General features: G+C 35.5%; 2 protein-coding genes across 6 annotated transcripts in view; one reads left to right on the top strand and one right to left on the bottom strand.

The window, feature by feature from the left end:
- The first annotated feature begins 25,018 nt into the window (after window positions 1–25,018).
- LOC142340587 (uncharacterized) lies at window positions 25,019–111,402 on the top strand. Of its 3 annotated transcripts, XM_075391258.1 has the most exons (13): window positions 25,019–25,358; window positions 25,427–25,704; window positions 25,781–25,987; window positions 26,109–26,135; window positions 52,886–53,246; window positions 54,042–54,350; window positions 56,914–57,075; window positions 63,731–63,934; window positions 74,424–74,614; window positions 77,944–78,004; window positions 101,194–101,312; window positions 105,717–105,858; window positions 108,225–111,402. In XM_075391258.1, the coding sequence occupies exons 1-13, from the start codon at window positions 25,076–25,078 to the stop codon at window positions 110,675–110,677; spliced, it is 4,797 nt and encodes a 1,598-aa protein (XP_075247373.1). In that variant the 5' UTR covers window positions 25,019–25,075; the 3' UTR covers window positions 110,678–111,402. The 3 variants fall into 3 exon arrangements, with proteins under 3 accessions (XP_075247373.1, XP_075247375.1, XP_075247376.1); XM_075391260.1 differs by lacking the exon at window positions 26,109–26,135; XM_075391261.1 differs by lacking the exon at window positions 54,042–54,350.
- A 19,051-nt stretch (window positions 111,403–130,453) lies between these two features.
- LOC142341183 (uncharacterized) overlaps window positions 130,454–144,179 on the bottom strand; it is a 23,640-nt gene continuing 9,914 nt past the window's right edge. For 2 of the 3 annotated variants that reach the window (XM_075392095.1, XM_075392094.1), the window contains 3 exons: window positions 138,582–138,780; window positions 131,305–131,453; window positions 130,454–130,878 (listed from right to left, as the gene is read on the bottom strand). In XM_075392095.1, the coding sequence (XP_075248210.1) occupies window positions 130,749–130,878; window positions 131,305–131,453; window positions 138,582–138,780 (478 nt within the window). In that variant the 3' untranslated portion in view covers window positions 130,454–130,748. Of the gene's footprint in view, window positions 130,879–131,304; window positions 131,454–138,581; window positions 138,781–144,110 lie in introns of all 3 variants that reach the window. The other variant, XM_075392096.1, reaches the window with a different exon arrangement.

Here is a 144,179-nt window from a genome sequence, read left to right as displayed (position 1 = left end):
TGTTGTTGTAGAAAATACTTTTACTTCAATCAAATGATTTGACTCCGTAAAGTAAGAAGGATTAGGCATGAATGATTTTATGTCAATTAAAGAACTTCAGTTTTCTCAATAACATCAATTGCCGCACATAATAAAACGCGTTCTTTGACATCAAGCGATATGTCAAAGGTCAATAAGGCAATCACAAACATCCTAAATTTTTTCTTCTCATCTCCAAATTTGTGTTACAGTACATTTGCGTTTGAGCAATCGCGTCAATATTTTGCACGCAAATTCGAACAAAAGAGTTTAATGAGTAAAATCTCACAGATTGGAGCCCGAAATTGCAAAAATGTGTATCGACATCGAAAGAATATTTTGCGTAATAGAACGAGAACGACATTGGCGTTGGCATGTCACATATAAAAATTTGCAAATTTTTGACCAAATATTCAATTTTCAAAATTTTAGAAAATTGTTTCAAAGCCATAAAATGCTAAGGTGATTATTTTCTTTTGAAATAACTGACATTATCTGATTCCACAGAGCCATCATCGATGCTCATTGATAGCAATTTTACAGTTTCTTTCTTGTCTTGCAAAATTGTGGTCTTCCAATATATCGTTTAAGACATGCTGCGATCAGAACTTAAGTTATTATATTTCCAGAAACTGAGGCGGGAAGAAAGTTCTGATTTTCAGTGTTCCAGTCCGTTTTTGCTATACAAGAACCAGATACCATTACTTGCAGAATCTATAAAGAAGTGCTGAAAAATCTCAGAACGCTAAAAACAATGTTTTTCTTTAATTTCAGTCGAAGTGTTCTATTAAAAAGCAATAATCTATTTTTTAAAGTTACCAGTTTTTTTGCGGTTGTCTCTTAGATTTCTGCTGTGATAGGTAAGTGTCGATTGATTAGGTTTCTGGAAAATTATCTCTGACATTGAGCAGATTCCTTGTGCACCAAGAAGTGAAACAAGAGCGGGTTAGTTTTTCCGATGTTTTGGTTTTCTCTGTTAGTTCCAAAAGATACAACCAGAAATGAATTTAGGTTCTCTTATTAACGGAACAATAAAAAAAAATGCTGTGCCAATAAATATGTTGTAACTGAAACAGATAAGATTGAATTATAAATTCGAAAATTTGAGGCTAGTTGACGCCGTTTCTATGTTAAAAAACAGTTCTAATCAAACGGATTTGTGGTCAAGAATACTGATTTAAATAACGGCAAAGGACATTCTACGTTTTATAAGATAAGACCTAAACTTCAAAAAAAAACTACAACATTAGCTATTGAAGACTTTGCGATAAAAACATTGTAAAAGGGAGCAGTTTATTTATCTTGAAATTGTGTCAAATAGTTGATATATAATTGAAGTCATTCCAATACATAAAGAAAATAGAAACTATTTGAATGTAACTGTTGACAATTAAAAAACAGCAAAACCAAGCTTTTGTTTAGTTAAATTTCGACACGCGCTTAAAAAAGGAAAAACTTCAGAGAAACTGAACTAATTCATGGAAGGACTGCTGACATTAGCAACACCACCGTCATCACCAAAAGATCAGTCTTTGTGTAAAAATTTTAACTTTGTCTAAAAAACGTTTGAAAGCCAGTTTCATGTCAAATATATAGTATCTGTTGGTCAATATCTTCTTAGGCAAGTCTTGAAGTTTCGTTAAGCATTGCAAATACCTTCATCTCAGCAACAAACAAGTGATACCTGCATAGTTACGACGCTACCTTCAAGTTGTTCTTGATATAACTGCCAATTTTTTTATTTAAAAATCTTTTTTTCACTTCCAGTTTTTAATCATCTGAAAACGCCTAGCTGGATAGATTTCGTTCAATTGCACTAACCTTTTCTGGTATTTTTTCTCATATTTTGTGATATTTGGGTAGTATTGTTAGGAACAATGCTATAAATCAATTTAATATATTCAAAAACTTAGACTGAAATTCAAATTTTTGAAATTGAGGGATTGGTTGTCCTCATAGCATAAAAGATTGCTCTCAGCACCATTGCTAAGGTTGAAAATTATTTGGTTTCTGGAGTTCTTAATTTTAACAATGGTTTTAATCGTGCTTTAATTGATCTTAGTTGATACGTGCCATTCCATAACCGTCATAAAAACTTTTACCAAACATCTTCATTGAATGACCACAAATCTTGAACAGGAAGGGCGATTTTTTTAAATGGATATCTAGACAAGTATCGAATTTCCATCAGAGGTCTTCGCAGCTCATTTTAACTACCTTGTAACAACAATACGGAGGATCTATGATACGGTTAATCGTGCAACTGATTGCCTAGTATGGTTATTTGCATTTTGCAATGTGTACATTTTCAAACATGGCATTGAAGTTCATTCATAATTCAACTGTAAACTAATTGAAATCAGTTTCGTTGATATCCAGAAAAGTCCACTGGAAACATGGCTTTGTCTTAGTAACTGTTGCTTTCTGTAGCAAAAATTTTTTGGTACTAATTGGTATGAAGGCGCAGAATTGTAGGAATAACAAAATGCTGGAAAAATTCTGAAAAAACTCTTACACGAACAAAAAATATTTCTGCCTCTTGTCCTGCGTATGCGCCTGAGAAGCTTATCCGTCAGCGTCAAAAGTTATTCGCTTATTTGTTGCCAGAATTGTGAGACCTGTCAGAAGAAAGGAAAATAACTCAAGTGATTGCACATATCAGAACAAAAAATAAGAATTGCGGCGCAGAAATATTTCTCAATTTTCTTCTGCGGCGCGGGCTCATTTCCAATTCTGTGTTTAATCAGATTGCCTGTTGGAAACATTGTAGAGAGAGCAGGGTGATGTGGGGCTAAATATTTGTGGTCGTTGTTTTCAAGTGCAGCTTTCAAATTTAATCTTTTGTACCTTATCTTCAAAAGGCATATTTCCTGGTGTAGATGAAACAACAATTAAAATTTTTAAATTGGATCCCTAGTTTTTGTATTTTAAGGAAAATTAACAAATAAAAAGTCTTGAAAATTTATGCTGAAAATTTAACCAAAGTCCGTCGTGACGTCATGACTTGACGTCGTGTTTGCTGACGACATAACTCTGTTCTACTCCAATGAAAAAGAGGGTCACGATCAAGCTGACGTAGATCTGCATGAAACAAAATTTTGACTCATGATAGACAAAGTGGCTCTATTGGAAATTAAAATCTCAGATGCTGTGGTTCAAACGAAGTTCCCCTCCCTTGCTTAAGATTTGCGGTGCTGTTCTACCAACAAGAAATTTGTTGCAGTAAATATGTTAATGCATAGGCGTTGTGGTACATATATATTGAAACTGATAAGTTGTTCAAGAACTAAATCCGTATTGAGAATTTACTCATATAACCGTGATTGCTCGACTTCGTCATAATGTGTCAATAGATATTCTTCTAAAATACTATAACACTTAAAAAGCCTTCAACATGCATGAATTTACTACTGAAAACAACCTCTTGCAGATTTCGAAAGTACGGAAAAAACATTACGAGTAAACTAAATAAAATGCCACTGGCTATTGACGCACGGCAATTTTTATCAGCGCAGTTTGATATATCTATCTTTATGATCTGTCTGAGTTTTTCGTTGAAAATTTGTCATCTTATCTAAACCCCTGTTTTGTTAAGAAAAAAAACCCTTTGTTTGGCAACTGAATTTTAGGTAATCAAAGTTTTTCAAAAATATTACCTTATGTTCAGATTGTTCATACCAATTGTTGTTTCTTCAATAAACACTAATAAAACTATATTTCAGGTATTCGGATGTTCTGTTGGCTTAGTGGGTGTCTTAGTGGTTCTATGGTTCTATCCTATTGCTATCATCAAAACAAGCTGCACTACAACTTTCAATTAGCGTTCTTCTGTGTTTTCTGACCTTCTTTTTCTAATGTCAGTAAGCTATTAAGTAATTAATCCAATCAAATCATTACAAAATATTATTTAAGAAATAAAAAATAATTCTTCTTGGATTATTTTTAATGGTTAAAAGTTGTCCTTGACACTGAACTTCTACATGAAGTTGCACACTTTAATTAAAGATATCTAATAAAACTATGAGTCCTGAGCCAATGTATTAAAGGTTTCTTCATGCTTTAGCTTTAGTTAAATTAGTTGTTCTTCAATTAGAGAACGATTTGTTCAAAAAATGAACAAACTGTGTTAGTACTGGGTCCTTCATATTTAGGTGCCATTGGAAATAATCTTTCATTAAATATCTGTTCGCTTAATACAAGATTTTGTCGCATGAAATCCTCATCATTTTGCAGTTTCAAAATTTGCATTTCTGCATCCGACACCACTAATACTGGTCTGGCCATTTTTTTTGTGTTCCAAAAATTATCTTCACTAGGTTTTGATACTTTTGTATTTGGTGCACAAATAGCCACTTAGAAGATGTAATCCAGTAGAAAACGGAAATGAATTGAATCCAATTAAAACTGTCATACGCCATGTAGAGCTTGCTGTAAATCTGTCACGGACACTCGATCGAATAGTTGTCATGTCAGAAATATTTGGCTCTGTTAATTCGTCCAATTTTTGAAATGTTTTTCGAAGATAATCAGGTACTGTAGTGAGTTTAAATCGAATTTTCTCAATCATTTGTTCACGTGCTTCAGTTATGGTCGAAATGTGTGGCATCTCATTAAGGTTTGGAATTTTTGAAAGCAATTGTTGCAAGGTTCTAAATTAACATCCATTCTAATTGCTGTATCATTACCACAGCACGACAGGAGAACATATCGGCGCGGAGATCCATAAAGCGTATTGCAATCTTAGTGCCACATTCCAATTCAATCACACAGTTTTGCAACCTGGCAAACGTTTCCCTTCCAACGAATCATTATTACGCATTTCACTCATGAATATGTCGAACTGATCCGATGCTTAAGTTATCACCCATTTTCCATTTCCCAATTTCTTGGCTTTTCTTCCACTGGAAGCCTAACCGTATTGACATTGCAGTTTTGTAATGGAGCAAAATGGTTTCCAATAAGTAGAGCGCCTAAGCTCGTGTCTTCGGCGGTCTCCAAAGAGAAGCCGTTTGCACATACGGAGAAGCTACTTGATTCTATTCACCCATCTACTTCTGGTTGATAAAGTAAAGCAATCTTTCTTGTCCGTCGCCTCGGCTCGGCTTTTGCTTCGTATTGAGATGCATATCCGTTGGTATCATTAGTTGGCATAGGAATAGTTAATGCTCTATGCTAATTCAGTGCTGAAGATCCTGATGCAAACGGTATAGCCAGTCAAAAAATCATTCCATAGTCATCAGCAACAACGTTTGAAAGAAGTCTTGTTTCTTAGTATGTTAAAATTTGGGATGGCAGAATTGCCGATGTTATTCTTTTGCTTTTGGCTGGTGCGTTGCAACTGATTCCCGTGTTTCATTTAGTACACCTTTCAGGACAAGTTTCAGGGTCACAATTTTATCAGTCATTGTCTTGACTGAATCCAGAATCGTCAATCTATAGGCATATTCTGCTATTCTGTAGCTTTTTATTTTACCGCTAAGTGCTAAGAGTGTCCTTGCCAGGTTGATTTGTAATTTAAATTTTTGATCACGTGAATCAAAATATTGCGTACGCGCCATTAGTTTAAGAGAGTTTGATTGGATTACTTTGGATTGGATGGCGTCGTTGAAATCTTTAGCATGCTTTTATTGTGTGTTTATTATCTGTTCTTCCGTTGATTTAATGTCCTTCAACTGCGATGCAACAATGAAAAAACTATCTTCAATATCACTTTTGACTTCCATCCAATGGTAGTCATTTTGGTTCAATCTTCTCTAAGGCGTAATCGGTGTCATCTCGATTGCAACTGCTGCCTCCGCATCCACCGAAAAAACTACCAATCGAACAAGCGGTTCCGGCACCGGTAGTGAGAGCTGTCAGCGCACCAAATGCTATGAGTGGAGCTGCTCGTTTATCTCCTCTGTTTGTTTCATAGATTAATAATGTGTCGGAGATTTCTTTTCTTAATTTAGCCATGTCAAATCGCGCAAGTTTTTACTTGTGTTCATAAAGGTCAAGTTACATCCTAAATGATGTTTTTGCCACGATTGTTCCAACAATTTCACATTAACAAAGTTTTTCTGCTAAAAACAGTTTTTGTCGAACACAATTTCTATTCCATTTACTGTTACTTTCTCATGTTCTGCAAGTTTTAAAATTGATAACATAAGCCAAAAAATAAGGCAATTTGTTCTTAACAGCCTCATGATAACTCTATTTTTGGAATCTCACGAGAAGACTGGAAGATTGAGGAAGGCAGGACTTATTTTTTGCTACAGTCGGCCAGACAGTAACATTTTTAGATCTTGCGGAAAAGTATGGAGACATTTAATGCTAAATTATGATAAGATTATTAAATATTTTGCTTTGTAATGCCTCTCAAGACCTTTGGGATCCTAAGTAAACTCATTGACTTCATTTTGTTTGGTGACGTTTGAGAACTCAAATTTTTAATAGAATTTCGCCGTTAGTTATTGTTCAAATAATGAACATTTTAATAAAACTTTAGGTAGTCGTTCAACTATTTTTATGTGTCTGATAGCTAGAGGCTTTACTGTTGACGTCAATGGTAATGTTCGCAAAATAATTTAGTGCAACCTCCTTTTCAGGTTTAATTGAAGCTCGTCAGCTAAGTATAAACCTGAAGTCAATATCAACAGCTAAACAGGTAAATGTTTTTAAGATCAACAATGCTTGAAATAATCATAATGTCATTTGTAATCGGGTTGTGTGGCGGATGTCATAACATTAATTATGACTTGGATACTGAGGTGCTCTGCTGTGAAAGCAAAATGATCTTTATGGGCAATGGTAAAGTGTCGTACGAGTCGGTGAATGTTGTGGTTTTCCTTGTGAATGTAATGATGGCCTGGAGTCAATTAATGAAGTAAAATAGTATCATTCAATTGTCTTTTGGATCCTTGTGTTATTCATAATTTTCTGTATGGGTTTTATATGTTACCCATTGGTTATATTTCTAAAAATTAGGTTATTTTATTAGAAATTAGGTGTCCAACTTGAACCTGAGACATCGTGTGAGTAATGCGTGCAAAAAATTCCAAATCTAATATCAACTTTGATAAAGGAATGTTTGCGGACTAGTATTTTAATCATGAAAAATTAAGAAGCTTGGGGTGGCTGTCGGTTCCAGTAATTGACGTTGAAAAATCTGATAACTGGCTAACGGCTTCGAGTAAAATAATATCGGCAGGGTATGCAGATTATGTAGAACACGACTGGCTTTTAAGATCAATAGCTTTGCAAGATCACAATTTGTTCTCTTTAAACTCTTGTCCTTTTTGGATTTTGTGTCTAACGTTAATACAGGGTCAGAATTTGTTCAATATTGCGATCGAAAATTCAATCTGCCCTCGTCTGAAGTTAAAGGTGGACGAAAATCTCGTTTATATGGAAAATAGTTCTGTCCCAGTAAGGCGGTGAAAGATGAGTCTTGGTGTTACTCTTTATCAATGAAGGGTTTATTTGTACCATTCCATCATGTGTAAGGCAGACAAATAAGACGTAGTATCTCATTTCAAAAGTTGGTGGAGTGACCGTCACGTCAAGACCGGTGGCGAGGAGTCGACATCAATTACTGCTATTGATAATAAATTGTCCCTAATAAGTGAGAGGAGAAATTTTCTATCGATTTTGAAAGAGCATGCGTCAAGAAAGCGATAATGAGTTTAATCAAATCCGGTCCTTCTATTAGAGTCATGCGAAACAAAGTGAGATATTAAACTCCACAACCTGATTAGACTCCCTGTCAGCTTGGGCTCTGTGCACGATGTCTTTAGCTACGTGGGAAGGATTTTAAATGGTATTTGGTTGGGAGGCTAGAAATATACCTGGGCAAAACTTTCCACAGGAAATAATTCGATTCTACTCTAGTGGTATTCGTCATGGAGAATATAAACAGTTGTTTAATACGTACAATGCAGTGGGTGCATTGATATGGAGTATTGACAATGACTGAAAGCGGAAGGTTAATAGTGGGTTGTCAGAACATTTAACAGCATTCATACAGTCAGGCGAAGTTATTGAAATTCCACGGAAAAGCGTGGCATGGAAGTGGGACAAAATGGTGCAAGCTCAAAATGGAAACGAGGTTTCAATTTGCCACAGCAACGGAAGTGGTATCCACCAAAACGTGTTGATGAGAAAGGTTATTATGCATGGCTGCTAGAATAAATTGTTAAGCATGTTCGAGTTTTATTGTTCACTAATTGTTTTATGAATACTTTCTTTTCATATTTAGAACGGTATTCAGAGCATATACATAACGGAACACTCGAAAATGATCCAACTACAAATGCAGGGCATGCTGTGCAAAAAAATTGTGTCTGAAAGCGAGAGCAAAGTGGGAAAAAATGGCGGTGGCCAAGTCAAAAGAAACAAATAACTCAAAAATGTTCAATTTTATTGGTTACAGTTAGTAAATTAATTTCCATCTGCGCTGTAAGTTTAATTAGGTATTTGTTTTTAAGTTATTAGTTTTTGTGCTATGACCTCGTGAACTGATACTTTTGTTTTTTTTATATAGGAAGAGATATTGGTTGTTTTATCAAAAATTTTGATAGAAACATGCTAGTTTTACTTGAATTTTGTTAGTTTCTCTCTGTTAAATTGAGTTTCGAATTTGAAGCGTCACAATATGCCTCAAGCAATATAAGAATAGGAGTAAAAGAGCAAGTATTGTATAAAATTGGTCTACTTGACTTAAGATTTATTCATTGAATGAAATGCGCTGTTAAAATTTGATTCACGACAATAGGTAGTTTGTTGAAACGCAAATTCATTACAACGGAAATGTGAAAGATAGAACAATAGTATATTTGGAAGTACTCACAACGGCAGTTCTTTGTGTTTTGAAATAGAATGCAGTTGTTCGTTTTATGAGTACAGATGTTAATATGAATAATTTTTTTTCATGAAGAGTTAAAATAAGAAGGTTAATTATTGTAATTAAGGAAACAAAAATTAATCAATGTTAAGTGCCACTGGTAAAGAACTGGGTCTGCTTTTGCTTTCGACCGTATCGTGACGTTGTGTTTTGGAGTTGAGGTCCAGTCATACTCTGATTGATCGGTTTAGGTCTATTTGTTTTAGATGTTTGTTGTATGTTTGTCTGTTGTGATGTTGATGGTTGTGTTGCTGCTTGCCGTTCTTGCCTCTTTTGCTGTAAAACTTTTGAAAGATTCGATGGTATTGATAATGTTGTTTCTGGTATTTTGGTTGAGATTGTTTATTCTGTGCTGTCTGCTTTTCATTTGTGTAAATTGATCCCGGAGATTTTTCCTCCGTTGTTTGGAATTTTGGTGAAGGACTACTTGAGGGCTCAGGTGTTACCGCCCTTGTTAAAGCATCCAAATTGGGTGTTCTCTCGCGTGTAGGCGGAAAAAATTTATTTTGAGGTGTTTGTTTTGCTTGTTCTGGATTGACTTTTGTAGAAACGAAAGCAAACCTACGATTAGCTATTTAGAGGTGAAATGTATTTTTGTTTCGTGAGCCGAATAGTTGCGGTTCTTTTATCGCCTCTGGTATAAAAGCCTCTTCATCGAATTTTGATTCATTTATTTTATCTATATCTTTCAGAATTTTTTTAATGGTTTGAATGGTTTCAAGCGTACTCTGTGCACAATTTGAGTAAAATTTGTATTCACGTTTGATACAAGACAGTTACTTGAGGTTAAGACTTTTTCATCACTATACACTCCAAACCATTTGCACTGAAATTTCCCTGATTTTTCATGTTTGCTTGCGATCTGTGGATGTAATCACAATCAAAATTCGCGTAATTTTAAAGGTGCTGCACTTGTTTTTTTTTGTTGTAATAGTCGCGGTATTTACTAATTAATGCACGCAAGTTTTCCTTTGTTTCACCGAAAATGCGCAACATTTTAGATTGTATTTCACTTATAAATTCATAATTGCTATTGTAATTGGGTAGCGTTTTGTTGTTAAAACGCATGTCAGTTGGATTAATCGGTATTCTGCCATGAAAAATTAATGACGGTGGGCAACCCAGAACTGTATGAAAACTTGCGTTATGATGGAAAACTGCTCAGTCAACAAAATTTTGCCAGTCATGCTTTACCTGGTTTTCATATATTCGCAAATATCTTTTAAGAGGCCCGTGTGCTCGTTCAGGAAGACCGATTGTTTGAGCATGTTTTAAGGTTGCGTGGTTGATTTTGATTTATAACATTTTTGCTAATTCATATAATAGCTGTGAAGTAAAAGCAGAACCTTTATCGGTTGGTTTTGCTAATGGTATGCAAGAATGTCTACGATACCATTGCATTATGATTTTTGCAACAACTTCAGCAGATGGTGATGTAACAGCTTGAGCTGACATATATTTTCAAAATACATCCATTGCTGTGATGATATATCCTCCTGATTTTGGCAGCTGACCAACAATATCAACATGTAGAAGATCGCCAGGAAAGCTTGTATTAGAGCTGACTGGGCCGAGTTGAGCAGTTAGAGCTCCATGTTTCGTTCATTTTGCTCCCGAGCAAAATAAACAATTGTTGATGTACACAATTAGAAGTTCAAGAAATCCAGGGAAATATTATTTCCTTCTAAATTCAAGGATAGTCTGGGTGATACCAATATGTCCCTTCATTTTAGAGTTGTGCATTCTGTAGAGAAGGTCCTCACGTAGATGTTTTGGTACCACCAATTGTTTGATACCATTTTTATTAGTATGGTGGAAAAATTTTCTATCCAGTGCATAAAAGGCGGCCCAATTGCTTGAAATATTTCTGTAAGTCATACGATGAATAGGTAGTGCAAAACTTCACTTTATTCGTTATCCAGTGCATAGCTTCTACTATTTCAGTGTCTTTTTTTGCTCGTCTTCTATTCTCAGTAGTATCAGTTTGTCTGAAACATCAAAATTGTCTAAAGGAATTTCGTGTGACATAACGTTGACTGATTTTTCTGAGAAGGCTGTAAATGAGTTGATTGTCAATGCCATTTCATTATCAATTTCTTCGATGCTTATTAACGGGATTGACTGCTGCTCGCAGTTAGTTAGTGTTGACAGTGATTTATCTGGTGTGCAGGGCGTGACATCTATTGAGATGTTCTTCGTAGATATTCAATCAGTTATAGTTAATTTCATTTTCGTAGCAGGGTTAACCTGAAATCTTGGAAGTAAGTCTGCAGCAGCGTTAACTTCAGCTGGTATGTGACCCAAAGTGAAATTGTTTGACAAACCATTATCAACTGCATTCCATAGATCTCCTCGTAAAATTTTTGTTTGGATAAATTGAGTAACGCTTTCATTATCTGAAAGTACAATAATTTGTTTGTTCGAAACACCCCATCTATAGTGTTCAAAGCTTTCTAATGCCAATTTGATGCTCAAAAACTTTTTAACACAAATTGAGAAATTCAGTTCTGCAGGTGAAAATAGATGAGAACCAAAGGCGACTGGTGCGTAGGATTTTTCTTTAGCATTTTTTGATTGTTCGTGATAATCTTATATTAGAAAAGTGAAACCTGCTGCGTAGAAACTTGCGTCACTAACTATAACAAATTGGCAATTTGGTTTAGCCATTTTCAATGATAATTCACAAGCTTTTGTTAAATCTTTTTTAATTGTGCTAAGAATTGTTTTGTGTTCAACAGTTCTTAAAAATTCATTTTCTTTTCGCAAAACTTTAAAAAATGGTTGTAGTTTGATTGCCAGATTTGGTATAATTTTTTGAAGGCTTTGAGCAAAACCAATTAGGCGTCTCGCTTGTTTTATTGTTTTGGGCATACGCATATTGGCAAAAAACTTTTCAACTTTCTCTCTATTTGGGCTTATGCCGTGCTCTGTGATTGTATGGCATAGGAGTTTAACTCTCTTGATACCAATTTGAGAATTTGCTATATAGTGTTTAAACCCCGAGCTTTGAATACAGACTAATATATGCTCTAAGTTTTTTCATCAAGGTGGTTCCGTCTGCTGCACCACCTCCGAGGTAATCAAAATAGACGAAGCATTTGCCGCTTGAAATACAGGGCTGGAAGTGCTTACTTACGCAGGAGCTAAGTGCAGTTAGTGATCTACTTAATCTTTGAGCCAGTCTCTTAAATGCAAACATTAAATGCTCCGTAATTGAACGCCAGAAATTGAATACTGAATTCGTCTGCCATTTGCATAGAAAAATTTGCTTGGCTGCAGTCCATTTTAGCAAATATTTTCTTTCCAGTCAAATGGGCTATGGCGTCAGTCATCGTTGGGATAGGAGAATTATTGTTAGTGTAAACATCTTTAAGTAAATGAAGAATTCGACACAGATCTATTAAAAATCTTAGCTTGCCTGAAGTTTTTCGTTGTGCAAATATTGGTGAAGAGTATTTAGAAAAAGGCAAGGTTGTTTTTATTTCAAAATATTGCATGAGTACAAGTTCTATCGGCAACTGATCTCTCAAGTGAACCGGTTCGAGAAACTTGAGTGTGTATACTGGTCGCGTACATTCATGAATTAGCTTGATGAGGTAATCCGTGTTTTTGCCTAAATCTAACCGATGACGTGCAAAAATTGAGTGGTATTTTGCTAAGAGGTTTTGCATTTTCTGTTTTTTGTACTGATTGACAGCTGGATCATTCCAATTGAATTTCTCAACAAATTTTGCACGACTTTCTTTGTCATGCGTTAAAATTTTCCATTCTCTTGAACGATTGTATGCTTTCATAAATGTTTTTCTGTATTCCATTGAGAACTGATACATCTGGACAGATTTCAGGTGTTGAAAATCATAACCCGTTGTTAAAAAATTGTTTTTTGTGTCCCTATTTGTTTTCTCTGTTTAATGAAGTAAAGTTTTTTTGTTTTTCTAAAATTGAAGGATGAATAGGCAGGAGATATGCTGCTTGTTTTGTTGTAAGTATTTGGATTTTAGATGTTTGCGTCCGGGCTGATATAGTTGTTTTTGATGGCATCAAATTGATTATTCCAATTTTTGTTTTGCCAACCGCATCAATATTGCTTATTGATGACATAAAGCACAGTCCGGTTTTCTTTTCAAACATAACGCAGGATTCATTTATTCCAATACTTTCTTTGACACTGTCGTCAAAGTCCGTTATTTGACAGTGAACTATTTCTGGATGGTTACTCTTCAGAGTACTTTTTTTCTGTGTAAATAAAATCAAAAGTTTTTTCCCAGTTCTGTTTGATTTACAGTCGTTGAGGCCTAGCGTGAAGTCTGATAGGTATGAAAGACCCCTATGTGGGTGAAGCGCAATATTGTCCTTTTTGAAGAATGGGTTACCCAATAATGGTGAGTTCATGTATTTTAGGATCAAAAATTCTTCCTCAAGTTTTGAATCTGCTATTCTTATTGCAATTGTTACTGAATTAAAGACCTCTGTCTTTTGTCCATTCGCGAATCTAACTATGCTGGAAAATTGATGATAAAACTTGATGATCGCTTCTGGAGATAGTCTTTGAATTTTTTGTAAAAGTACTTTTGCCATGGCAGTAGAGAATGCTCCAGTATCAATTAATAAAATTGTATAAAATACACCGAAACTAATTTGTATATAAAAAAGTTTATCACCCTGCACTGGAACTACTTGTGAGTTTCTTGTAACTATGCTAGAGAGAAATTCACACGGCTTAGTGGTTGTTAGATTTTTGATTCGCGAAGGTTGCGAATAGAACATCACCTACGCGGTGCTGGTTGTCGTGCCAGGCAGTCTTTCTGCATATGGCCTGGTTGTTCGCTGATTCGACTAATGATTGCTGAAAACGTTGGTCTGAAAACTCTTTGGTTGTTGAAGCCTCCCCGTGGTGTCCAGTTATTATTTTGAACACCGTATGTTTTGTTTTGAAAATTACCTCGGTAATTCCATTTTGGGTTACGTTGGGTCCAATTCTGTGAATTCTTTCCTTGTCCGCGATCTCTTTTTCGAATATTTTGATGCTTTGATCTAGGATTTTATTGCATTGATTTGTCCATTCAAGACATTTGTTGCCCAGTTTGTTTCTGTGTTTTGCTAATGTCCTGTTGTGCTTCCACTACAGAGTTAAGCACGTTTTTCAAGGTATCAGTTTCAGCATTATCGACCACATTAAAAGCTGTTGTCGATTCATCGTTGGGTAAGATACTTTTGAGTACAAGGCGATTAGAGACTTGGGAGCAAATGGTTGCAACCGTGTCTGTATCTGGTCTCATCAGCCGTTTCAGGCGAATCTTTGTGGGCATTCCATAGATAAATGCGTCTCGCGTTTGCTCACCGGATCTGTCTGTTCCAATTGTACTCGCAAAAGCAATGTTGCCAATTTCAGTGAGATCAGTCAAGTAGTGTTCTGGGGTTTCTTTTGATTCGTCAAACTTTATTTCTCAAAACTTTAGTTTCAAATGTTCCAATTGATTAGCGCTAAAGTGCCTTCGCTCCAGCGCTGCAAGAGCATTAATCAATGTGTTTTTGTTGTCAGTTGGTAGTTCAAGAAAATAGCTCAAAGCTTTTCCTGTAAGATGTAGTTTCAAATCATCGACTTTTCCTGCGTCTGGAACCTGTGCTAATGCAACCGATCTTTGAATTTGTTCCTTAAAGACTCTAAAATCCTCCGTAGTAGAGCCAAAAAATGGTTATGTTGTACAGTAGGGGCACCAGTTGACGGAGTTATACTCGCTGTTATTTCCGTTGCGATGATTGTAGCTGCTGCCGCAACATCTGCCAAATTTTGATTAGACCACTACTTTCTTTTCTCACTTGCACCAGGCTAAATTGTGAAGAGTATGATGAAAATTTTTGATCACTGAAGCTAAAGTTATTGGATATCTGAATCGCCTCATTTAATGGTTTCTGTGTTTTCAAAGAAGTTTCTCTAGAAATTGAACTCAGAATTAGTCATGAAGTGAAGAAGAATTAGTTGTTGCACATTTGCATCTTCAGTAACAAAAAATATTATCTGTTTTGTTTCAAAATGGCACAATAAAACCAGGAGTTCTAATGTTGCATGTTGGAAGTAGATGGATGAGTTGTGTGGAAGAAATAAATCAAAAGGACCATTATTTAAGGCTTGGAAAAGAGTATCTTGAAGAGTTGGAAGCATTATTTCAGATTATTTTTCTAATTGAGGCTGTTTTTTCAGATATTTGTGCAAAGACAATTTAAAGAATTGTAGAAACCAAATTGGAGAAAAATGTAATGAAATAGTAAGTTAAATAAACTGTATTATTGGACAGAAAGTTTATTTGAAGACAAAATTTATCCAGGGACGACGTGATTTTGTTATATTGGAAATCAGATATGTCGGTAATGAAGATACTTATCGGAAGTAAAGAAATTTTTATGAATTAAATAAAGTAAAGCTTGTTTGAAGCAGAATCAATGGCATAGGAAAGTAATTGTGATCTTGCCAATTCAATTTGAAGAAAAATGTAGTTGTTTGTAGTGTCAATAGTTTTCAATTACGCCATTGTTTTTCTATTAACCACTTTTTTCTGTTACCATCTTATATTCAGATTGTTCATACCAATTGTTGTTTCTTCAATAATCACTAATATATTCATATTTCAGGTCTTCTGGTGTTCTGTTGGCTTAATGGGTGTCTTAGTGGTTCTATCATTTTGATATCTTCAAAACAATCTCCACTACAACTTTCAATTAGCGTTCTTCTTATTCTTGTGACTTTCTTTTGTAAGTTTTCCCTCCTTGTTTTAATAAAAGTAAGCTATTAAATAATTCATCTTATCAAATCATTACAAAATATTATTTATGAATTACAAAATTTTTATTCTTCGACAATTTTTTTTGGTGAAAATTTGTCCATTGCAAATTGAAGAGTGTCCGTGTTGGTCTGCTCTCTAAGGCTGGTGACTAAACAGATGTCTAGAATTACCGTCCTATTTCTGCTTTATTGATGATCTATGAAGATTTTTAAAATTTAATTCCCAGGAAGATTGCGTCATAATGGCACGAAGTATTCTTTTAAAATGCTAGAACACTTACAAAGCATACAACACTGACTCATCAAGCTTAGACTAACTACTGAAAACAGTTTGTTGCAGGCTTTGAAAGCACGGAAAGATTAGTAAAAGTAAATTACTTGCATTGCCACTGGCTATTGACGCACGATCCTAATTATTATCAATGCAATTTTTGAGATCTATCTTTATGACTTGTTTGTATGTTCTTCATTTGAATTAGTTATGAAATTTTGTCGTCATATCTAAACACCTGTTCGGTTAAGAGAAGGCCTACGTTTGGCAACTGTTTTTTTGGTAATCAATTTTTTTTCAAAAAAATTGAATTTTGTCCATGTCAGTCTTCTTTTTAATGTTGGTGACACAGCAGATGTCTGGAATTACCGTCCTCTATCTGTTTTAATGTTGATCTGTGAAGATTCTTAAATTTTAGTTCCCAAGAAGTTGCAATGAAACCCTTACTTTCAGACCGATTGTTTGGTTTCATGCTAAATTGTTCGGTGATTTTTAAGCAGTTGTCAAATTGTCGGAAAAACACATAACCATTGAACATCACAAGACACAGATAACAGAAAAAAACACAGTTAAATATTGTTGATCTGTGAAGTTTTGGAAAAATTAGTATTCAAGAAATTGCAGTGTTTTGATAAAATTACCTTAGGACCTTTGGTTTGTTCCACGCCAAAATGTTTGTCAATATTGTTGAAACTGATATTTTGTTCAAGAATTATATCGGTTATGTCGAGACTTTAGTCAGAAAGAGATTGGCACACACAAACGAGATTGCTTGACTGTGTCATATTGTGGCCATAGATATTCTTTTAAATTGCTAGAACACTTACAAAGCATACAACACGGACTCATTAAGCATGGAGTAACTACTGAAAAAAATTTGTTGCAGATTTTGAAAGTACGGAAAGATTAGTCAAAGTAAATTACTTGCATTGCCACTGGCTATTGACGCACGATCCTAATTATTATCAGCCCAATTTATGACTAGTTTATATGTTCTTCCTTTGAATTAGTTATGAAAATTTTTCGTCTTATCTAACCCCTGTTCGGTAAAAAAAGGCCTATATTTGGCAACTGGTTTTTTGGTAATCAAAATTTTTCAAAAAAATTGAATTTTGTCCGTGTCGGTCTTCTTTTTAATGCTGGTGACAAAGCAGATTTCTAGAGTAACTGTCCTATATCTGTTTTATTGTTGATCTATGAAGACTTTTAAAATTTAATTCTCAAGAATTTGCAATGAAATACTTACTTTCAAACCGATGGTTTGGTTTCATGCTAAAATTCTCGGCGATATTTAGGTTTTTGTTGAATTGACGTAAAAATACATAACAATAGAACATCACAGGATGGAAGCATAGACCGCAAAAAATGTTGACACAATAGATCAGAAGTGCCAATTGCGGAATCTCAAAAGATTTGTTACCAGAGCGTTGCCATATCAATATTGCAAAACGTTCTCAAAAAAAAGGATGCAGTTTATTCACATCGTGGAAAAAAATGTCCAACGTCAAGTGATTGGAATTGTTCCACCAAAAATTTAACCAAAATCTGTCACTACTTGAGCTTTATATGGTTGCTGGTGACACGAATCTGTTCTACTCCAACAGAAATGAGGGCTATATTAAAGCTGACGTAGATCTGCGTAAGTTTAAATTTTTGGCTCAGGCAAACAAATTGCCTCTATTGATATAAAAATTCTCACAAGTTGTGATGCAAACGATGTCCTGTTCCCTTGGTTAACAATTGTGGTGCTGTTATACCAACATTAATTTACTTGCATTTCATATGTTGATGAATTGGTGGAAATAAGTTGCAGTACATAGGTGTAGAACCTGAAATTATTTTCACGAACTCAATTTGTTTTGAGAATTTAGACAAAAAAGCTCCCAAAACTAACCGTGGTTGCCCGAACTTGTCATAATGTGTCATGAAATAATCTTCTAAAAAACTAAAACACTTAGAAGGCATTCAACACTGACTCTTCATGCATGGAATTACTACTAAAAACAACAACTTGCAGATTTTGAAAAAACGAAGGAAAACATTACGAGTAAATTTCAAAATGCCTCTTGCTATTGATCCTAATTTTTATCAGCTCAATTTATGAGAATTATCTTTTTTACTTGTTTGTTTGTTCATTTGAATTAGTTACGAATATTTGTCGTCATAACTGATGCCCTGTTTTTGTTCAGAGGAAACCTGTTCAGAGGAAACAAAAGCTTTTCAAAGGAATTGAATACTGCCCTTGTCGTTCTTCTCTCCAAGTTTGGTGATAAAACATATATCTCACTTTGCTATCCTATATGTGTTTTGTTGTTGATCTGTGAAGTTTTCGAAAATTTAGTATTCAAGAAATTTGAAAAATTTTGAAAAGTTTTTGTCGATGTTGTTGAAACCGACACTTTGTTCAAGACTTAGATCGGTTATTTCGAGAACTTAGTCAGAAAGAGGTTGGGACAGACGACCGAGATTGCTGTCTGCGACACATTGTGGCAAGAGGTATTCTTTTAAAATGCTTGAACCTTTACAAAGAATACAACACTGATTCATCAAGCATGGAGTAGCTGTTGAAAACAACTTGTTGCAGATTTTGAAAGTAAGGAGAAGATTGTTCAAGGAATTTGAGATTTAAAAACGGATTGTCAATTTAAAGCTTTCTTCCGAACGTTTTCGAACCCTGAGCCCATCGTCAGGTTATAAAGAATGCAAAATGCTGAAATGAAAAGCCAGAAATTAAAAAACAAATCACTAAAATCACTCGTTCAGGGGAATTTGAAACGAACTAAACTAAGCTTTCAATGTCAATTTTCGTGTTTGGTATTCCTAGCGCGTGTTAGTGGCTGGTTTCAGTGTTCTTATATAGAGCGCCTCTAGTGTTTGCCAACTTAGATTGTTTGTGATCAAATATCTTCCACTGGAAAGCTGTTTTATCACCATTGCACTCGATTGCATGTGTTCTCATCGTTGAATCCGCCCTGTCATGTTCAGCAACCCTTGTTGTAATATTTTGGCATGTCTGCGCAACATAGATGGATTTGCATCCATTACAAGCGAGTTCAAAAACTACGTGGGATTTGAGGTCTTTATCAGAGCTAGGTTAAGGCTAGGTAAACAGCTCTTAGGTTTCCGAGTGTTGAAAATTGTTTGGATAAGATGAATTTTGTTCAGCTTCTTTTCAAATTCATTAGAAATGTTGCCTCTATAATGTAATACAAATGCTGTTCCTCAGTATTTTTCTGTTGTTCTACGGCTACGCCAGCGTTATATCCTTTTCTATGTTCTTTCATTCGAAGATGGCTTATTGTATCCTTGACAATGTTCCCTACCCAATGCCTAGGATATTAATTACAATCCCATTTTTTTTCTTTTTCTGCCAATGCTTCATGGTAGGCTTCCCAGTTGCTGGTGTTTCGGAACAGGCGGTGTTTTGTTCCCTGTATTATACCTTTGTTATGTTGAAAGGGTGCACAAATACGATAATTCATAAATGTTCCAGTATTTGATGGTTTTTAATATCACGTGCAGAGAATTGTACACTCCGGTTGTACTTTAATTGACATTTCCAGAAATGGCAAACTGGTTTTGTCATCCGTTGCTTCTCATATAAAACGAATTTTGGATGGACGTTATTAACCGCATCTGGCTGTTGACGCACGATCTTGAAAGTTATAAGCGGAGTTCATGAGGTATAGTGGATGTTCGGGATTTTTCAGGTAATTGTCGAATTGACGGAGAAAGCAATACATAGTGGTCTAACATCAAAAGATTGATCCACCGACTTCAAAAAAAGTGCAATAATGGACAATAAGTTTTTCAATTAAATAATTCTCAAAGTTTGTCGTCATATCTAGAACCATGTTGTTGTTAATAGAAAGCTTGTTTTGGTAAGAGAAGTTGTGGTAACGAAAGCCTTTCAACAAAATTGAACTTTACAGAGTCGTTCTTCTCTTTAGGGCTTGTCCCAAAACATATGACTCAATTTGTCATCCTACATCTGTTTTATCGTTGGTCTGTGATGTTTTTAAAATGTTGGTATTCAAGATGTTTTGAAAACCTTACTTTAAGATCATAGATTTCGTTTCATGCTAAAATGTGAGGCGATATTGAGCCACTTGAAATTTTTACGGAAAAAATATAACAAACGAGCATCCAAAGAATGCTGCATCGCCCACAAAAAATGGCAGAAGTTGCTACCAGAAGTTGCTATTGCTAAAACTTGAACGATATGTTACTAGAACGTTGCAATATCAATCATACATTTTTTAATGAAAAATAGGTCACAATTTATAGCGTGGGAAAAAATAATCCAATTGTCAATTTATTTGATTTTTTCCGCAAGGGTCCAGCTTCTGATCACTGTTTTTTCTCATTTATGTAGGCTAATGTATATACATCAATTCTGATTAATGTAGCCTAATGGTCTTCATGGGTGACGCGTCAGTTCGCATAGGGGGCGTTGAAGAGCGTGCGACTCAGAAAAATTTAGGCCTCATAGTTCACAATTCTTTGAGATGGACTTCACAGGACAAATTCCGCTCTGGTAAATCCGTCAAAGCTCTCCATTTGATCAGACGTAATACTTGTGACTCAGCAAACAGTTATACACGCTTGAATCCCTACAAGGGCGAAATCCTACCGATTTTGTCCTATAGAGCATTTTTTGGAAATTTCATAAAACGACCAATAATTTATTGAGAGTGTACAAGAGAAAACCTCGAAATGGATCTTTAGATACTGTCCCATTGGCTATAAACAAAGACTCTAGAAATTGAAGCTACTTCTTGTGTTGCTCTATCATGAGCCGAAATTGTAAAGATTGATAAGAGAAGGTCATCAGTACAATACCAGTGCAGAGAATTGAAAATTTAGAGGAAAAAGCAAGAAAGATACTTTTGGAAGCGAGCCGCGACTTTGGCTAACCTCTTTGGACAGTATTTCGGTGTGGACAAGGCCCAGCTTTGCAATTACAAGAGGAAACTTTCGACGGCGTATCTAAGTTTTTTCAACCTCAGCATCAACGAGATGGATATGTGTTCCTGGTGATTGACACGCAAATGCGCTGACTGTAGACACATCAAAAAAATTGAACTGAATCACTATTAAATTTGATTTGGGGACTTAAAAACTTCCCTTGGTTATTCCCTAAATCTTGTGTTACTATTATTATTAACATTATTTCTGCTGAAGATTGAAGCCAAGTCTGTCATGTTGTCAGGCTTTGAGCCTTATTTGATTGCTGTTAACACAATTCTGTACTACTCCTATTGAATGATGAGGAGAAGACGCATTATTCGACTAGATGTATAGTATACACAAGCAGTTGTGTATTAATTCAAAATGCTTTAAAATAATGTCAACCTATTTATCATTAGAAAAAGAACGATTTCTGGGTTCTGTCAGTTTTTCTATTCACCAAGATAGAATTTTTTCAAAACTGATTGCTGAAATTAGGGTTAATTTTAAAAAATTTACGCTATTCAAAATATCTTTTCGGCACTCTCAATTTTGTTTTGTTTGTTATTGTTTTTGTTGTTGTTGTCATTGTAGATTGTCAGTGTAGCTTAGGGAACTTTTTCCTTATCGGTTCTGTTACAGATTTGGTAAATTGTTTCATTTATCAGATATTGCGCGGAAAAAAGTTCTGGAGATAATTTGTCAGCTGGTGCTTTTGGAAGGTTATTTTTGTTGTCCGATTGTGTATGTGGCAATTTGCACCTGTAGGCTTTGAGTTACCTTTGCAAGCTGACTTTTTGTTCTGTAGTAAGAATACAAAATAGTAGTAGTAGTAGTAGAAGTAGCAGTAGTAGTAGTAGTAGTAGTAGTAGTAGTAGTAGTAGTAGTAGTAGTAGTAGTAGTAGTAGTAGTAGTAGTAGTAGTAGTAGTAGTAGTAGTAGTAGTAGTAGTAGTAGTAAGAGTATTAGTAGTAGTAGTAGTAGTAGTAGTAGTAGTAGTAGTAGTAGTAGTAGTAGTAGTAGTAGTAGTAGTAGTAGTAGTAGTAGTAGTAGTAGTAGTAGTAGTAGTAGTAGTAGTAGTAGTAGTAGTAGTAGTAGTAGTAGTAGTAGTAGTAGTAGTAGTAGTAGTAGTAGTAGTAGTAGTAGTAGTAGTAGTAGTAGTAGTAGTAGTAGTAGTAGTAGTAGTAGTAGTAGTAGTAGTAGTAGTAGTAGTAGTAGTAGTAGTAGTAGTAGTAGTAGTAGTAGTAGTAGTAGTAGTAGTAGTAGTAGTAGTAGTAATAGTAGTAGTAGTAGTAGTCGTAGTAATAGGGATTTGGCCCTTCGATGTCGTCGGGCGCGGGGACCGTGTCCCTTTTCTTTATCCATGGTTGCTGTTAAAATTTCCACTTATCGCTGACTAGTTCATTGTAACTCGTTTCAAATTGATGCCACAAAAAATTGAGCAGTCGACTTTTCAAACCCGCTCCATTTCCAAATTGTAAACTCTGACTTGGAAGTCTATTCACTAGAGCACAAGTTCTATAGAAGAAGCTTTGCTGGCAAATTTCCGTGGTTTGGAATGGTTGAATTTCAGATCGTTGTCACTAAGTAATGAGCGTGTGGTGTTCCTGATGCAGACAAAACGGACAATACCATAGATTTGTACGAGTTTAATTTAACTGACGGAGTTAGGCGTGGTGAGCTTCTTTTTAACATGAACAGAACTCCGAGCGTTTTGCTCGCTGACTTTTTTATGTGGATGTCCCACTTGAGATCCCTTGTTACATAAACTCCTAACGTTACATAACCCATATCTTTCTGTATGTGTAATTTTTCTATCAAGGTTCCGGAGAAACTGAAGTGATGCATTGAATTAGACGTTGAGATATAAGAGCATTTTTCCGCGTTTAAGGGAATTTTGTGTTGTTCACTCCATTTCATCACTCTAGTAAGATGCATTTGACAGATAAGACAGGACTTGTTAACTGATATGAATTTAGCGTCGTCGGCACAGAGAAGAAGAACAACAGCTCTGCAAGTTCTGGTAAATCATTGACGTAGATTACAAAGAAGAGAGATGCCAGAAGAGATCCTTGCGGAACTCCATTTGTAACCTTAACGCTTTCAGAAAAGTGACCGTTGATTCTAACTCTTTGCGTCCTTCCGATTAAATAAAATTGCAATAATTTGATAATTTTCCCGCGGACACCAAGATTAAATATTTTTGTTAAGAGAATACTGTGATCGACATTATCAAACGCTTTCTCATAGTCAGTATAAATTATGTCAATACTTTCTTTTGAATCAATTGATTTATAGATAGATTCTAGGTAAACTAAGAGTTGAACGACGCAAGAGCGACCTTTTCGAGATCCATATTGAGCTTGATGGAAAATTGGTTCTAAGTGCCGGTAAAAACATGTAAACAAACAACGTTCAAAAATTTGATGCAATTGTAAGAAGAGAAACCTGCCTATAATTCTCTACATCAGAATTACAACCTTTTTTTGTAGGTGGGAAAGTTTAGTGAGTTTTTCCAACTACATGGAAAAACACTATTTTGTTTTTATTTGTAGAAAACTTGGTTTAGGGATTTACTGACTGCCCTCGAACATCTTTTGTATACAATTGCAGGAATTTCGTCCGGACCTTTTGCTTTGTTAACATCTAAATTTTCGCATATCTTTTCAATCGTTTTTTGGGAAATGTCAAAATCTGTAATTAAAGGTAGCAACAGAGGCGAATTGTTTGGCACGAAGCTGGAAGAAATTTTGAAAATTGAAGCAAAATATTGTGAGAAAGAGCATTGACGAACAGGATCATTGGCTATTTCGTTCTTAAAGGAGACAGAGCTTGGAATCGCGGTCGACTTGAAGGTTCTTTAGTATTTGAAAAGTTTCTCAGTGGATCGGGATGCTGCTAAATTTGATTCAAACTCTGCTTTATCTTCTTGAATCATCGTTTCAGCAATGCCCTCTAGCATTGCTATTTTCTTTAGTGAACGTCTGTTTCGCGAAATTTAGCGAATGTGAGTTCTTTGTCGAATGCTTAGAATGTTTTTGTTGCTTCTCAGATCTTTTGAATTTTTCCATTATCTGAAATATTTTGTATTCGATCCCCAGTTCAAATACCGTTCGAAAGATGAGATTAAATTCTTCTTTGCATTGACAACCAACAGCGCCGGCTATTCTAAAAGCGATAACACAATCGAGTTGAATAGAGTTTCTTTAGTTTTTGTTGGGAGAGATTCAAACGAGTTTATTATCGATTATTATGCCGAGGTACTTGCATTCGCTTCATGCAATAACAATTCTATTGTCGGATAATAAAGTTTCCAAAGCATTGGTATCATTCCTACAATTTTACTTGAATTTGAGACATTCCGTCTTCTCTGGGTTCAAAATTACTGCATGGCTTTTAAATTATGAACTAACTTTGTTAATTCTTTCTGGTAAATCGTGTTTCGCTTAGTGATCTGAGGGAAATAACAAGCAGCCATCTGCATATTGTATAAGTTTTGTAATAGGATTCAATGAGTTTTTGAGGTCTTTGGAGAACTTTTCATTAGGATTTGGTAAAAAAAATTGCTTCAGAGTTTGAGCAAGCCTCAGAAATTAGTTCCTGTGTGTTATCGGGGCTGCCAAAAAGCTGTCAATATCTGTCTTGATCCTTTACGTGCTGCATTGCAATTAGTTTGCTATTTCGTTTTCTCAATTCTTGAAATGGATCTTCTTCGGTTTTAGAAACACCTAATAAGTGTGAAAACTCGAAGCTTGGAAAAACAAATACAAGAAAGTCTTTAACATTGTATCTCAGCTCAGTTATTGTGTTGGCAGATATCGCCTGAGAGGCTGTTCTAGATGGATGAACACTTTGTACGGTTACAGATCTTGCTAATTAACATGGATTGTTCTTATGAGTGCGAACCCTCACTCATGAAGCCAACCGCTCGTCAGTTGTTCGAGAGGAATTCTCCCGACGCTAGACGGTTTATATAAAACTATACATACACCTGAATAAAAATGCGATAATTACCGCGAAAATTTACATCAAATTGTTTTCTTTTCAGTTTAAATGTAATCTTTTTAAGGGCCTTTTTAAGTTATATTATATAGGTTAAATATATATTTATTATAGGTTAAATGTAAGCACGAGGATAGGAAAATGGTTCAGCATGAAGCTATGTTCTAACAGAAATGCCATTTTGCGCTAGTCATGTACAGCCTGATTGTTTGGCTCGTCGGCCTGAAATTGATGCCCCAGAAGACTTCCAATTTGACGATTTTAATCATGTAACTGCATTTACGATAGTACAAGCCATTCGACAATTGTCATCATTGACTCGTGAAGCTTCAGAAGTATTCGACAACACATTAAAAAGTATACAGGACTTCGTCCGGCGCACATCGCTTCTCGAACCTCGGATTCGTGACATTGAACATGAGGTATCAAAGTTGAATAGAAAACGTAATAAAGTTGGTAAGTCTCTGTGCTCATGTCACTTTCCTTTTACTCATAGTTCTTTGTTTAAATTTATTTCATTGCAGGACGCTCAGCTTTGAAAAAGCAAAATGTTCCTAACGCAGATTGGAGATTTCATGTTGACCTGACGGAAAATTTATTCACGCCGGAACTAAGGCCTCTTTCTGTCGAGCGATATCGATCTTTCCATACTGATTCTGTTGCTCTGCATTTGGCTCGGTATCAAAATTATATCAAAACGCAACTTAGTAATAGTGGATCGTCGGAAAGTGTAAATTCTCGGGTCTCCTTCGAGTCGACGCCTGGCACTCCTGGTACCAAGTTTAAAAAGAATCCTAAGCGGGTTAGTTAGCCTTATTTTACAGGTATCAATCAATTGTGAGACGGTTGATCTTTGATATAGAAGTCTCTGTTTTTAGACCGTATCACTAAACAGATGGTCGATTAGACGTAAAAATCAGAGTCAGGATTCCTTCAAGGGTGAACATGGGGATAAATCGCCATCTTCGCTGTCTAAGTTTAAGAATTTCCCGAGGCCAAACTCGTGTGATGTTTTAAATTCGGACGATGCAGCAAGCACAGCTAGCGATCCCAACGACGAAAGCTTTGCTTCCCTCCATTCCAGGGTAAGATTCATCTTCTGAAATTCGACGTTGTTTTGGGAATCATCCTATTACTAATCTAACATGAAAATGTTTTGATTAATTTTCCACAGCTTTGGATTGATTAATGCTTTATGTTCTACAGAGCGTCTCAGAAAGCCATTTGTTACGGGTAAGCATTATTTCTGTCTCTTCTTTTTCTCTCTGAAGAGATCTTGCATACTTGACATCTCTATCCCTATCCTTGTGTAGTGTCCTTGCACAGCTTAGTTTGGTTTGGATTTTGCTATAGTGGACTTTCTATTGCCTACCTAAATCTGCCAATCTTACACACCATGAAAGCAGCGTTACTTAATCATTTCAGTTGTCGCATTTAGGCCATTTTGGCATTCAATCATTTAGACCATTTTAGACCCACAATCGACATAACCAGAAATACATACGGTTTTGAGTGTGACTACGACAGTGAATAAATCGATACGTTGCGTAGTTTATCCCTCTGTCCGGTGTGGAAAATGTGTGCCTGTGTTTTTATGAATGAACTGATTTAGCCCTATTTTGCCCTGAGTGCTAAATGTCTGAGTGGGTTACTACATACCAGTCAACCAAAATATTATTTTAAGCCGTTGGGAGTTATTTAACAAACAGGCGAAGCCAGAGTAAAAAGAATTCGATGATTATTTAAGCCTTTACAGACATTAAAGTAAAGTGGATTGCCACAAAATAATTTGTCGACAGCACTTTTTTGGTTATAAATAAGCATATTGTTCTTCTGTTTCAAATAACTAAATCCTATTTGACTTTCGTAGATACAGTATTCCTTGATGATAGTTTAACAAGTTGAATTGAAAATGCTTGCATTGCAACTGTTCCGTGGATATTGGGGTGTTCTTATCAAAAACAGTCGTGCTCACTAATCTATGTACAGCCACCAAATATGAGAGTAATAAGGAATGGTGGAACTCTCTAATTTCGTAAAAATTTGTTGGTCCTTTTTTTTACTTCTTTTTCTATAATGCAAATAATTTGTTTTCAAATCGTTAAGTATATTAGTGGTAAGCGGAGGCGATTACTGATGAGCCGAGTAATCGGAAATTAATCAAAATACCTAACTTAAATAAAGGTATAAAAGAGCTATAAGAGTAGACACATAATGTGAGTGGACACAAATTGAGTCTTAACAGTAGTGGAGATTTCGAAAGATATTTGGAATGTTTTTAATAGCCGCGTCAACAATTCAGGGCGGCTATTATTGCGCTCCTTATGCTTTTTTTACAATTAAAAGAATTTGAATTGTTTTGGGGCGCTGTCTTTTTACGACTCGGAAGAGGAATATTGTAGAAGTCCTTTTTTTAAATCAATTTTATTGGAGTGAATTTTGAAGCGGGAAATGAAACAGGTGAAAAAATTTGAAGTGATTTTTTTTGCTGACCAAAATGAAGAGTGGAGCGAAAAGAGTGGTTTTTTGTTCATATCGTTGTTTTCTAGAGAGCGAGAAATTGAGGTGTGAAAAAAATTCTGTAAGCGAGCGAAATTTTTGGTTCACGTGCGGCATTTTAAAGCAGTTTTTTTCAATTTTTTTGGTGAAGAGGTTTGGTTATGATTTTCTTTTAATTTTAGGTTGGTGCTGGTAGTGGTTTGAAGGTTCCTAGAAGTTTATATGAATTTTATGCTAATTCGGAGGTTTTTCATGTATTTTGCTGATTTCTGGTCTAATTTTTGCGATTTTTCTTATTATTGATTATAATATTTTGATTTACGGACTCAATTGGGTATTTGAAAGAGCCCTATTTTTTGAGCAATTTTTAGTTAGTTTGTTTTTCGTTTTTTTTGTTCTTTAGACAATTTTCGCAGCCTATTATGACTTGCCAATTGTTTTGCGAGGATCTGGATACCCCATTGGCTGAAAAGAATTTTTGAATTTTTGTGCTTTTGTAATATTAAAAAATTTATCAATTTTTTTTCCATTTTTTTATTCAAAGTTGATTGTAAGAGCTTATTTTTTCACGATTTGGCTTCAAATATCTAAAAAAAATCTCATAAGTGGTTTTACTAGGTATTAGATGTGTTGATGGAGTAATTTTGGCAGAGATAGTTGTTTGGGGCTCTCAATTTATGACAAAATTTGATCAGATTTTTATTATATTTTAAGATTTGATTTTTTTTACTTTTTTGATTTATGGTTTTGGTTCAAAATATATTCCTGAATTAGTGGAAGCACGTTTTGTCTGATGAGTATTTGGATGGCTTTTAAGTGGATTTCCACTTCGAGTCGTTTCCGGAATTCTTCCGGCTATGTTTTTAAGATCTGTTTACACATTTTCATGATTTTTGAAGTCAAATTGGAGTTGTGATTTTGGTCACGCCGAGACAGGAAATGGAGCGAAGAAGCGGCGTGAAATTTTTTTGCTTTAATTTTAAAGTAGTGAGAAAACGGTGTTTGAACTAAAATTCTCTTTCTCGCTAGTGGTTTTTTGTTCACACGCGGCAATTTCACTTTGACTTTTACTGTTTTTCAATTTTTTGGATCGGAATTTTTTCTAAATAGTTTTCTCAATCCATTCATAGTTCATTATAAGTCTAGTTTTTTGTTAGAATCAAATTTATTTTTCTCGCTAGTGTTTTTTCTCCCCAGCGGCGTTTTGACATTGATTTCTGTTTTTTTGTTTTTATCTGATTTTATTTGGAAATGGTTTTCCCCAATTCATGCATAGTCCGTTCTGGGCCTAGTGTTTTGTTTAGTCAATGAAAATTCTTGGAATTGTACGTCAGTGTAAGTATTGTCATACTATGTTTTTTATTTCATCTGACTGATTTTTGTTTTATCTTACCCTGCCTTCTTTTCGTCTTGCCCTGACTTTTTCAATGACTTCGGCGACTTCTACTGCTTCGCAGTTAAAATTTGTGTCCGTGACGTCATTTCTGCTTTGAGGTCAATTGCGTGATCTACTATTCCCAAAATTGACTCCTGAACTCACTTATAGAACTTTAAATTTTATGAACATTTATTAATTAAAGGTCAATAGTGTGCATATAAGTAGTGCCAAACTTATATGCCCTAATTCCTGAGTAATAGAGTCTTGAGTTTTAATATCGAATATTAATTTTGAAAAAGCTCCATTAGGGCTTTTTCCTTGTAGAGCAAATGTGTCTCATAAAACTGACAGTGCGAATCTAACCCACAAAATCTAGTGGTCTATTAAAAAGCTGGTGGTCGATCTGTCAATCTTATTTCTCGAGTTGTTTCAATTCAAGGTAGGACATAAGCGTCTATCGGAGCTATATTCCGGCAATCTGCCTGCTATGTTTTTTCCATCCATTCAAAAACTTTTTACTTGAAAACAGTCGGTCAAATCTACAATGAAATATCAGAGTGGTTGCATAATTTGATCGCCAACCCTTCAAGAGAGTTTTTGTTCAGTTGCAAAAACTGAAACGAATCTGAAACGCGTTCGCTGGCTTTGCTGATGTGGGTTACGAGAATTTTTTTTAGATTAGAAGTATTCCGATGCATGAGAATCATGTGATCTCAATTGCAGTTTACCAAAAAGCACAGACTTTTAGCCAGTGTATGTATGCGAAAATCTTTATTTGGCGAACGATAAGAGAATGTACAGGGAATTTGTTGAATGGTGGGTGGTGCCGATTCATGTTATATATGGTGGGTGGTGTCATAAGTTAGTTTAATTGGGAGAGATGCAATAGCCGCCAGCTTTCAACTGCTGAAATGTCTGCCTGGCTCTGAAGGTCATTGCTACATTTTTTCTGCGAGACTGCAGAATAAACTCATCATTATGCAACGCTTTTCGTGTCTTAATGACGCCGTATGCTACATCATTTTGTAGTTTATGCTGCGAAATAAGGCGAATTGTTGCGCGGCATAATTGAAATGTCTCATATAATAACAAAGATAATCTCGCCATATTTTAGTGTTTCTACCTCAAAGTTGATGAAACATGAGAAATGTAACAGCAGAAATTTTGGATTAATTTTGGAAATTAATCGACTTAATTGAAACGAAGTTGCAATATTTAGGCAATTCGTTATTTCTTCTAGTTTATAATCAGTGCTGTATATATAGTTTGAGATTTCATCACTGTGATACATGTAAGGTTATATTAATAAATAATATAAGGTCAAACATTGATGTTGTGTTGGTTTTCTACGTATGTGTAAACGAAAACTTCATCTATTTTGGGCAATAATGCACTCGTTGAATCTTTTGAACCAGATTGCTCCTGTTTGGCGTGGAATCTAGTCTAGAAAGTAGAACTATATGTCAAATCAATTTATGATCAGATCGAGGATGTGTATTAGTATAATCTTACTTTTATATTTTCAGCTAAAATTCTACTGAAAGATTTTTATCATTTTCAAGTTAAAAAATTCTGACTCTAGCTATTCTGTGGTTCAAAAGGTTCAAAAAAATGGTTGCCCTCGGTAAAAATTGACGTTGTACGTCAACAAGATGGCGTGCGAGTCCATCATGTCTCTCAAGTTGCCAAAACAACCATTAACTGCTGCCAGAGAAACCTTTGGGAGTATCCGAAAGTAACTACCAGAAAGCCGTATTTTTGCGGCAGACAAAAACGAAAACTTTTAAAGCACATTCTAAAAAGATAAGCATTCAAATTTTAAAGCACATTCTAAATTTGAAAGGCACAGACAAACCTTAGAAACACACATCAGAAAATCAAATACAAACCTCAACAACAAAACATTTCTAAAATGTTTTCTTTTTGGCAACTGATATTTACTCAATGTTCATTTAAGATTTTTAATTGCTCTCAAACGAGGTTTGTGGCAATTATATTAGTCCTGTCGGTTTTTTAATGCGATTTTTCGCTTGACCGATTTTTCGTCTGACCCATTTGACTATTCGTCCTCAAAAACGGGATAAATAGGTAGCGCCCAGTGGGCATTAAGTGCTCTTAGAACTTTTCAGCTCGAGAGGTTGAAGACCCCTCCACTGTTGATCCCCCGCGCTGTTGCCCACTCACTACATTGTTGCCCCTTCCACTCGTGTCTAGCTACTGACGCACAAACCGCTCGAAAAAACCCAAATTCATACTAATTTGCACAATCTTTTTGACATTTTTTTTTGAGTTTTTTAGCCGTAGGTGTCAGGGAACCTCCTCTAGCGTTTAGTAATAGGTTACTACGTAGTTTGTAGTGATAACGGAATGGTTTCAACATTTTAACATCACGAATTTTAGCATTTTTTTTACAACACGTGCAATTTTTCTTCCAATTGTTTGACATTTATTTTTCCTTGTTCAGGTCATTCAAGACCCAGGGGCCAGAAAACTTTCTTAGAGGTTTGATATTAAGCTACTGATCTTTTTTTTATTGTCCATGAATAGCTTTCAATTTTTTAATAACAAATTTTTGCAATTTTCTGATAAAACTAACATTTTCAAGTTTTTTTGAAAATTTTGGACTTTTTTAGTTTTCTCCTGCCTCAAGAGCCACAGAACCTCTAGGGTTTGATAGTATGTTACTTCATAGTTTTTAATTGCTCTCAAACGAAGTTAATAGCAATTTCTTTAGTCCTGTCGGTCTTTTTATGCGATTTTTCGCTTGACCGATTTTTCGTCTCACGCGTTTGAATTTTCGTCCACAAAAACGGGATGAACAGGTAGCGCCCAGTGGGCATTAAGTGCTCTAAGAGCCTTTCAGCTCTGTTTCAGCTGAAACTGTTGTGGAAACTTATACTTATGGTGTGAAGGGCGGTTGAAGACCCCTCGGCTGTTGACCCCCCCCCCCCCCCCCCACCACTATTGCCCCCACCCCCTCCCCGCGCTGTTACCCCCACCCCAGCCCACTGTTGCACCATCCTCATCAGCCCTCGGTGCATTCCCCCCCCGTTTCTAGTTAACAACCGCTCCCTAAAAAGACGCAAATTTAGTCTAGTTTACAAATTTTTTAAGCCTTTCAATTTTAATGAAACCTAGGTGTCAAGCAAGGAACCTCCTCTAGGTTTTAATAATAGGTTACTGCATAGTTTGTAGTGGTAATGGAATGGTTTCAACATTTTAACATCACGAAATTTAGCTTTTTTGACAAAGCGTGCAATTTTTTTCGTTTAGATTTTTTGACATTTGTCTTTTCGTGTTCAGGTCTTTCCTGACCCAGGGGCCAGGAAACATCCTAAGGGGTTTGATAATAAGTTACCGATAATTTTATTGGCCATGGAATAGGTTTTCAACTTTTTAATATCACAAGTTTTAGCATTTTTTAAATAAAATTTGCATTTTTTAAGTTTTTTGAAACTTTTTAATATTACTTTTTAATATTACTTTTTAATATTGCAATTTTTATTTAACTTTCAATTTTTTAATATCACAAGTTTTTGGAATTTTTTAAATAAAGCTAGCAATTTTTTAAATTTGAAATTTTTCGTCTTTTTTTCGTTTTCTCTAGCCTCAAGAGCCACGGAATTTCCTCCATGGTTTGATAATATGTTACTACATAGTTATAAGATGTATTGGAATGTTCTTCAAGATTTTAATTTCACGAATTTAAGCAATTTTTTGAAAAATATTTGCAATTTTAATTTTTTTGAATCTTTTGTAATTTTTTCCGTCACGAGGGGCCCTGGGACCTCCAAGGTTTTTTAAGCTGCTGCATTGTTTCTAGAGTTAATGGAATGTTAATCAATTTCTACATGACTCCAGTAGTATTATTTTTTGGCTGTTTCAGCTCAAACTGTTTTGGAGACTTAAACTATTGTATGAAGGGCGGTTCTCAGAGGTTCAAGACTCCTGCACTGTTGACCCCTCCACAATTGCCCCCAACCTCCACCCGCGCTCTGTTAACCGCCACCCACTGTTGCCCCAAAAGCACGTGGGTGCACCCCACTCCCCCCACTCGTCTAGCTACTGATGAACAACCGCTGGCTAAAAACCCAAATTTATACTAATTTGCATTTTTTTCAAGCTTTTTGACATTTTTTGACATTTTTTTTCGTTTTATCAGCCCTAGGTGTCGGGGAACCTCCTGTAGAGTTTAATAATAGGTTACTACATCGTTTCTAGTGATGACAAAATGATTTTAACATTTTTACATCACGAATTTTGGCGTTTTTTTTTTGACAACATGTGCAATTTTTTTTCAAATTTTCTAACGTTTATTTTCCTTATTCAGGTCCCTCAAGACCCAGGGGCCAAACAACATCCTTAGGGGGTTGATATTAAGTTACTGACCTTTTTTATTGGCCATGAATAGCTTTCAACTTTTTAATATCAGAAATTTTTGCAATTTTCTGATAAAACTAGCATTTTTTGGTTTTTTTAAAAAAAACTTTGGACTTTTTTGTTTTCTCCTGCCTCAAGAGCCACAGAACCTCTAGGGTTTGATAGTATGTTACTTCATAGTTTTTAATTGCTCTCAAACGAATTTAATAGCAATTTCATTAGTCCTGTCGATCTTTTTATGCGATTTTTCGCTTGACCGATTTTTCGTCTCACGCGTTTGAATTTTCGTCCACAAAAACAGGATGAACAGGTAGCGCCCAGCGGGCATTAAGTGCTCTAAGAGCCTTTCAGCTCTGTTTCAGCTGAAACTGTTGTGGAAACTTATACTTATGGTGTGAAGGGCGGTTCTTAGAGATTGAAGATCCCTCGGCTGTTGACCCCCCACTATTGCCCCCCCCGCGCGCTGTTACCCCCACCCCAGCCCACTGTTGCACCATCCTCATCAGCCCTCGGTGCATTCCCCCCGTTTGTAGTTAACAACCGCTCGCTAAAAAGACGCAAATTTAGTCTAGTTTACAAATTTTTTAAGCCTTTCAATTTTAATGAAACCTAGGTGTCAAGCAAGGAACCTCCTCTAGGTTTTAATAATAGGTTACTGCATAGTTTGTAGTGGTAATGGAATGGTTTCAACATTTTAACATCACGAAATTTAGCTTTTTTGACAAAGCGTGCATTTTTTTCGTGTAAATTTTTGACATTTGTCTTTCCGTGTTCAGGTCTTTCCAGACCCAGGGGCCGGGAAACATCCTAAGGGGTTTGATAATAAGTTACCAATACTTTTTATTGGCCATGGAATAGGTTTTCAACTTTTTAATATCACAAGTTTTAGCATTTTTTAAAATAAATATTGCATTTTTATTTAACTTTTTTTTAATATCACAAGTTTTTGCAATTTTTTAAATAAAGCTAGCAATTTTTTAAATTTGAAATTTTTCGTCATTTTTTCGTTTTCTCTAGCCTCAAGAGCCACGGAATTTCCTCCATGGTTTGATAATATGTTACTACATAGTTATAAGATCTATTGGAATGTTCTTCAAGATTTTAATTTCACGAATTTAAGCAATTTTTTAAAAAATATTTGCAATTTTAATTTTAATCTTTTGTAATTTTTTCCGTCACGAGGGGCCCTGGGACCTCCAAGGTTTTTTAAGCTGCTGCATTGTTTCTAGAGTTATTGGAATGTTAATCAATTTTTACATGACTCCAGTAGTATTATTTTTTGGCTGTTTCAGCTCAAACTGTTTTGGAGACTTATACTATTGTATGAAGGGCGGTTCTCAGAGGTTGAAGACCCCTGCACTGTTGAGCCCTCCACAATTGCCCCCAACCTCCACCCGCGCTCTCTTACCCGCCACCCACTGTTGCCCCAACGGCACGCCGGTGCACCCCACTCCCCCCACTCGTCTAGCTACTGATGAACAACCGCTGGCTAAAAAACCCAAATTTATACTAATTTGCATTTTTTCAAGCTTTTTGACAATTTTTGACTTTTTTTTCGTTTTATCAGCCCTAGGTGTCAGGGAACCTCCTGTAGAGTTTAATAATAGGTTACTACATCGTTTCTAGTGGTGACGAAATGATTTCAACATTTTAACATTTTTGGCATTTTTTTTACAACATGTGCAATTTTTTTTTCAAAATTTCTAACGTTTATTTTCCTTATTCAGGTCCTTCAAGACCCAGGGGCCAGACAACTTCCCTAGGGGGTTGATATTAAGTTACTGAGCTTTTTTATTGGCCATGGAATAGCTTTTTGAACTGTTTACTATCAGAAATTTTTGCAATTTTCTGATAAAACTAGCATTTTTAATTTTTGAAAATTTGTTATTTTTTTAGGATTCTTCAGCCTCAAGAGCCACGGAACCTCCTTTAAGGATTGATAATATGTTTTGTTAATGCATAGGTTTTAGATGTAATGGAATGTTTTTCGAGATTTTTTTCACAAATTTAAGCAATTTTTTAAAAGTATTTGCATTTTTTTTGAGTTTTCGTCACCAGGGGCCCTGGGACCGACAAAAACATATAATTTTTCAATATGTTTGCATAAAAGATCAATTTGCTGATAAAATATTTTTATAAATCAAAAATAAATGATGCTTTTTTGTAGAATTTTTTGGGTTATATTTTCGAAAAACCGGCAAAATCTTTATTTTAGAAGACTTCTATAGGAAACGAAGGTACAAATATCATTTCTTGTGGTTTTAAAGAATGTGACCAGTCTCATTCTAATGATAACAGTCTCAACTCTCTACGATGAATATATCGATCGGCCAGAATTGACTGAACAAAAAAAAACTCATTTGAATATATAGGTCCTCCCCCCCACAATTGGTCGGAGCAAATAAATCTTTCTATCCTTAGAACACAAACAATCTTTGTAAGAGAACTAGATGACCACGCAAGAAAGTTATCAACGAATGCAAGGTACAATCAAAAGTTCATTGCAGTTTTTTGAAAACGAATAAAAACAATGTCATTTTTTGGCGACAAATTAAGACAGTGTCGTTGGAAACGGTTGCCATTGATGATATGTTCCCTTAAAAGCCTTGAGAACCAATGAGATTTCAAACCGACAACAGCAGTAAAAGTTCTGATATCCAACACACAAAACTCAAGAAATTATGTTTGAAGACAAACGACAAATTAAATAAAACAAACCATTAGCAACGAAAATAAACCACTGTAAATAAAACGTAAAACTAAAACGAACGTCAGCCAAGTCCACAAAATTGAAAATTTTTGAAAACTTTTGGGGTCAAAGCAAATAGAACATTTAACTAAATGCCTGAACCGTGAAGTAGGTCCAATTTAGACATATTGACATCTGTCATTACTTGGAAAAAGTGATCAGACAACACAGGAACCGAAGAACAGAACTCAAAATCTGATAATGTTTGATAACAATTAGTGTCAATGTCGCTGAAACTGTTAGATTTTAATTGAAACAGTCAAATAGATTAAATATGTAAGATTAGAGAGCCAATGAGAAAGGTTGGTAGTCAAACTGAGTGGCACGAAAGCAAAATAAGTACTGACGCGCAAAACTCAAATTTTCAATAATTACCGAGAAATCAAATCGTTTTAAAATTATGTAATTGTTATATATGAAACTAAATCATTAAATAGAATCGTTTTTGCCTCGTAAGGGAACCAACGAGACGTATAATTAATGAGACTTAAAAATGACCACAAAACGACTAAAAGAACAAAAACTCGAAAAATCACTACTAAAGCACATTGTCGAAGTCAGAAATAAATTAGCTACCCTACGAGGAATTGGAAAAAGAACCACGCAATTTTATAATACGATGTTTGAAGCAATTTTTGTAAACGTGCGTCTTTTATGCATTTTTTTTGGCTTGACCGTTTTGTTATCGAAGGTTCTTTCGATTTCACTTCTCAAGTGACTTTTTCACGCTTGAATTTCTTATTTTTGCTGAACTAAATTGTTTTTTATAAAACATGTTCAACTGCCGGACGTGAAAAATATTCGCAAAATTTGTTTAAGGATTGATTACGCAGTCCACTTTTTAAAGGAGTCTAAAACGTTCACACCCTAAAGCGACTCAAGTTAACAATCTAAAGCTACTTCTCCCGCCTGATTAAAATCACCGCATGATTTTGACAAAAGTCTTATAATTGTAAACAAATTGAGAAAATAACCTCCATATAATTCGTGTTTGTTTTTCGTCAGTTTGTCCCGTTACAGCGTAGCAACTACGAAACATTTTTGTAGCTGAACAATCTGACATTGGAGTTAACAATCTGACGTTAGAGGTAATTAAGGTTGCCTTCAAGTTGACCGAATAGGAATAGTGCATCTGACGGCAAACATAAGAAAAATGACAGTTCTAGACAAAAAGTTTACAGTTCTTGACATAATTCTTGTAACAAAACTTATATATTTTTTCAAAAACATCTAGTGGATTAGTAAATAGGTGTTTAATTCCAAACAACCAATTATTTGTTGGTGCTAAAACTGTTTTTCATGTGGTCTACAAATGCCTCAGATCAATTTTATCGTGAACTTTTTTATTCAGACAGGCGGATACACCAAACTCCATTATCTTCTGGTTTCTGTTGAAAACAGTCTGAACTGACTTAAAACACCGAAAACCCTGACCATCAAAGATCAGTAAATTTTTCTAAAAACTGTCTGAAAAGTTCGAAAAGTTATGCGTGATCAATATTTCAAAATAAAAAATACCACTTGATAGAGATTAAGAAAATTTTCGTTGAGCAATTATACCAGTCATGGCCACTCCTTTCTGGCCATTAAAAATGATTTCTGAGTGAAAATATGGAACATTTTGAGTTGAAAGATGCTCGAGTCAGAAATAGCTTGCTCAGATAAACAAATTCCTCGCTAAAAATTCTAACGAAGTTTAGCTATTTTTGAAATGCATTAATTATAAAGAAGTGTCCTCAGAACTCTACTTCGCTTATTAACTATGCAATAATCAAGACTTGTTAAGTCTTGGTCAGGCGTTGACTCGAGACTCGCCAAAGACTTCGACTTGACAAGTCTTGGTAAGTCTTCCCAAATGCTGAGTACTGATTTTTCTATTTAAGACGTGTTTTTCACTAGAGAAGTATTGAAGTGCTGATCAAGACTTGAAATTGGTTCAAAGTAGTGCTTCAAGAAAGCAATATTTAGGTCATCAAATGGTTTCTTTTTATCACTTTTTATCTGAGTTCCTCTATTAGTCTTTAATTAGATTTACTCTTTATGTTGGTCTTATCAGCTCCTTTCCTAATTATCATATATGAATGCCAATTACTGAAACTATCTCTACAGTTCTATGAGCGGTCGGTCCCTAAAAGTTCAAAGCTTGGCAGTTCCCTATTGTACTTGGCAATGAATAACAATCAATGATCAAAACTTTTACGGACCGACCGCCCATAGAACTGTAGACATAGTTCAGTAATTGGCATTCATATCTGATAATTAGGAAAGGAGCTGATAAGACCAAAATAAAGAGTAAATGATTTTATAATTTTACATTTGAATGATTTTATAATTTTACATAATGTTATATGCTTAACTTTACATTGCCTCTTTTACCATCTGCATTTTTTTCTTATGTGTACCAGAGGAAATTTACAATGTTCTTTTTTTTCAATACGGACTTGTGTCCCTACATGATTGGTTTGAAATCTTCTTTTTTGCCTTCTGTCTAACCGCTACAGCGTCGATGACAATGGTTTTCTCAGTAACCGTTTTGATGCCGAGAGCACTTATAATTGTAACTCTGACTTGATTCCTGACTTATAATCGTAACTCATTTGATTCCGTTCTTAAGTGGGTCGTTCCATTGATTTTGTTGCAGATCAATAAGGAAAAGGAAATCATTTTGACTGTAATTTTTTTTCCAATTATCAAAGTTTAGCAAAGTGTTCTAATGATTTCTAATTACTGGGTGTCAGCTGAGATGATACTTCGATGCTACATGCAAATTAATTTGTTCAGTTTTTGTTGTTTCGAGCTCAAATTTTATTGTCTACCAAGAAGTCCAGTTTACAGAAGGCCCCGATTGACTTGGTATAATATATGAGGAAAAATATTTATAGCCCTTGATGAAATTAAAACGTCTAATGAATTCGACATGTCGAGAAAATTTACTACCGAATTGTACCACATCATCAGTTTACATTCAACAGGTTCAATGGTTGCCCTAAAAATTGTCTGTGGCCATGTTTCTGTGAAACCCGTACAATTTTGAATTTGGTCTGTAAAATCTACTACTGGAGGTAGATTGGACGTGGACTGTTTTGTTTCTTTTTGAATTTAAACGAATGTCAAAAAATTTTGTAAAAGAAAATTTGATTTTTTTCCAAGTTTTGGTTTCGGAATTCAAGTTGAGCATCACTATTTGGAAAAGCTTTGAACTTGGATGATGCTCTTGGTGAAAACTGCAAACCGCGTTTTAGCGACAAATAAATAGGCCCGAGATAAGGAAAAGAGTATTGAGGGTTGTAAAGTAATAAACTAAGCAATTGATTTTAAAATTCGACCTTTTCGTAGTCTATTTACTGGCCAGTTTTCGGCTGCAGGTATAACTAAGTCTATATATACAGAAACAGTTTGATGAGATAGAAGTACCCCTCATTTGCTGTAAATTGTTCATGGGGCTATCTATGAACTGTTTTTTTCAGTGCCTTACTATAACAATGACTGGAAAGCAATTTCTAATCAAATTATCGGCCTCAATTGAAGATTTTCAGGTTATGAAGTTATTAGTTTGAAAATTCCCTAGGCATTTTTGTGAAATAGAAAAGCAATTTTCAGCATCTATTTCTGTGGTTTGCATCTCTGAACGCATCATGTGTTTTTGGATCAATTTTTGTTCTGACCGCCTTCATTTCTCAAATAACTTTTAAATAACTGCGTTTTGAGTGATTTAATTCACCCTCTCAAAATTTTGATCGGCTTAATGCAGCTGTGTGCGCTTTATGGCGTCAGTTTTCAACAAAAGGCACATCAATTATGCGCCAAATGCAGGTCCGTCTCTCATTTCGGCCATTCTGTTTGGCTGTCGTTAATAATTTTAATGCATTTCTTCGACTCTTTAGTTTCATCCCTCCATGAAAGCTAGAAATTACTCAGTACTGAAATGTAAACGCTCACCACCGTTTCTTTAGAGCAGCGGTTTTACGAAACAGGGAGGCTCAGAAATGTGCATTGGCACATAATGTTGCGACCCCGTCCACCCACGTTTTTGACATAATTGTCCACCACATGTGCAAGAGATGACGTGCAAAACTCATATATCTAATTATCTATCTATATATTAATTCAGTGTCGACATAAAAGGCACCATGTTTAAGCTCCTAATCTTTACATGTTTTAACAGCCCCTAAACATGCTTTTCGGCAAAAAGCGGATGGCAACTGTCGGATTCGAACCGGGGTCCGTGAGTTAAGAGGCAAAAGCGAAATGAGTTGAGCTAAGAAACAGATGAGCCGCGTATTTATCGGGATTTTTGTCCATTAACGTCGCATCCGTTTCCACTTTCTCCAATTCCGTCCTTTTTTCACAATTTTTTGTGCACCATGCCTTTCTCCTGTCACCATCTATCTTGTATCAATCTACATAATAAAAATAATTCGAATACCTATACTTTTATGTTTACGCTTCTAATCTTCACATGTTTTAAGGACTCTTAAATATACATCAAAGCGTTTTGATTCGCATGTATTTTGAAAAAGGTCAATGACCGAAAACTTGACCTTGCCAAAAAGTAAATGACCGAAAAGTTACCTATGCCGTAAAGGTCGATGACTGAATACTGAATGTAAAAATGGTTCATTTTTGGAAAAGCTGCCTATCAACGAAAAGCTGTCATTGTCAAAAAGTCAGTGACCGAAAAGTAATATATGCAATAAAGGCCAATGACTGGATAGCCGCGGATGTTTTTAATCGGAACTTTTTACGCTGAATGTTTGCGTGACCAATTTTTAAACAATCTTCCGCTTCTTTTGTTTTCAGTTTTGCTTGATCTCAGTCTCATAAAAGTTTTGAACAACTGAAGTTTAATTAACTGAATCTTTTGTTGCCAGTTTTTTTCAAAAGTTAGGCCGTGAAGAATTCGGTCTATTTTTCTTTTTTACTTTCGAAGGAATATCTTTTCTCTTCCGTTTCTTTCTTTCTTTGCTCCTTCTTTTTCTTTTTATTTTCTCCTTCATTTGTTTTGTTTTTGGTTATATTTCTTTTTCTCTGTCTCTTCTGCTTTTTATCTTTCCTTTCACATTCTTTTCTCTTTCTTTTTTCCTTTCTTTATCTCTCCTTTTATTTTGCTTTTCTCTCTCTGTTCTGTCGTTCTGCTTTTTCTGTCTTTTTCTGTACTTGTCTGCGTTTCTTTCTTTTTTATTCTTTCTTTTCTCCTTTTAGTTTCTTAATGGTTTTTCTCTTTTTCGTTCTCTCTTTAGCTTGTCGTTCTTTCCTCATTCCTTTCTATTTCTTTTCTGTTTTACTGTACTCTTTCTTTGCTTTTCTTTTCTTTTTGTTTTCTCTTTTCTGTTGTTTTCTGCCTTTTTTCTCATCCTTTCTCTTTTGTTCCTGTTTAGCTTCTCTCTTTATTGTCTCGCTCACTTTTCTTTCTTTCTTTTCTCTTGCTTTTCTCTGTCTTTTCTGTCTTTGATTTTTCTTTTCTATCATTTCTTTCTGATAGTATTTTCTTTCTCTTTTAGTTTTTTGTTTTCAGTTCTCTCTTTTCTCTATTGCTTTTGTGTTTTTTTCTGTTTTTTCCTGCCTTTATTTGTTTTCATTCGTTTTCTCTGTCGTTCCTCTGTCGTTTCTTTATTTTCTCGTTCTTTTCTCATTCCTTTATGTTTTTCTTTTTTCTACCGCTCTTTTGTGTTTTTTCTGTCTTTCCTTTCTCTCTTGATTTCTTTTCTTTTATCTTGCGTTTCTCTTTCCTGTCTTTCAATTCTGTCTCTTTTCTCTCTTTCTTTTAACTCTTTCCTTTCTTTCCTCATTTGTTTCTTTCTGCTCCCTCTTTCTCTTCTTTTTCCCCTGTCGCCTTTTCTCTCTCTCCTGTTTTTCTCTCTTACTTCTCTCTTGCTTTTCTCTTTTCTTGCTTTTCTGTCTTTTGTCTCTTTTCTGTCTTTTGTTTCTCGATTTATTTTCTCTCTGTTGTTTGTCTTTCTTTTTCTTTTCTGTCCTTTTTTTCTTTTCCCTTTGTCTGTTTCATTTGTGTTTTTGACTTTTTCCTCTTTCGTCCACTCATCTTTTCTCTATTTTTTCGGTCATTTTTTCTCTCGTTTTATCTTGCTTTTCGCTCTTTCTCTTCCTTTCTTTTCTGTCTTTTTTCTCTTTCTTTTTTCTTTTCTGTCTTTCTTTTCTCTCTTTTTCTTCTGTTCTGTTTTGCTGCCCTTTTTCTTTTTTCTGTCTTTCCTTTGTCTTCTGTCTCGTTTCGCCCTTTCGTTTTTTTTCTCATTCCTTTCTGTCTTTCTTTTCTTTTTTCTGTTTTCTCTCCCTCCATATCTTGTTTTTCTTTTCTACGCTCCTTAAAAATGCAGCCTAACGTATTACATGCGTTACGCTACGACACCATGTAGAATTTCGTTATCTGTACAAGTCTAGCGCTCCCTAATTATAAGGGTCAGCAAAGCCGAAAAAAGTTGAACACAAAATTGCTGGGACTTGGAGGTATTATGCTAAACCAAACACATCGGTAACGTAACGTAATACCTATGGCTGTTGAACGAGGGGCATGTGTTCCAGACCCAGGTGGTAGAAATAAAATGAATTTTAAAACTTCTATTTTTCAAATGATCTTGTTATACTTTTGCGGGCCTGCTGGTTATATATTAATTCAGTGTCGACATAAAAGGCACCATGTTTAAGATCCTAATCTTTACATAGTTTAACAGCCCCTAAACTTGCTTTTCGGCAAAAAGCGACTGGCAACAGTCGGATTCGAACCGGGGTCCGTGAGTTAAGAGGCAAAAGCGCAATGAGTTGAGCTAAGAAACAGATGAGCCGCGTATTTATCGGGATTTTTGTCCATTAACGTCGCATCCTTTTCCACTTTCTCCAATTCCGTCCTTTTTTCACAATTTTTTGTGCACCGTGCCTTTCTCCTGTCACCATCTATCTTGTATCAATCTACATAATAAAAATAATTCGAATACCTATACTTTTATGTTTACGCTTCTAATCTTCACATGTTTTAAGGACTCTTAAATATACATCAAAGCGTTTTGATTCGCATGTATTTTGAAAAAGGTCAATGACCGAAAACTCGACCTTGCCAAAAAGTAAATGACCGAAAAGTTACCTATGCCGTAAAGGTCGATGACTGAATACTGAATGTAAAAATGGTTCATTTTTGGAAAAGCTGCCTATGAACGAAAAGCTGTCATTGTCAAAAAGTCAGTGACCGAAAAGTAATATATGCAATAAAGGCCAATGACTGGATAGCCGCGGATGTTTTTAATTGGAACTTTTTACGCTGAATGTTTGCGTGACCAATTTTTTAACAATCTTTTGCTTCTTTTGTTTTCAGTTTTGCTTGATCTCAGTCTCATAAAAGTTTTGAACAACTGAAGTTTAATTAACTGAATCTTTTGTTGCCAGTTTTTTTTTCAAAAGTTAGGCCGTGAAGAATTCGGTCTGTTTTTCTTTTTTACTTTCGAAGGAAGATCTTTTCTCTTCCGTTTCTTTCTTTCTTTGCTCCTTCTTTTTCTTTTTGTTTTCTTCATTTGTTTTGTTTTTGGTTATATTTCTTTTTCTCTGTCTCTTCTGCTTTTTATCTTTCCTTTCACATTCTTTTCTTTTTTCCTTTCTTTATCTCTCCTTTTATTTTGCTTTTCTCTCTCTTTTCTGTCGTTCTGCTTTTTTTTCTGTCTTTTTCTGTACTGGTCTGCGTTTCTTTCTTTTTTATTCTTTCTTTTCTCCTTTTAGTTTCTTAATGGTTTTTCTCTTTTTCGTTCTCTCTTTAGCTTGTCGTTCTTTCCTCATTCCTTTCTATTTCTTTTCTGTTTTACTGTACTCTTTCTTTGCTTTTCTTTTCTTTTTGTTTTCTCTTTTCTGTTGTTTTCTGCCTTTTTTCTCATCCTTTCTCTTTTGTTCCTGTTTAGCTTCTCTCTTTATTGTCTCGCTCACTTTTCTTTCTTTCTTTTCTCTTGCTTTTCTCTGTCTTTTCTGTCTTTGATTTTTCTTTTCTATCATTTCTTTCTGATAGTATTTTCTTTCTCTTTTAGTTTTTTGTTTTCAGTTCTCTCTTTTCTCTATTGCTTTTGTGTTTTTTTTTCTGTTTTTTCCTGCCTTTATTTGTTTTCATTCGTTTTCTCTGTCGTTCCTCTGTCGTTTCTTTATTTTCTCGTTCTTTTCTCATTCCTTTATGTTTTTCTTTTTTCTACCGCTCTTTTGTGTTTTTTCTGTCTTTCCTTTCTCTCTTGATTTCTTTTCTTTTATCTTGCGTTTCTCTTTCCTGTCTTTCAATTCTGTCTCTTTTCTCTCTTTCTTTTAACTCTTTCCTTTCTTTTCTCATTTGTTTCTTTCTGCTCCCTCTTTCTCTTCTTTTTCTCCTTTCGCCTTTTCTCTCTCTGCTGTTTTTCTCTCTTACTTCTCTCTTGCTTTTCTCTTCTTGCTTTTCTGTCTTTTGTCTCTTTTCTGTCTTTCGTTTCTCGATTTATTTTCTCTGTTGTTTGTCTTTCTTTTTCTTTTCTGTCCTTTTTTTCTTTTCCCTTTGTCTGTTTCATTTGTGTTTTTTGGCTTTTTCCTCTTTCGTCCACCCATCTTTTCTCTATTTTTTCGGTCATTTTTTCTCTCGTTTTATCTTGCTTTTCTCTCGTTCTCTTCCTTTCTTTTCTGTCTTTTTTCTCTTTCTTTTTTCTTTTCTGTCTTTCTTTTCTCTCTTTTTCTTCTCTTCTGTTTTGCTGCCCTTTTTCTTTTTTCTGTCTTTCCTTTGTCTTCTGTCTCGTTTCGCCCTTTCGTTTTTCTCATTCCTTTCTGTCTTTCTTTTTTTTCTGTTTTTTCTCCCTCCATATCTTGTTTCTTTTCTTTTTTACGCTCCTTAAAAATGCAGCCTAACGTATTACATGCGTTACGCTACGACACCATGTAGAATTTTTTTATCTGTACAAGTCTAGCGCTCCCTAATTATAAGGGTCAGCAAAGCCGAAAAAAGTTGAACACAAAATTGCTGGGACTTGGAGGTATTATGCTAAACCAAACACATCGGTAACGTAACGTAATACCTATGGCTGTTGAACGAGGGACATGTGTTCCAGCCCCAGGTGGTAGGAATAAAATGAATTTTAAAACTTCTATTTTTCAAATGATCTTGTTATACTTTTGCGGGCCTGCTAGTTTTTTTTTAATTTAATGAATTGGAAAAAATAGAATAAGATAAAAACTAAACAATACCAAACGATTTGCATTTCATCAGAAAATAAACCGGACTTGTTTTATTGAGAATAATTAATAAGTAGACAGAAAATAAAAAGGGCAAACTTAGAGAATACGATTACACTTTTCGAAAACCATTGAATTCAAAGTTATGAAGGCCAATAGCTATCAATTGAAATCCTTCAATGGCTTCAGTGATACCGTCATAAAAAACCATTAAGGATTCTCAGTATCCAGAATGTCAAACGACTACAAGAAACAAATACAGGCAAAAATCAACAAGTCGATTCCATTTTGCGAGGAAACGGTGTCGAAGTCTATAAAATCAAAATCTATTCATTAAAAAATTGAATAAGATCAATTACTCCTTCTTTCATAACCAGTTGCTAGACATTCGACTTGTCATTAATGTGCCAATAAGGTGATGGTTGGACATGGCAGCAAAAGAGAACCCCGAAAATAGAAAATCGTTAAAAAATTTGAAAGTGTAGTATCAATGTCAAAAGCCAAACCATTAATTAAATAAAAGCAATGAAGACGACATAGTAATTTGCTTGAGATGAATAGCACCCTGCTGTTTGCGGAGACTGCGCTAAATGTTGGCAGAAATAAGATTAATAGTGGCCAATCTAAAAAAACCATGTTAAACAACTTTTTTAAACCGTAAGACAAAAAACTGAAGTTTAAAGAATTGTAAATCGATTAGTTTTTTTTTTGCTTAGCTTGCCAATTGGACATATTAGAAGAGAGTAAGCCAAAAGACTACATGTTAACAGCCAATACAGGTAGAACTCAAATTTTAACAAAGAACTTTATGCAAACTGTTGAAGCCAAAAAATACGTTTTTCTGAAATTATCATGTTTCCTCATTGGCCCTAAATTGCACGTAAATTTGACCGGTCAATAGTTGAGGATTAATTTGAAATCATTCTAGTCTGTTACTAACATAAAAAAGTCGAAGGTATTTCGGCATGAAAAGGTGAAATATATACGGCGCGCCATTACAACCTGAAAGCTTTTTTAACTATAAAACTCCGCAGCTGCTTTAGATAGTTTATTAAATCGCTCCCTCGATACCGAAGTAGCCATTTTATTAATTATAACTGGTCACAAGATTACAAAAAGAGCATTAAATGCTGGCAAAACTCTTTTGAAAAAACAATTTGTCGGAGCCATAAAAATTATGAGCTTTAATTAAAAAACAAAATTTTTCTTTTGGACTTTATTGTACATAAATGGGACTTATTATTTGAGTTTTTAAATGAAACAGACTGCAGCCTGTATTTGGGATGAAAGAATTGCAAAAAATTTTTTAAAAGGGACAGATCCGAAATACAACCCGAATCCTTTTTTCCTTGCAAAAATCAGCGATGGAGCAAAGCTGGCTTTGCTCAGCTGCCTGGTTGTTAAAAGAGAGATTGTTCTCAAATTTTGCCTAATAACTTTTTTAGCAGGGAAAATGATAATCGAAAATAAAATTTGCGTTTTTAATCAATATCGGTTTAAATGAGTGAAAGACCGCAAAAATGTTTTTCTTCTGGAAAACTTCCTGTGGAACCGAACGAAGGTAAAATAGCTAATATATGTGTAAACAAAGATTATGTTAGCAGTTTTAATGTCTGCAATGCCATTCAAACTGGACAAAGTTGACCAAATAAGCATATTTGATAAAGAGTTTTCTATGAAAAAAATTGCTGAATTTTCAAAAATCTAGCTGGTAATATAGCCCAAACAGCTGATCCAAAATCACAAAATCTCTTATCTTTAAATGTAAAGCCAATGAGACTATAGTTAACAGTTTTCTCATATTTTTAGCAAAAACTGGTCAAATTTTGGCAAAATTACGAAAAGTATGAACAAAACAACGGAAGTTAAGGTAACGTTCACAAAATTTAAACTACAGTAACTCCTCGGAAAACGCAAAAATCAAGAAAGTCTTTTTCGTTTGAAATTCTACGCTTGGCGAGCTTTCCAATCTCTGTGCAAGCTTGGCAAGCTTTCTACTCACAACTCTGTGCGATGAATATATCGATCGACAAAGTAGTGGGTCGGAACAATATTATTTTGTGTAAAGGATGAACATGAAAGGAGGATTCAGTGAAATATTTAGGCTTGTCTGTATGCGACTGTTGAAAAAGTCGCAAATTTTGCAATTTAATCTTGGTTTTTTGGTGATCAAAGTTGCTCTCGCGAAACCTTTAAAAGCTGTACTGAAAGTTAACTTTATTCGCGACCACATCTATAAGTTTTTGAAACAACTGAAACATTTGTTTTTTTTTAATAGTTATTTTAATAGGGTATCATTTTTCTCCTAAGAGGCACGGGGAAAAATTTGAGGTTTGAGATTTTCTAATTATCCCCTCAATTTTCGTATTTTTTGGCCTTGAAGTAGAGCGTATACTATAGTACTGTATCAAAGTTCGCTAAGTAAAATTTTTTTATGATGAATTCCTGTGTTTCCTAGGTTTTGCCGTATTTGAACTGTTGGATAGTAATATCAGCATTCATAGCTTTGCTTGTGAAGTTGAGTAATTAGAAATTAGAACAGTATTTGTGAAGAATTCAGATATTACTTGAAGTGGCTTATTTCTGCGGTTTCGCCACCGGAAATTGTTCTGAAACTTTTCTCATGGAAAGATAAATTGTTTCAAACTGTGACCGACTTGGTCAAAATGTTCGCCTCTTATGATATAAAAGACAACTCGTGGATATAAGAGCTGCTTTGATATTGCTGGATCAAACATTCGATGGCCGCCTGTTAAGGTCTCTGTGAATTCTTTATGCGAAAGTTGGATGTTTACGTTAAAATGCTGTAGATACTCAATTGATTGAATGAAGAAGACAAGTGGATATATAAAGGACTTTCTCGGTTGGTTTGAACTAATGTTTAACAGTTGCTCACTTGAGTTTGAACAAACATATTAACTGTTGTTTGAGTTTCAGCTTAAACTTAACTTACCTTGTACGTTGAACAATCCTTAACCAATACAGATTAACTTCTGAATTAACCAACTATTATTGTTACGTTCAATTTAACATGTTTCAAAACTAGGAATTTCGAAGACTTTTGTTTCAATCCTCAAATGATCGATAAAGTATCTACATGAATCTTGAAAAATAACGAGTGAAACATGAGAAGAATTCATTTTTGGTGCGCAAAACCTGACAAAAATGGGGTTCAGTTGAGTCAATTATCAACTTCTTGGGCTTTCTTTATTTTCAGTCCATTAAGTTTGTCCTAAACTAATAAATTAAGGCGTGGCCTGGACATTATCAGAGAACACAGTGAAACACGTTTAATTTCTCTCGAACGAAGATCGTAGCAATCATTGTAAACGTGTTGGTCTTTTTAATGCAAATTTTCCGTTTGACCGTTTTTGCGCTTTTCTTCCAGAACATTCTTTGACTTCTCAATTGACTTTTTCACGCTTCCGTTCTTCATTTTTGAGTGATCTCTATTGTTCTCACTCCGAAGTAAAGCTTGTTGCTAATATAAAATTGTTTGCGGCATACCAACAATAAGGGCCTGATATCCGAGTGGGCAGTGCTTCTGGTTAGGGTTCGGGAGGTCAATGGTTCGAAACCCGGCGTGGTTAAATGTTTTCCACCCATTGTCGTTCCAGAGCTGTTCTTCCGACATTAGTCGGTATATGTTTTAGAGTTGTAGATTCCAAGTAGTTTCCAAACAGAAACGTGAAAAAGACACAAAAAGCACATTGTTAGTGACGTCGAATAATCCAATCATTTGTTTCACCCGAACATAAAAATCGGACATCACTAACACAAAAACAAAGTTCATTTTTGAGATTGGGTTCATTCGTCCGCAGAACCGGTACCGAATTGCAAAGGAACAAATTGCCCTCAATTGTCAGTAATATCTACAGCTGGACAAATCTGCATTTTTATATGCATTTTTGCAACTTTTTTTCCAAATTAGGAATCACATCATAGACTTAACACCCGCTGTTAAATCTCTCATGGATCATGTTGTCAATGCGTATTCACTTTTAAAAGTTTTTATCAATTACTCTCAAACGAAGTTTGTAGCAATTATATTATTCCTGTTGGTCCTTTTTTATGCGATTTTTCGCTTGACCAATTTTTCGTCGGACCCATTTGGCTTTTCTTGCTCAAAAATGGGATAAACAAGTAGTGCCCAGCGGTGGGCATTAAGTGCTCTTAGATGCTTTCAGCTCACCGGTCGCCAAGTATGTGATTCACAGAAACTGTTTTGGAGACTTATATTTATTGTTTGAAGGGCGGTTCTTGAAGGCTGATCCCCCCACAACTCCCCCCACCCCCACATCAGCCCCCTCACTTCACCCCTACCCCCAATCCCCTTCCTGCACATCGTTCAGGCCGTGAGGGCCCCATGCAGCCGAAGACAACCCTCCCACCTGTGCTCCCCCCTTCGTTCACCTCATCCCCTTCAATTAAACTACAGCTAGCCTCACTAAACTGTGGCTAGCTACTGGCAAAGCCAGCCGGTCGTCTGAGAGCAATTCACCCGACGTTTGAGAGCAATTGGCCCAATATGTTTTAACCGAAGTACGACGTATAAATGCGGATTAGCAATATCCTTGACCTCCTTATATGAGGTGAGTTAATATGAGTTAAATACCATTGTTCCATCGGTCATTAGATCTTGTGGTTCTAAAATTATTTTAGTTGCAGCTAGCTGAATTACTTTGGTTCCACATTTTTAGAATAAAATGTCCCACATTTTCCTGTTTATACGTGAAAGTTGGCTATTTTGAACAAGTGTCGTGGCTCATGAGGAGTTCAACGCCGTAATATATAATTTTGAGGATTTTCTGATCTTGCGAGATAACATTCTAAAGTAAGTTGACAAATGCAATAGAAAAATTAACAATTTAATTAAAGTTTGGTAGAATTTTTTCGTACATTGCCTCAAGTTTGCTCTGTTTCTTTGTTGTTCACTCGTTTAATAGCCACGAAGAGATAGCTGAAGCTATTATTGGACTTCTCTTGGTTTTTGTTCAAAGAATTTGAATTAATTGGGAGCACTCGTTTTTTTAAGACCTCTTCACACATTTTCATGATTTTTAAGTCAAATTGGAGTTGTGATTTTGACCACGCCGAAACAGGAAGTGGAGCGAAAAGAACTTTTTTGCTCGAATTTTTAAGTAGAGTAAGAAAACGGCGTTTGATTAAAAATCAGCTTTCTCTTTTTTGATATTTGTGCGCGTGCGGCAATTTGACTTCTGTTTTCAGTTTTTTTCAATTTTCACAATTTTTTTGCTAAATGGTTTTCCCAATCAAATCATTGTCCATTCTAGGTCTAGTTTTTGTTTATGCAATGACAATTCTTTGAATTTTAGGCCAGGACTTGTCCTGCTATGTTGTATTGAATTGGGTTGTATTGGTACTGTCTTTTTTTTGTAAGAGGTTTCTACACATTTTTCATAACTTTGATCTTTCAAAAGGAGCTAAACAAGTGATGAACAGTGGACAGTAAGTTTCATTAGGGGCGCCAACCCGGCTATAGTAGCCCTTCAATTGCTTAGAGTCGTACAGCTACACTGGAAAGCCTTTTTTCAAGGTTAAAAGGTCTTTATTAGAATTTTGGAGCCCAAAATGGCGCAATTTTGAATTTTTTGTCATTTTTCGAGTTTTTGTTTGATCAGTTTTGAATTGACGTTTGGCAAAGTTGATAAAAGTCTTTTGCAAGATATAATTACTTTTTTGACCATTTTATGAGCTATATCTTTTGGTACTACAAAGATAAACACGCAAAATGATATATAATTTTTGCGATTTTTTTCGAGTTTTCTTAAAGATTTTTGCAGCCTCAGGGGTCAGTGAAACTCCTCTGGAGTTTGATAATAGGTTAGTGCATATTTTCTAGTGTTCAAGATTTTCAAGGTTTTTTATCACGAATTCTAGCAATTTTTTGGTAAAACTAGCATTTTTTTAAAAATTTTGTCAAGTTTTTTTTTTACTTTGTTTTTTTCTATTTGAATTTGTATAGAGGACTTGCAACCTCTTCTAGAGTTAACCGTGGGTTACTGTCTAGTTTAGTGGGTTACTGTCTAGGTTTTTAACATTTATATAAGACAAATTTTTCCAAGTTTTGTGTTTGGCAACAGGTTACTGCATTTTTTTTCTAGTGGTAATGGAAGCTTTTCAACATTGTAATATCACAAAATTTGATTTTTTGATAGAATTTGCAATTTTCAAGTTTCAAATTTTTAGCTGAAGGTTCTAAAACCTGCGCCCTTCATAGGCATATGGCAAACCGTGTGATTTTTTTGCCTGGCTATTTTTCTCCTGATGTCTTCGCCAGGGACTTTTTTCACGCTTGACTTCTTTGTTTGCGTATTGCATTGTTAAAAGCGGATTGACTCCGTTTGCTATTCGAAGCCTAATGGAAAGTGTGCCGAAATTGGTTTCATTTTTTCAACGTATAGATTGTAAATTTGGCCTTAATGAAAGCATTTAAAAGTCCGTCTCCTTTCTGAAGCAGGTTTTGATGACCCATCACTCGTTCAATGAGACCAATTCATCCGGCAATTCATCCGCCAATTCATCCGGCAATGTTTTCACTGATTACTATTTGTGTTGGAAACTATAAGAAGTTTTGACGTTGAATTATCAGTATTCGAGAACTCAATTGGTATCATTAAATGCTGCCAGTTGCCAATTTCAAGAACTTTGTTTTGATATTTAAATTTGTAATTCAAACGCTCTGTTTAATTTAGCGGTTAAAAGCCTTAAAATGTACGGGATACGTGTGCACAAAAGGTGGGGGGATGGAACTGAGAGAACGGGAAGTAAAACTTATTAAGCTTATACAATTGATACTATTCAATTTTGATGTGCATTTGGAAAGATCATTAAAAAAAGGCAAGTTAAAGTTTTTTCAGACTTAAATTTCAAAAAAAAACTGGGGGGGGGGGGGGGGTGGTGGGGGCATACGTTCAGAATTCCTCTGGCTTCTCCAGTTGTCATAAAACCTTTTTCACGTAGCTGAGAGTAATTTCCAGAGGCTTTTGGAACTTACTGTATGGGTGTAAATTAGGTTGTCGAACCCCTTTTTTACTGACTTAGTCTTCGTGTCCTTTTTCATTACGTCATCATTATCGCTCCAGCTTTTTTTTTATTAGTTAGTTCATTCAAATCCATTCGAAAGTGATATCAAAGACGCGTTTCTATCTTTTGAAGAGTTACTTTCTGTTTCAGAAATTATTCAAAATTTTCTTGTAATTGTAGCGACATATTTCAATCTATTTTTAAATGAGCGATATGATATCCAAGAAGTAGAAGCCACGTCAATTGAGTACTCGGATCGTACAAGTTGTTTCATAACTTTTAAGAATAACTTAGCATCGCTGGTTCATGGTTGAAGATAGTGAAACAATGCTTAGCTTAACAGTTCTCATTATAGTCATACCATGTTGAATTTTGGGTTTCTTCTGCTTTTTGTTACACAGCAGTGTTTTCATGCTCAAACTTAGAATAATTTGGGTTACTTTCTATTGCAACAGAATGAGTCACTATAATATTAACTGTCGGCTTTCATTTGCTATCAACAATTTTGCTTATTACATCAAACGGCAATTAGCTTATGAGAAGTGCAGTTCTGCGGAGTTAGAACTATTTCTGCAAGATTTTATTGTTACAAAGACGCAATGAATGATAAAGGATGGTATCATTGGTGCTGGGATTAGTAGTGGCAATGATGGACTTTGAAGTACAGTTGATAGTTTTTAATTGTCCTAATTGACGTGTGACCTAAGTGCACAAGCGCATTAGTTTGATATCTTCGTACCAAACTTGTGATTTCAGGAGTCATCTAATCAGTTGGTGGAGTATGAATTACGAGCGCAGCAGCTGCTCCATCCGTCAGCTGATAATGCCTTGGGTCAGTTCCGATATTCGTCAATGTTGGCGATGTCCTCAAGGCACGACCCCGATTCCAAACAACCTACCTCGTCCTGTTCAGATCTGGTGTCCTCGACATCATCCAATTCCACCAGCGAGCAACCGGGTCCAGCTGAGCATCCGCCTCCCCTGGGTGGAGGGGGAAGAGGGTTGTACGCGAATCAGAGAGTGGTTTCGGGGGTCAAGGATAGACCTCTGTCTCTGTTCGAAGGAAAACAGTTGCAGGATGGCGTCAATAAAATGCAAACTTCACTGCAGCACTCAGGTTAGATTTTCTCGTTAATCGCTGAAACTCGAATCCTGGTCTAAGAAAGTTTCAACCAAAATGTTTTGGAAAATGGAAATTTGTTCAGACGCCAGAAACCTATGAAGATAGTGAGAAATAAGGACAGTTGATTTTTTGTTGGTAAAAAGATAGGGTTGTTTCAACAATTTGTTCCCGTTATGAAAAATGTGCGCAGTTATTTAATAGAATTTGATCGAGAGATCTATTGGCCACTGAAAGTGGAGTGTTCAGTTGTTCCGCGCACGCGCATGCTAAACTCAATAGAATGACGAAAACCAATAGTGCTATGAATATTGGCGACCAGGGGGGGTTACCCGACAACGAAAAAAAATTGTGGACAAGATCTTCAATTGGTCAGCTAATCTGATCTGTCAAATTGTCACTTTTCTGTAGGACCATCAGATTTGGGGTGCTGTCGGATTTTCTGCTTTTTCGTTAAATACTGGCACTGGAAATCCTGAAATTTTCTCCGTCAATCCCCACCCCCCCCCCGCCCCTCCCCCCACCTCCCTCGGAGTGCTTCGAACGACAGTATATTTGCTCCTCTCCCCCAATATTAAGGATAAGGCATAAGTGATTAGTGAGTTGGGGCATTAACAGCAAAGGTCCGAGTTCAAGGGACCTTTTTGTGGCACAATTAGTTTGTCTCAAATCAGATGTGCTTGCTTCGTTTTTTGATTAAGTAACAACTCCGAGGATTAATTTAATGTATTAACTGCAAGTAAAGATAAAGAAATATGAATGTTCGATTTAACTTTGTTGGCATTTGGGCAGAATTTGATCAGAGCAGTGATCAAGTCGACTCAGTTCTTGATAACCTGCCAGTGCTGAGTGAAGAGAATGAGGAAGAAGCTGATAGTAATGACATAACTAGTGACACTTATGTCATAACCTCTGACAATTACGAAACGTTACGTAATAAAGGTCTTATTAATACCTCGTCTGGTGATAATGCCTCTGTCATTTACGGCGGCTCAGATAACTCAGAGCAAAGTCCACGAAATTTGATTGGTACAAACAGTGAAAACAATCTATCCAATCAGAGTGAAGATGAGTCCAAGACTAAAGAGACAATCACAGATGGTTTGAGTCTGAATTTGATATTCTCGGAACTGTTTCTTTTCCCCTCCGTGTACACTTTTTTCAATGTTACGCGTGAACAAACTGATGATTGTTATTGCACTGACATTGGTTTGCATAGCATATTAAGAGGTGGGTTTAGCCATTACCATTTTATTGGCGTAAATTTTTATGGAGGGTCCAAATATAGCGGGAGGGGTAGCAGAAAGAAACAGTTTCTTTTTTCACTTGGTCAATTGGTGTCTCATAACATTGCTGTTTTATATATCTCAATTGCATTCTGTTGGTGTCAAAGCACTCATTCTATCTGTACTTTTTTAAACTCCATTTAAAGACTAGGTAAGGCACGTTTTCCTTACTAGAAACCGTTTTGACATTTGAACATTTCGATTCCAAAAGTGGCCATGAAAACACCCTTGGGCAGGGTATTTCAGACATTCAAAATTTTAAATATGATTTTTTAAGGTGACATTGTAAAAGTGACATGGTCAATATGGTATCTCTCATCAGAATTGAGTTCATTCTATTAACAGATAGTGAATATTTTATAAGTTTTATTTGAGTCTGAGTCTTCATGCTCGATAGTCAGAATTTGGTAATAAAAATACAGAATTGAAATATCATGAATCAGTACTGATTTTCTATGTTAATATAGATCGAGCGTGAAGAATTCTTCGCGACGGGTGACGTACTTAGGTGGCGCTACCATATAGAGCCGAATAATGTCAAGAAATGCGATTGATAGAAAGTAGTATACCTATTTCTGAGGGTTAGTATGCATTAATTAGTCAGAAGGCGTCGACGCTATTTCGTCATTCCTTTTCCTAGGAAGTAATTGTTATTTTGTAGAGCGCGTTGCCATTTTAAGCGACGGCAGATTGTTTTTCCTTTGATTCAGAAATCTACAGTAAGCATAATGAGCTTCCCGTTAATCAATCCTGTTTCCTTTTCCATTCAACGTTTAGGAAGGCTTCAAAATTGGGAAATGGATAAATTACGTACGCTTGTTCAACAAAGCTGGAAGGAAAATATCAATAGAAGCTGAATTTACCAAGTGTATGTTAATGCATTTTGAATACATGAATGCTTTCACCAGTTAATTTTGTTAATCCCACATTAGACAATCTCCTTGTCTGGGAATTCTAGTTAATTGGGTAGGGTTGCATTGCCCCGGGTAACAAACTCTATTTGTTTCTAGTCGGGCATTTCCTAGTGCTAGGGTGCGCACTGATAGGTTTATGATCAATGTAGGGCTGTTAAAGATGGCTTCTGTCTCCTTACGATTCGACCAAAACATGCGCCATGAAATCGAAGTATGTTGTGCGTCTTCAAAGATTGTAATTAATAGCCGCCCTCATCTTTTCAGCCGGTTATTATAGCGCTCCTATTTTTTTTACAATTCAAAGAATTTGAATTGTATTGGGGCGCTGTCTTTTTTTTAAGATCTGTTCACACATTTTCATGATTTTTGAAGTCAAATTGGAGTAGTGATTTTGGTCACGCCGAAACAGGAAGTGGAGCGAAAAAGCGAGTGGTTTTGCGGCGTGAATTTTTTTCGCTTCAAATTTAAAGTAGAGTGAGAAAATGGTGTTTGAACAAAAATTCGCTTTCTCGCTAGTGGTTTTTTGTTCACATGCGGCAATTTGACTTTGATTTATACTGTTTTTTCGTTTTTTTTGGATCGGATTTTTTTCTAAATGGTTTTACCAATCCATTCATAGTCAGTTCTAGGTCTAGTTTTCTGTTTAGTCAATGAAAATTCTTTGAATTGTACGTCAGGACTTGTCCTGCTATGTTTTTTTACTTCGTCGAATAAAAAAATGTTTCGCTTTACCTCATTTTGCCGCTTTTTCAACATTTTGCGTGATATCTTTTTGACTTCTTTAGGCTAGTTTCCCTCTTCTCTCATTCTGCTAAAAGTGATTTTGAACATCAGTTGTTCAGCAAAGCAATTCAAAATGAACAGAGTCAGTATAAAAAATTGAAGTCAGAAGTAGAAACGGGATAAACCCATAAAGCCCAATTTTAGATGCCCGCTATTTGAACGTCGTTCCTATAAGTCTTAGTTACCATCTCTTATGCTTATTGGTATTGATAGTAGCCCCTGTAGCCTCTCTCTAAGAAACAGAAGTATGTTCAACTACGAAATGCCATCAAAATGAATCGGACTTAAAAAATTCTTTTGTACAAAATTCTTTTTTTTTCAATATCTTCTATTCTTTCAATCCCAATCATGCTTATTGGAATCAACGGCGGCTATTTTCCGGCAATCTGCCGGGTATGTTTATTGAATTGCGATATATAAGATAGTTATTCAGAGGGTTGGGCGAGATTTTATATCTAACAATTCTCTCTTTTAAACCCTAATAAGGCTGCTTGGTGGAAGAATTCGAAGTCTAACAGTGGTGTAATGTGATGTACTGTTTTTAACTTATCTTATGCTATTAACTTACGTTTCACGGTTGCTGTCTTTTTAATTTCATCAACACTCAAATGTTTTCCTCAATATCGGATCTTATAAATCATTTTTTGCGCTGGCTGAGATTAATTAATTTTAAATGTCCAGGTTCGAGAAGTGGCCTCCGGAAGAGCCTGGACCTCTTGCCATCGCGTTGGGATCCCAAACGTCGAATGTCTTCAAAAGATGACTTGCCATCTGCGAACAGTAAAACAGCGGAGGCTCCAACCACACAGCGCAACCAGAGTTTTGTGGCTCGTAGCAGGAAATGTTAGTGCATACATCTAACTATATATATGCCTAATTGCTCTGGAACGAAGTTTGAAGCATTTAATGTAAACTTGTGTGTCCTTTTTAGGCACAATTTTCGCTTAACGCTTTTGTTCTAGAATATTGTTTGACTTCTTGGGTGACTTCTTAGCACTTTAGTTTTTCATTTTTGAGTGATCTAAGTTGCTCTCGTTCTGAAATATACTTTGTTGGTTAAAGGGGTTGTGAGCGAAAGGAAATCAAAGCCTTCGTAGTTGATTGGTTAAGATGTCAGGGTGCCAACCTGGAAGTACCGGTTCGAACCAACCCCTCTGGGGAAGTTTTCTTGCATCCATATAAAATTTCTAAGCTACGCCCCTCTAAATAAATTGCCCCCGTCTGTCGTTCGAGAGCAATTCATCCGACGTTAGCCGGTCGATATTTATTTTTAACATCAATTGATAATTACCTGCAAAGTTCTTGAAAAACTGAATCTATCCTTAAGAGAAAATTTGAGACTTAAATTTTTACGTTGCTCATTATTTCACACAGCCAGATTCTCGCTTAAACTTGGGGTAGATATTTTCATTTCATTAAGACTACCAGTCTTTTCCACACTTATCGTATCATGGGTGTTAATTTTTTAAACGTTTATCAGGGTGACCAAAAAATGCAGTGTGCCTCTTGAAACATTTTGAGATTTGTTTGACCTCGAATAAGGGATTGAACAATCTGCTCATTTGGTGCGACAAGCATCAGATTGCGTGGGTAAACATCGTTCCGCTTCTATTGTATCACTGAAAAGTTTTTAACTGAATTGATTTACCAAAATATGTTCTCCATTTCAAAAGAAAATTAGCCTTGCGTTTTTCAAAAAATTTCATATTTCTGACCCACTCACTCTTTCTTCGTATAAGTTTCATTTAATTTTTGTTCTAAATTTTTAAATCATATCAATTCGAGTTCTTATTTTCTATCGAAAATTTATCAGCGGTTTTAGTTCAAGTACGCGCGGTTTTGCATCTAAGGTTAGATTCTATATAGATGAAAGGTTACATGACAATTTACCCGATTCCATTTTATCCAATGTAATTTTACGCAATGATATTTTACCCAACCTGCCATTTTACCCAACGCCATCTTACCCTTTACTCTTTGATCTTTTCGTTCAATTATCCGACGTTCGTGTGTGATAGTTTCATATAAAGTCCAACGGGCCATTTAATTATATAGCCATTTATTAATAGCCGCCCTCATCTTCTCAGCCGGCTATTATAGCGCTCCTATTTTTTTTACAATTCAAAGAATTTGAATTGTATTGGGGGGTTGTCTTTTTTTTAAGATCTGTTCACACATTTTCATGATTTTTGAAGTCAAATTGGAGTAGTGATTTTGGTCACGCCGAAACAGGAAGTGGAGCGAAAAAGGAGTGGTTTTGCGGCGTGAAATTTTTTCGCTCTAAATTTAAAGTAGAGTGAGAAAATGGTGTTTGAACAAAAATTCGCTTTCTCGCTAGTGGTTTTTTGTTCACATGCGGCAATTTGACTTTGATTTATACTGTTTTCGTTTTTTTTTGGATCGGATTTTTTTCTAAATGGTTTTACCAATCCATTCATAGTCAGTTCTAGGTCTAGTTTTCTGTTTAGTCAATGAAAATTCTCTTAATTGTACGTCAAAAATCTCTTTTTTCAATATCTATTCTTTCAATCGCAATCATGCTTATTGGAATCAACGGCGGCTATTTTCCGATATGCCGGGTATGTTTATCCCATGTTCAGTTGTGATAGTTTCATATCAATTCCAACGGGCCATTTAATTATATAGTCGGCTAGATAGTTGTTCTTATAATTTTAACAATTGGTAAAATGAAGTTGGCATTGGGTGAAATGGCATTGAGTAAACTGTCCTGACACCAGATGAAACTATCACAGAGTCACTTTCAGTTAATTGGTTGGACTAAACGACAAGTTTGTTCAAAATAAATATCTGTTTCGCATAAACTGACGTTTGACGGCAGGTGTAACCTAGAAGTTTTAGTGTATCACTAATAGCGTGGAACGGATGAAATGGCTTAAGTTTAATTTTTCTGTGAAAAATTGAAAGTCATTTTACAAAATATTTTTTTGCGCGTGCTTATGACCGTCGATGCAAAATGATTAGGCTAATTAATTGCTCTCAAACGAAGATTGTAGCAATTATATTAGTCCTGTTGGTCTTTTTTATGCGATTTTTTGCTTGACCGGTTTTTCGTCTGACGCTTTTGACTTTTCGTCCTAAAAACGGGATAAACAGGTAGCGCCCAGCGGGCATTAAGTGCTCTTAGAGCCTTTCAGCTCTGTTTCAGCTCAAACTGTTTTGGAGACTTATACTTATGCTGTGAAGGGCTGTTCTTAGAGGGGTTGAGGACACCCCCACTGTTGACCCCCCGCCCCCACCACGCTGTCGTCCCCCATCCCACTGTTGCTAACCACCCTCCGCAATCACCTCATCCCACCCCGTGGCTACTGATAGTTGATCGCTAGAAATACGCAATTTTATACTAATTTTTGCAATTTGTTTTCAAGATTTTTGAAAATTTTTGTCATTTTTTGAGTTTTTTAAGGCCTAGGTGTCAAGGAAAGCTCTAGGGTTTTATAATATATTACTGCATAAGTCTCAATTTTTTTCAATTTTGACATTTATTTTTCATTATTCACATCTTTCGAGACGAAGTGGCCAGAAAGCGTCTTAGGGGTTTGATAACCGGTTACTGAAAAAATTTTATTTGCCAAGGAATTTTCAATTTTTTAATATGACAAATTTTAGCGCTTTTTTATAGAACATGCATTTTTTTCGACATATTTTGTCACGTTTTAGGTTTCTACTGCCTCAAAAGCCAAGGAACCTCCTCTAGGGTTTTACAATAGGTTAATATATAATTTCTAGATGTAATGAAATGTTTTTCATGATTTTAATATAACGAATTAAATGATTTTTAAATCTTGTTTGCATTTTTAAGCTTTTTTACAATTTTTTGTCGTTTTTTGAGTTTCTCAGCCCTAAGTATCAAGGAACATCCTCTGGTGTTTTATAATAAGATACTGCATAGTTTCTAGTGGTAGTGGAATGGTTTCAACATTGTAACATCAGGAATTGTAGCATCTTTTCGACAAAACGTGCAAATTTTTTCAGGTTTTTTGACATGTAGTTTTCATTATTCACGTCTTTCCAGAAGCAGGGGCCGGAAAATTTCCCTAAAATTTTGATATTAAGTTACTGAAAAAAATTATTTTGCCATGGAATTGGTTTCAATATTTTTAATATGACAAATTTTTTTTTTGAATAAAACCTGCATTTTTTCAAGTTTTTCGACAGATTTTGTCACGTTTTAGGTTTCTCCGGCCTCAAGAGCTAAGGAACTTCCTCTAGGGTTTTACAATAGGTTAATATATAATTTCTAGATGTAATGAAATGTTTTTGATGATTTTAATATAACGAGTTTAATGATTTTTTTAAAACTTATTTGATTTTTTCAAGATTTTTGACATTTGTCATTTTTTGAGTTCTTGCAGCCCTAGGTGTCAAGGAACCTCCTTAAGGCTTTATAATAAGATACTGCATAGTTTCTAGTGGTAGTGGAATGGTTTCAACATTTTAACATCACGAATTTTAACATCTTTTTGTAAATTCGATTTTTTTGACATTTAGTTTTCATTATTCTCGTCTTTCCAGATGCAGGGGCCAGAAAACTTCCTTAAATTGTTGATAATAAGTTACTGAATAAAATTTTTTTGCCATGGAATTTCTTTCAAATTAATATCACAAGTTTGAGCAATTTTTTTTTATAAAACGTGCATTTAAGTTTTTCGACAGAATATGTCAGGTTTCGGTTTCTTCGGCGTCAAAAGCCTCCAGGGTTTGACAATAGGTTACTGTATAGCTTCTAAAGGTAATAGATTGGTTGTCAAGATTTCAACACTACGAATTTTAGCATTATTTCTTTTTACCAAACCTGCATTTTTTCAATTTTTTTGACATTGTTATTGTTCTGGTTTTTCAGCCTAACAGAAAGTCTCCGTTAGGACTTGATAGTAAGTTACTTGATATTTTTGGCTATGGATTAGTTTTAACTTTTATTGTCGGAAATTTTAGCAGTTTTTTATGCAACTTGCAGTTTTTTTCAGGTTTTTTTTTCATTCGTCATTTTTCTTTATCAATTTTGTCATTTTTTATGTTTTTCCAGCCTCAACAGCCATATAATCGCCTCTATGGTTGGTTACTGCATAGCTTCTACATGTAGTAGATTGTTCTTCAAGTTTTTAATAACAGCAATTTCAAAAAAACTGAACTTTTTGAAGTTTTTTTGAATCGTTTTGATTTTTTCCGGCACGAGGTTTCTAGGAACCTCCTCCAAGGCTTGATGATAAGCTGCTGCATAGTTTCTAGAACTAATGAAATGGTTATCATTTTTTAATGACTCCAGCTTAAGCATTTTTTAATAAAATTTAATTTATTTTTCAAATTTTTGGAAAATTATCATGTACCATGTTTATGGATCTTTATGAGCTAGTGAAACTATTTAAAGCTTGAAATAGGGATACTGGATAGGCTATTGAGACAAAAAAATTGTTTTGAAGATATTAATATCCCGAGTCTTAGCAGGATTTTGATAAAATTTTGTTTGCAAAATATTTGACCATTTTTGTCCTTTTCTAAGTTAAACGATCATTACTGGCCAACGAGGCTTTTCAAGTCTTGCAGATGGGTTACTTGACATAATTCCAGAGACAAAAATTGTTTTGAACATTTTCACTGCGAAATCTGGAAGCTTTTCTTTTAAATTTTGCAGTTTTTTCAAATGTCGGTTTTATTTGTTTACTAACAAGGCTTGAAAACTAAAAGTTGCAGAGTCGAATCAAGCTAAAGCTAGTCTCTCTAAAACGTGGCTAGCTACTGACGAAGCCAACCGCTCACCGGTTGTTTGAGAGCAATTTTACCGACGTTAGTCCGTTATGTTTTATTTTTTTTTTACTACGTTAATGAGAGAAGCAACCGCTCATTGCTTTGAAGCCAAGCTTCTTGGAAACCGTTTTATAGTTCGCAAGAAAATGCCTCAAAAAAAGTGTTTAAATTATTTTTTAGATCACTTTTATCGGCTATCAGGCTTCACAGAACATAGTTTGAATAATAGCCTGAAAATTTTTCAAAGCAATTCAGATGGTGCTTGAAGACGCCCTGATTTTGCAAAAGGGACATTCAAGTTGAACTTTCTTAAGGCGAGACGAAAAATTAAGCTACGAATCAATGCCTTAGTGTCATTATTGTTGCTAAAATTAACGATGAACAAAGGCAGTTTTTTTGAGACTATAAAGTGTTCTCATGTTCTTTTGCCTGGCCTATTCTGAAACCAGATCCAAAATCAAGGTAAGAGCCTTTTTCTCGTCTTCTCAACGACGTTTTTCCTCATACCTCGATAAAAAAATTTATTTGGAAGTCGAAATTCTTCCGTTATGAAGCACTTCAACGCAATTTGTTTTTTATTCAAAACGTGAGTGAGCTATCCGTATTGTCGAACAATGGGTGGACTATCCGAATTCAGCTCATTTGAGAATGTCATCTACTAATTGTTTTTTTATCCGCCGTGATTTCACAAAGAAATGAAGTGTAAGTTTTTCTTGCTCCCATTGTCAAGTCTTTTGACTGTGTTATCAATTATTAATGGACATATTGTAGGTCTCCGGAGGTCTTGAAGTATAACCATTTTCTTATCCCTTCTAAGTGGTTTGATTGTTTCTTGTATCAAAGGAACAGCGTATAAAAGCTATATTTGATATTTTCTCCATTTGAACACGGAAGTTGTTCCATCTGTAGTTTCTATGCATAATTGAACAACCAATATTTGTGTGTTATTATGGGGGAGGGGTGTATATTGGTCTTAATGGGGTGAGGCTTCATAATGCTGCCTATTAATAGCAAGCTAGACCTTTTCAGTTCAGCAGAAGCTTGGAAGCTAACTGTCGTCTTTTCATGCTCAAAATTTATCAGCTGATTTTTCATTTTTGGTTTTTCATAATTTGACGTTTATATGGATAAGACCTTAAGAAATTAGCATATGCGACCTCTTACAACTGAAAGATAACTCAGAATTAAAATGTGGTAGCAATTAGAGTTGTAGGTTTTCATAATTTTTATGCAGAGCCTAGTCAATTACTTACCGGAGCTGTACAGCAGCACTTCTTTGCAGAGGCAGTGCTGCAAACATAGGCTAGTGAAGGGTTTTATACAGTTTTTCCGCCAAAATATATGCAAATTGAACGGTTTTTTCGCCATGTACGCTAAGTTTCTCTCAAACGAAGTTTGTAGCAATTATATTAGTCACGTGGTCTTTCTAATGCGATTCTTGGCTGATGGTATTTTTGTCAAGTGTTTTTAACGTAACGCTGAGAGGTCATTAAGGGCTCTTAGAGCATTTCGGCTTACCACATCAGTTAGTTCCACTTGCCACCTCGAGTTTCAGAGCAATTCACCCGATGTTAGTTTGGAGGTTTAAACAACCCTGACTCCGTTTGCACCCCCACTCCACTCCCTCCCCCGCCGCCTCTCGTCCACCCACCTCCCCCTCCTTACGAACCCCACTGTCTGCTCAAAATTTTTATATACAATTGTAAAGGTGTGGAACTAACTTGCGCTCTTTTAGGGGCCACAAAGCGGCTAATGTCATCTGGATCCAGTGCGGGCAGTGGTCGCTCCGGATCGGCAGTGGGAGTGAAAAGAGATGAAGGGGAGAAAAAGGAAGGCAAAGAAGAGTCCAAATGTAATGGTAATGTTCTGCCCAATGGAACAGCAGAAGCGCCCATTCTGATGTCACTCGATTTGGAAACACCCAGCAAAGTCAAACCAGGTTGGTATTACACGTTGGTGCTCATTGTGATTGAAAGCTTATGTGATACAAAAAGATAGTAGTTTTTCGATTCCGTTGTCAAGTTGCGAAATGTTGAAAGGTACATCAAGCGCGCAAATTTTTTTATTTACACGTGCGGTTTATTCAAGCTGTTTTCTATTTAATTGCTCTCAAACGAAGTTGTAGCATAATATTAGTCCTGTGGCCTTTTTTATGAGATTTTGATTCTGACCCATTTGACTTTTCGTCCTCAAAAACGAGATAAACAGGTAGCGCTCGGAGGGCATGAAGTAGTAGAAGCCCTAAGCCTTACTATATTCTAAGAATGTGATTCAACAAAACTGCTTTGAGGAGACAATTTCATGACGTGAAGGGCGGTTCTTAATGCTAAACGTTTGACCCCCCCCCCCCCCCCCCCAGTCAACCCACCATAATGCTAGCATCCATTAGCCCCAGCTGGCTACTAACGAAGCTAACTATTCGCCGGAGAGCAATTCGCCCGCCGTTAGTCGGTTGTTTTGCATTTTTATGCTGTCTCGAAGATTATAATATTTTAAAGTTCTATTATTCAGGTTGTTATAAAAGCGTTTTGAAGCATTTTGGTAATCATAATTTAGTTGCTATTTTGCTGATTTTTAGTCTATTTTACCAATTTTTTGCACATTGCATTGCTCGTTTTTGTATTTATTGTTAACTGAATTGAAGTTTAACGCTCCTAGGCATCTTCTATTACAAATTTTTTGCACATTGCACTGCTCGTTTTTGTATTTATTGTTAACTGAATTGAAGTTTAACGCTCCTAGGCATCTTCTATTACAAATCGAATTAATTTTTTTGCGCAAAGCATTTCTCTGTACAATTTGACAAAAATTAGAAATTTGAATTTTTTCTCTTTTTCTTAATTTCTCTCTTCTACAAAGGATGTTTATGATAAGTCATAGAGATGTTGATGAGGTTACGGCTGGCCTAAAATAGCGTCAACAATTTTATTCCTAATTTTTAAGTTTTTATTTTATATTTAATTTTTCCTTAGTTATTTAAGTGTTATTTTCTCTGCTTTCATAAGTTCTACCAGTAGATATTAGTAATCTGAAAGCATAGATTTGAACTCGGGTCGTTTCTGGAAATTTTCAAGCTTTTTAAATCAATTTTTTAAATTCAAATTGAATGAGAATTTGTGAATTTGATTGAAAGCAGGAAATGAAAAACGTGAAGAAAATTGTAGTCGTTTTACTGCTGAGCAAATTTGGAGAGTGAAGCGAAAAACAGTGGTTTTTGTTTATACTGCTGTTTTCGCGAGAGAAATTTAAAAAATTCTGCAAGCGATGGATTTTCTTTTGTTCACGTTCGGCTTTTTCTTGGTTTTAGCTAATGTTCTTTGATTTAAAAGTTTCAATGTGCCATTTTGAAGAGCTGCCGTCAGCCTCTCAACTATTTTTTATGCTCTTTCTTTTTTTTTAATTTGCTTTACCTTTTGATCACGTCTTCGTTTTTTTTCATCAGTCACAATTTCCACGCTTGACTTCTGACTTACCTCACTCAGTTTCATTTGAATGGATTTCAAATTCTTTCACGCATTGAATAACGTAATGTAGTGAATACGGTCAATGTCGGAGGAGCAAAATCAGATGAAACGGTATAAACCGATAAATCCCGGTCATTAAGTCATAGTGCATTAGGTTATCAGAGTTCTTTAGAGCTATTGTTAGCTGCTGTTAGCATTAAGCTTAATCAGTATAAAAGCTGAATTAAGTATAGGTTTTGAATCTACCTGAAACTGCACACTGAATTAAAACGATTTTCGACACTTAGGAGAAAATTCTGTCATGTTCTATCTCCAATTTTTCTTTTTCTGTTTTAATCCCGATGTGCGTTTAGCGCTTCAACGGCGGCTATTTTCCGACAATCTGCCGGCTATGTTTAATATTAGAGCTGTCTAAATCTCATTTGTCGGTATTGAATAGATTTATTTTGCTGTTAAGCTATTTAATAGCCGCCCTCATCTTCTCAGCCGGCTATTATAGCTCTCGTATTTTTTTTTACTTCGTCGAATAAAAAAATTTTTCGCTTTACCTCATTTTGCCGCTTTTTCAACATTTTGCGTGATATCTTTTTGACTTCTCTTGGCTAGTTTCTCTCTTCTCTCATTCTGCTAAAAGTGATTTTGAACATCAGTTGCTCAGCAAAGCAATTCAAAATGAACAGAGTCAGTATAAAAAATTGAAGTCCGAAGTAGAAACGGGATAAACCCATAAAGCCCAATTTTAGATGCCCGCTATTTGAACGTCGTTCCTATATGTCTTAGTTACCATCTCTAATGCTTATTGGTATTGATAGTAGCCCCTGTAGCCTCTCTCTAAGAAACAGAAATACGTTATGTTTAACTACGAAAAGCCATCAAAATAAATCGGACTTAAAAAATGTTTTTGTACAAAAATCTTTTTTTTTCAATATCTTCTATTCTTTCAATCCCACTCATGCTTATTGGAATCAACGGCGGCTATTTTCCGGCAATCTGCCGGATATGTTTTAGATACAGAGCGATTGAAGTTTGGTTGCTATAAAGCAGACTCTTGTTCAGAAAATCTTTGGAAAGATACCAAAAAGTCGAGGTAAAATGAAACATCGGTAAATTGCTTTGCCGACTTCTGTGTCGTCAAAGTTAAGGAAGTTTAGAAATATGAGCTCGCCAAATTTCATGGCAGTTCAGCATTCTTCATTACAATATTTTTTGTAATATTCGGTATTTTGTGATGTGTACTTGTATAATACGAATCAAAAATTGAGTTTTTTGCAATTTTGCGATTGTTTTTTTCTGATAAGTTTTCTACTTTTTTATGTATTAATTTTTTTTAGTTTTCTTAGTAGAGAGTTGTATAAATTGATATCTTTTTCTTCCCTTTTGATTTTTCTTGATCAAAGTTTCAAGCAATTATTGCAAACTTTTTGGTCTTTTTTATGCAAAAATGTCATTTGACCATTTTTGCTCTTTTGTTTGATTATTTTGTGATTTTTTCACACTTCACCTCATTTCGAGTAACTAATTGCTCTCGAACGATGCTTAAAACTATTATTGTAAACGTGTTATTCTTTTTTTTTGCGAAGTTATTGCTTGACAGATTTAACTTGTCGAGTGACTTTTGCGCCCTTGACTTTTTCGTTTTGCGTGATATAATTTTCTCTCTCATTCGCAATTTTAAGCAGCTGAACTCAAGTTGTGGGAGTTTACTACTCAACGTCAATTAAAAATTGCGCCAAAATTGGTGTCTTTTTTTCACTTTAATTTTTATTAGTGGTTAGAATAACCTCTGATGACGTCATTTGAAGCCCCTTTAGCAATTTGAGTATCGACCCCGGACAAGCAGGCTGCAATTGATTATAGCTCCCAATAGTCGTTTGAGATCAATTCAATTGGTCCCGTTCTGAAATGAAGTTTGTTATGCGGGATATCGCGGTTTCGAAGCTCTATCATGTCCAAATTTTTCCACAACAAAATCTAAGATACACTGCTAATTTAAACTTTGTCCATGTCTTGAATTTTGACTTCTTACTTTTTATTCTTACATTCTATTCGTACATTTTCCTCCATTTTTGAACGTTGACTCCCTCTTACCTATCTAATCCCCCGCTCAACTATACCCACCCCCATCACGTAACCCTCTGCGTACCCCCCCCCCCCCCCCTCAACTACCGACCCACCGCCAACCACCTACACCTAACTGCCCCCCCCCAACACTTGACCCCTACCTACCAAGCTCCATGGGAGCGTTTGCCCTCTGCATACGACCCCCACCTACCTAACCACCGCCATCCAAAATACCTACCCCAACCCCCACCCACCTTCCTACGCTTCCCACCACCGACCCAAATTCCTAACTAATTGGTTGGTTCTAACTATATATTGCGTTGTTTGTATTTCATTTCAATATTTCGGAAATATTTATATTTCTAATAGTTACTAATACATGTGATTAGGTACTGTTGGTACCTACCTCCGCCCCCACCTACCTACTCTCCCCGTCTATCTTCCCTCCCCGTACATACCTACCCCCCTCACCTAGCTAGCCCCCTCCAACCACAGCGGCAACTACCTATCCTCCCCCATCTAACTACCCTCCATACATACCTACCCCCTCCTCATCAAGCTAACCCCTCCTACCTACTCCCCACCATCAACCCGCACCCTCAAACTAAGAAATTGCGTCTACTTTTTTAAAAACACTATAATCATGCATTTAATTTCTTTCTCTTTGATGTTTCCTGTACAGGTCGAACACTGGTTTCTTTTTGATATTTGTGATTGAGAGATTATATTGCACTACTCTTCGAGTCGTTTCTGGTATTTTACCGGCTGCAGAATTTTTGCTTAATCGTTTTCGAGTTACTTTTCGAGTGAATTTTGTGCCCTTGATCGTTTCGTTTTGCGTCATCTAATTTTCTCTCATTCAAAGAGTCAGCAGCTGAACTCAGTTTACTAAAAGGCAAATGAAAAGTGCGCAGAAGGTAGTGTAATTTTTATTAGCTGTTGTTGTGGTATATAATAACCTCTAATGAACCCCTGCCTTACGGCTGAAGCAGGCTGCAATAGATTTCAGTTCCCATCAGTCGTTCAAGAGCACTTCTTCCGAAGTTATTCGGTTATGTTTTTCTCTTTCAATCCCAATGGCAGATGTTTTCCGGCAATGGGCTGGCCTTTTTTCATGATTGAATTGATATTTGGGCCTGATCCGGGTCGAACAAAATGAGCAAAACCCTAAGTGATCTCCTTTTCTTAATGCTACCAAAGTTTATTAGGAAAGTAAACTCTGTTAAAGTAAATTTCTTCTCTTAAATGATTCGCCTATGCAGGCCGCTGACACTTCATGTGACTATCTGGCTATATGTAACCGCGCCAAGTCATATATGCGGCAAATTCTGAACAAAAGTTTTTTTCGTTGAAATCTATTTTGTTTTCTGTTCTTTTTCCCTTGTTCACTTGCGGCAAATTCACGCAGATACTCGTAGCATTGAATTAATGCTCCATTTTTTGAGCTCGTCGAGATAGTAGTTTCAAATCCTACCTTTATTCACTTACTACAATCAGCATATAAGTGTTGCAGCGCTTTGTTTTGACTGGCTTTAAAATTTTTCAGAACACTCAATGGTGATATTGATTACTAGTACTGCTATACATAAACGCTGTCGGCTTACCCCCCCCCCTTCTCTCTCTCTCTCTCTCTCTCTCTCTCTCTCTCTCTCTCTCTCTCTATTCAACTCAGATTGCGAATAATCCAATCCTTCATGCGCGCTTATTCTGAATTTTGTTGGGATATAAAAGGACTGATGTTTTATGCTGCATCTATTGTTTCACGCCCCTTCGTCATAGCCGTTTTAGGACAATCGCATGCTCAAATTTCACGTGTGACCCATTATTTTCAGATATCACTTTTCTTCTAACATTATTTCACTGTAGTAATGGGATAATATGAAACTTAGAATCAAAAACGGAACTTAAGCATTACATAAATAAACGCTTAACATGAAGCTAAATTTAGCAGAAATTAGTTAGTCTACGTTTGCATGTTTATTTATCAGTTTGCTATGTCTCAGAGCTGTGTTAGTTTTAAACAAACTTAAATTATGAAAGAAGACTTTAAGTCTACCATGCTGTTAGTAAAAGAAGTTTGCTGTGAAATGGGCGAATAGTGTCCAAACGATTCCTAAATTTTGCATTCTGAATTAAATTTTTATGGATTCATCTTATTTGTACACGTGTTAGGTTTTTATTTGCTCTCGAACGAATTTTGACGCAATAGCTGTAAACGTAAAATTTATGCATAATTTTTTCTGGACCGTTATGATCTAGAACATTCTTTGAAGGAATCACTACCCACTCAGCCCCCCTCAATTAGGCTAAAGCCAGCCTTCGTACGCCGCAGCTAGCTAATGACGAAGTCACTTGCCAAACGATAGCCAGTTTGATAGCCCGTTTGACAGCAATTCACTTACTAGTCTATAAGTATGTGATTCACAGAAACTGTTGATCAATAAGATTTTCTTTTAAGCTAAAAACGTGTTATCCCAAAACTTAAGTCGGTGTGCAATTGTGTTAGAGCTTTACAGGTCTTAAGATTCGGAGCTCTCCAAAATTGGGAAGGCAAACATTTCAGTTTCGTGCTGCCATTTTTGAAGTCATGCATGATGCGCACTTACCCCTCCCCTTTCTCACATGCGCACCAAGATAGGCTATCCTCATTAAGCCAACTTATGCAACTATGACATCCGCCCCCTCTTTTCAGAGCAATATATCTGACCTTTGTCAGTTATGTTTGAACGGCTATATCCGGCCACCGGACCGTCCTCGAACAACTTCTTCAATTGTACGAGACTTCAGAGTTATTTATCGACATCCTGCTAGCATTCGGCTGGAAATTTGTGAACTTTCTTTACTTTCATTTGTGTTTCACGTTTTGTTTCCAATGTTTCCAACGTTTTGTAGCCTCCCTCATCTTCTCAGCCGAGTATTTTAGCGCTTCTATTTTTTAATACAATCCAAAATATTTGAATGGTATTGGTATGCCGTCTTTTTTAAAAAGAATTTGAGTTGTATTGGGGAGATGTCTTTTTTAAAAGATCTGTTCACACATTTTCATGATTTTTGATGTCAAATGGAAGTGATGATTTTGGTCACGCCGAAAAAGGGAGTGGAGCAAAAAACGAGTGGTTTTGCGGCCTAAAATGTTTCACTAATTTTAACGTAGATTGAGAAAACTGTGTTTGAAAGAGAATTTGTTTTCTCTTTGATTCCTACTTTTCGAAACCTATTTTTTCGGTTTCTTTGATCTTTTTTTTTCTAAATGGTTTTTCCAATTCATTCATAGTCCGTTCTAGTGCTCCCATTTCATTTTTGGTTCCCATTTCCTCTCTTTTCTCTGTATGTAACATTTCTCTTTTTTTAAATCAAAAGTTGGCCAGTTATTGAATGAAGGTTATTTTTGTGTTGGGAGTTGTTTTGGCAATAGTGGTTTTGATGGTGGAAATTGGGATTAAATTTATAAAGAAATTATTCTAGATGTCGTTTTTGGCCTTTCTCGTGTAATCTTTCTGTTTTTTTTTTAAAATGTTTAGATTCAATTAGTTGGACAATTTATTCGCTGTCTTTCGCTGAATGGGAACAAAAACTAAGAGAATGCAACATTATGAAACATAATTCGGGCAGATAAGTATTTCCAAAAGGTGAAAACCAGTCGAAATGCTTCAGGTGAAAAAACTTTCTTTTAAAGCCAAACACCTTTTCAAACACGTTTTTCTCACTCCATTTTTGTCGCAGTTAGATAAAACTGCACACCTCGACAGTACTTGCTTTGCGCTCCTTTTACTACTCCAGCGTCACTAAATCACTAATCTAAATGTTGACAACAAGAAGTCAAAAAAAGCGTGAACAGATCTAGCCACTAGCCAGTGTACCAGTACAATTTAATTTCTTTGATTTGTAGAAAGGATAGAGGGACAAGTCATGAACTATAGTTTCAAGAAATGTTGTTATCAAATTAGACCTTGTGTTGCCTTGGAATTGACTTTGAGAACCAATTACAAAAAAAATTTGTTTTAAATTTTTAATAGCCGCCTCAGCTTCTCAGCCCGCTATTAGAGCGCTCCTACTTTTTTTTTACTTTGTCGAATAAAAATTCGCTTTACCTTAGTTCACAGCTTGTTCAACATTTTGCGTGGTAAAGCCCAATTTTAGATGCCCGTTTCTCAAACTTTGATCTTAGTTACAATCTCTAATGCTTATTGTTATTGATACTAGCCCCTGTGTGGTCTCACTTGGAAACAGGAGTACGTTCAGCTCCAAAATGACATCAAAATAGTTCGCACTTGAAAATTGTTTGTACATACAGAGTAAAACATACAGAGTAAATCAAAAGTTGGCCAGTTATTGAATGAAGGTTATTTTTGTGTTGGGAGTTGTTTTGGCAATAGTGGTTTTGATGGTGGAAATTGGGATGAATTTTATAAAGAAATTATTCTAGATGTCGTTTTTGGCCTTTCTCGTGTAATCTTTCTGTTTTTTTTGAAATGTTTAGATTCAATTAGTTGGACAATTTATTCGCTGTCTTTCGCTGAATGGGAACAAAAACTAAGAGAATGCAACATTATGAAACATAATTCGGGCAGATAAGTATTTCCAAAAGGTGAAAACCAGTCGAAATGCTTCAGGTGAAAAAACTTTCTTTTAAAGCCAAGCACCTTTTCAAACTCGTTTTTCTCACTCCATTTTTGTCGCAGTTAGATAAAACTGCACACCTCGACAGTACTCGCTTTGCGCTCCTTTTACTACTCCAGCGTCACTAAATCACTAATCTAAATGTTGACAACAAGAAGTCAAAAAAAGCGTCAACAGATCTAGCCACTAGCCAGTGTACCAGTACAATTTAATTTCTTTGATTTGTAGAAAGGATAGAGGGACAAGTCATGAACTATAGTTTCAAGAATTGTTGTTATCAAATTAGACCTTGTGTTGCCTTGGAATTGTCTTTGAGAACCAATTACAAAAAAAAATTTTTTAAAATTTTTAATAGCCGCCTCAGCTTCTCAGCCCGCTATTAGAGCGCTCCTAACTTTTTTTTACTTTGTCGAATAAAAATTTTTCGCTTTACCTTAGTTCACAGCTTGTTCAACATTTTGCGTGGTAAAGACCAATTTTAGATGCCCGTTACTCAAACTTTGATCTTAGTTACAACCTCTAATGCTTATTGTTATTGATACTAGCCCCTGTGTGGTCTCACTTGGAAACAGGAGTACGTTCAGCTCCAAAATGACATCAAAATAGTTCGCACTTGAAAAATGTTTGTACAAAAATCATTTTTTCACTAGTTTTCTCTTCTTTCAATCCCAATCTTGGTTTTGGGAATCAATGGCGGCTTTTTTCCGGCAATCTGCCGGGTATGTTTAATTGTACCAAGCGTGAAGAAAACTCTCAGCCTGGTATTTTGTTCTAGAATCAAGATAGAACAATTTTTTTTTGGAAAAAGTAGCCTGTCATAAAAATGAAAAGTCTGAGCCATAAAGGTGTTAAAACTTAGTTTTCGAAAATCGGGGGGCAACGTAGTGCCATAGACAAATCGGGGGACGTGGTAGTAAAATGACATTATCAGAAATAAATTAGTTCTTACAAAATTGTTTAGCAAGTTTTTACTCCACAACGCAGAACACAAAAAATTACTTTTCACATTGCTCTATACACCCGACACTTTCAAGCTCATGAAGTAGTAGGTCAAAGTTGTTGAAGTGCAAAAGAGAAAAAACAAATGAACCCTAGGAAATTCACTTTAAACTTTCAGAACTCTGGACTTTTTTTGAGTTTTTCGGGTTTTATGCAATAGAAGACCCATTTTGTCTTTTGAATTACTTTTCGATTACACGAAATAAAAAATCTGAACCAGATACTAAACAATTAAAAACAAGAGAATAGAAATTGAAAAATATTGAAACTCATGTCGTTTAACAATCTATGCTTAGCAGAATACTACTTGCAATATACTTAAAAAGAGCCACGTTTTTTCAAAATAAACTAACTATATAAGTCAGCAGATAATAGAAAATAACAGAAACCCAAAGAATTAACAATATCAGTTGATATCGCCTGTGGTTTGTTTAAATTGTATGTACTGTTTTTTGGAGTAAATAATACTAATGCTATCAAGAAAATTTTCAACGCAAACTTGAAAATATTAGCAAGAAGTAGCAAAAATACTGAACACCATTCAGTCCGAATTAATGACAGAAAATAAAAAGATGGTAAGTAAGTAAAAATTGTAAAAAGGTTTTGAAAATGCCTTACATGAAGGAATTTTTTTTCGCTGAGCAAAACCGTTCAAACCACGAAGAAAGGGACATTAAACAGATGCTTCATTTCGCTCAATGAAATGACCAGAACTTCCTTTTCACGTTTCATTTGAAAGATGTCCTGTTTTAAATACATTTGAATAGCATTTTCAATTTAAAAAGGTGCCCCATCAATACTCCACTCCTGTGAGTTGTAAAGAGACAGCGCCCCAATGCAATTCAAGTTCATATTAAATATTTTTTAAAAAAAAATCATGATGCGACCAATAATAGCCTCGCTTTCGTTTCGCTGCTTTTAGATTTCAAATCTAGAATTTTTCTGTTTAGTTTGTTTTTTAATTAGTGATCTATAATAACGTCATTTCCCCCCTCCAATGGAATTGAGCTCCCGTCAGTCGTTCGAGTATATATCTTGCGGCGTTAGTCTATTATGTATTGCTGCGTATTTTTTAGAGAATATCTGAAGTTGACGTATGTCAACAGGAAGGCGCTTATATGGAACATTAGTCGGTTGATAATTGTGACACACATTTTTAAAGTGGGCGCTAAAATTATGCTTTCATGTATTTGTATAACAAATAAAAAATTTAATGTTTGCGAGGTTGCTAATCTCATGTTACCGAATTGGGTATTTTTTAATCGGTTAAAACCATTAATTTAGATCTAATCGCCGCTCAGCTGGATGCGAAAATGGACTACAACAATTCATCGACAGCGAATGGAAAGAATGAGAGACGCAGAGCCAGCTTTCAGTGCTTTGATGACTCCCGATTTATGTCTCTGCCTCGTGTGAATCATTTCAAGTTCTACGATTACGCAAACTTAGATGCAGATGCTCTCAGGGAAGCTATGGTTAGTTTGCACAGTCAATTCTGAGAATTTTTTTTCCAAATGAATCGCACAGAAAATACAAATAGAAAATACACAAAGAAATAATTATAATTTAGAACAAGGAGGCTCGGTAATGTGCGTTTGCACATAAATTTCCGACCCCGCTCATCCGCATTTTTGGCATAAATGCCCGCCAAATGAGGAACAGATAAAAAAATCCCCAAAAATTTGAGGTTTTTTCCAAAAAAAATGTGTATGAACAAAAAGATCGCCTCTAACGCAACTAAATCAGTGGAGTAAAAATGCCGCATTAGATTGATGAGATCAGTCATTATTAAGAAAGCAAGTCAAGACAAACAACAAAATCAAATAACAAAATAAACAAACATTAATAACAGACAAAACTTTATGCCCATTTAATAAAAAACTTTCTAACAAGGTCTAAATTAGCGCTGATCAAACTGAAACTAAACAAATGAACTGTACTTCACTTGAAAGTATATGGGATCACTCGATAAAAAGGCTCGGCAACAGTTAGACAAAAACGAAAAAATTAGCACAGATAATAAGTTGTCATATATTTTTAAAAGCAATTTATTTCAATGTAATGAAAACCATTAAATAGCAAATGAAAACATCCAACATGTTTATAATCGCATACGCCTCTATAGGAGAGCATTAAGACCTATCATTAATCAATTGTTTACGCCGTTTGAAAAAGAACAACAAATAGAGACAACAAAAAAACTTAATCATTATTGCGAGAAAACGCCGTAGAAGCCGTAAAGCCATATTTTGCGCCTCAAGCCTTCCACGAACGCCAAAATTGTGATATAGGACCTCTCATTGATGAGAATACGTAGCAAGTAGAAAAAAATAGTGAAAAATTACAAGTTCATGTAGTTCTGCTTTTTTTAAAACAATTATTTTCATAGTAATGAAAGCCGTTAGCTACAAAATGAAATAATTCAATAGGTTCGTCTATTCATCCATTGGAAGCGCTTGAGACCTGTAATTTTTCAGAATATGTCTTACATCTATGAAAAGAAGTTGAATACGGAAAAACAAACAAAAATTAGTTTACTTCTTGTGCGAAAATCCCGTCTCCAAACCAGTAAATTCATAAGAGTTCTTTAAAAATATTCTTATATGACAACATTCTTATATGTGACTTGTAAGTAACAAGACTAGGTAACAAACAGACAAAAAAGAAAATGCAAAATTAAAGAAAGTTAAAAAGTTTTTTCATTTCTGAAAACAATTCTTTTCAAAGTCATGAAAGCCGTCAGCTATCTGCTCCAATCAGCACGAAGGCTTATTCATAACTCCATGGAAAGCAAATGAGAGCTGTCATTATCCGGGTAAATTTTTACGACTTAAAAGACAAAGTAAAAACGACAGTTAAAACCATTCAAAAAAAATCAGTTGAATTCTTCGAGAAAGGATTATCAAAGCCGTCAAAAACCATAATCTATGCCTTTCAAGACATTTATATGTTTAATTGTGCCTTATTCGAACACCAATATGTAATATTTGAACTATCAATTTTGCGATAATATGACGAAAAGTGAAAAAACTTGAAAAATTGGCCAACTCCAAAAAATCAAAACAAATATGTGAAATCTCGTAGTATCAAATCCAGAAAACCATAACTTAACGCGTAAAACCACAAAAAGATTAAAATTTAAATCAATAGAAAGAAGAGGAAGAAAAAGCATTATTTCTTTGTTGGCACTAAAATACAAGTTGACCAAATTAAGAGAAAAATAGAGGCAAAGTTCAAGAAGCCATCGTTTATTTAAAAAGCAAACATTTTTTATTGAAATTAACCATAATCTTTCGAGTAATTAAACTAGATATAATAATTTGGAAATGTTTAGTGAAATTAACCATACTCTTTCGAGTAAGTAAACTGGATCTATTAATTTGGAAATGTTTAGGAAGCCTTCTGGACCCATCAACAGAGATCTTTGATTTGAAATGTCCTGTTCTTTGACTTGCATAAAAGAAAGTTCGATTTTTTTTTAAAAAAAGACCGACTGATTTCATTTCGAATTATTTTTGGATTGTAGCAGTCCAGGATTGGACCAAAACTAGCCCTACTATTGCTGCTTGTCCATTTAAAACACTCAATTGTTTCGAATGCGTCGGATCTTGATAATTTTTTTAGTTAAAAGATCAAAAATAAAGGCTGCGTTTTTGATAGTAATAGAGTAAACCTAGCAAAAAGCGGCAAAATTCTGATTCTGGACTACTCTAAATGGAAGTAGAAGTATAATTAGCTCTCATTGCAGTTTACAAAGATAGTGTTTGTTGTTTTTGTGTGTTTACTGTCGGTAAATTTAATCAAAGTGGACTAAAGAAGCCAATTTTGGGGCAATTTCTGATGAAAAAGGCTTAATTTTGAAATATTTTGCCATAATTTTAGCCAAAAAACAATTGAAATAGTCAACAAAACTTTTCTGTCTCTAAAAATAAAATTGACAGTACTATTGTTAATAATTTTTACAAATTTAAGCAAAATTTACGAAGTTGTAGGGAAAATTCCGGAAAATGTGAATAAAAACAACATTATCCGTTGTCTATTATCCACAATAGTTCAAACCTCGATAACTCCCTGTAAAATACGAAATTCAAAAAATCTTTTTAATTCCATATTCTACGCTGGAGGGGCTTTTTAAGGATACCACTCGCAACTCTCTACGATGAATATATCGATCGGTCAAAATTGACTGAACAAAAAAAAACCCATTTGAGTATATAGTTCCTCCCCCACAAGTGGGTCGGAACAAATAGTACGCTAATGGTTTGCATAGCTTGTAAAGAGGTGGGACTTAATTATAATTTATATATACAATTATAAGGAAAAATTTAAGTAAAGATGGCCATTTTTGAGGATAGATTTTGCAACCCCAATAAACGTCAGACGTCAATGCATGAAAACTTGACTTACGCCTTTTGAGAAGTTGAAATCGATTACCCGCAAATATGTCACCATCGAAAAAACTGTAACACAAACCTTTGCTGACGAATATAACCTTTTGACTAGAGAACTTTATATACAGAACTGGTTCGCTTTATATACAGAACAGTCATGTTTAACAGTCAACTTGGTTCGCTTTATATACAGAACAGTCATGTTTAACAGTCAACTTGGTTCGCTTTATATACAGAACAGTCATGTTTAACGGTGGATGGGGAAGTTTTAGGAAGAGACTAGAGGGAACTGGTATTGGTTGCATGTAGACCTCAATTTGCGAAGTAGCATCACTCGTTGGTCTCGTTCCTGTCAGGAATATCCAACATAATCATAAATAGCATTTAAAGAAAGGTCATTTTTTTTATTTCAGGCGAAATCTGAAATGAAGGGTGTGGTTGATGGACAGTCAAGAAGTCAGGCATCAACTAATGGTATGTACTACTGATGATGTATAAGCGATTTTCTGTAACTTAATACAATACTCTCGAGAGCAGCTTTCTAAATTAAATATTTTTTTAAAGATCATTACGCCCGGAGGTTGTGTCAGAATTTGATTAGCATTATTTGAGAGTATCAAAGTGTTAAAAAAAATTAATGGAGCATGTAAGAAAGTTGTCGTTTTTAAGTGCTTTTCTCATTCTACTTATTTCAACTTTGCTTAATTTTCCAAAGCGTTTTTTGTCAACTTCGTCTAAAATTTTAAATTCAACGAAGCTTTTTTGGGCTAATTTACGCCGTTTTTGACGAGATATCAAAAAGGAGCTGATTTAAGCTCATTTTGTCTATTCCATCCATTAATGGCATTTAATACTTTGTTTATACTCGTTTTGTTTCCACGTGATGGCGTATTTTGGTTGTTTGAAACATAAAGCTAATGCCGTTTTAGTCATTCCTTTGAAATCATCAATAATTTTGCAGCTACTGAAAGTTATTGTTTCTATTCAAAATTAATAACTATTTTTTTCATAAGCCTATATGTGAATTAAATAATGCGTCCCATCCCTTATTATGCCGAACAACCTGTTTATTCCGTCCTCTCCTTAGTGAGGGGGAACTATATGCTCAACTGGTTTTTGTTCTGTTAGTTTCGGCCGGTCGAATATTCATCGTTGAGAAATGTATCACTAGAAAGTATATCACTAAGCGTATCGCTATAATTTTTTTGAATTTTGTTTTTCGAGGAATTATCGAGGTTTAATAGTTTATTTTGTTCACTATTAGTGTATATTCAATTAAATCGCAAGGCTAACTTTAGTGTCATTATTATTGTATCGCAATCAAAAGATTTCGAGACGTATTAGGGCGTTGTCTTTTTTTTAAAATCATCACTTTTTTTCGTGCTTGTTCATTTCAATAACAGACAAGTCAGTTTTCATATCAAGGTTCAATTATGGACAAATTCGGTTCACGTTCCAAGATGAACATTAAATTGTTCTCAGAGGATAACTCATTGTTTGCAGGGCTGCTGCAATGTTTTCGAAAATCATTTTTGCTTGCATTTGTGGTTCTCTGTCTTATGAGGTAGTCTCACAAATCAAAGATCCAACTTGCATCATGAGGAAGTATAATGAACTCATCTGATACCCTCATTTAAAACCTAATCGCTCCTGGCTATTAATATATTTAGTTTTAAAAAAGAACTTTGCCCATTTTTTGGGCTTTGTCCAATTTTTTTTCTTAATTCAATCAATAATCTTAATTAATAGAGATGCAATCCTCTTCCTCTTGACACAGAAATTAATCTGATTAGCATTTTTTCTTTAATTACTCTTAGACAAAGTTTGTTGCAATTATATTAGTCCTGTGGTTTTTTATGCGATTTTTTGCTTGACGGATTTTACTTCTGACCCATTTGACTTTTCTTCCTGAAAAACGGGATGAACAAGTAGCACCCAGAGTGCATTGTCCTCTTAGAGCTTTTCAGGTCACTAGTCTGCAAATATGCTATTCACAGAAACTATTTTGGAGACGGATACTCATGGTGTGAAGGCCGCTTGACCTCCTCCCCCCCCCCCCCCCCTCACTTCACCCTCTCCCACATCAGAGACCCCTCACTTCATCTCCCCCCATCCCCGCACCTTCACATCAATCAGGCCGTAAGGATGTGGCTCAGTGTTGTAACGTAAACGCATAAATGTCAGGTGCCATTGAAGTTGAATTGAGGATCAGTTGAGCAGAAGTTTTCATTGAGTTGCGTATGTTTTTTATGGCTTCAACACTTCTCTCCATTTTTTCCTCTCTACTTGGTGTGCTTTTTGTAGTTTAATTACTTATGATTGATGACAGGACTTTCTGGCTTCACTTGGATGTATATGTGCCTTCAGTTGATTGTTAATGGTTTTAATGACTCTAAAAGTATTTTTTCAGAAATGTCAGTGTATTTTTGAACTTTGTTCTCTTTTGTTCAACCTGTAAAGTAATCTAACATTCCTGTCTACAGAGATACAGACTTTAGCTTTTTTAGCTTTTTAACTATTGATTTTATGATTTTACTGCTGGTTTGCATAAAATTTTGTAAATTTTTGAATAATTGCCCAGAAATCCCATATTCTGTTTCTTTGATGCATTATCGCCAGCACCTACCTACCCCTGCACCTCCACCTGCCTACCTAACCCATCTACCGAACACTCCCCCCCAACTACCTACCCTCATGATGATTTTTTTAAACACTTCTAAACTGGTTTTTGCCTCGATTTTTCTAATTTAGGTAGTAATGCTTTGCAGAATGTTGCACGACTCTGCTAGTTAATTCCGGTATCCTCCTGGCTAAATTTTTTATGCGATCAGTCTTTTTACCGACTTTTCGTCTGATCTTTTATTTTGTCTAACCGTCTGGCTTCTCGTCCTCACGAACGGGATAAGAAGGTAACGCCCATAGGCTTTTAAATTACTCTTAGAGCCTTTCTAAGCTCTACTATCCTTAATTAAACTTAAACTAGACTCTCTGAGCCGCTGCTACCTCTTGGCGAATCCAACCGTCTGACAGCCGTTTGAGACAAAATTACCTGACGTTTCTGGGTTATGTTTTGAGATCTGCAGATCGCTTAAATAGATACCGTGATGTTTATGGAGAGACCATTGATTAACTCGCATCCCGACATCTGGGCAACTTCTTTCTCCTTTGGAATTTTTTTAGGCAAAACGCCTTGCTTGCAAGTGAAAAATGGCGGTGTAACCGTATCAGTAGAGGAGATCACAAATAGTTGTTCAGAATATCACAGAAGGCTTGCTGCCCCGGGATATCATAGCTTTCGAAAGAGATTACTATTAATGCAACTAAAATTTCTGATTTTCTGTCATCGGAAGTTTGTTTTATCCCCAAGCGAGCCTATATTTTTCCTTGGGCCTCTGAATGTTAGAGGCGCCCTTAAGAGTAATTTGGTCGACATGTGATACTTTAATAAAAAGTGGGGTTTGAATGCACTTTTATAAGTGTTACAGCTCTAATCAAAGCTCTCTGGCGTCCATGAGAATCGGGGTTCGAACCCTACTTTCTACTGGTGTTTGTGCTCCCATGAAGAAAATTTTACGCCCCGCCTGTCATTAAAGAGAAATTTATCCGACGCTGGTCGCTTTATGTTTGCTTAAAAGTTTTGACAAGCTTGTACTTGATTACAATCCAAGGTATTTGGATTGTTTTGGTGTGCTGTCTTTTTAAGATCTGTTCACACTTTTTTCGGCATTTTCACGTCAGTGAGAAGTCAAATTAGAGTGCTGATATTAATTAGTACTTAAGTTATTACGTACTTATTAGTACTTTAATATTAATATAGTACTTTAATTTATTTAAAATACTAAAGGGAGTGAAAAAGCAAATAGGTTTGAGGCGTGATTTTTTTATTCAAAGTACTTTTTGGGTTATTGAAAGCCGGTTTTTTCACCAGCGTCAATTTAACTCCTGTTTTCAGCTTTTCTTCTCTTGATTACTATTAGGACGATAAATATTAGTTCTAATTGTGCAAATTTGCAATTGCTTGAATTTATGACCGGGCAGGGCAGTTAATGCTTTTTTTATGACTTTGACTTTTTTGACACTAAAATATTTTTGTTTTCCTATCACTTGGTATCATTATTGACAGGTCTTCTTGCTGGCTAATCAGGGACAAATGAACTAAATTAATTTTTCGAGTGCATGCAAAGTGCTTTTCATGATTTCGGCCTTATTTGTTCTCAAAGATTTATTGAATTTTTGAGCTTGGGGACCAATTGCTGGACTTTAAGCTGTGTCATCTTTTAGTGTCGTTAAGGATGGGTCGTATAGGTTGCGAATAACGTTTATTCCAATTGATTTTTTTTATCTCAGATGAAACCTTTGCTTTCTATGACCTTAACACTAACTGTTTTCAGGAAACTTAATATCAAGTTTTTCGAGTTTTTATTGATCACATCTTTGTCTGATCTCGTAGTATCATTAATTCCAGATCTCGTCTGTCGTTAACAATTCCTAACTTAATCGAATTAATCGTTTCAGTTCCTAGCCTTAACTTTTTATTTGCTCTCAAACGAAGATTGTAGCAATTATTTTAGTCCTCTTTGTCTTTTTATGCGATTTTTCGCTTGACCGATTTTTCGTCTGACGCTTCTGACTTTTCGTCCTCAAAAAGGGGATAAACAGGTAGTGCCCAGTGGGCATTAAGTGCTCTTAAGAGCTTTTCAGCTGTTTCAGCTCAAGCTGTTTTGGAGACTTCTTATGGTGAAGGGCGGTTTTTAGAGGTTAAAGACCCCTCCACTGTTGACCCCCCCGCACTATTGCCTCCCCCTGCTCGTTACCCCCACCTCACTTTTCCCCCCATCAGACCTCGGTCCCCCCACGGTTCTAGCTGCTGACGAACAACCGCTCGCTAAAAACATGCAAATGTAAACTATTTCGCATTTTTTTCAAGCTTTTTGAAAATTTTTGAGGTTTTTTTATTAGCCCTAGGTGTCAGGGAAACTCGTCTAGGTTTTAATAATAAGTTACTGCATGGTTTCTAGTGCTAATGGAATGGTTTCAACGTTTTAACATTTATTTTGACATTTGTTTTTCCTTATTCAGACCAAGGAGTCAGAAAAGATCCTGAGGGGCTTGATAGTAAGTTTCTGACAATTTTTCATTGGCCATGAAATAGTTTTTTCATTTTTTTAATGTCACAAAATTTAGCAATTTTTTTATAAATTTGCTTTCAAGTTTTTTGAAAACGTTTGAGGTTTATTTAGGTTTTTTTTCTGCCTCAAGACCCAAGGTACCTCCTCTAGGGTTTGAAAATAGGTTATTGTATAATTTCTAGATGTCTTGATTTTTTGCAAGATATTGTTAAAATTTTTTAGCAATATATTGTTCAAATATTTTCATTTTTTTTCCTTTTCTGAGTTTAAGGACCATTACTGTCCAACGAAATTTTTTATGTCTCAGAGACCGGTTACTTGACAGAACTTCTGAGACAAAAAATGATTTTGATTTTTTTTTTACTGCGAAGTTGAGTTTTTTTTAGTTTTGCCTTTTTCAGTTTTTTGTATATGATTTTTTACAATTAAGTTTAGAAAACTACAAGTTGCAGAGCCGAATCCCATAATGGAAAATATTCCTATCTCTGTTTTTCTCTGTCGGTTAGAGTTTGTCATTTTCTCGTTCACGGTTTATCTCTCTCACTCTATCTCTTTTTTGTTGATACCCAACTTCAGCTGCTGTTATGTGGCGTAATTTTATCATCTCTGATCCTCATTAACAATGAGTCGAAATGTTTTTATCATAAATGACTTAACAGGTACTTTTTAGAAAATCATTGTTAATTGCTCTCCAAAGCAGTTTGTAGCAAAGATACTAATCCTGTTTGTCTCTTTCATGCAATATTTTGCTTGGACGTTTTTTTGTCTGATCCATTTGACTTTCGTCTTCAGAAAGGGGATAAAGAGGTAGCGCCCATTTTGCATTAAGTTCTCTTGGAGCTTTTCAGCGCACTAGTCGTCAAGTGTGCGATTAAAAGAAACAGTTTTGGAGACCCTAAAATTGTATCCCACACCCACTGCCCTCTTATCAGTCCCCTCAATCCACTTTTGCGTTCCCGCTGCGTTGCACCCACGTTGTGCTCACCTGACGCCCCTTTTATTAATCTAAAGCTAGCCTCACTAAACCATGGCTAGCTACTGACGAAGCCAACTGCTCGCCAGTCGTTTGAGAGCAATTCGCCCGACGTTAGTCGGTTGTGTTTTTGATTCATACACTGATAGTAAGCAAAAGAATGTCAGTGAATTCTCTGATTTTTGCTGGTATTTGTTTTTCTTGTTGCTGTCTGTCTCTGAATTTTATATTATGTCTGTGAATGTTTTTAAAAAGTTTTAATGAGTTTTTTTTTGCAAAATTTGCTCTCATTTGGTCTTATCGTTTAGTCATATTAATGACAGGTTTCGTCGGTTGGCGGTTGGTAATGAGGATTAATTGGACATAGTTAGTCGATTGAGTTCTTAACAGTTTTTTTTGGTTTGACACTTTAGGCGCAACAAATGTGCATTTTCTGGTTTTGTTGTTTCTCTTGTGTGCCTTATAGGTTAGTCTCAAAAGTAACAATTCTTATTTAGAACTGCTAGAAGGTACTTTATGACTTCTAGAATTTTATAATATGCTTTGGTTAAGGATGCTTGTAGCTTTGAGTTTTTATTATCTTAACGCCACCGACAGAGATTCTGATTGTTGTCAATTGCTTAGTTTTTGCCTCTTTTTTATTCCTGTCATTGATTACCACAATGTTTTTATTTTATGTACTCTTTCTAACGATGCATAGACTCAACGTTTTGTTATTGTTAGCGATTCTTAAAACACTAAATCGTGAAAGACAAATTTATATTTTTGTAGATTTTTTGTGCTTTATTGCGCATATTGGGTCAAGGGGGTTGTTGTCTATCTTAATTTGATCTTGCTGTTAAAATGTTAATTGTCGGGTCCTTCGTGAATTCAAATCTGTGTATTGTAAGCCAGGACTTCTCCTGCTATATATTTTTTAATTTGTTACGAAGTTTTTGTAATAAATTTGTGCGTGTATTAAATTTTTGGGACTGTTTTCTTTCTTATTTGGTTTTGTATTAGGTTATTGGCCATCCTAAAGTTGACAACGCTGAATGCATTTGATAGTTCGATTGTTTCAATTAAGTGTTTGATTGTTATGCAGTTTTCCGTTTCTACATTTTGCCCCCTTTTGTGGCGCATAAATATTTTTATACAATGTTTAAACTATTGGATTCTTACATTATATATGAAAACAGTCGAACGTGGGTTTTTTTTTATTTAGCGGTACTAGATGTTAATCATTTTTTATCATGGAATTTTATCAGACTACGATTAGTGAACTATTGCTGTTGTGATATTCATCTTTCTCATTTACTAGTTTAAAAAGAAGCAGAAATATTTTTCAAATGAAATTTTCCTTGATAGTAACATGTCAGATTTCCTTAGTTTTTGTCAACGTTCTTCTGCTTCATTTTGACAGATTGGTGGAAATTACGGCAGGAATGCGCCATCTTTACTGCAAAGGTTATCCGACAGTATGGAATATTTTTTTGAGAGTATCATTAAGGTAGTTTAGAAAAGTTATTGCGTTTGAGGATTTTTATTTAAAAGGTCTACCAAGTCAGCGATACTAAGAGTTTTTTTCTATTTTTATCGTAAAGAGCTCACAAAGTCTCTTAATGATTTCTTGAAGAGCTTTAATCGAAAGTAGCGCGCAGCTTTATTGCACATAGCTGATGTTAGTAATTTTTGTGCTCTAATATTGTAGTTCATGTGGGCTGCAATAAAGGAAAAACGCTTTCAAATAATATTTTAACGCCGGTGAATTTTTTTATTGATAAAAACGCGCTTGTCTTCGGTGCATAATTGCCATCCTTATAATTCTTCTGAATATTCGATTTTGTTTATTTGATCCCACATTTTGGGAAAAGTTGGAAAACTATATGGCAGCTCCAATTTTTTAGGACACCATTGTGAGCAATGATATCATTTGGAGCTCTCTGTACCTAACATTGGAATAAACTATTTTAATGATTTCTTTTCTAAGAGGGATTGTAACCAAATGTTTACGATAATTACGGTACAATTTTGGCGTGTTTAGCTACATTTAGCCATTTAAAAAAAATCTGTTGGCTTTTAAAAATATATTTATGGAATTTGTGCATTAAAGATTTTAATTGGTATTGTTCTATTCTCCGCAAAACTTTTGTTCAAAATTTTTCCCTAATGGGTGCAAACAACGTGTTTGCCTAATCAAGTTTCCCTAATCTTCTGTGTTCTGCAAAGCTTATAATTCAAGACCTATTTTGCTGTAAACTACCACACTTACAGATATTAAAAACAAATTTTTGAAAATGTTTTTAGTATATTTTGAAATAGCATTTTCTCTGAAATTTGTTCTTTTTCACCGTTGAGTTCTTGAAGGTTCACTAATGCTTTGGATTGACTCTATTTTTTGTTTTTCTAATTTTCAGCTGTAGATTGTAGTTAGTCTGGAACAAAAATTGAAGCAAGTATTGTAAACAAGTCTTTTTTATGCAAGATTTTTTGCTTGACTATTTTTCCTAGAGTGTTCTGTGGTCTGTCGCTCGTTTAAGAGAATTAAGGTACGTTTTCCTTCTTGAAAAATGGAACATCTGGTAAACCCAGAGGGTATAAGAGTTTGTGCAGCTAGCCTAATTGTTGTGATAAACTTATTAAATAGTTCTAGAGATGAGCCAGCGAGGCATGGGAGATCTGATGAAAAAATTGCATGAGAGTGAGAGTCTTGTTGAAATGAGGTGGCACAGATGAAGATCAAAGTGAAGCAACTCGAAAGATATCAATCAAAAGATTGTCTAATTTTTCGCAATCTATCTTTTGGGTCAAATGGAACTTACCTCTCAGTTGTTATTGATCTTATTCAAAATGTGTTGAATGTCAACATTGAACCGCGCGATTTAAAAGGGTGCCATCCGTTGGGCAAAGGATCGCCATTCAATCCACCGCCAGTTATCGCGAAGTTCGTCTATTTTGACCAAAAGGAAAGAATCTGGACCAGGAAGGGTTTGCTACGAAATTATAGGAATTCAAGTAATGGAAAACCGGTTTTTATTCTCGAGCGATTGAGCAAGTACGACAACTCATTGAAAGAGGAGGCTCAAGCAAAACAGTTAAGGGTTACCACTAAGAATTCGGCACCACTTGTTCAGATCGAGTCAGATGGGATGAAGCGATATCTTGTACTGAATTCTATTCAAGATATTATTGAATTGCAACCAGTCGCTATTAAAATTGAACAGAAGTTCAATTATCCAAAGAAACTACCACAAAAGCAGAGCCAAGTATACACGACAACAGCGGGTTCGATGGAAGTCAGTGAAGTTATTTATAGGACGCCTGTTCCAAAGCTAACAAAACAGCCAATTTTTGCGCCTGGTACACCTTTATCGACCAAAAAGCCTTCCCTAAAGCGTATGCGTGACAATTTTGAGAACAGCGACTATACCAATCTAATGGAGGAACTAAAAAGCAGGAGAGCTGATAAAGACGAATTGCTTGACTTTATGGGTCGCATAAGTTGTTCGCCGAATGCCAAAGAAAATTCTTGCTGATATTGAGGAACAGCCGTTTCGGAGCGAAGAGTGCTGTGAAGAGTCTGGAACATAGGAGTTCACCCCTTAGATTAAATAAAGCGACCAAATTTAGATCTGCATCTAATCACTTCAAAATTTTACACTTAAATACTGGCTCCATTAAAAATGATCATGAAGAATTAGAGGCACTGATATCTTGTTTTGAGTCTCCATCTTCCGTCATGTGTTTAACAGAATCTTGGCTAACAGTTAATGATGATCCGATTTTTTTCAAGGTAACAAATTACAATAATTGCTTGTCAAATTTAAGAAGTGGTAGGGGTGGAGGTATTATGATCCAAATAAGTGATGAGGTGATCTTGATTGAAGAGCTGAATTGCAAATTGAATGAAAGTCTTTTGTTTCACTTGAAATTCGGAGAGTTAAAGGTTGCTCTGTTAGTGGTTTATAATCCCCCCAGAATTAACAAGCAGAATTTCATTTTTGAGCTCGATAAAACATTAGAAAAGATCATTGAAAGTTATGACAGAATAATTGTTTGCGGGGACTTCAACATCAACGTGCTAGATAAAAATCTGATGACGTCATCATATCTATGGACTATGCAATCAAATGGTTTTCAACCATGATGTCGTGAGCCAACTTGTATCAGCCGAAATACCTCGACTTGTTTGGATCACTTTTTTGTAAAAATTTAAGGATTCTGAAAACTTTTGTAGTGGGGGATCACAATTATTGCGATCACTTTCCTATTGTGTTGGAATTTGAGAAGAACCAGGAAACGGAAAGTATAAGCTGTGCTTTTGACAGATTTGAAAATACTTTTAAAGAAGTATTAGCAATGTTTGCACCATATCGTAGGTCAAGCAGGAATACAATTAAAAAATCCTAATTGGTTTGATAAAAAATATGAAAAATTTGATTTGCAAAAGAAAATAATCACACAAGTCATGGAAAACGGACCGTCAGAACAACCAAAAATTAGAGAAATTTAAAGCACTACGAACTAAAGTAGAGAAAACAATCAAAGCCAAAAAGAATTCTTACTATGAGCAAAAGTTCTCAAAATGCATCGGCTCAAAACAAGTTTATATATTTTTAAATGAGCTCAAGGGAGTTACTATTAAAAAAACTAAAGTTCCTTACCTAATAAAAGATGGTAGAAGAATTGATGATATTCTAGATGTTGCAAACGAGCTCAACACTTTTTTTGTAGGTTTAGGACAAAAACTAAAAGCAGACATCCCTAATGAGATTTTTGTTAATCCTGAGGTTAATATTTTGCAGAGTATGTGGCTTTATGAAACAAATTGCAACGAACTCTTGGAATTAATTGAGGATCTCAAAGAAAAATCATCTTTGGGAGTTGATGATTTTAGTACGATTTTGATTAAGAAAACAGGTTTCTTAATTTGCAAGCATCTTGTTCATCTCGTAAATAAATCTTTTAAAGACGGTAAATTTCCAAGTATTCTAAAACAAGCTAAAATTGTACCTATGCACAAGGCAGGGGCGAAAGACGAGATAAATAATTACCGACCAATTTCGCTTCTCCTTGTGTGGAGTAAAGTTTTTGAACGCGTTATGTATAATCGAATTTAAAATTACTTTGAAACTTTCGGTTTGTTCCATCCTAATCAATTTGGTTTTCGAAAAAAACATAGCACTATTGATGCCATTGCAAAATTAACAGAAACAGTTCATGTGAGCCTCAATTGTCAGGTAGCCACATTTTTTATTGACTTAAGAAAGGCTTTTGACACGATAGACCACCAAATCCTATTACAAAAGCTTGAACTATATGGTATAAGAGGAATTTGCCTAAGATGGATTATTGATTATTTATCGGAAAGACAGCAATGTGTTTCAGTCAATAATTTCAACTATAGCTGGCTGATGTTAAACTGTGGTGTTCCACAAGGCTCGATTTTTGGCCCACTACTTTTTTAATATACATAAATGACCTTCCAGACGTGTGCCAAGTCTTCAGAACTTTTCTCTTCGCAGATGATGCTAACTTAACAGCAGTCAATAGTGATTTTGAGTCAATGCAAAAGGATTTGGTCAATGTAGAGAAATGGCTCAATGTTAACAAGCTGTCTCTTAATCCTGAAAAAAGTTGTCTAATGAATATTAAAATAGGAATCAGTGCCTCTAATGTCAATAGGTTTTCCGTATTTGAATTAAATGCTCAATATAACTGAGTCAGAAAGCTGCAAGTATCTCGGAGTGCGCTTGGATTGAAAATCAAATTCACAGAACACATTGAGGATGTGAAGAAAAAATTATCAATGCGGTGCGGAGTAGTGTCAAAATTAAGGCAATATTTACCAAAAAGTATTTTACTCCAGTGTTATTCATCAAATACCAAACCAATCATTCAATATGGTGTGCTGATATATGGATGTGTGAGCTTTACTACCCTTCATCGTTTAGTTCTATTGCAGAAAAATATTCTCAGACTCATTTTGCTCCAGAAATACACAGAAAATGTAACACAGTTTTTGAGAAATACAAGGTCTTAACTGCTCACGAATTGCATATTTACGAACTTCTTAAATTTGTAATGAAATCAGTAAATAAAATGCACACAGATACATATCTTAATGAGTTATTTTTTTTCGAATCCCGGTCAAACAATTCCACAAGAAGATCATCGAAATGGTTTTTGAAAGTACCAAAGTGTAAACGAAATTCCGAAAGGAATTCATTGAGATACAGAGGTGCCAAATTACTTAATATTTTTATGGAAAACAATATGTTACCATCAAAATATAAGGAGTTTTCTAGTTTTTCGTTTGTCAGTCTTGTGCACAAGATTAGAGACAATTACATTTTATCGAATTATGAATTAACAAAAACAATCTTCTCTTAATTGCGACTTTGTGTACACCTTTCGCGGAATTTTTTTTAAAGTTATTGAAAAGACAACACAAAATGATTCAATTTGCTGTCGCCGGGGTCTCATAAAGGGGTGAAAAACTTTGTCAAAAATTTAAAATTCCATCAAATAAATTGAGAATTTATCTATTATCTTTCAATAGTGAATTTTTTTTCTTTTTGAATAGTCATATCCAATTGTAAAAAAAGAATTAAGGGTAGTGCTCAGTGATCCAGTCGGATTCGTAAACTGTCCTCTCTGAGTGTACAATTTTTTTATGTATAATGCAAAGATAACTTGACGCTTTCTTTTCTTGAACTCTAAAAGTAGGAAATTTTGTCATGTGTTATATTTTGATGTTTATTCATACTCAGAGGAATTAACTCTCTCTCTCTCTCTCTCTCTCTGTCTCTCTCTCTCTCTCTCTCTCTCTCAGCTCTCTTAATTAGAACTTTAGTTTACTCTATGTGTACAGCATTGCCTATTTTCACGAGGCAAACTTTAGGTGGCAGATGAGCTAGCTGTTCCCCAAAGCTGTTCATGAATGCTTGAGGAGGCAAATATTTTTAAAAATTATTGTTTCCTTTAAGTCTCATTTCTTTCGTGATTTTGGAGCGTAATATCGATGGTCTGCTTTCCAGCTTCCTGACGGCTATAATCTAATTCATGTTAAAATTTAGTCTCTGTTAATAATTGTAACCGAAGTTTAAATATTGTCCCAATATCATTTTTATCTTGAAAATTATTGTTTCCTCAAGCTTTTGAGCTGCATTTAAAGTTAAATACTTATGCAATGGAAACGTTTATTCAATAGATTTCTTGTTTGATGCTTCTTTATTTTGTCAATTACTTTCGTGCAAAGCATAGACATGCAACCCTCCTTGCTGAGCTCTCACTGTGAGGAACTTTGCTTAGTGTCTATTTAAAAAAGAAAAACAGCGTTCATTTTCGATATACATTTTGGCACACAATTTTAAATATCATTTTCTTTCCAGGGCAAAATAACCAATGCCACATATTTTATCCTATAGATCAAATTATCAGGAATCAATTAGCAAATAGAACCTAATCGAGATGATTTATAATGGAATCGCCTAGCCTCATCGGGTTTTGCATCAACATTTTTTCTTTGTGACATCGTGTAAAAATGTCATGTAACCATTTTTTCGGAACTAATAGCCAATAAATGACTGGAATCTAGAACATCAGAAAGTTAGGACTCCCTACAAAATTTTCTGGGAGCTTGAAGTTCTCGATGTCCATGTGATGCCTATTACGGACAGGCTGGATTGCTTGTCGACCTTGTAACATATAATTGGAACAGATGCTACTAGACTCATGCAAGTACCACTTTTAGGGTTACTTGTTAGTAAGGCAACCCCAATCCATGTATCTGAATGGCGGCTTTTATAATTCGGTTATCTACTGGAAACAAAACAGGAACTGGAACTTATTTCCACCTTTTATTCACTGGTTGCGTTGTCTGCCTGTTTTGAAGTAGCCCCTTCCCTTACCCGGTTTGTGGGCTGCCTTCCTGTGTAATATTATAACACATACCTCTTTTTCATTACATATAACAGGTCGTTTGGTTGCATTAAGCGTTAACCTCACTTGTCCAGTCTTGTCCATGTGTTGAAAAAACTCCACCATTATATTATACTCTGTTTCAAAAATGCAGGAGTTGATTTGAATTGCACACTAAAGTGCTATACTAAAATCAGAATAGGTGACCTCAATTTTAATGAGAGAGCTTCAAAGTTCTACCAATTTTATCCCCTGTAACAATAAATGCTTAATCCCGTATATGGTTGCCTCAATCTATCGATAGGATGTATTATGCTAATATGTTATTTGTTTTATTGTCGCTCGATGTGGACAGATTTCGAACTTTTGCATTGCTAACCTTTTTTTACTCAGTCCGTTTTTTGTGGGTTGTGTGTATTACCGCTACCTTCCTACCTTTTAAAGAAATTGGAGATCTTATGGACAGCAGGCATGCAAATGTCATTTGCAATCATTAACGCAAAATTGAACAAGTTTAGTTTCCATTTATGGTTGTTAATGAAATGGAGTCCCTGTTCACACAGCGACATTTACATACTGTTGAATAAATTACGGCGACATTTAGCTGATATTTCCATATGACGCCGACGTCAAACATGCTAACCAACCACATCAATAACAGTCTTCAAAAAACGTAATAATTAATAGTTAGTTAGTTAGTTGAGCTTTATTTTACAGAGGCTTGAGTTAATTACCTCAATTTTTTATAGTTTGAAGTTCTGCTATTCTTTTCGTGTGTTGTAAATTCATTGGTCGACGTTAGTTTAAGGAACGGCATAAAAAGTTTGGGATTACTTTTTCCAGACTGAACTAATTTACGTTAATAAGGAGTATATTGGGAGTATATGGTGAAAGATTAAACATGGATAATGGATGATAAGTTGGCTGGGAATTGTGTACGTCATGATCTCACTCTTATCTTACCCATTCGTCCTAATTGACTCGGTTGTCTTGTCTTTTTCTATATCACACCGAGTCCATTTCCGTCCTGTGTTTCCGCCACAGCTAACTAACACACTCCGTATTATCTAACGCTTTATTTCTAATCCATAGCCCCTCAGCACCTCGTCTCTCGTCCAGCGCCCATTTACCATTTACTTCTACAATCCGCCCTATTTCCACACCCATATCACTCGACCTAAACCACATAGCGTGTCAGAATCTCTTTAGAATTACAGGAAACTTAAATCGCCGCACAATATATTTTCATTAATTTTGATACTGTGTTGACCATTCGTTAAATGAATGTTGAGTCGATGTATTATCAGCTCTCAAGTCACGATCGGCAGCTGCTCTTTCATAATAAAATGATCGTCAATCGTTTACTGACTTATTTGTTGTCTAAGCTCTTGAGATTTTTAATACTGATTAAATTAATCCAAAGCGCTTAAAACAAGTGTTCTTTTGTTGAATTGTATGACACTAAAAAGCGTACAAATATTTTTCCATACAATGCGTTAACTTCAGTTATTTTTGAGCGTCTGAAAAGCTTTGAGTTGAGACATTTAAAACCTTTTCTGAGTTTGACAATCTTTTATTGAGATGGAACGGTTAGAGACTATCCTGTACCGTACCGAGTTTTGGGTTAAAGAGACGGTGGGAACTGCGCATAATAACATATCTCACACCTTCAACACCACCATATACACCATATTGGGAAGAGAGACCCCTGATAACAATTCACCAACCATCATGGTCCAGGCTGATGACGGTAAGGTCACAAACAAACCTGAATTCTCAAAATTGCTGCTCAAATAAATCTGAGAGCTGTACTTGGAATTACCTCTTGTGCATTCTGTCATACTTTCTATAGTCTTTGGTTCAGAAAATGAATCAAGTATAAGTTTGTTATCTAACTGAAACTGCACAACAAATTAGAACAATTTTTGACACTTCAAAACAACATCTGCCAATTTTAAATTTTTTTCAATCCCGATATGCGTCGAGCGGGTGGTCAACGGTGGCTATTTTCCGGCAGATATTCTGCTTTTAATAGCAGCTACGGTACACCTAACGTGCTCTTTGAGACGGCTAGATTGTTGTGTAACAATCAAGTCAAGAGACAGCGCATGAAAACTTGACTCAAGTCCTTGAACACGCAAATATGTAGTCATCAAAAAAACTGTAAAAACCTTTACTTAATATAATTCTTTGACTATAGAAATTGTTTCCATATATATATATATATATATATATATATATATATATATATATATATATATATATAGAACAAGTAATTGGTGACCCTTCTTCGAGCCTCCTTCGAACAAAACCTTCTTTTACGTCCCTAAATGCCGGACATGGGTCTCCCCACATGCGAGTTCTTAATTTTGTGCTGGGCACAAGACAAATGCATCACCAAACAGCTGCCACATCAAAGACGTGAGAACTAAGACTGTGCGACGCACAAACTACAGAACACCAAAGATCAAAAGACTAAAGACAAAGGTCCTAAAGACGCTTTGGGTTTGAGCCAAATTTTTGGGTTACAGACGTTACGCAGAATGGCGATTTTTTTGGGGGTGTCAGAGGTTACCCCTGGAGGATTTTTTTCTACTAGGGTTTCAGACGTCACCGTTGCTGACCGCACGAGGTTTCAGACGTCACCTCAAGAAATCCTGTTCCTCGGCAATCCAAAAATCAATTTTTTACAGGTAAAAAGAAGAGAAATTAAAACCTAAAACTTGTCCCATTTTATCTCATTTTCACGTCCATTTTAGGCAATATTTTTTGATTTATACTTGTTTAAATTAAATGAACGCAATGACAAATTCTTAGGGCAAGAAGTCGTTCATAAAAAAGAAAATTGACGAAAAGAAACCGTTTTTGTCAACAGAAATCCAAAAAACGGTCTTTAATTTCTTGACCTGATAATCTCGTAGAATCTACCGTTAATAGTTCAACTTCACTGTTCAACTAGTTGTTAGTGAGCCAAAAAAGTTTTTACTTCGATAAAATCAATTAGATTTTCAAAAACGAAAATTGACGAAAAAAACGTTCTTTAAATTCTTGGACTGATATATTCATAGAATCTACCTTTAATAGTTCAACTTCGCTTTTAAACTAGTTGTTAGCGGGCCACAAAAGTAGTTACTTCGATAAAATCAAATATTTTTTCAAAAACGAAAAAGACGATAAAAAAGTGACACAGAAACTTTCGTAAATTCTTGGCCTGATTTTCTCAGAATATACCTTTAATAATTCAACTTCAGCTTTGAACTAGTTGTTATTGAGCCAAAAAAGAATTATTTCGATAAAATCAGTTAGCTTTTCAAAAACTAAAATGACGAGAACGTTTTTGACCAGATGAAATCAGGAAACCTTTTTTAAATTGTCGGCTTCATATTCTTATGAAAACAAATTATTATAAACCAAACCCGTCTCTGAAATAGTTTTCTGTGTTTTTCAACAGAAATTAGCAAAAACTCAGTTTGTCAAAAATAACTGAAAAAATCTCGCCATCCCCATCAAAAACAAACAAAGAAGAGCAAAAAATATTTTTTGCGAAAAACTTAGTTTTTTGCAGAAGTCCTGGGTCTTGGACGTTGCCGTCTGCGAAGTCTCTTAGCCAACTGGTTTTAAACGTTACCATATTGAGAAGAAAAAAATGACGAAAAGAAAAACGGTTTCAGAACTTACCGATCTTTTTCATCGTCGAAACGGATTCTTTTTCATAGATCTCGTAGACGTTATCTCAATTCTTAAAGAAATTCAGTAACAATAAAAAAGAGTTTCTCATGTCATGATTTTTGAGGGCAATAGAAGCACCACAAGATCACTCAGATAGACAAAGAGTGGGAGAAAGGGAAAGTTTTCAGAAAATAAGAAAATTACAACTTCCACAATGTCTCAAGCTTCATGTGGTTTTTAAAGTTTTTTCAACCTTTTGCTTCCCTCCCGTACCTCTTTTTGTCTACACGGATCGGATTTGAAACGAGTTTTTAGGCTTTTAGTCCACAGAAAATCAGAACTCTTAAAAAAAGAAAACGAAATTGCTTCCTCTAAACTTCTATTACTTTTATCAGATGTTATAAATTGTGTCAGATTTTAATTGCTAAGTTTGTACGGTTAGGGTTAAGGAAGTGAGAGAAAGTTTTCCTGGTATTTTTTATGTCTGGTGGTAATTCAATAGCTGTTGCTTGAAGACTTAGTAGGTTTTAAACTTTACGAAAAAGTTGTTTAATGTAACAATTTTTTTTCTTGACTAATTTTTGTTTTAAAGGTATAGTTGACACAACTCAAAATTCCTGACTACTAAATTTATTAAGGCTTTTATCGTACATCGTTGAGCTAGCAGTTTCAATGAAACATTGAATTCATTTGATAGGAAACAAGCAATTATTTGGGTCTGTTAGACAAAAGTGGAATGTGGAGCAGTTGAATGTTGAAGAGTGTTGGTCTTCCTTGCCGAGCCGAGATGGCAAGTGGCTGATTAGTGTTGGCTGTGCTACTTTGCTTTTGTTCTCGTCGCGTTGGAGCTGGCTGTCGTTGTTGTCATCTGTTGAAACAGGTGTCGATCGTCGGGATTGGTTTCCTGTGCATGCGACTGAACTGACGTCAACTCTCATCCGGCTCAATTGACCATCTTTGTCCTGAAGACTTGCAACTTCAGTTCATGAAGACGATTGGTCAGTTTGGCTTGTCTGGCCATGATTGATGTTACGGTATTGTGATGAGGCTGTGGTTCCATCACGTTCTGTGACAACTCTTTGAGCTCCTTTTTTGAGCTCTAATTCGATCGATCAGCAAAGACAGGGATCGGATTCTTTTCCGTTGCTGAATGGTTTTCTCTAAGAGGTCGATCTGATTTTTGTCATTGCTGTCGCTTTGAACCCTTGAGGGCAAACTGGCATACGGCGCTTAACTGCTTCGACATCTTATATCTTTTTGTTCTGTAGACTGGTTGTTGCTGTTGAAGACGTTGAAGTTCTTTAATGAAGGCGAAAAACGGCTGAAAGAATCGGAGCGGCGCAAGTTTTGATTTGAAAAATTGTCTAAGATCTGATTGCTAACGAACCGGGTTTTTTCAGCGACGCAACTTTTTTACAAAGTCGCTATCGCTAATTTGTTTTTGCTAAATTTAGCTTTTGCTCTAGAGAAAAGTGGAGGTTTTTTTTAAACGTCCGCGCGCTTCGTTCAACTTTTGTCTAACAGACACAAATAATTGCTTGTTTCCTGTCAAATGAACTCACTGTTTCGTTAAAATTGTTAGCTCAACGATGTACGATAAATGCCTTGATTACTTTGTTAGACAGGAATGTTGTGTTGTGTCACAACAGTAATTTTAACCAAAAATTAGATTAAAACAACTTTTTTGTAAAGTTCAAAAACCGATTGAGTCCTCTTTGAGGAACAGCCTCTGATCCACCACCAGACCTAAAACTACCAGGAAAAATTTTTCTTATGTATAGTCATAAGTGAGCCGAAAATTTAATTACTTCGGTAAAATCAACTGGCTTTTCAAAAGAAAATTGACGAAAAAGTTTTTACAACAGAAAATTAAAAAGTTTCTTAAATTCTTGGCCTGAAATTCTTATAAAATCTACCTTTAATAGTTCAACATGACTTTTGAACTGGTTGTTAGTGAGCCAAAAAAGTAATTACTTCGATAAAATCAATTAGCTTTTAAAAAACGAAAAAACCGTTTTTGACCAGATGAAAGCAAAAAACTTTTTGAAATGTCGGCTTCATATTCTTATGAAAACAATTTTTTATAACCCATACCCGTCTCTGAAATTGTTTCCTGTGTTTTTCAACAGAATTTAGCAAAAATTTAATTCGTCAGAAATAAATGAAAAAATCTTGCCATCCCCATCAAAGACAAACAAAAAAGCCCAAAAAAATATTTGTTTGCGCAAAACTTAGTTTTTTGCAGAAGGCCTCGGTCTTAGACGTTGCCGTCTGCGAAGTCCTTTAGCAAACTGATTTCAGACGTTACCTTACTGAGAGGAAAAGAATGAAGTCAGAAGAATGGTTTCAGAAGTTACCGATCTTTGATTTTTTTCATCATCGAAACGGATTCTTTTTCATAAAGAGATCTCAGACGTTATCTCAATTCTTAATGAAATTCAGTAACAATTAAAAAGAGGGTCTTGTTTCATGGTTTTGGAGGGCAATAGAAGCACCACAAGATCACTCAGATTAACAAAGAGTGGGAGAAAGGGAAAGTTTTCAGAAAATATGAAAATTACAATTTCTACAAAATCTTCAAGCTTCTTGTGGTTTTTTAAATTTTTTCAACTTTTTGCGTCCTTCACGTAGCCCTTGTTGCCTACAAGGATCGCATCTAAAACAAGTTCTCAGGCTTTTAGCCATGGCAGGTGGCTGATTAGTGTTGGCTGTGCTACTTTGCTTTTGTGCTCTGTCGCGTTGGAGGTGGCTGTCGTTGTTATCTATTGAAACAGGTGTCGATCGTCGGGATTGGTTTCCTTTGCATGCAACTAAACTGCTGTCATCTCTCATCCGGCTCAATTGACCATCATTGTCCTGAAGACTTGCAACTGTAGTTCTTTAAGACGATTGGTCAGTTTGGCTTGTCTGGCCAGGATTGATGTTACGGTATTGTGATGAGGCTGTGGTTCCATCACGTTCTGCGACAACTCTTTGAGCTCTAATTCGATCGATCAGCAAAGACAGGGATCGGATACTTTTCGGTTGCTGATTGGTTTTCTCTAAGAGGTCGATCTGATTTTTGTCATTGCTGTCGCTTTGAACCCTTGAGGGCAAACTGGCATTCGGCGCTTAACTGCTTGGACATCTTGTATCTTTTTGTTCTGTAGACTGGTTGTTGCTGTTGAAGACGTTGAAGTTCTTTAATGAAGGCGAAAAACGGCTGAAACAATCGGCGCGGCGCAAGTTTTGATATGAAAGTTTTCAGAAAATAAGAATATTACAATTTTACAAAATCTTGAGCTTCTTGTTGTTTTTTTGAAGTTTTTCAACTTTTTGCGTCCTTCCCGTAGCCCTTGTTGCCTACAAGCATCGCATTTAAAACAAGTTCTTAGTATTTTAGCTCACAGAAGAAAAACTTCCTAATGAAACAAAGCAAATTTGCTTCTTATAAGTTTCCGGAAAATTTTGTCAGATTTTAATCGCTGATCTATATATATGGAAACAAGGTCTCTAGTGAAATGATTATATTCAGTAAAGGTTTTAGTATATTTTTGATGCATACATTTTTGCGGGTAACCGTTTTCAACTTGTTCAAGGTCTTGAGTCAAGTTTTCATGTGCTGTCCCTCTTGACTTGATTGTTACACAACATGCTCCATGAAGAACAGGAGACCAGCAACACTTGGAGAGGTTGTCGAAGAGGGAGTAGCCCAAGTTGCCTAAGAGCTGTTACGTGAAAAATCTTAAAAGTGGCTAATCCGCCAAAACACGTGCGAGTGCAGAAACGGGGCGAACGAACATGCCGTAAGCCGTTTTTACCTTCATATCACGGTGTTGTCCATATCGCCCAGGGTACACCTCAACACACGGCCAAGAGACCAAATTTCACAATGATTTATGTCTTTCAAGATCCAGAAAATGTTAACGCTAAGCGGCGAATGGTTGTTCTCTCTCCATTTTGATCTCTTGCTGTGTCGGCAGGTATTCTTTGACAAGTCGGTACCAGAAGTGGGTCATCATCTGTTGCAGATTTCTGCATGTCTTGAACCTAGCTAGAATTTGGCTCTCAAATTTTCCTGGTGGCAGAGAGTTGAATGGACGACTGATCAGGAAGTGGTTAGGTGGGAGAGCCATCTCGTTGTCTTGAAGATCAGCGACATTTGTGAGGTCTTGATTTCAAGATGGCGTCGCTCTCTACCAGTATTGTTCGGAATACGTTAAGTGAGAGCCTTTTTGAGCCTAGAAAGATCAGCAGCGTCTTTTTCGCTGTTTGTATAGTATTCAAACCAATACTGGTAGAGAGCGAATTCAACCTGACTTCACAACCTCACAAGTTTCGCTGATCATTCAGGCAACGAGATGCCTCACACCTAACCACTTCCTGATCAGTCGTCCGTTCAACTCTCTGCCACCAGAAAAATTTGACAGCCAAATTCCAGCTAGCTTCAAGAGATGGTGAAATCTGCAACAGATGATGACCCACTTCTGGTAGCGACTTGTCAAATAATACCTGCCGACACTACTCAAGAAATCCAAATGGAATGAGAACAATCAGTCGCCGCTTAGAGTTAACGACATTGTCTGGATCCTGAAAGACATGACTCCTGAAGGAATTTGGCCTCTTGGGCATGTGTTGGAGGTGTACCCTGGACGATATGGACAACACCGTGTGGTGAAGGTAAAAACGGCTTACGGTATGTTCGTTCGCCCCGTTTCTGCACTCGCAAGCGTTTTGGCGGATTAGTCCCCTTCTATGATATTTCACGTAACCGCTTCTAGGCAACTTGGGCTACTCCCTCTTCGACAACCTCTCCAAGTGTTGCTGGCCTCCTGTTCTTCTTGGAGCATAATGTGTAACATTTAAGTCAAGAGGGACAGCGCATGAAAACTTGACTCAAGTCCTTGAACAAGTTGAAAATGGTTACCCGCAAATATGTAATAAAAACAACTGTATAAAAGAAACTGTAACAAAAACCTATACAGAATTTAGTCCTTTAATTTTAATGTATATATATATATATATATATATATTTATATTTATACATATATTTATACATATTTATATTTATATTTATATTTATACATATGTGTATATATACATATACATATATAATATATATATATATATATATATATATATATATATTCATAGATATATTTGTATATATCTAATCTATGTAAAATCTTTAACAATAGTTCCAGTTATTTCGATTATTCTAGATAAATTCGAAACAATAATTTTTCTTACTTTTGTTTTTTGAGTTGAGAATTTTTTCCTTTATTGACTTCAATGTTTACATAGAACAATGCAAGCTGACTTCTCCTCGATCATTTTTTGATAGGCTATTTTCAAACTTAGTTGCTGATGCTGAGACTGAGTTTCTATTACGATGCAACAATCATAGGGATGCATGGAACTTGAAATGATTTAATGACTAATCAGCTGCTCTTTTTGTAGACTCTTTAAATATCTATAGATATTCACGTTTTCATGTTCGGGTGCTTGTCATACGCAGGAATGGAACTTTATGCCAACGCACATTGCAGTTCGGAACGGCCTTGTTTAGACTGTTTGTTTTGCATCCTCGTAAACGAGTTACAGCAATGTTTTCAATCAAAATTTAGTGCAAAATTTTCCCAGACTAGTTATGTGTTAACACTATGGTGACGAATAATATTCTTCGCTTTGGCGGTATGATTGCTTGCTAAAAAAATGTTATTAGATATAGCCAGCCCATGTAGATTTTTAAGCCTAGAAGATGCTTTCTTTTCTACAAGATTCTTGTCAAATGCAGCCATCTTGGATATTGCATGATAAATGGATATCTATTTGCTTGCAAGGTGGGTTTTTTTTACTTCAAGGGGTTAATTAAAATGTAAAAGTGATGCAAGTTTCTGATCGGATCTTAAAAGACCTTATGACCATTTGCATTTCAGCCGTCTTCAACAAATCAATTGCCTGATTGAATTTTTGCCACTTGTCTTAGTCTAGTGTTTTTTTTTATTCAGGTTGGCCGGATGCCTTCTACATGAACACTGGTGGCGGCCCAAATACCAGTAGAAAGAACAGCAACCAAGAAGCGGTTACTCCTACTAACTCAATTTTCAACAGCGATGTCGTTACTCAGGTTCGATCATATTGCTTAATTGGTTCTTCAAATTCCAAAATAATTTTAGAGCGATGTCAGCAAAGGAGCTTAATGATCGAAATGGTTTCGGTCCGTCTATTTTAATTATATTTTCTGAGATGTGGCATGAAAAATTGTACTTCCGGATTTGGAATCAAAAGTTCTTTAAATATTATATCACGTTGACAGCGGAGTGATGTTTTAATTTCGCTTAAACGAAGTTGTAGTTTCGGGACCTTGAGGTTATATGTGGCAATAATTTCATGTTATCTATTTCTCCCCCGATTTTTTGGTTTTTTCGCCAATAATCTGTTTACGAATTTGTGCTTGAATTCTGTGTTATCTAAATTAATCTTCTAAATTTTTAAGCGGGGCAATATAGTGTGCGAGATGTATCAGTTCATTTTGATGAATAGCACGTTATGATCAATCTTGGGTTTTGTATAAAATCTTAGTTCTTTTAGTTCCCGGTGTTTCGGAATTTCGTTTGGCTATGTTTTTCGTTAAAAATCCCTTGCGCTTTGTGCTTGATTTTGGTACAGTTCAATTCTACATATGTGACATAGGAATTGCTTCAGCCAGCAGTTCACTTGCAAATGGTTTGGACGAGGCGTTTGAGACTATTTAAATTTTTGTACAATTTTGTGGAAATTAGGCCAACTTTTAAAAAAAGAACTTGAAAATTTACTTGTCAATATTAAGTGTATGTCCCTAACAGCTGCTTCCTCATGTAAATGAGTTAGAAAACTACAAGTAAAGTTTATTTTCCTAAACTTTGTTCCTTATTTCCACTCTTCGATGGTGTCATGCCCCCAAGTTTTGATCAAATTAACAGCAAAAAATATAAAATAGAGTACGTGTAAAATAAGAAACTTATTCAGTTAAAGTCTATTGAGCCATTGGGCAATGCAATAATATGAAAACTGCCGAATTGGTTTGAACTGGGTCGATAAACATGCTTAAAACTTTGAAAAAGCTTTTCACTTTTTTGTAAGGCATTTTCTAGTGAAGACAAATGTTAGGGTGTAACGGACAAATTTTCTTGTGAATGTTAGGACATTTCATCACTTTGTACCCCCCGTTCAAGTTTTTTTTAATTGGTGGTCGCCTACTTTCCACAAATCTAAGTCAAAAATTTCGGCCTAATGTGTATAAAAATTGCTGTCGCCTAGTGAAAAATAATTCAGTGCTAAAGCGGGGAAAAGATGGCAATAAAAGAGACGAGGATAGATCGACCACGTTCTGTGACGATAACGTTGTGCACCAGGCATTAAATTATCAAGTCCGTATCTTTTGGCAAGTTAAGTATCTTTTTGCTCAAATTAAGTATAATATTCGCTTTATTTATTGCTCTCGAGCGAAGTTTGAATCAATTATTATAAACGTGTGTCTAAATGTAAAATTTTGCGCGACTTTTTTGTTCTAGAACTTCTTTGGATTTCACTTCTCGAGTGACTTTTCGAGTATGACTTTTTGATTGTTGCGTGACCTACAGCAATTTTTTATGTTGCCAAAACAAGAGCGGTTGTAGGATCAGAAAAAGCAGGACCCTTGTATCCAAGTGGTTAATGATTACGTATCTTACTCCTGAGGTGGCGTGTTCAAACCCCTCCTTGGTCAATGTTTTTGACCCATAAAATTTTATCTAGGCTAATGCCCCCTCTGATTAAATTAAATTGCTCTGACTGTTGTTCGATAGCAATTTGTCCGACGGTTTGTTTTTACCGGTTTGTTAATACCTGCCGTCAGCCTCTCGACGGCTAATATTTAGGCGCTCTTTTTTTTTAATTTGCTTTACCTTTTGATAGCGTTTTTCGTTTTACACAAGTCCCGATTTTCACGTTTGACTTCTGACTTACTTCACTCACTGCTTCAACTGAATGGATTTTAAAATCTTTCAGTCATTCAATTACGCAATGTGGTGAATACTGTCAAAGTCAAAAGACCAAAATCAAAGGAGACGGGATAAACCGATAAAGCCCGGTCATTAAATCCTTGAGAGTTAGGTTAACAAAGTCCATTGGAGTGTTTGCTAGCTGACATTGGTATTAAGCTTATTAGCTTTGATTTTAGCAGCTGAATGATTTATAGTTTTAGAATCCAACTGAAACTGCACGACAAATTAGAACACTTTTTGACACTGAAAAAAAACAGAAAAACAGAAAATTAGGACACTTTTTGACACTGAAAAAAAAACTTTTTTTTGTTTCAATCCCGATGTGCATAAGAGCGTCAACGTAGGCTTTTTTCCGGCAATCTTTCGGCTATGTTTTTATTAATAGCCGCACAGCGACAGCTGGGGCTGGGCTATTATCGGTCTTCTCTTGGTTTTCTACAATTCAAAGAATTTGAATTGTATTGGGGCTCTGTCTTTTTTTTAAGATCTGTTCACACTTTTTCATGATTTTTGAATTCAAATTGGAGTAGTGATTTCGGTCACGCCGAAACAGGAAGTGGATTGAAAAAACGTGTGATTTTGCGGCGTGATTTTTTTGCTCTAATTTTAAAGTAGAGTGAGAAAACGGTTTTTGAACAAACATTCGCTTTTTCGCTAGTTGCTTTTTGTTCACATGCGGCAATTTCACTTCGATTTTTACTGTTTTTAAATTTTTTGTACCGAATTTTTTTTCTAAGTGGTTTTCCCAATCCATTAATAGTTCATTCTGGGCCTAGTTTTTTGTATGAACCAAAAAGTCCATTTCTCGCTAGTGGTTTTTAGTTTACATGAAGCATTTTGAGATTGATTTTCTGTTTTTTTTTTAAATTTTTTATCTGATTTTTTTTAGAATTGGTTTTCCCAATTCACTCATAGTCCACTCTAGGTCTAGTTTTTTGTTTTGTCAATGAAACTTCTTTGAATTGTACATCAGGACCTGTCCTGTTATGTTTTTTAGTTCGCCGTCAAGATTTTTGTTACGACCATTTGACGTCACAACCACTTCAAATCTGCCTTTTGTTCATTCGTTCATGCAATTTCAACTGAAGTGCGTGCGTGATGTCATTTTTCGCTCTTAGTGGAGCGAATTTTTTTGTTCATTCGCGTGATTAATTTTTTGGTCAGACTTGACTTACCTCACTCTCAAAAATGACTTCCTCATTTTGAAATTGACGTTTATTTACTTTAATTCAAAGAGATAAGGTCAAATGGGTGGGTGTCACTCTAATTGAAGGGTATTTGAGAGCAGTTAATAGAGGCAGCAAGAACATGCAGATTTTTAATCAAAATATAACATATCAGCATTCAATGAAAAGACTATTTTTTTGGTCTGTCTTTTACTGTTTTTTTTGAGACTGCAGATCTACGAAGCTACTGCGGCTATTTTCTGGCAATCTGCCAGCTATGTTTTTCTTTGCTTGTTTCAATTGCAATGAGTGTTATCAGTTGCCCGTACTTCTGGTGGACTACCCTTAACCTTCGAGTTAATTTATTGCTGTCAAACGAAGTTTGACGTTATTTCTTAAGAACGACCGAGAGGTTAGTTGTGTGGTTCACATGCCAATGGTCGATAGTTCAATCCCCTGCCTCCGTGAACCCATCTGGGTGAGGTTGAGCGCTCACCCTTGCTACAGTTTGACCTTAGACTAGCCAATCTCGGCTATAGTAGCACATTTAAATTTATTATTTAAGAAATTTCCGGCGTCACAAAAAATGCTTACATGCTCTAAAAATGTGGGGAATGATGTTAAAAGACAACTGAGAACTCACTACTGTTATTGAGCTGAAGATCTCATGCGCAGAAACAAAAATTATTATTATAAGAGGCGAAATATAACGGCGCACTCTGTCAATTTAGGTCTATCCACGGCTGCACCGCCCGGTCACGGAGAGGCCGACTGGAGATAATGGTCCAGCGAACTAGTGATTTATCAACTAATGAGACTTGTTAATCAATTAGAATAAAACTGTCGGCTAGGCTAAATTTCTCATTTTTTGTCGTCTAAACAACTTGTACGCTTATATTTCTACCACAATTTTAGAAATTTAAGGTTGTTTTTGATACGGTTTTTGTTAATGGTGACCTGAGTATCTTTTTTATCATGAATGACGTTTCTTACAATCGTCAGTCGACTGTTAACTTTTCAAAATTGAGGTGAGCTAGAGTGGTTAATGACACCTGTGTAACGAGCGGGTTATTAAAAAGGCGTCTTGGTAAGAAAAAATGTATATAAGCTGCTTTTTAATGATCGGATTTTGATATCGGATTTCTGAACACATGATTTGCAGAATCAATTTACTCATCATCTGGTAAAAATGACTCCTGTATTTTGGCATATTATATTTGACGTTTTGTATGGCATGTAGCCGTAATACCTGACACATAGAGAGGAATTCTTCTGTCATATCTTTGAGAAAAGTCAGATGGTGCGAAACTATTATACGGAACCATTGAATATTAAATTTAGGCCGATGATGATCAGAGTGTGAGTGTGACAACAAGTATCAGTGGTAGTGAAAATCACATCAGACAACTACCGCTCGACTCCAAAAGAGAAGACCGCACTGATGGTTCAGCTGACCAACCTCACTCCAGACCAACGAGCCTGGGTGAGCGTTGTTTAATCATTCACTGCTGATTATGATGATAGCTGTTTAAATGGATTGATCTTTAAATTTTAGTTTGTACTTTTTGCTGACAGCTTCAATTGCATAATCTGCGATGCTAAAATGTCTTACTAAATTCGAAGCTTGCGGGATTATTTACAGCTGCGAAGCTGTAAGCTGAGCAAAGCTATATTGCGGTGCTCTTGGTTTTTTACAATTCAAAGAATTTGAATTGTATCGGGGCGCTGTCTTTTTACGACTCGAAGAGAGTATTAGAGAAGTCATTTTTATTATTATTACGACTCGAAGAGGAGCATTGGTGAAGTCCTTTTTTTAAATCAATTTTATTGGAGTGATTTTTGAAGCCGGAAATGAAACGCGTGAAAAAAATTGAGTGATTTTGGAGCTGAACAAAAGTGAAGAGCGGAGTGAAAAGAGTGGTTTTTGTTCATACCGCTGTTTTTGAGAAGGCGAGAAATTGATGTGTGAAAAAAATTTTCTCTAAGCGAGCGAAGTTTTTTTGTTCACGTGCGGCTTTTAAAAGCAGTTTTTTGCTTTTGTGGAGGTTTAGGGTTCACAATAGTTGTTCCAGTTGTTTAGTCATAATTATGGGCAATTTTCTCCTTGGAGTCGTTTCCGGAATTCTTCCGGCTATGTTTTTTTAAGATCTCTTCACACATTTTCATGATTTTTGAAGTCTGGAGTAGTGATTTTGGTCACGCCGAAACAGGAAATGGAGCGAAAAAGCGAGTGGTTTTGAGACATGAAATTTTTTGCTCTAAATTTGAAGTAGAGTGAGAAAACGGTGTTTGAACAAAAATTCGCTTTCTCGCTAGTGGTTTTTTGTTCACATGCGGCAGTTTCGCTCTGATTTTTACTGTTTTTTCGATTTTTTGGATCGGATTTTTTTTCTCAGTGGTTTTCCCAATCCATTAATAGTTCATTCTAGGCCTAGTTTTTTGTTTGAACCAAATTTCTATTTCTCGCTTTTGGTTTTTGTTCACATGCGGCAGTTTGACATCGATTTTCTGTTTTTTTTTAAATTTTTTCAACTGATTTTTTAGAAATGGTTTTCCCTAATGGTATTCCCATAGTCTGTTCTGGGTCTAATTGTTTGTCTGGTCAATGAAAATTCTTTGATTTGTACGTCAGGGCTTGTCCTGCTACGTTTTTTTGTTTCGTCGTCTGACGCTCTTTTTTCGTTTTACATTTGTTCACACAGCAAAGCTGAAAAAGTCAAATTTTCTGAATGACTTCTTCCTCTCACTAACGGCATTTGCGCGCGTGACGTCATTTCTCACTCGCTTAAGCAAAATTTTTTAGGTTATTTGCGTGATTAGTTTTTGATCATACGTGCCTTACCTCACTCAATAAAATGACTTTTGCGCTTTAAAACTTAAGTTTAGTTTGAATTTCTTTAAGGTCAAAGGAACTCATTTGTGCAGTAAAGGTCCCTAATAAGAGGCTTCCCCGGAATGAATTTTAACAAGCTTTATTAATTTATCGCTGAATGTTTTTTACCTAGTTTTTTGAGCGGCGTCGAATTTTTTCAATTTAGATCTGTATCTGTTTCTATCTCCATTATATGGCACGCAGTTCTATTCTTTCGCAGCTATTCCGGCAATCTGCCGGCTATGTTTCTACATGCTACTTTGCTAACAACAGTTGTTATTGTGAAAACTTCAATTTTGTAGCGGAATTGTCAAATTCTGAATATTGTAGCGGAACTATAGTAAGCAAATGTAATGCTTCGATTGATAATGGTTTGTCATGGTGACGTCAGCAATTCAAGCTTTCAAAACAGCAGGTTACAACGGAAGTTATAAGCGGGATCAAGCTTGATCACATATTTTTGGTTATGGAAGTGTGAAGAGAGATTCAACTGTGCAAATGAACTTGTGTATTGCTTATCTCAATGGAAATCACAGTGTCGCCTGACCATTATATGTCGTGTAAAATTGCAAAAATGCCTGTCAATCGCAAAGATTCTGTTTTCCCTTTATCATGATCAGGATTTAAAACAAGTAAATTAAAATTACAACCAAATGGTGCATCCATTCAAACAAACTTAAAAAGCATTCAAACAAACTTAAAAACCATTAAAACAAACTTAACATGCTTAACAAAAATTAAAATCACACAACATACGTAACATTAATTAACAATGAGGTAAAAATCACATCCGAAACCATGTATGTATTTGTTTTCGACTTAAGAATAAAGATTTGTTTTCAAAAAGTTATCAAATAACATTTATATAAAAAAAGTGTTTTCTGCGACTTGATAGGAAAAATTTAATGCAATTTTGCTCTTAATCTGTTGGGCAAAAATGGTCGGTAAATTTTGTTTCAGCAAATTTGGTATTTTAGGAGCAGAGAGTTTGACTAGCACTATTTCTAACAAAGAAGACACCCCACCAAACCAAGACTTAGACACTCTGAGCAACAACTCGACCTTAGTGGACGAAGATGAAGATCAGAACATTCTTCCTCTGGACGAAGCCGCACCGGTGTTAACTCCTGTCAGCAGCACCCATAATCAGGATCAGTTCAACCTAAATACTGAGGATTCTCTGCCCTCTGTTCAGGATGGTTCCTCCACCGTATCCCAGACCGACTTGCCATGCACCCAAAGTAGCATTATAGAACCCCAACATCAAGCAAGCATTCCAACCTCATCTCAATTTCTGCCCTCATCATCTCAAACCGAGTCCAGCAGTAGTAGCAGTATTCCGAAGTCAATACCGACACCTTATCAGGAGCCAGAGTTAAACTCAGATCCAATTATGTCTTCAAGATCTCACCCTCCTCTACTTTTCAGTCAAATGAGTGACCCGACTTATAACTTGGGATACCCGAATTACAGCAACAGCAACCAAATATATGCGCAGCAAAATTTTGGCTATAGCATCCAGGGATATCAGCCACCCAATGCTCCTTTTGTCAATCAAGATCCTCAATTGATAATTGACAGATCCTTCTTACCAGCTCAAGGTTTCCCAAATCAGATGGTTATTATGTCGCAGAATCGGAACCAATTCTCAGATCCAACAAGGTTCCAAAATAGACCTGATTTCTTGCAGAGGAAACCCCAGCCTCTTCAATTGATGCCTACAGTAAACTCGCAGCCTCCGGTTTCAAGTTTCATGAATCCTACCTCGTCAAAATCAAAGAAGTCCAAGAAAACAACCTGGACAGATATTTTGTGGAAGCCAAAAGGATCCAGTTCTGATAAAAGTAGCACTGGAACTTTTACGGGTTCGGGATCGTCTCAGGGTAAACAAAGATTCCCCAATTTGAACCCATCGGCCGACAAGGTAACGTCTCGTAGCCGGTCCGCAACCGACAGGTTATCGTTCTTCAGAAAGAAGCCTAAAGCTGAGAAACAAAGTGCTCAACCCCAGCCTGTCAAAGCACCGTCGCCGCAGCCTCTCGTTATTCCTCAAAATGAAGAAGCTCTCAGGACATCAAATAATTTGGAGTACCTTGAACCAATACCGAGTGATTTTGCTACATCGGGCTTGGAAAGAGTTACCAATTTACCTCAAGACAATTATCCCGTTACGTCAGCAGCTGGGTCGTCTTATATCAACCTGGAGGGTGCTCAGAACTCTATGCAACGTGGAAAAACTCAGAAAACAGATCAGAGCTTTGATTCCATCGAAAGTAACTACAACACTGGAAGCATATCAAGCTCAGTATACGCGGAGAATTCAACAGAGAGCACTGGGTCTGTTGAGAAGCGAGACATCCAGCCTCAGTTCAACAATTATTTCAATGCCGAAGCTAGTATCCCCGGAACCGAGTACTATAATGGCATACCACCGGCTATGAAGACTAGCATGCCTTTGGACGAAATCAAAGCTGCAACCGGTGCAAAAGACGGAAAATCTCTGCGTGATAATAATAACTACGAAAATGACGACCACGAAAATGAAACAGCAAACGGTGAGAACGAACATGCAGGCAAAGGTGATGAATTTATTACAACTTTGAGTGCGGAAGAATTTGTTCAGAGCCAGTTGAACGATGGCAATGAGCAGAAATCAGTCAGATCTGATCCTGCTATCCAAAATGAATTGCCCATCGAAGGAGCCGCGGGTTCAGTTGCTCAAGAGCTGGCCACCAATTCTAAAGACAATTCATTCAATTCAGGCAGCGATACTCCGAGCTCGAAGAGTGATGTAAGTTCTAACGCACAACTGCGTAAGCGGAACAAAATTGTTTTCAATGAAAATGTTTGTAAGCATTCTGTTGAAAGCATTTACGATGACTATCTGCATTATGAGAATGACTCTCAACAAACCGAAAAGGAAAAAGAGCGAGAGATCAAAATCCGAACTGCGATCACCCAGTCACTAGCCAAGCAGCCAACGAGAAGTATTCTAAGAAGAAGTGCTAGTTCTCGAAACCCAGACTTTTACGCTCAAATTCCATTTCGTCACAGCGGAAGTTTTGAATATGGATATCCAGGTCCGGTTAGATCTTCGTACACTGGAAGCGAAGAATCTACCGACTCAAACAGTTCAAATCCGAGTATTCCTTTTATTGACGACGAAAAAGGTTCACAGTTAAGTATCTACGAAGATACATCAGAACTGCCTTCGTCCTTTTTGGCCAACAACATTGACCCGAGGTGGCTCGCTATGCAGTCGTCTCTTGGGCAACCAACTCGAGCTGTTTTGGACGATGACGCGGATTTGGATCTGATTGACGATGACGAATTCAGTGACGAGGAGGATGAAAGTGGCTCAGATACGGAAGAGGAGGCCGAAGACAACGATAGTGTTGTATATCATGCTGCCAAAATTGTCAGTTGCTGATCAAATTTTCGAACTGCTCAGAGAAACGGGTTGAAGCTCAAGCTGAGTATACTTGAAGCTGAAACGATTACAGCGTCATAACTACCAAAAAATTGATCTCAACGCTACTAGAATCTGGGACATAAAAGAATATGCTTGGTGAAAATTATAAATTATAAAGATCAGTAGTTACAAGGCATTAACTCAAAAAACGGAAACATTTTTAATAAACAGGAATTATTTGTCGTCATTATAGTTTCATTTTTGGCTGCATATGTCATAAGGAAAGAATGTCATTACATTTTTGGACCCTTTTAGTTCAGTTTAGTTAATTCTGGTGCATTTTAGTTTTTTTATACTCAATTTTCAATGGGCGCAGGGAATTCTTATCTGAACATTTAATAAAATCAAAGATGCTATTTACTATTTTTGTGATTAACCAAATAAATTCTTTTAATTGTCTTCCGTAACTCTATCGTCAAGATCATAATCTCAAATTCAAATAGTGACTCGTTAATAATAAATGGGATGATTTCTGAATTCAACTTTAGATCATTTTTTACCAAGATTCTCTCTAACGTGCCTTAATTCTATCAACTTTTAAATTGACATCTATATGAAATTGTTTGAAATTCGAGCCCTCTACTTGATTTTAAATTGGAACCATTACTTGGCAAGTGACTGCTTTTACGACTCTCGCTGTATTCCGCGGGCGCAGTTCCAATTCTGAATCATGGTTTGGCTAGTTCTGTTGTAAGTTATCGTATCTATCCACCCCCCCCCCCCCCCCCCACCCACCCCAGTGCTGATCATTACCTAAAGGTTCAATATGTATTGTTATATAGCACGTTTCTATGTTAAAATGGAGCATCCTCCCAGGGGAGTTAAAGTTTTATGCCCACGATTGGGGTGGAGCGGGAGGGGGCAAAACAATAGATCTTTTTTTCAATCCCCAATTGATAAGTCGAGGTATTTCATTTTGCATTTAGTTTCCAATTAGGTTTTCATTATTTTCTGCCAATTTGGAACCTTTTTTAATAATATGATGGAAAAGTGTGACAAGTTCTGCTAATCAAAATACTCGGTAAAAACAGAAATTTGCCAAGTAATGACAATGTTTAAGCAAATCATTTGCAGGATTTTGTGCTGAAGTGTTACTAAAGAGATCATTTATGATATTGTGACTGTTGTTGTGTTGTCCTTTCAGTTCAGTGATTCCATCAAGATTGCTTTCAAAGCCCTTAGTTGCGCTTCACTATATCTCATCCATCGTTCCTTTTTCACACACTTCACTTTATTTTTATGCAAATGTAAATTATTGATGATAATACTTCCGTAGTTTATTAATGTAATTATTTAGAACATACCATTCTATCTCGCGTCTTTTTAATCTGGTCCGTAGCATAGCATGAGAGAGTTAGGTGACGTTTGAGCAAATATTTTTTGCAGCAAATTGAGGTGTTACAGAAATTAATGTTCATGCATGCATTGCAACAGCATATCCTATTTTTATCACATAAAAGCGTGCCAGAATTAAAATGTATTTTTGGAAACCTTTCGCTCGATGGAATATGGTTTTGCCTCACCCAATGAGCTAGGAGACGGCGTATGTTTGGTTTAAGTTATCGAATATTGTCACCCAATAGGATGAGATAGCTTTTATTATACGATTGCGAGCAATGAGTGGTGAAATAGTGAATTGGGTGGAGTACGCGAATACCGAAGGAGCTCCAGTGATCGGATACCTGAATGATTCATTGAAATACTCAAACATGAACTCCTTTTCGTCTATTGTTAATAGCCGCCCTCATCTTCTTAGCCGGCTATTATAGCGCTCCTATTTTACAATTCAAAGAATTTGAATTGTATTGGGGCGCTGTCTTTTTACGACTCGAAGAGGAGTAATGGAGAAGTCCTTTTTTTAATCAATTTTATTGGAGTGATTTTTGAAGCGGGAAACGAAACGCGTAAAAAAATTTGGAGTGAATTTGGCGCTGAACTAAATTGAAGAGCGGAGCGAAAAGAGTGGTTTTTGTTCACACCGCTGTTTTTAAGAGAGCGAGAAATTGACGTGAAAAAATTTTCTCTAAGCGAGCGAATTTTTTTGGTCACTTGCGGCTTTTAAAAGCAGTTTTTTGCAACTTTTGATATTTATGAGGTTTGATTACATTATGGCATTAGTTTTAGGCTTGTTTCGATTGGAATTGAAGGTTTCAAGTAGTTAATTTGAGTTTAATGCTAATTTGGAGTTTTTTGATCAGTTTTGCTGATTTTTAGACCCAATTTAATGATTTTTTGCCTGTTTTTTGTTTTAATGCTGTAAGTGGGATTTGAATAGAAGCTTGTTACTTGAAGAATATTCAGATACCAACTGGCTAAGGTTTTCTTTGTATAAATCATTCTTTTCTTAGGAAAACTGACAGAAAAATTGAGAAATTTTAAACCATATTAGGTTTTTGCAGTTTTCCTTTTTTTAACCTTAGACAAGTTTCGTAGCTTATTATGACTGGGCCAGTGTTTTGCGAGCTTTTCATTGCTTTAATTGCAAAGGAACTTTGTTCGGCTTTATGTTTTCTTGTACTATTAAAAAAGTCATTAGTTTTTCTAGTTTTTTTCAATTTGTTTTTGGTTTTTGAATGCCGTTTCAACTCTTCCTCAAATTTTTTATGGCATTTGTGGAGGTTCGGGGTTCACAATAGTTGTAATTGTTTAGTCATAGGTATGGGTAATTTTCTCGATCGAGTCGTTTCCGGAATTCTTCCGGCTATATATTTTTTTAAGATCTGTTCACACATTTTCATGATTTTTGAAGTCAAATTGAAGTAGTGATTTTGGTCACGCCGAAACAGGAAGTGGAGCGAAAAAGCGAGTTGTTTTGCGGCGTGAAATTTTTTGCTCCAATTTTGAAGTAGAGTGAGAAAACAGTGTTTGAACAAAAATCCGCTTTCTCGCTAGTGGTGTTTTGTTCACATGCGGCAATTTCACTTGATTTTTGCTGTTTTTTATTTTTTCGATTAGATTGTTTTCTAAATGGTTTTTCTACTCCATTCATAGTCCGTTTTAGGTCTAGTTTTCTGTTTAGTCAATGAAAATTTTTTGAATTGTACGTCTGGACTTGTCCTGATATATTTTTTTACTTCGTCGAACTTTTTTTTTGCTTTACCCATTTTGCCGCTTTTTCGACATTTTGCGTGAAATGTTTTTTGGCTTCTCTAGGCTAGTTTCACTCTTTTGTCATGCTGCTCAAAGTCCTTTTAAACAGCAGCTGCTCAGCAAAGCAATTCAAAATGAAGAGGGTCAGTATAAAAAAAATCAAAGTCAGAAATAGAAACGGGATAAACCCATAAAGCCCATTTTTAGATGCCCGGTACTTGACCTTTGTTCTCATAAGTTTTAGTTACTATCTATAATGCTTGTTGGTATTGATACTAGACCCTGTAGCCTCTCACTGAGAGACAATAGTATGTTCAATTACGAAGTGACATCAAAATAAATCGCACTTAAAAATGTTTTTATACAAAAATCAATTTTTTTTGATATTTTCTTTTTTTCAATCCCAATAGAGTTATGGGAATCAACGGCGGCTATTTCCCGGCAATCTGCTGGGTATGTTTAATTTCTCGTTTAAACCACACTTTGGTAGAGCCAAGTCTAATTTATCTAGTTAATATTTGGACGTCCTAATAATTTTGATTTGACTTTAAACGCTGGTGTGAAATCTTTTTAGAATGCACAAACATCAATGGCAAAACGCACATTAACGAGCCTCCTTGTTAGAATGTACAACCATCAATGGCAAAACGCATTAGCTTCTTCGCACCGATTTCTAAGGAAAAAGTTATCGCTAGGCCAACTCCAGAAAACGTCGATTTGAAACGTACGGCCGCCTCAATATGCTGGTTTTCAACTTATGAAACTGGTATGATAGGTTTAAAAACGCAGGAAGTAGACGGTATGTTTGCTTTCAAACGTATGAAACCGTCGACAAACCAGAAATAATCGAAAGAAAAGGACCCTATTTACTTGTTATTGTATGTCCATTTCGAAACTCAGTGATTGTGAATTAATGAATTGAATGCCCAAGCGATGTTTAACTTTTATCATTTTAAAATTTGGAGCAAAGAAAATGATAGTTGCTCAGTTGGTCTAAACAACAAGCTTAAGAACAAAATTTAATAACAGATTGCCCAAATGTTCGTTTAAAATTCCTATGAACAGAATTCGAGTAATTTTGACTATATTATAAAAAGATGTCAAATTTTGGCCTTGGAAAACTGACGCTTCCAATGTTTCAAAAACATACCGACAACTCTACGTTCTATAAACAAACAAACAAACGGAACATTTCCTATTATTATTTCCTATTATCCTTTAAAAAAATTGATAAAAAGCAATCAGCATATTTTTTAAAAGTGGCAATACTGAGGCTGGACATTGTATTTATTCTTCCTAAAGTCCAGACGATGGGTCTTGGCTGTAAGCTGACGTTTGTTCATTGCTCATTTTTGGTGCCGATGTCATGCGTAATCTGCGAGTAGCGCATTGAAGCTGTGTTATTGACTCCACTGCAAAAACTGAAAAAGCCTGGCAGAAAGCTTCAAAAAAAAGCATTGGGTGCCAAAAAAACTTTTTAATAGCCGTTGCAATAGCGCATGGTTTCTTATGTTATCATTGTGTATCAATGGTCTGGAATAAATAGCCTTGAAAACAACTTGCATATGTTTGCATAATCAACAAAATAAGGATTATATTTGTACACACTAAACCAATCAGAAGCATAAGTGTTCAATTAGGTGGTCCACGACAGAAATCGTAGGGCAATCAGATACGTGAGAAAAAGCGCCAGGTCGGGTGCAATAAGGCCAACAAGGTTTATCAGAATGATTAAGTAACTAAAGATGTTTAGACGATTAAGACCATAACATTAATGTCAATTTTCAACCGGAAAAACATTTTTTTCTAAAGTTTTCGGGCATTTTTGGTTTAGAACCAGTTGTATGGACTATGTGAACTGTGAATCTGCAAAAGAATTGGCCGGAATACGTTTATTTGAAAAGAAGTTATTTAAAGAAGTGGCAATTTTCTCTATAATCATTCTTAAAAATAAGCTTTATTGGTATTGTGAAATATTGCAGTTCTCTCTAGTTGCATGGGCTATTTCAGACAATCTTTGAGCTATATGATGTTTTTACCTAGTTTTGTCTTGTTTTGATGTTTAATATTGTCTTGTTTTTGTTTTGAAAAACTTTACAAGCTTGGTTTTTTTTTCATGCAATACCAGTTTTCCTATAGTTAATTTCAGTAACTCCGCCACTGCCGGTCCCCAGCCCGGAATGAAAAAGGAGGAGGGTTTAAACCACATAGAGCATACTGGAAAATCTCAAAAGTCAGTTTTTACTTGACATGAGAAAATTTCCGACATATTGTTTAATTTTCTTCAATTTCTACAGGTATTGTATGAATTTGTATTTTTTAAACACCGGAGAGCAAAAGCAATGGTAAAACCTGGCTGAGCTCACAAGCATAGTTATTAATTTACCCTAGTTCAGAGAAAAATTAGAGTCTGATTCAGAGTCTGAATCACAGATTTTCAGAGCCAAATGTGACATAAACAGACTCTGAATCAGTACTGATTTTTTTTCTGAAAACTTCTGATTCAGTACTGAATTACTCTGAAAGTTAGGCACGTGGACACATAACTTTGTCTCGTTTTTGCATGAACGAAAAGTGACCGACTACCCTTTAAGGGGAGGTGCCTTCTTTTAATTGGCTTTTTCTGAACGAGCGTAAACTAACCTAGTTGCATCGAGCGCCCATTTTGCCCCCCCCCCCCCCCCCCCACCTGGTAGTCAGATAACCTATAGCCCCCCATCATTGTAAATATACCATAAGGGAGTGTATATTTTCGTGGAAGGCTATAATGGGAAAGACCCGTTATATCTTATAGCACCCGGTTCCGAAGATTCAGATATAATTGAGCAGATATTTATTGTTCCGACCCCCACTTTAGTGGGGAGGGAGGAACTATATACTCAACTGGGTTTTTTTTTGTTCAGTCAATTTTGGCCGATCGATATATTCATCGTAGAGAATTGTGAGTGGTATCATTAAAAAGCTTGTCCAGCGTAGAATACGGACTTAAAAAGATTTTTTCGATTTTCGTTTTTTACAGGGAGTTATCAGGGTTTGAAGTTTTGTGAAGATTCGACTGTTTTTGTTCACGTTTTCAGTAATTTTTGCTGAAATTTGGCACAGTTTCGCTAATATAATTCAAAATAAGTTAGAATTTTCAACGGCAGATTGTTGTTGTTACCCTTAGAGATAGAAGAGCGTTGCTGAATTGTTTGATTGAAGATTTTTTGGCTAAAATTTTTGATAATATTTTCAAAATTCAAAATTTTTTCATCAAAAAGGCACAAAATGTGCTTTTTTGGTCCACTTTGTTAAAGTTTGCCAGACTTAGTGACCTAAAAACCTTAACAAAGACTCCCTAATTTCAAAAAGAGCGCTAGTTGCACTTAGGCTACGTATGACAGTCTTCTGGAATTAAAACTTTGCCGATTTTTGCAGATTTAACTCGATAATTATACAAAATACATCGTTGTTTTTTTTAATATTTGAGGAACTCCACTCAACAATTGGCCGTATTCGCAAACACTTGGAACACTTGGTCGGTCTGCTGGGCGTGCGATAAAATCAGGGAGAGGTTCGATAATATCATGGATTCTTAGAATCAGAGACTTTTTGGTTTTTATTTTGATGCTGCCTTTTTTCAAAATTTTTTGCTTTTGTTTTTTTAATGTTGATTAATGACAATATTTTTTAATCACGGCTCAGTTATTGACAGCTACAATTTACGTAGATTTGAGGCTGAATGTAGATACTGTTTGTTTTCAGAGAACCAAAGTGTTTTAATGGCTTTGAGGAAGAAGTTTAGTAAAATTTAACTGAACTCTTGTCTTTTGCCTTCAATTGTTATTCTCTTGGCAGTGTGATTTTTAAGTTTAGACACTCAATGATCTAAATTTCTTCCTCAAGAGGTGCAAATGAACCTTTTCTATTCATTTGGTTGTTACCTAATGTCTCTTGTGTTATTGAATGTATTTGTTTTAACGAATTTTCTGTGATTTTTTGAACTTGTCAATTTTTTGTATTATTTTAGTCAACATTTTGCTTGTTCTAAGGAAGTAGAGGTCACCCTATCCTTATAGAATAAAAACTAATTTTGTGGCCGATTGTTTTAATAGAAGTTTTTCTTGCTTTTGGTACTACGAGTTTTCATTCAAAATTTTCTGATTTTTGTGCATATTTGGCCATTTTTGCTGTTGTTTTTGTTTCTTTCGTAAACTGTCACGTTAATTAACAATCTAACTGAAAAAAGCTTTACAACATTTGAAACTGAACATATTTTTTGTTTTCATAAGATATGGATTGAAGGGCTGCGACACCGTTCTCTTGTAGAAATTGTTACAGTTTTTTTAATTTTGCCCTTTATTTGTTGTTAATTTTTGTTGTCATATGCCAAATATTGTGTAATTAAAGGTCTCAGTGGCCAACTATAGATAAACAAATGAAATTAATATTTGATATAGGTAGATAGCTAATGGTTATTTTGACTTTCGAATTAAATTTTTTAAAAAATGGGCAATAGTATTCTTCAACTTATCACTTTTTGTTCTGGTTTGCGATTTTTTCTTCTTATTTTACTATACTGTTTCATTTTTGTAAATTAGCCTCATTGTTTAGAGCTCTTTTTAATGTTTTGTTGAATCAAACAATAATTTGTCTGTTGTTTAAACGTTTTAAATGATGTCTTCAGGGCTTAGACAATTTGTTTCAGCAGATTTTTGTGAAGTTTAGTTACTTTTCAGTTTATGTGGTTCTTTTTGTTGTCATTTTGTGATAGTCGTTTTACAAAGAGACGTTATGATCATCAAAGGAGACGCAAATGAAGATGTTATATTCTCGCGGTTAATATCTTATAAATTTAATGGCCTCAAAACTGTGGTTTCGTAAAGTTGTTTGTGAAACTTATTAGTTCAGCTTGTATTTAATGTTATTTTATAGTCCTATTATTTAATCTCATTACTAACAGTCGCGATTAGTTTTCCAAGTAGTTGCAAGACAAACTGTCTTCTCTTTTAGTCGAAAGATTTTGTTCGCTTTGAATTTTGAAAATATTTGTTTTTAATTAAAAAAGTGATAGATTTTGGAGATCTGCCAAATTTATTTCTGTTAAATTGTAGCTAAGCATCTCTATATACAATTCACATCATTTATATATTGAAATACAGTGTGCTCTTCATAAGGGTTTTTTTCCTCAAATGGTCTTTCTTCTTGGAACAACCAGTTTTCATAAAAACCAGTTTTCGTGATTTTTGTATATTTGCCCCATTTTTGTAGGTTTTTGTTTTCTTTTCACAGTATCACAATAATGGGCGTCATTTGATTTACAATTGTTGTCACCTGCAAAAAATGCAAACGAAGATTTTTATTGTTTTTAGTGATCAGCTTAATATTTAATTGATTGGGGGGGACATCGTTTTCGTGCAAAATTTTTCGCGCAAATTTTTCGTTTTTGCCTGTATTTGTCGTTTTTTTGTAGTCGTATGACATATCCTGGATAATGAAAGGCCTCAGTCGATCTCTATTGAGGTTTAAAAGACTCTCTCAAGGATTTCATTTGATGCGTAATGTTTCTGATCAGTTCGAATTTAAATCTTTTTTAAAAAAAAGCAATGTTTTAATAAACTTTGCCCCTTTTTCTCATTTCTAGTCGACTTGTTGCCAAGTCGCATTGAGGAAAAAGTCCCATATTCTGTTCCAAAAAAATACCAGTTAATCCTCTTAGTATAAATTTTATCTGATGCCATTATGATTTGGTTATTAGTGGTTTTCAAAAAATGGACAAGGAGTTTTGGTCGTAGTTAATATTTGTAACTATTTGATTTTTATTGCCGTCTTTTGTGGTAGTCATATTATTGTAGCCCCAGGTCTCATAGGCCCTCTAGAGTAGATTGTTTTATTCTTTTAGTAGTTTGTTGAACGATATGTTGATATGTTAATTTTTTTATCTCTTCCTCATTTGGTAGACAATTAAGTGACTAATGTAGATGACCGGGGTCGGAACTTAATGTGCGAACGCACATTACCGAGCCGCCTTGTTTTATTTGTTGGCAAATTTTGTTAAACTGCGAATCAGTTTTCAGATTTTCTAAAAGCATTGCTAGTGTTGTTTTTCAAGAGGAGTAAAAACAACATTTTTTTAGCTAAATTTACACACGATTTTGTCTGTTTTGCATGTACCTAAAGTTTTTCATTTCGCGTAGCATTTGTTTTGACGTTTTTGGAAGTGTTAAGTAACTAAGATTAACTGAAGTGTTAAGTAACTAAGTTAACTGCAAAACTACGGCAACTTTGCCTTATTAGGAACTATTTACGATTTTTTACGACTTGAAGATTAGTAGTGCTATTTTAAAGGTTTTTGGGACCCGAGGAGGAGTATCGGTATTCTACAATTGCAAATTTATGTCTTGAACTTTGGCTAGTTTTTTCGAACATTAACTTTTCGAACATTTAGATCGTTGACTTCTGTTGTTGAACATTGAACTTTAACGGCAGCTTAAGTTCTCATATATGTGGCTCAAGTGTGTGTATGTGTGAATCCAGTGGGAATTGTTGCGAACATTAAAATTGGAAGGATAATTTTGGGATTTTTTTCCCTCAACAATGCATTCTCCATATTTAAACAGACAAACAGACACACAAGCTTAAATGCCCCTTACCCCGACGCGAATCCAGTAAAAATTGATTTAAGCTGTCGTTTTACTACTAGGAATCGCTACGCAAGTTAATTGAAGGCTTAAACGATGTGAGGGGGCAAAACGAAAAGACTATAGGAACGACGGAAATAAGAGAGTGATAAATGAAATTATTTAAAAAGATTAAATTAAGTTAAGAGGTGAATAACTTCCTCTCGGCCGGAGTTTTGTTTACAATGGGTAAATAAAAATTCTATTTCACTTATCTCAAGGTTATCCGGATGATTGATGGCTAATTTGGTACAAAATCTGATTAAGTACCACATCCTCCTCATCAGAATACGATTCTGTGAATTATAAAAAAAAATTCAACAAAAAATGCGTGGGAATAATTAAGAGAAAAATTGTTTTCAAATTGAAATTGCATTATAATTGAGTTAAGTTTATAAAGTCGTTAACAATCAATTAAGGTTTATTTCCCATCTAAAAATAAGTATGGTGGTCCGAAACTGCGACATTTCTTTGAAAATTATTACAAGTTTGAGATATATAAATTTCTTTAGTTGTAGTGTACATTAGCGAAACTGTAATTGAAAAGCCATATTCTGCTTGTCACATTTTGTCACAGCAGTTTTTTAAAGTCATTGTTCCGACCCCTCTTGAGGGGGGGAGGAACTATATACTCAACCGGTTTTTTTTGTTCAGTCAATTTTGGCCGATCGATATATTCATCGTAGAGAGTTGAGACTGGTATCATTAGAAAGCTTGTCCAACGTAGAATATAGAATTAAAAAGATTTTTTTTGATTTTCTTTTTTGACAGGGAGATATCGAGGTTTAAACTTTCGAGAAAATAGAGTGAATTCCGTTGATTTCTTTCACCTTTTTTCGGAATTTTTGACTAAAATTTCGCCAATTTTGATAAAATTTAACAAACTTTTTCATGAAAATGTTGTTGATTTTACGTTTAACGACAAAATACATTGTCGGCTATTTTCATTGAATTTTTTGTCACATATTCCGGCTAAAATTTCACAAAATTCAGACTTATTCACCAAAAACAGCACGAAATAAGTTTATTTAGTCGACTCTGATTAAATTTGCAGGAAGTGCACATCCAAACACCACTAACACAATCTTTGTAGAATGAACAAGGGACTATTTCACTTCAACTTCCGTTGAGAGTGCACTGTAAATAAAACTTTGCCATTTTTTGCTAACTTTATTCGTTGATCATCAAAAACGCAGCATTTACTTTTGATTTTCTAACAAACAAAAAATCTATATCAATGCCATTCCAAAAAATAAATTTGCCTAATGGACAATCAACATTAGCAGGACTAGTTCTGTACCAATCTTGGACCGTTACAATCCAAAACTAATTCGGATTGTCATCAGTCGGTTTTTTATAAACAAAAAAGACGATCTTTTTTGTACTAACTAAATAACAGAACATTTCAAATCAAAGCTCAATAGTGATATGTCCTATTGGCTTCCTAATGAGCTAAAAATTAATTTATCTAATTGATTGCTTGAAAGCTTATGGTCGTTTCGAGTTTTAAAATATTTGATTTTTAAATAAAAAATGGCTTATTGAACTTTGAGCATTTTTTTCTTACTTTGGTCAACTGGTAGCTTAGTGTCAGCGATGAAAGAGTGCTCCTTCATTCTGCTGAATTCAAATTTAGTCTTTATTGCGGTTTTACGCCTTAATTTATGGTGTTCTGGCTTTGATACTCCTCGATTTCACAATTTTCTTCAGTTTTTAGTTATTTGCCCATTTTTCATGTTTTCTCATTTTGTCAAATTCTCAGGTTATTGTCAGTTCATATATCACATTATCGCGTTCAAATCAAAAACCAAGTGGTAACTTTCAAATCTTTAAAGATATAGATTGTGTTTCTTTACCGCTTCGACAATACTTTCTCGAAGAGTTTAATTGATTTTTTTAATTTTGTCTTTAACTGTCGTTTTTACTTTGTCTTTTTAGTCGTATTTAATTTCCTGTACATTGACCTGGTTTGATTGGTTTTTTCTGGAAGAGCAGATGGGCCGAAGTTCTGATATTAGAAGATAGATAACGGCTTTCATGACTTTGAAAACAATTGTTTCCCAAAATGAAAAAAAAAACATTTCAACTTTCGCAATTTTGTTCCTTTTATTGTCTGTTTGTTACCTGGTCTCGTTAATTAAAGGTTAACGATGACTTTTTTTTATCAAGTGAAGGTGTCAAAAGGGATTGGTGTCACAAATCTATTGTTTTTAAAATGTTTTTAAAGATTTCGTTATGAATTTACTGGCTTCGACACGGGTTTTTCACAAAAAAAAGTAAGTTAATTTTTGATTTTTGTCATATTTGACGTTCTTTTTGTAGACGTAAGACATGTTCTGGTTAATTACAGGTCTTGATGGCTTCCTTTGGAAGAGTAAACAAACCTATTCATTTTCCTCATTACGTAATTAATGGCTTTTATGTCTTTGGAACTAAATTTTTTGCGATGAAAACAAGTTTTACATAATCTTGCTTTTTTTTGGTCTAATTGTTACTTAAATTCATTAATGAGAGGTCACATAATACATTTTAAGGGAAGGTGTCAAAAGGGATTGGTGTCACAAAATCTAATGTTTTAAGAGAAGTCGTTATGACTTTACTGGCTTCCACACGGGTTTTTCACAAAAAAAAGTAAATGAATTTTTGATTTCTGTCATATTTGACGTTCTTTTTGTAGACGTAAGACATATTCTGGATAATTGCAGGTCTGGAAGAATGGACGAACCTATTCAATTTTTTCATTTTGTAATTAATGGCTTTCATGTCTTTGGAAATAAATTGTTTTCGAAAGAAAACAAGTATTACATAATTTTGCATTTTTTTTTGTCTAATTGTTGCTTATTTTCATTAAAGATCGGCTAGATAATACAGTATCGGTGTTCGACGAAGGTGCAATCGAACAAATATTGGGGCCAAAGTATGGCTTTACGGCTTCCAAAGCTTTTTCTGGCAAGTTTTAATTGATTTTTAGTTTGTTGTCTATTTGTTGTTCTTTTTTGTAACTGCATAAAAAATTGAATACCAAGAGTTTTTAACTCACTTCTATAGAAGCATTGGTAATTGTAAATCTATGAGTATTTTAGTTAATTCCTAACGGTTTTCATTACTTTGAAATTAATTGTTTTTTTTTTAAATTCAGCGAATTTTCTAACTTTAAAGTTTCTGTTCTTTTGTCTAATTGTTACCAAGCTTTATTATGAACTGGTGAATAACCATTTTTTTTCTGGTGAATTACAAGTTATTTTGTTTCTTTTCAGATTTATCTGACGCTATTTTGACTTTGTTATTAAGTTTTGTTTTTTAAAACGGACATAAATTTTTTGATGTAATTAATATTTGTTGTTGTTGTTTGATTTTGCCGTTCGTCTTCTCTCGCTTTCTTAATATCGGCATATCTCATCAATCTAATGCATCATTTTCTACTCCACTGAGTTAGCATCTTTTTGTTCATACACCAGTTTTTTTTTTTGAAAAATACTTGAATTTTTTTGTGTTTTTCTATCTGTTCCTCATTTGGTAGACAATTATGCCAAAATTGTGGATCAGCGGGGTCGGAACCTTATGTGCGATCGCACATTCCCGAGCCGCCTTGTTTTATTTTAATGTCAGTGGTAAAAAACCAGACGTGATTAAATTTACAGCTCTTTATCAAAAGTGGAGCAATCAACATGCTTCATTTTGCAAACTTATGTTTGAAGTTTATCAATGTATGACGTCATTCGGTTCTATAGCTACCAGAGCCACGTTTATTCCCCTGTTAAGATCGATTTATTGCAAACATACTGATCAAAATTTTGAGGTCATCGATAATTACGCGTCTATTGTGTGCACCCTATGTTATAGTTTTGGAATCATTTTTGGTCAGTGTTTTATTGGTGGGTTTATTTTGGAAAGGTATGGATTCTACATAAGTAATTATATCATGGGATCGTTGTGCGGCATTAGTGGTTTCCTCGCGGCAGTAATTTTAGTCAAAGAGAAACTTTTGTTCACAAGATTTCCACCAATGTCAATTTATCAGCCTAGATATATTTTGGATGCAGATGACACTATAGAAGTAGACGCTTAGATTTTATTGTAGAATTATTTTGGCTCCCGTAGCTCAGTCGGTTAGAGCGCCGTACTTATAGACAGTATGAGCAATGCGGATGTCGCCGGTTCGAGCGCACCCGGGAGCAAAATTTTCAAACTTGATCGTAATAAAACTTCCTGACAATCGACTAAACGTAGAACTGATTCCAACCATGAGTTGTTTGTCGAAGCGAACCTTCTTAACTCATTAATTCAAAATTGGAATATTTTATAAATAATTGGTAAAAACAACTGTTTAATTAAATTGTACAATTTGAAATCAACTATTTGAGAAAGTGTCAGCGCTAGGCCAAAAAAAAGCTGGTAGACATTGCCACGGTTATCATTATTTTCAAAAAATTAGCTTGATAGATGCAGAATTTTATCTGTCATCATGACTGGCAGACAAACCCTTTTCATATGGATTTTCGGATTTTCAGGCATAGTTTTGACAAGATAGTTAGCTTGAACGAGTGGTTATTTCCCCCTTTACCCCTAAAATGTGAGCTGAATGTGAGAACCATTATTTTTGTTCAGACTTTTCTACGACATCTTGGAACGCAAGCGAGGTATCATTGAAAACTTTCCGTGTCGAGAGTTTAATTTATTAGCAAAATATTTAGCATTTAAAAAATGCATCGAAAATACATCTATACCTTCAAAATTAAGTGAAAATTTGATTGTAAACAAAAGCTTGAATTTAAAGAAGTGCACGAAAAAAATTCTTGTCAACCAGAAAAATTTGGTAACATTGTGCATAAAATTGTTTGTCTTGAATACAACTTCAGAAGTAAACTATGAGATTGATCTGAAGTTCACTGAAATAAAATAAATATTGAAATATTTTGAACTTCCGCATTTTTGGATAATTCGCAAACATTCACTACACAATGCTTCATATAGTCTTCAATTTTTAGGCTACAAAAGAAGACCTAAGCAAAATGTTGTATTTGAGTAGGTATTTTGAAACTTCGTTGAGATTTTAAAAGAAAGCTGTGATTAAATTCAAATAATTCTGATCTTATTAACCTCCAACAGAATCAAAAAGGCTCCTGAGTATTAGTTTCACTGAAAACAATAAACCAGACTATTAATAGCTTGGAGCGTTAGGGTTTTTGAACTGATTTTTTTGGGAACAAAGTATTCCCCGATTAATAATTTTAGACAGCGTCAATTTTCTACAGGTAATTTTGCGAAGACGTTAATTAAAAGTTTGCTTGTCTGTTTTTTTTTGTGTTCAGCATTCAAGATTCTTTCAAACTATTCAAACACTTTTTCGGTAATCTTATTCCGCAAGACTCGCGCGATACCGGTTTGTATTATTTTTCAAAGAGCGTTTTGGACTTTTCAAAGAGCGTTTTGGACTTATAACCAGTATAATTTTGCCAGATTTCAAATAAGGAGCGACTGGAATTTAAATTATAGGTCTCAAAAAATGTGCTCTATATTTACGCTAAATATCTACAGTTCTTTTAGCTACAATAAAGGTTTTCGCTGGTTATTGCTGGAGTAAACTTACTGACTTTGAGTTCAACAAGTTTCTCCAGCAATAGCAAGCAAAAACATGAGTTAAAACGAGCAGGAGGTAGGTTAATACGAGCAGGAGTTAATTTTCGTAAGTTTATACCTGTAGGAGTTAATTCTCAGAGAATGTTGCTGTCTACACTTCTGCAAGACTTAACAAGTTTCACTTGAAACTGTTTATTTTAAACTAACTACGATAGCAATAAATTCAATTATGCTCAAATAGGACCTGATTAGTTTTTAGTTAGCAGCCCTTGATTTCAATTTATAATGTATGCAATGTTTTGAAAAACTGACCTTAATTTAAAAGGCACTCAGTCATTTAGTTTTTCAGGTAAAGTATTTCCAGCGAAACCGAATTTTTCTATGATTACCTGAAAAAAAACCTTTAAAACCATTTGAAAGCTTTTGAATGTCTCCTTATTTGTCCTAATTCAGTTAGTACTTCCTTATTGATACCCATTATTTTTTTGTTTCCTCAAAAATTTTGGTAAAATGTTTGTAAACTGCGATTAGGGACATCTTCGTCAGAGGAGAAAATGTTACAGAAGACAAATTGTTACTCTAGCATGCCTCTGGGTGTGGTTAGTAGAAAAACATACTGTATGCTTCAACCGACAGATGCCAAACCGTTTTTCTATTGTCCTAATTTTTGCAAAGTTTTTCAAATTCTTTTCATAAATGTTTCTTTCAATGTATTTTCTTTTCAAAGATTGTTTCAATCGACAATCTCGGCAGCTTTGTCTGTGCTGCGCCCACTGATGAAGGAAAATTTTTTATGGTTACTGTTCTTGTGCAAGCGTTAGAGTTTGAGGTTTATCAGAGCAGCTACTCGCAGAACCTGAGTCTTCAAGACCCGATGTCAGCAACACTTGGGGGTAATGTACTGTTTTTTTGGATCTTCTACTTACCCATATAATTGTTTTTGTTTCAAATTAACTATTTTTTTTTCGAGAACAAAACTCCTCGAAGAATACAAGATATTGTCAATTTTTTGCAGATAATTAAGCGAACACGTTAATTAAAAGCTTGCTTGTCTGTTTTTGTTGCTTCCTGTTCAGCTCTCAAGATTCTTTCAATATAATGAAATATTTATTTGGTAATCTTATGCTGCAAGACTTGCGTGATACCGTTTTGTATTAGAATCAATTATTTTTTTATTATATCAAAAATATTTTCAAACAGCGTATTGGTGTTATAATCAGTATACTTTTGCCATATTAAAAAAAAAGCAGCTGGAATTTAAATTATGGGGCTCAAAAAATCTGCTCTTGAACTTGCTATATTATTTTCACCGTTCTTTTAGCTACAATAAAGATTTTTGCTGGTTAATGCTGGAGTAAACCTAATGGATTTGAGTTCAACAAGTTTTTCCAGCAAAAACAGGCAAAAACTTAAGTTAATACGAGTAGGATTTAATGTGAGTAGTAGTCAATTCCCATAAATTTATAAGAGTAGGAGTTTATTCTCAGAAGTTGTTGTTGTCTACACTATGCAAGATCTTAGCCAATTTCTCTTGATACGGTTTATTTTAAACTAACTATGACAGCAATAACTTCAACTATGCGCAAATAGTACCAGATTATTTTTTGAAAGCAGCTCTTGATTTGAATGTATAAAGTATGCAATGTTTTGAAAAACTGCTCATAATTTAATAGTCACTCAGACCATTAGTTCGTCAGGGGGTCTCGAAATTGACCAAACCTACACATTCGAGGTTCTTAGTTAAGATCCATCAAAAGTAATTTCATGGGTCCAGCAAAAGTCTTTTCATAGGAATTTACGGTCGAGCACGGTCTTTTCGTGAATCGAGTCAAAGTCAATTCATTGGAATTTCGATTCAATCATGGTTTTTTCATGGGCCGAGTAAAAGTATTTTCTCAAATCTGCTTTATTGCAAATTTGGAAAAAGTTCTTTTTTTTCGTTTGCTGCTGCACATATTGAAACAGGAACGAAGCAAAGCTAAACAGCATTGCTCCAATGCAATCATTTGGAAAACTGCCACACGTCTTGAGAATAATTCTTAGGATAAAGATTTTATGGAAGCTGTGATATATTACAACATTACTTGATTGATCGAAACTAGGTCCTTTACTTAAAATGACCTTCTTTGCAGTAGCTATGATGAAAATATGGTTTCTTTCAGTTCCTTCCTTACCAAAGATATGATTTATCATTTTTCAGAATTGCATATTTTTGACAAATTGATAATTCATAAGATTTGCGAAAGCTGAAATAGCATACATGCTGACTACGTCAAAAGGCATTGTGAGCAATGAAAATGCAGGTAAAGATTTGAGTTCAAATTGCAGACTCATGAAAGACTTTTGCTCGACCCATGTATTGACAATGAATTTTACCTGGTAAAAAGAACCGTGAATAGAATTTTTCTATGGCAACTCCCTGGCCTGGTTGTTGGGGGCGGCAACATCAACAACTTGTCAGCGACACTTTGGGGGTAATATTTTGTTTTTGTTGGAGCTTTCATTTATGCATATAAATATTTTGGCTTCAACTGAACTAATTTTTTCGGGAAAAAAATATTCCTCGATTAATGATTTTAGACAGTATTAATTGTTTGCAGGTAATTATGCGAAGACGTTAAATGAAAGGTTACTTGTCTGTGTTTTGTTTCGCATTCAACATTCAACATTCTTCCAAACTATTCAAATATTTTTCCGGTAAGCTTGTTCCGCAAGACTCGAGTGATATCGTTTTGTATTAGAATCAAATACTTTTTTGAAGATAACAAGAAACTTTACAAACAGCGTTTTGTTGATATAACCAGCATGTTTTTGCCAGATTTCAAATGAAGAGCAGCTGGAATTTAAATTATAGCGCTCAGAAAATCTGCTCTTGAATTTGCCATAAATTATTTTGACTGTCGTTTGAGCTACAATAAAGGTTTTGGCTGGTTATTGCTGGTGTAAACCTAATGACTTTGAGTTCAACAAGCTTCTCCAGCAATAGCAAGCAAAAACAATAGTTAATACGGGTAGGAGTTAATTCTCAGAGAATGTCGGAGAATTCTGCTGTCTAGACTTCTGCAGGACCATAACCATTTTCTCTTGATGCGGTTTATTTTATACTAACTATGACAGCAAAAAATTCAATGATGCGCAAATAGTACCTGATTAGTTTTTAGATAGCAGCTCCTGATTTCAAAGTATAATGTATGCAATGTTTTGAAGAACTGCCCTGATTTAAAAAGTCACTCAGATTTTAGTTTTTCAGTTAAAATATTTCCAGTGAATCCAAATTTTACTATAATAATTTGTCTTAATTCAGTTAGTACTTCCTTAATGATCCCCAATACTTTTTTGTTTCATCAAAAACTTTGTAAAAATATTTTGCAGTGGACTGCGATTAGGGACATCTTCGTCAGAGGAGAAAATGTTAGAGGAGAAATTGTTACTGTAGCATGCCTCTGGGTGTGGTTAGTAGGAAAACATACTTTCTTCTTCAACCGAAAAACCATTTGACTTCATCTGCAGGGAGAACGTTAAATGAAAGAAAATTAAAGAAAGAAAGGTGCCAAACAGTTTTTCTATTGTCCTAATTTTTGCTAAGTTTTACAAAATTTTTGCCTTATTGTTTCTTTTAATGTGTCTGTTTTTCAAAGATTGTTTCATTCAACAATCTCGGCAGCTTTGTCTTTGCTGCGCCAATTGATGAAGGAAAATTTTTATGGTTACCGTTATTGGGCAAGCTATAGAATTTGAGGTTTATCAGAGCGGTTAACCGCAGAAATTGAGTCTACAAGACCCGATGTCAGCAAAACTTTGGGGTCAATGTTTAGTTTTTTTTGCAGCTTTTAATTATGCCTATAATTATTGTCGTTTCAAATGAACTAATTTTTTCGGGAAGAAATATTCCTCAATTAATAATCTTAGACAGTTTCTTTTTTGCAGGTAATTATGCGAAGACGTTAATTAAAATCTGCTTGTCAGTTTTTTTGTTTCGCGTTCAACATTCACGATTCTTCCAAACTATTCAAATATTTTTTCGCTAATCCTATTCCGCAAGACTCGCCTGATACCGTTTTCTATTAGAATCAAATCTTTTTTGAAGATATCAAGAAACTTTTCAAGAAACTTTTCAGTTTAGCAAAGTTCTTTTCATAGCTCTTTTGCGTCCAGCATGGTCTAATCATACCCAATCTTGGTCGAACATGGTCTTTTCATAGGTCGAGGTCTAGACTAACTTAACGTCTAGTGGAGTACATGTACTTCTGGAGTTGAAATACATGTATATCCTAGACTGATTACGAATTAATAAGTTCAGTTTCTCACTATAATCAGTTTCAGCATTCTAATTTCCTTCTTCCGATATTGATTTTTTAAATGGCAATGTGCTTATGCGCAGAATATGATCGAAGACAAAACGGAATTAACGTCAGATATAAATACTGGATTACTAAGTTACTATGATGTGGATACTTTAAAAAGTTTGCAATATGAACATTTGCAGCCAATGAAGTAATTTGCGATTAAGCATCAACCCGCTTTGCACTTATCTGAAGACTCACAAATACGAACTTTTTCGTTTCTACGTTTTAATTTTCATTTATGATTGTCTATATTGTTTTCTATGTACATATAATCTGTGCTGTATTTGCGTTTAAATGAGAATCACGGAATGAGTCACGGAATCCAATTTTACAACGAGGTTTTGAGTCTGGTTGTCATCGCGGTGGATAGACAGTGTTTGAGGGATGTTGGCAGAATTGGCTGCACTTGTCAACGTCATCGTCATCCACCACCACCCAGATACCCTTCGAGTCATCTACAGGCGTGTTGTATGTTGGGGGGCAGCTAGGTAAACAAAAACAAACCCAAATTTTAGTGGTAAAAATGAGTCGTTTATAAGGGGTACTGAACAAACAGCCCGACATTCGCCAGAAGGAACGCCAGGCCAAAATTTTGTCCTGTCAGTGAACCGTTGGCACCTCCAGACGTTATCTATTCTGTTATGTCTAGGGTCATAACTCGTATTCCGCCAGGGACTTTATTCTAGGCTCTGCTTGTCTGCAAAGCCCTTTAATTTTGTTTGGAAAATTTGTAGAAAAATTGCTTTTTCTCAAATTTATGCTCCTGAAATCAATTTCGTTTATTTTTCACAGGAAACAACAGCCTCTATGGAAAAAATACCATAAAAACGAGCATTCGTTTGTCCATGAATGATTTGATATGGTTATGAGGGATTGGGGTTGGGGGGGGGGGCAACTTCGACGATACTACCTGTGTTCAATGATGTGTTCCTCAATTTCGTCCTCTATGAGATCCTCGGGGTATATGCACTCTGTCCACTTGCACATGAGTTGGGATCTGGTCGAGGGGTTCACCACCATCATCGCCAATCTCGTCCCACCTTCCCACCCAAACAGGACCTACAACACAAAAAGACATCCGAGAAAGCATACAAAGAAACAATGGATCTTTACCGTTTGTGCCCCCTCCCCAGCTTAGTGGGCGCATATTATTTGCACCCCCAGACGCACGTGCCATATCTTTACATGATTTACTATGTAATGGCACGTTTTCTGTAACTGGAGGGGGGGGGGGGCGCATAACGTATGGGGTGGGGGGGGGCACAAACGGAAAAAGATCCGAAACAATTATATCTCAAAAAAAGAGTATGCACAACGAGAGTTTGACGGTTATTAACTTAGTTTGATCACGAACTTTTAGTTGTTCACATTCGTTGTTTAACGCATGGCCCAAATCCCAGCGGTAGTGAAAACGGCAGACGTATCTGAGAAATTGTTAATGCTGTTTCCGATTGACTGATTGCTCAACAAATTCTCAATATTTTAAATTAGGATATGAGTGCTTTCGCAAATTTGCTCAAAAATCGCGTCAAGCCGAAATTGTACTTTTGCAGAAGAAACTGATCTGATATTCTGTTGTGATAGCTTCATAAGTGCCACGGGCATCAACGCAGAAGGTGGCTAATCTGCAAAAAGTTTTGTGCGCACTGCAGTCTGATGAGAGGTGATCTCTTTCTGAGACTCAACCTCAGAATGCAAAAAAGAGTATAATGAGCATTGGCACCACAAAATAAAACTTGAGTGTTTAAAAATGCATCTTTTAGCAGCATTAACAAACTGGAGTATACTATATCCTGAAAATGGAGGTTAAATCGTTTTTTTTTGAAATTCAAAATACCCGATGTATCATTGGTTAATTTTTTTAAAATTGAATAATATAAAATCTCTTGAGCAGCTCTATTTCGCCTCATTGCATTAAGGAAACAACAATAAGTACGTTTTCTAGGTGTTGGGGTTTGAGTTAAATTAGAACTCGCCACTGAATAAGATTAAAACGCCACTGAATGGAAACAAAAAACACGTGGATACTATTTCTTCCTCAGAAATTCATCAAAAATTCCTTAGAATTCCTCCAGCGTTAACTATTTTGCATAGTTGAGGAGACTATTTGTCAAAAATCTTTTAATTAAACAAAAAAGAGCAGCCTATTAATCCAACACCCTACCCATAAAATCAGAACAGGAAAAAGTCTTAAAATGAAAAATCAAAAACTGTTTGGAAGTGCACACTATGTAATGATGCACAGTGATCACTGCTTCAGAAAAATTTAATGGAACTGCAATTCTGCTTTAAGATATTCACAGATGAAAGAAGAATGAGCTAAACTTCAAATCTTGACCAACAATTGTCAGAAAATGCTCGCTGCCCTTTCGTGGGGTCGGTTTTAGTGGGGCTGCCTTTGGTGATTTCAGTTACTCTTAATCGTAGAAACATTAAACAAGTGGGCAAATCTGACTAATTGAGTTCGTGGAGCAGAATGGTGTGGGGGCATAAAAGGTAGAATGTCTTTAACTCCAACAATTGCAATAGCTTCAAACAATGAACACATATATGCTTGATCCACTTTGAGGTAATAATGAATGTGTGATATTGTTGGTGCTGTGGTCGGACGTCACAGAGCACCAATCTGATCAGCTTGCTTCACTTGCGCCACTGATGATGGTGATGTTTCAAAAAAGACCCTGAAAATCATGTTCCTTTGGGAATAATGCGCACGGACACGCTTCACTCACTGCTTTTTTGGCAACAGTTTTGATGTTTCGTGAGATTTTTTTTAAAAATGTTCTTTTGCTACCGAGAAACATTCATCCATTTCCTAATCATTGAATTACAACTGTAAAAGCAACATTATGACTTTGTGTTTCAAAATTAGAGTTTTGATAACCAACCTTCCTACTGGCCCAACATGTTTCCTTTGCAGCAAATCACATACTTTAAGACTACTGAGGTATTGAAAGAACTTCTCAGAAACTTAACCACTCATTATCAGTACAATTAGTAATGAAATTATGACGGGGCTTAATTAAGAGTTTAATTGTAGCTTTTAGATGAATTTCAATGATTAAGCTGGTCTATAGAGCTGGCTCATTTTTCGAGTATTTCGCAGTATAGCCCTCCACAGCTTGGTGGTCAGCTAACCTACAGCCCTCACCCCCAATCATGATAAATATACAAAAATAGGTGGCTATCTTTTCATGGAGGGGCTCTAATGGGAAAGACCCATTGTTCAAGCTTTAAGATTCTCTAATATTCCTATGAAACATTATTTCATGCCGACTTTTTATCCCTATGCCATTCGTTTGCCTCAATTTTTTTTTCAAAAAAGAAATTTATTGCTTGAATGTTAAGCAGCACATTAAAAGCAACTAAATCATGCTTTTATTCTTCAATCTGAAAAATAAAAAAAACAAGTGCTCCGATTGGTAGCAGAGATTGAATTAAATTGGATAAACAAATATCTGAACAAAATAAAAACAATTAGTACCCATATAACTTCATGGTAGATGTTTATACTGGTTGTTTATTCTTTATACCGGTGAATGTTTTATGAGCTACAAAGATTCCGAGGATAATATCAGTCGAAATTGGTTAAATCTTTTCAATATACAGACTTTGTTCGTTGGGGTAGTTTTCCAAAATTTTGTTCCCCCGACCTCAGATTTTTTTTACTGACTAATATGAAATACAACTGAAGAAACACAGTTTTTGACGAGAGTAGTAAAACGCAATTAGAGAATCCTGAGTCCAGCAACGACATTCACATACGGGTTTGACTCAGGAATGGCAAAAGTTAAGTGTTAAAAAGTTTTTTTCACGTAGCTCCAGGCACAGTTCTTTTTCTACCAGATACCGCAGATAAAATCTACAAAACTTCAAGTACTAAAAAAAGTCAGAATACCAAAAAATGATATGTTTGCTGGGGGTCAGAGCACGACACTTGGTTCAAATCCAAATCAAAATTGGTGTACTTAAAACACAACGAGCAGTAGGGCAGCCGTCGGAAAATTAAAACAGACCTCGCAAGAAAATGACAGTCTATTGATCTCCTGTAATTTAAATCAGTCGAAAAACTCATATTTTGAAAGTGTTGATCTCTCAAAAAAGTCCGAACGTAACTAATTGCCCGAGGTGTTGACAATATTCAGTTCATACGTGCCGATTTGTCGCTTTGTTCCAGTCAAATTTAGAGCAAGATGGTCTTAATTGCTATTAAGTATTTTTCTTGAATGTGTTGATGCTCTAGAAAATGAATTAAAATTGGCAATAACTTTTCGCGGTTTCAAAATCCGTTCTACGTGCTTGTAACTGAGGAAGCAAAAATCAAATCACAATCAACAGCAGCGTTTCGCAGAATCTTTTGATCGTTGGAACATTGGTGAATATAGGAAGCTTTGATCCAATGTTGTCTACATAAAACAATCACATAGACAGACGACGAAAATAATTGAAAAAATAACGGCAGAGCCAAAACGTCGTGCTTACAAGGTCAATTTGGCCGAGCTGCTAAAGTTTTAGCTGTTGAAGATCTCGCACCCATAATAAAGCAACGTTCAAAGCACTGGAAAAGTTATAAACCAAAAGAACCGTTGACCGGTGTCAGTATACCTGACGACATTGTATCCATTGCGTTCCAATTCAATGAAAACGTAGTTTATGAACAACAGAAAATACTCAGCAAACACACTGCAGCCGTTTCCTCTAAGATGTTTCCAGATCATCTCCAGCGCGCAGTAGACTGTACTGCACCTGATCGGTCTGAGTTTGCTCTGAAAGCGATAACAAAGGTGGTAAACTTTGGTAGCAGGGGACATTTTCCCGCTTTTATTTCCAAAGCACTCTGCTGCGCTTCACTCATGTTTATACAAAAAGAAAGGTGGGGTGCATCCGATAGCAGTTGGCGACGTGTTGCGAGACCTCAAAGCAAAATGCCTGGCGAGTGAAGCTAAATCAGAAGCAATTGTGTTGTTTGATAGTCTGCAATAGAGAGTCGGCATTAGCGGAGGGGCTGAGAAATCATTCACGCATCAAAAATTTTATACGCTAACATAGTTAGTGCTCAGTCGTACGATGGCGTGCTTGAAATTGATTCCCAAAAAGGCTTATAATTCAGTCAAACGTTCACACTTATTAAAAGCAAATTTTGAATTTAGTCGTGGAATTGCCGCGTTTGACAGTTTCTGCAACTCGCAGCACACACCATTCTTTTAAAACAATGCAATGATTCCAAGTGAATCGGGTGTTCTGCAATGTGATCTGCTGGGACCGTTTTTGTTCGGCTTGAAATTATGGCCCACCATACAGAAGACCAAAACTTCAGTTCCGAGTTTGTTACAGCACACTTGATACTTAGATGATGGGTTTACCGCTGGCTCTGAAGATCAGATCAACGAAACGCTTGAAATTATAGCCAGCGAAGATACTGAGAGAAGTCTAATCTTGAAAAAAATGTGAGCTTTGCTCAATTAAAGAATTACCCTCCGTTGATCAGGCAGTGAAAAAAGTTTGGGAAACAATTTTGAAGTTCTGGTCGCTGCGGTTGGTTCAAAAGAAATTGTTTGTCGCTTCTTCATTGAAGAGGAGAGTTCAAAAAATTTATCTATGCTGAGTGGTTTACATCATCTCAACCTGCCTTAGTTTGCATTAAGTATCCTTCATTACTGCTTAGGAACACCCATACTAATATACTCTTTACGAACTAACACTCCATCAAACGAGATGCTGGAAGTGTTGAAAGTTTCCTTGACGGCCAAAGAGAAGTGTTGGATCAAATTGTTGCCTCTATTAATGGTGATGACGCATGAAGACAATCTTCCTTACATATCAGTTGGTCGGGACTAGGAATCAAACATCCACAAGAGCAATAAAAAGGAGCGTTTGTGGGCTCAATTATAGCCTCAGAAAAACTGGTCAACAAAACAACAATTAGACGTCCCTCAAAAAGTGACACTTTTAAAGGATTACACCAGACTCTGGAACTGTTCAGTCTTTTACCGCACACGCGTAATAAATTCCAAGAAGCACTTGATAAAGATGAGTTTGCTGCCCTAACGAAAAATTAAACGTCAACCAGGGAAAAAACAATGCTCCAACCACTTGCTGCGCCGCCAATTGCCGCACTCTGTCTACACCTTTCGGCTAAAGAAGTTCAAGTCAGTGTCAAGTACAAGCTCAGGATCGCGGGTTGTGATCAGGAAAAAAATTTCCTTATTGCAGGTCAGGTACATTGGACACATTTGGTGACCATGTAGTTGCCTGCCATGGAAAGCGAGATGCGATTTCAAGGCACGATAGAATTCGCAATTGTATAGCTTCCGCCTGTTCAGCAGCTCATTTTGCCCCAGTAACCGAAGAACGCAATCTTACTGCGGAAAATAACTCACGCCCAGGAGACGTCTACTGCCTTTTTGGAAATCTGGCCAATCTGCTGCTCTGGACATAACCGTGACTTCCTCTCTGCAACCGAACATTATTTTTCTTGCTGCAGAGAAGGCTGGCTATGCAATTGAAGCTGCTGAAGATCAAAAATATGCTGAGTATGAAAATAGCTGTGCACAACAAGAAATTTTGTTTGTCCTTCTAGCAATCAATGTTTTGGGCGGTTAGTCTAAGACTCAGAGGAAGGCCCTACTGCGCATGTCGTTATTGGTTGATAGCAGAAATTGTCAGTCAGTGGGACATTCCATTGCCTTCGATAGAGCAGATAAGTCACTTTCTGTTGCCATTTTACGATGATCAGCTACTATGCTGTTGTTGCGAGCTCCGTAGTTGAACGCAGCAATTAGTTGAACTTGTCTGATAATTAGCAAGGCAATTACATGGACGCAATGTGAAGCCAACTATTCCTAGACGCTTGTGTTAAGTTGAATCGTAGTTGATGAATTAAAAACAACGCCCACAATCATTATTGAACTCACCCAATGAGAGGGGAACCTTTTCTTAATCAAATGTCATCCAACAGGAGCGGACTTGTGCTCATTTCAAGTTCAATAACGCGAGGAAATTAAAAACGATAGTTAAAAGGCTGAGGAAGAGAGGAAGAAACATCAAAGATTGGAGAAAACATTAAGATTGGCAATAAGAAATAATCAGCAAACATTTGAATATTAGATCAAGATAAACCAAGATTATTTAATAATGGAGACCACGCAGATTGCAATAATTTATTTGTTTAATAGTATCAATTTTTGAACTTCAATTGCGTTCGATGTTGCTTAGATTGATCTTCACGTCACAAAATTTTATCTCACGTGCATTAAAAACGAACACATTAAAAACCATTGAGAATGTAATTCAACTATTTCCTCCCGAGGTGGAATATTGAACTTCTACATTTGACTATTTTGTTCCACGAGCGGAATCGTTAAAAAATTATGAAACATAGAAGAAGAAAAATAATGTTTCTTTCATATCAAAAATCTTGTTGCTCATAAATTTTCTATGAATTCTATGAATTTGCTATGATCATCTGAAATGACGGAACAAAATCATTCAACGATTGTTCAGAGGCTCGTCTCTCCAAACTCGCGTCCAATTACCATAATCTGTCACTCACTGCGGAACTGGTTCGTAAAATTACTGATGATTGATTCTCTAATAAAACTATTTAAAACAGCGCTGTTATATTATGTTTTTGGAAGAAGCAAAGTTTCTTGATCTGAAGTGGTTTTAGTACTTTTTAGTAAATATAGCAGCAAATCCTAGTTCAAAAATTCTAAAAAAAAATTGCAAAGTTTCGAAATTGCGCTCATCTGAAATTTAGCAGTAAATTTACATATATGCACCACACTCACCTCTAATTTATCTAAAATCAACGCAATAACCGCTTATCTTACATATATTCAACGCTTTTTTACACGCGTTGAACTGAAGTAAATTCATCGATTAAATTGAGATCCGAAATTACAAAATCACTATATTCACCGCTGAATGATATAGTTAGATCAGATTCATTTTTATTGCACAAAATTTCACCCCAATTGACATCAATCTTAGATATTTTTACGGTGAATGGCTCTTGATGAAAACTGTATTATCTAGTCCCACCTTTGGCTACAAAAAAATTAATAATTAAGTTCAAAAACACCCGTTATTTTTATTCACACAGCCTTAGAAACACTAAAATTTCGTTAACGGGGGGAATCGAGAAAAAAAACAAAAGCGAGAAAAATAAAAATGAGAAATTTAAACCTGGGAGACCATTTCCCTCAAAGTCCTATGTTCTGTTGTGTGTGAAATGTAGACCACCTCCACCCCTCCCCCAAATCCAGGCAGAGAGTCCACCACCCCCAACCCCAGTCTGAAAAGGCCAGAGCACTCTGGGAGCAGTGCCAGGGAGTCCTCAACAGAGTGCCAGTCACTTTCTTCCCCTGACATACCCATAGCTTGCCTGTCACAAAAATTGAATTAAAACTCGTCCTTGCGAATTAAAACTCGCCCAGAAGTCTGTAGCACCAAAACGTAGAATGCCAGAAGTTCCTCTATACATAACCAGAAGTTGACTTCAATAAACTTTCGGCATTTTAAAACTTGCAAAACGCGTGTTTTAAGTAATGGTTAAGTGACTCTGCTTGAATTCACTGAGAACTTCTGGCGTTTATCGAGAACCACGAAGCGGTTCGAGATATTAAGTCAGAATTTCGAAGTGACTTCTGCACAGTCACTTAACAATGCTTAAAACACGAAACGCACACATTTTAAAATGACGAAAGTCAAAAAGTCAACAACGGAAGTCAACTTCTGGCTAAGTAGCAACTTCTGGCATTTTAACTTCTGGCACTGCAGACTTTCGACATTTTAAAATGTGCACGTGAATTTTTTAAGCAAGATTACGTAACTCTACAGAAGTCATTTCAAAATATTCTCCGTGTTATCTTGAGATACCAGAAAAATTTCCTCAACGCCAGAAGTTCTTTGTGACTTCAAGCAGATTCATGCGGCCTGTATTTCCAAAAACTGGTTTCCTGAAATTTTCACGCATAAGTCGCGGATGAAGCCACTGAGAAAATCTGAAATTAACACAGAATAGCGTAAAACATTGAGGTGCGTGCCAGAATTTAAAATTTACTTTAGACTCACTTAACCTTGCTTGAAACACGCCATTCGTAAATTTTGATATATTGCACTGAAATACTACTGATATTGACTTTTGTTAGGTCCGGGACTGTATATATGAAGATCTGGTATTCTAGAAACTAGCTTTGCAGAGATCTGGGATAGTAAAACTTGCACCAGCGTGAGTGTTACAAAAACCGTTTGGGTAAAACCAGCTTCCACTATAAGCGCTCAATGATTGTCCCGAGCCTCTTTGATCTCGCTTTGCAATTTGAGTGACTTCTGTTCTCTAAGAGGAGGGCAATGCTACTTTAAATAATATGTAAATTTAAGTTCAAATTTATATTAAATTAAAAAAATAGCCGCAAGATTGCTGGAATAGCTGCGAAAGAATAGACTCGCGTGCCGTATAATACAAAGAGAAACAGATACAGATCAAAAAGCTAGGTAAAAGACATTCAGCGATAAATTAATAAAGCGTGTTGAAATTCATTCCGCAGAAGCCTTTTATTAGGGACCTTTACTGCACATATGAGTTCATTTGACCTTAAACTAATTCAAATAAAACTTAAATTTTAAAGTGCAAAAGTCATTTTATTGAGTGAGATAAGTCACGTATTATCAAAATCTAATCACGCAAATGCCTTGAACACTTTTTCTAGAGAGAGTGAGAAATGACGCCACGCACGCAAACGTTGTTAGCGAGAGGAAGAATTCATTCAGAAAATTTGACTTTTTCAGCTTTGATGTGTGAACAAATGTAAAACGAAAAAGAGCGTCAGACAACGAAACAAAAAAACATAGCAGGACAAGTCCTGACGTACAATTCAAAGAATTTTCATTGACTAAACAGAAAACTAGACCTAGAACGGACTATGAATGGATTGGGAAAATCATTTAGAAAAAAATCCAATCCAAAAAACCTCCATTTTTCGCTCCATTTCCTGTTTCGGCGTGACCACTACTCCAATTTGACTTCAAAAATCATGAAAATGTGTGAACAGATCTTAAAAAAAAGACAGCGCCCCAATGCAATTCAAATTCTTTGAATTGTAAAAAACATAGCAGGACAAGTCCTGACGTACATTTCAAAGAATTTTCATTGGCTAAATAAAGAACTAGACCTACAACGGGCTATGAGTGAATTGGGAAAATAGTTTCACAGAAATCAGAAAAAACAGTAAAAATCAAAGTGAAATTGCCGCTTGTGAACAAAAAAACCACTACCGAGAAAGCGAATTTTTGATCAAACACCGTTTTCTCACTCTACTTTAAATTTAGAGCGAAAAATTTCACGCCGCAAAAGTACTCGCTTTTTCACTCCATTTCCTGTTTCGGCATGACCAAAATCACTACTCCAATTTGACTTCAAAAATCATGAAAATGTGTGAACAGATCTTAAAAAAAAGACAGCGCCCCAATGCAATTCAAATTCTTTGAATTGTAAAAAACATAGCAGGAGAAGTCCTGACGTACATTTCAAAGAATTTTCATTGGCTAAATAAAGAACTAGACCTACAACGGGCTATGAGTGAATTGGGAAAATAGTTTCTCAGAAATCAGAAAATACAATAAAAATCAAAGTGAAATTGCCGCATGTGAACAAAAAAACAACTAGCTAGAAAGCGAAATTTTGTTCAAACACCGTTTTCTCAATCTACTTTAAAATTAGAGCAAAAAATTCACGCCGCAAAACCACTCGCTTTTTCGCTCTACTTCCTGTTTCGGCGTGGCCAAAATCACTACTCCAATTTGACTTCAAAAATCATGAAAATGTGTGAACAGATCTTAAAAAAAGACAGAGCCCCAAAACAATTGAAATTTTTTAAGCTGTAAAAAATCAAGAGCATCGCAATATAGCTCCGCTCAGCTTACATCTTCGCAGCTACAAAAATGATTGTAATGATATTCAACACAAATGAAGCAATTATGGTTTCAATGGTGCCTGCCACTTAAATAAATGCTTTATAGGTAAAGGAAACTGTTCATTGTCTGCACGTCAGGTGCTAAACAATTGGATGTATGTGCTTGCTGCTACCTTTGGTCGTTGAGAATCTTTAGAACACGATTTTTAAGGAAAGTATGTCTGTGTACGCGTGTTGCCTAAAACTATATTTTCAAAAACACTATATTACCCGTAGCAGTTATAATGAGAGTGAAACAATTGCTACGAAACTGCTTTGATTGTAATTATTTAGTTAAGCGAAATCAATTTAATTTATTCTTAGATCGATCAAATAAGTGGTTTTTCCTTAATCCTGGTTTAGTAATTTTTTAGATCTGACAAATTTCTAGCTAACAGACCAACAGCTTGTATCATCATCGTTATCAGAAAAATGTTGAACTTAAAAATGTTGCAGTTTTTACGTCAATGTTTTCTCTCCAACCCGTTAGTCTTTTTAGTAACTGAATTCCAATCCTTTGATGCGGTTTTTATATTTAAACGTTTTAATTTTTGAGTGTGAGATATAGATAAAATACATATCACAGCTTGTTATATTCTCTTCGATGCACCAAGTTGGCAAAGTTGTCCACATACCGCTAAATCTTGTCAACTTAATAAAAAACTCAAGAGGGAAAATTGAATATTTTATCTTGATATCACAAGTTGAGTCCCTCCTATTTCTGGAGTAGCATGCTTGAACGGCTCAATTTAATTGCAATTCATGCGATATAAAAACGTTTCTGTCAATTGATTGAATTAAGAGTAATGATTAGTGTAAATGCCTCGTAAAAAATGGGTTCAGAACAATTTTTGTCAGAAACGTTGGCATCCGATTAAAAAATGTTTGAATCGTTATTATTCCACGTGACATTTTCTTCGAAAGATGTTTCCCTTCAATGTTTCACCGTCTAATTTCTTGCATAGCTCGGGACAAATTCTATATATAAAATGGAATTGGGCGATATTAATTCCTTTCATAGACATAAATTGGTCAAGGCAATTTGTTTTTATTAGCACGGAAGGCCGAGTTTTTTTATTTCATACTTTTTTTTTGAAGTGGACTACAACACCGGTTAGCTTGATCAAATTACACCAGCTGGTTTAACGATATTTTTAATTGGAGCAAAATTTACAACATCGTTCCTTATCGATAAAAACTCGGGGAAAGTAAGTTGCAGCGATTGTCGAGGACCAATAAAGTTGGAATTCATTTGAAACAGAATATCGGTTCTTTAACGAATGGCCTTTCCATATATAACAAAATCGGCGTTTTTATAAGTCCAGGCTTCAACTAAAGATGGTCAACATCTGTTGATGACGTTGATGACGTTCCGCCAAAAAAGTCACTTTGTCTTGTCTGCCGCAAAGACTAACCATCGTTAAACAATAAAAAAAATAAAACAAAGTTTCTCAGCAATTTTAACGAAAAAAAATTTGTTTAAAAATTCTTTTTGAATTGCTCCGTTCAATATTTTTCCATGAGTTATTTAAGGTTCATTAGAACCGTCGACCAACCTATAATGTCCAAACGATCACTTTTTGTTGCAAATGTATTTAATGTAATCTTATGTCATATTATCAGCTTGAAAAAGGAGATTCAGAAAATTATCGCTCAGAATTAAAAAAAAAAACAGCAGAGAGAACCGACAGTGTGCGTCTGTACCCGTCACTTGCTAGGCCTAAAGAATCTTATAAAAATAGAATTAGGTCATCTTAGGTGCGTCTCGTGTTGAGGATAATGACGAAAAAACGTCAATCTTTTGGTAGGAAATCGTCATTTTTGTAGTTTTTTCGTCCTTTTCTTCGTTTTCGTTTGTTTTAGTCGTTTTCGTTGTCTTTTACTTGTAAGGAATGATCGTTTTTTCGTCCGTGTTTGTCGTTTCATACATCGTTTTTTTCCTAAGAATTCTTCGTTTTGTTCTACGAAGCATCAGTTCGGTTTTCGCGGAAATCAAGCGCCTGCTATATGAACAGGTTGACTATTCCATTACTTCAAAAATCTGCCAGAAGTGTGTTCTATTGCTGTCAGAATAATTTTGAGTGATTTTTCGAATACAACAAGAAGTTCTTTTTCCGGCACCTTGTTCAGCAATTTTCCGGCAATTTGTTTCCTGCATAGTCCAGATGACAGTTGTGTTCACATATTTGTGTTGCAGAAACATAACTATTTATGTCAATATTTATTTTAAATTTTTTCGCCCACTAATTTTTCGGAATACTTTTATAATTAGAGTTCTTAATAATTAGATTTCTTCTATAAAAAAGATTTCTTAATGGTACAGCAATTAAACGTTTTTTTTTTAAAAAAAATTGAAACATGATGTTTTGGGTCAATAAAATCAATTGAACATCTTGTTCTGTTTGGAACTTTGGAAGCAATCAAGTGCTAAAGAGGTCAGCTTAATTCTCACTTTGCGGGTTTTGCCGTGAAAAGAAACACAAAAATCAGTTTTTGCGTTTTTCTCAATAAGGAGTTTTTGAAATTGAACTTGCGTGTTGCAATCTTTTCAAGCTTCATCCACCAAGTTTATTCGATTTATTTAAACTTGAAAATCTTACACCAAAATAATCATTACATACAAAGCAGCTTTCCTAGGCGAGTTAACATCGGAATACGAGCTTTCTGATTGGCTAAATTTACGTGTTAAAGCGGAAAACAGTGACAGAACATTGATTCTTATTTTAGCCCCAAAAGGGCAATTTCTTACGTGATGACTCACCTTTTGAGGGGTTCCCTTGATTGGACCAGCTTTTTCTCATGTTTACTTTCATCCCACCCACTACTCTCC

Source organism: Convolutriloba macropyga, chromosome 6, assembly GCF_964194025.1.
Source record: "Convolutriloba macropyga chromosome 6, txConMacr16.3, whole genome shotgun sequence".
In the NCBI taxonomy this organism is placed as follows: Eukaryota; Metazoa; Xenacoelomorpha; order Acoela; family Convolutidae; genus Convolutriloba; species Convolutriloba macropyga.
This window is presented reverse-complemented; position numbering and strand designations above follow the sequence as displayed.

Coding starts and splice junctions, on each gene's coding strand:
- LOC142340587 (XM_075391258.1), top strand. CDS start 25,076: ATGCCATTTTGCGCTAGTCATGTACAGCCTGATTGTTTGGCTCGTCGG. Junction 25,705..25,780: donor TTAAAAAGAATCCTAAGCGG/GTTAGTTAGCCT, acceptor CTCTGTTTTTAG/ACCGTATCACTAAACAGATG. Junction 54,351..56,913: donor TAAAGAGACAATCACAGATG/GTTTGAGTCTGA, acceptor TTAAATGTCCAG/GTTCGAGAAGTGGCCTCCGG.